We start from the raw sequence: 144,179 nt of genomic DNA on the forward strand, positions 1-144,179 counted from the left end.
ACAAACAGAAACATAAAAAGTAAACTGCAGCCTTTTGAAGAGAGAAAGCAAGACGGAAATCAGAGTCTGACTCTTTCCTGTCTCAAAATAACAGAAGTTGGTTACACATACAAGTGTGGGATCAATCTTCCTAGCAAATTCTCCAACAAAACTCCCTGCATAAAGGTGGAAGCAAGTATTTCTTAAAATATTAAACTATTGCTATATTCCCAGCTGTATTACACTCTTCGTAGCTTTTACTATCCTACAAATTTGCCATTAGAGACACAGTGTTCAGCAATATTACCACTGCATATTTAGCACAACCAGTAGCACATTACACTGGGTTCTCATTTCAGAGACAAAGCCATATCTTACAGCAGAAGCCACAGATATAAATGCTGTGTAGAAACCAGCAGTCGCCAGAAGTTTTGGGTGAGAAAATTGGATGGGCCTGCCTCCAAAACCCTTCAGTGTTTTTGCAAAAACTGGAACTATCACCAGAACAGCTACCGGCACAAAACTCATCATAACACCTGATGGAGGCCCTGGCATTCCTTGATAGCTGTACACAAACATACATATTTGGCTGATATAGCAGCAGAAATCAAACTAAAGCAGATTTACAGGCAACAATAATTCAAAAAATAATAACTAGCCAGCTGGAAAGAACAGACTCTTTTCAACAAACTGATAACTCCAGAAGAAAACATGTTCAGAAGGGCTTGTTTTGTGCATATATTCACAAAAGATGAAGTTAAAAGACATGCGTAGACAACAGCATTCACAAGACTGTAGGCGAGACTGAGCCAAATGGCTTTTTAACCTTTCGCATTGTCGGTAAAAAGACTATGACTGACATGGACAGACAACTCATTTAAATTAGGAATAATCGGCTGTTATCCTGTTAAATTCAGATTTTACACTCACTTTTTACAACACACAAATAGCAGATAAAGAGTTGCAACTACACAAACTATTTGCAAATCCAAGATATAAGGATTTTTTTGTAGTTAGACTTTATACTTTGACTTTTCTATTTCAGTAGACTTGCATGCACTGCAAGGCCCCCTTAGTAATATGGCAGCTGAGTTAAAACATTGCTTTAATGAATAGTAGCAAGTCCTGTGGTATCTCCCAGGGATGCACAGATCTGATATTTGGATCAAATATCATTGAGAGTGAGTTGATCTGTGATTCAGACCATTCAGTTCAGTTTTATACTTTGACAACAGCAGCTAGTGTCAGAATTTACGTAGCATGGAAGAAGCTAATGGCAGAATGTCATTGGTTCAGACTGGGACAGGTATTTCACTGTAGCTAAACTAACAGCATCTGTGCATTTGCAAAAGTGGTTTTACTTAACTGCAAACTGCGGGCAAAGTAAGCTGACGAATGAAAAGATCCAGTGATGATGCTGCTGTCTTTCTCTCACTGCACGCTCATTTACTCTCACTCTCATTAATTTTGCTCAGAGACAATATTAAAGAAGCTATAGCTAGCTCAGCCAAACTATTGTTGGTAAGCTTTTGGTAACCTAACGTGCCAATAAAGGTTTTATCACTTCAGCTGTCTCCTGCCAGCTCTACACTTGTGTGAGAAGATCTGAAATAAGACCAGTGCAAATAAATTAAATAAACGCCACGTGCATTTTTTTCTTCTCTGTATTTATCCTGGGTACTCAGTATCAACAAACACCCATAACTAAGAAACTGGTGCTGGATTACTATCCCTAGTACCTCCATGTATACAGTATATCTACTGGGCTGGATTAGCTTAATTAGCCTACTTAGGGTATGCAGCAAAAATAGTTTAGGTCTCTTACAAATATTCCTGAATATGACCTTTATCTTCCATCACAACATTGCCAGGTGGCAAACGTGAGAAACTGTTTGGTTGTTGCTTAAAGTTGAGAATGACCAAACAGTTACTTTGCTAAGCTACAGTTACCATACATACACTATACCCCACATAGCTTGTATTTGTAAAGAAGAGGGTGCTTAAACTTAATTGCATTGTGTAAGATATAATAAAGTGGAAAATAAACATTAAGTAAGAAAGATACTCTTAATGGGGGTTTTTTTTGTGGTGTGCTGTGTTTCAACTCCCTTTCTATACACATGGTAAAATCTCTTTTTAGCATTTTTTTTCTAGTAACAATGTAATTGCCTCCTGAATTATTTATTTATTTATTTATAAATGTTATGAAGGTCTTTGTGAAATCTGCAATTCTGTAACACCACAGCAATGTTTTTTCAGATACATGGATGTATGCAGATATATGCTGCATGCAAAATGGATTTCAGTTACACACGGCTATCATGAAACTACTGGAAATATCCAGTACAGATATATATGTGTGTGTGTGTGTGTGTGTGTGTGTGTGTGTGTGTGTGTGTGTGTGTGTGTGTGTGTTTTATTCACAGATCTAATGAGTGGTCACATAAATAAGTATGCAAATACACAATTCAATAATGACAGAGAAATATAAACCAGGTGTGTGTATGTGACAAAATGGCCATATTTTGTCCTCCTGTCTTGAGTTTTATGCATTTGGCCCCAGGTGAGGCTAAATCAGAGCCAGCAAATCTCACGAAGACGACAAATGTGACAGCATCAAAGACAGGATGTGCCCATTTTCCCCATACATTTGTCTGTTTTCCATAGCTGTGTAAGACTGAATGCAAAAAACAAGGCTCCACTTCTCCTCAACACAACATTACTTAAGGGCTATTATTAAGTATATTTACACATGCAGACACAGGCATGTCTGTGGGTAATCAAACATAGCTCTTTAAAATGACATTAGTGTCTGCTCTTCTGCTCAGTAAAACTGCGTATGGGATTTTGTTGTGAAACAAACCCCCTACTCTCATTTTTCCTAATTTATTTTGTTTTATTTTCCAATCACATAACTGATTGATATAAGAACAATTACCACTGCCCGCTCTACCTCCCAGGCAGCCGCTGTGCTGCAGGCTTCACTAATGAATGTAATTTAAGTGTTATAGAGGATGCGGTTTCATATTGGTGATGGATGGTGGTGCGTGGGGGCCTATTTTGTGTTGTAGTGGAGGTGTATTAATCATTATTAAAGACGACTTAAATGCTTTCCCCATGCACCAAGGTGATTAGGACTCCTGGGTGGACAGTGTGTGTAGCACTGAGGGGACTGCTGCTGGTAGTTTCCATAATGAAGTACTTACTCAACCTGCTGCCAAGGGACTGCAGGGTCATGATAAGCTGTTGTAGTCAAGGTGAAGCAGTTTATGGGCATGCTCAAGGGCAAACACAAATATACACATGGCTACATGTGCATGCCAAGACATACAGCAATGCACTGTATGCATAATGTGGAATAAAGTGACACAATCACTAGACAAGAACAACAAAACCTCAGCAAAAATAATTAAGTTTGATATGGCTGCAGCCAGGAGAAAATAAATGCAATTTATTTATTAAGTCTGTTTTGAAAACCAAAGTGAAAAAAATGACTATATGCAGAGTGCCAGCAGAGACTTGGGGACGTTAGTGGAAAACACAGTAATTAGAGAGCTTCAGAGATACTGGTAGGTGAATTTTATTAGCATCAGACAAAGCCTGTCTAACTGTTTTTCTTCATTTTCACAGTCTTTATGCCAAACTAATTTCATGTATTTGTTTTTAAGTTTAGCAAAAGAGCATAATACAAGTTATTAGCATACGGTTGGAATAAAGCAACAGAAACACATTCAGTGCTCACCAATCACTGAACCTGTGGTGATGGCTTTGGCATGTGGTGCCAAACCTAGCAATATTGAAATCATTCTGTTCAGCATTCATGGATAAACTAGTTTACAGAAAATAATGACCCAAACACAGTGAAGCAAAAAGATTAAAAAAAATATAAAGGCCAAAGAGGATACCCTGGACAGAGAAAGTTTGGCATCAATGTGTATATACACTAAAAAGCTACTTTCGACTGCTCCCTTATTCACAAAGGTTCGCCACAGTGGGTAGCTCCACGAGTTTGATTCAGCAGATTTTTAACAAGCGAATATGTATATGAACTAAGAGAAGTAATAAGCTCATTGGGACCAGTTGGTGCAGAAAATTAGCAGGAAAAGCACAAAGGGCTGAAACAAATTGAACAAGGATACATGAAATCAAAGGATTACAAAATAGCACAGGAATCAGCTCGGCAGGAATAGTAGCCATAAGCAACCTTACTTTAATTTAGCAATATAACTAAATACATGTGCTTAAACTTTCACCAATCTGTCTGAGAGTGATTACAGTCAGTCCAAGGCTACGTCCACACGTACATGGGTATTTTTGAAAACGGAGATTTTCCGTTTTCGTTTTAAAAAATAATCCCGTCCACACGTAAAGGCAGAAATGAAGGAAAACGCTGCTAGGAACATGCCAAAGCAGCAGGTGGCGCTATATTCCTAACCGTGTAGAAATGTTGGCCAATCAGAAGTCTAGAAGCCTCGGTGGGGAAAAGTAAACAAAGCTGGGGCATAGAAGCAGAACCGAGTCGTATGTTTGGAGGGACAGTAAATGTGTGTGTACATGTAAGCATTCAAACACTGCAGAGAGTACAATTAACAGTAACAGTATTGTAGAAATTCATTTCACCGAAACAATAACGTGGCGCACAGTGTGACGTCAAAAAAGGCGCACATCTTTGACGCTGCGTTTTCTCTGTTTTTCTCGTCCACACGTAAATGCAAAAACGGAGTTTTAGAAAATATCCACCCTGGCCGGAGTTTTTAAAAATCTCCGTTTTCAGTGACCAAAAACGCCGTTTACGTGTGGACGAAAGGTGCAAACGCATAGAAAAATCTGCGTTTTCAAAAATACCCGGGTACGTGTGGACGTAGCCCAAGTCGTATCACAAGTGTTGAAGACAACTTGCTTCCCACCAGGAGACCTGTGCAATCTAAAGATGATTAAGGCAACCACCAATTTTTCCAAGTCATAAGGATGTAAGCCTTACTCCACTGTAAATGAGTCATAAGGTGCTAGCTGCAAAAAATTACAACATGAATGTGATGTAAAAACGTCTGTGGCTGAGGAGACGCAGTTTCCCGGTGTTGCACTGTTTACCTTTGACACAAAGATCACAGAAAAGCATGCACAAAGTCTCCACATTTCTAACATCCTGCAGAGGACATATGCTCTATAGGCAGAATCTTCACATACACAGGCATACCATGATATATATAGAGAGCAGAACAAGTCTCTATAAAAAGATGTAAGCATTCATATAGAATACCACTTTATAAACTTCACTCAATGAGGTACACAATGTTATGCAGAGACACAGCAAACCCAAACACAGCTAGAAGCATCATGAAAGACTGTTTGATTCAAACCCAGTCAACAGACACATCAGTGACTTCCTCCATTGCTTATGCTTACGGAGAGGATGGTGTGTTTGTGGAAAAATGTAATTACCTCGACTTGAAAGCCACCATCAATCTGTCCTCTTTACAAGGATCTGTATGTGTTTGGATGGAAATGCCTAAATCACTGCGGCGGCTCTCCAAGATAACTTTAATTTTTTATTTCACACAAACAGAGCCGAAATAGAAGCGGAAAAAAGGAAAAGGTTACCGTTTAAGTTTTAGTCAATGAAAACAACTTTCACTTTAATAATCAAATTGTGATCAGGTTGACTGGTTAGGATTAAGCAACCAGAAAAAGAAGCTGGACTTTTTGTTTTGGCCAAAATGCTCTTTAGAGGAAGGATGAAATGCAGAAATGTCATATCCTATCATAAGCAACCAAATCTGCTCTGTTTGCTGTTGCCAAACAAGAGTTTGCGGATTGGCTCGCACCAATTCCACCATTACTTTTATTTTTGTGCATTCCAGCAAGAGCATGACAACCGCTGTGCATAATTATTTTGTATGCAAGCTCTTCATACATGAAGACCAAGATAAGTGACAAATGACAGTCAGTTATTCTCTGCTCCTGCTTGAGAGACCTTCGAGCTCAATCAGAAGGTCCACTGGTCTCAAAAAGAAGTGGAGTATACTTCTTTAATGTGGCTTCTTATACTTTGAAGGAAGACAATTTATAAGTAAAGTTGATTTTTGACTAATTAGCATCATTACCACAAACATCCAAGTTGTCCAAATTAATGGACATCAAATGCTGATGTATACATGTACATAGAACATTAGCTTGCCTAATGAGAAGTGAAATGCATTCACTTTGTTCATGCATTTGTTATTAATCAAAGGTTATGAGCAACACTGGAAAATCCCGAGCTACAAAAGCAAATGGCTTAGCATGAGGTAATTCACCGACCAAAATACATCTAATCAAAAAATCCGGTCCTTCCTTTTGTGTTGTTCAAATCCAAATCTTTGTGTCGGTGCCCTGCTACACCTACAAGCTCTGCACTGAGCATTTTTACTGCATACAGTGTGTGAAAATTACAGTGTGTGACCCTGATTGCATGATCACACTAGTGACTGACTCTCCTTTGAGTAACTGTGGATTGCAATCTATGCTCAGCTTCAACAATAATAAATCCATTTTCTCTCCTCTCCTTATATTTTATAAAAACATCAGCGTGTCAAACATTTAGTCTGCAGCTTCTCATTTTTAGCCGCTGCTGAAATTGTCCTTTAATTTAAAGAAAGCAAATAAAAGGGAAAAAGTTATTTTGTGATTATTTCACGGCACTTACCTTCAAAACCGTAAGTAAATACACCCACACCTCCACACAGTCCCATTGAAAAGTGCTGGTTTGAGTGTGTTTAAAAGCAGCCAGGGTGCAAGCTTCTTGCTGACAGCTTTCTGCTCTTTGCCTCAGTCTGTAAACACAGCAATATCCTCGACTACACAGAGACTCAGATCTGCACCTCTCTATACATCAATGAATAACAGCGAGCTAAGAAAAGAGATGAATTTAATGATGTTTTAAGGTTTTTTCTTAAAGACTCCAACCTTCACTCTATGCTTGCTGTAATAGTTTACAAGGCTACACACAAACTGCCCAAAGGATGCAACCCAGAAATGTCCCGCAAAACAAGAAGATATGAGAATACATGGTCAAAGTCCCTACACTCACACTGACTTCTACTGGGTCATAAGTAACATAAGTTACATAAGCGTAAAATTGTCTATGTGTCTATATATTCTATACATTAATCTTCAAGTAAACTTTAGCAAAGGCCAAAACTTGGCTATCTTGTCAATATTTAAGCTGTACAGATATAAGAAGATGTTTCTAGCATCCCAACAGTGTCCACATATTTATATGACTTCTCTGTAGCTTATTGTATCAGGTAACTTTAATCAATACTTTCTGCCTCGGAAATTGAAGGTTGCAGACAATAAAAACGTTTGGAATTTTAATGTATTTTATCTGAAAGCTAAATGTAATAAAGTAACTATATTTATACTATTTCTATAGACAGAAATACTTAAAAAGTACTACTATTTTATGTACTAAGTGACCAATTTTTACATATCATAGAAAGTCATGGTTAATTTAGCAGAAAAGCAAACAATATATTCCATGTTAGATCATAAATGTGGTGTACTTTTCAGGGTGTGGCCATTATATTGAGTACATTAATCTTGCATTTTTACATCATTTTTACATCCTTATTTAATATTCATTATCTTGATGTGCATCGTGGATGTTATGTTATTCAGTAATTGTGATAAGGACTATTCTCCCTGACCAACCGAGAAGAAAGAAAAAAAAAACTCAACCCATCAAAATTTGTATGTTTATGCGGTTTAAACTTATGATTGAGAAATTACACAGTAATTAAAAAATACTTGTGCAGTACTTAAAATACCTGCAGTAATTTGTGTCTCCTATCCTGTAAAATTCCTGTGATATGCAATAGTTAAAATTACTAATACACTACCAAAAACTGTTTATACTTTACTTAAATCACTTACAGACTACTAAACATAATTACATTTTAATTTCTGATAAAATACATTGAAGTTGCATTTAATTAAAGGGGAATTACACCCTTATTCACTGTTGGTGTCAGAGTAGGGAAAATTAGCAGCTAATAGCAATATTGGCCGTGCACACTATTTTTCAAAGTCCACCTTAATCACCTCTGCAGCTATACTTTATTTATTCAGCATTTATAACTAGTAAAATAACTAGAGTCTCCCAACGTAAAGCAGCAGCATGGGAGTGAATACACAAGCGTGATATGATGTTTCAATTAAACTAACAAAGGCCTTGAACAATCATTATGACTCTTGTCTACTGGGAGCAGAGGGTGTAGCGAGGTGTGATTACAGAGGCCACAAGGTGAACAGACGGAGGAAAGCTAGGTGATCGGGTGGTTAACAAAATGTTGTGCTTCTCACCTCCTTTCCTATTATGACAGTCGGAAGTAATAAAGACTATTGTACATAACCTTTAGATGTTATTGCTGTTTACCCCCAAAGCTTATTATTTTTTCATTAGGAAATATACTAAAACAATATAGTAAACATATGGTAAAAAGTAAAAATTCACAACCTTTGGTAAAGCCATTACTTAATTAACACTTATTAAACCTTTAGAAAAAGTGCTTTGAAAACAGGACTTTAAAATAAAACCCACTTTTAATTGCAGTATTGATGGTGCAGTATTGATGGTATTGATGGTATTGATGGAAGTGCACTTCCATCAATGCTGCATCAAACACTTGAAAATGTCCTGATGATTGCAGAAAATGTGTCATGCAGCATTATTGGGGCTGATTCCTGACTATGTGTTTTATCAACAACAATGGACTTGGAGTGGGCAGCAATTAACGAAGCCTTCCCTTCTCTGCTTGGAAAGATTGTGGTATGTGCTCATCTTCACCCAGAAGAGAATTTGTGAGGTTAGCCACTGAAGTTGGACAAAAGTGCCTGGCTAACAATTTTCATTTTAGTTTCTCTAAAACGTGTTTGATGCAGAGCAGTCAAGTTCTTTTACACCAAACCCATCAAGTCTGAGGTGCAGTCACGCTGAAACAGAAAACAATGTGCCCCAAAGTCTTGTATTGTATTGTGGCAAATGTCTTGGTAAGCTGAAGCATTAAGATTTTTCTTCAATAAGACAAACAGATCCAGAACAACCCCGTGTTTCAAAATTACATGGACACAGAATAAAACATTATGCAGCTTTCTATTCATTAAGGCCCCATTATATTTGTAACTTCCCGCACTTGTGATAAAGTCATCACACAGCTACATCCATTTATGCGTGCCATTACAATGCAGGTAGCCACTGCAGTATTCTCCTGAACAACAGGTGTTGCCACTCAAACAATGCATCCAGATACAGGAGAAGAAGTATCAAAATACTATTAAAAGACCAAAATTTATGTCCTCCTTTACATTCTCCAAAAATGTGCAATGGGCCGGATTGGGGTCTCTGTTGGGTTGATTCTGCACCATGGGCCTTATGTTTGACACCCCCGATGTAATCGGTGACTCTGATCTTCCATCATAGAGTCAGAGGTGTGATCCAATACTTTTGTCTCTGTGTCCCTTTAGGCTTGCATCTCTCTGATTTGGAAAGGTTTCTCCACGGCACTCGTTTATTTAATTCACCTGTGAAACAAACAAGGTGATTGGGCCTTCACTTCTGTCTGAACTCACCTGGAAAACCACAGAAACAGAAATAAAGAGAAATGAAATAAAAAATTATGGCTCAGCTCGAAAGTCTTTCAGATTCTCTTTCACTCCTCTCTGGACACTGAGACTGAGAAATTTCACTTTAATCCCTCGACTCCACGTCTGACTGACAATCCAATACCGTCCTTTCTGCAGTCACAGTTCAGCCTCTGACCCTGGATCTCACTGTCCCTGACACAGAAAGCAGTGGCCACTGATGTGAAACATACTGTCACTCATCCATATTTTTTTTCTTTCTGCAATTTCTGAGAGATAAGTGTGAAATAACCTCAGAGAATGATTCATTTACTGATGCAGCTTTTGATTACTGGCAGACTTGAGTGAGTCAGCCCTGTGAGAGCTGACAGCTCTGGTGACATCATGAGCTGACCACTCATTTCTAACCCTACTGTATTTTGCTCTGCCCTCTTGTTTAAGTGCGGCAGCCTCACTAGGGATGGATGACAGTTTGCTGTTAATAATTCAGCAGCAAATAAAAGCCATATTGCAGCAAATTACCTCACTGCAGCTCCCGGCCTTGTTGCTGGGATTGTGATAATGAAGTCATGGGTTAGATCAGCTGGAGAGACTGTAAAGAGAAAAAAAAAACATTACATCATCAATTAGAAGGCTCGCGGTTTATACTTTACACATTTTCCATATAGATTTATTGGACTAGCTTCTAGCTCCTTGCATCTGACTTGTTTTACATTATTTAGAAATTACATTTTGAACTCAAACTGAGAAAACTGGATTTACTGAAATAAATAAATGCTGCAGAGGAGAGAATTGTTTTGCTTTTTTCAAGTAGAGCCTAATTTAAACACTTTCATAGCCCTCATTCTGAGTCCATTCCCTGTGTGAACTACAGAAAGGCTGTTTTATTGCTGAGCCACAGTGGCAACCATGACAAATAAAAGAAACCACTGTAGTCAATTGCCTGTGGAGCAACCACGAGAAGAGAATGAAGGGATCATTTCTTGTGCTGTCTGAGACCTCTGGTCAGATGGCAGAATAGAGTTGTCAGGAGGTAAAACAAAAGCTAAATTAAATAGATGAATCTCTCATCTCTACCCTCACTGATTGTCTGAGAGGCTTCGAGCTGTGCCGGGAGGTCAATGATGGCTCAAACTTCTGCCACGAGACCTCGAGTCCATGACTCTGTTGTCACTAAGAAACTGTAGCCATGCTTGTGAATGCATCGTGTTGTCTAGCTAACCTCTCTCCAGTCAGCCAAACTCCTGTACTGTATGTAGCATAGCCTTCTCTTTAAGAAGCAGTTAAATAACAAGATGATCAAATACCTAAAAGTAACAACATGCGCTACTCTCTCTCCTGCTTCTCTGTCCTTGGAGCTGCAGTGCAGACACGAGTGGGTGGTTATTTCTATTTGACGAAGCCAAATTGAATGAGCGGCTACTGTTTGTGCTTTTGAATTTATGCGGTTTCTGCAAACAATATTGGTTCTGAGCTAGAAGGACTTTGAGCAATTTATACTGAAGATGTATTTTACTGCAGATAATGAACAGGGAGGCTCTGACAGGAACATTACGTGTTTCTGCTGAATATTTACTGATTATCCACTTTTTGTGTGTGTCAGTGTGGAACACACCTGCAGTCATTTTACAGATGTTGTTTTAATACACACTGCACATACACGCAACCACATAAATGGCCACACATGCTGCTTTATCTTATACATCATGCTCTGTTCACCTGTTCATTTTGAATTTGCTGAAGATTCTTTTACTTGAATTTAGAGAACTTTGTCTTCATAATCAACGCTGGCAAATTGCTCTGCAGTCACCTGTGATGTCTTATAAAGGGAGTGCAAACTGTTGCCACATTATGTGGTACCTAACTGAAATCCCTGGTTTTAGATATGTTGTTTAATCACCCTTAGTTATTTGGGATTTTATTCATGTTAAGATAAGTACATGTTGAACTCACTGGTTGGTTTTGTTTGTGTGCAGTTGTTTTATTTGGATTTGTTTACTATGTGTAGGCTGATCTGATGAGCTGGTATTTAATTTCCTCTCTGGGGTTTGTTTGTTAGGCAAAGACACTATAAAACCTGGGTGTAGCTACTGGATAAATGAAGCCTACAAAGAGCTGCCTTAAAGCTGTATTCTCTATCTGAAGGCCACCAGATGGCTACAGCTTTGGCTACAAAAAGACTCCTAGTCCTATTGAAGTCTATGTGAAAAGTGTCTTCCTGTCTCGATCTCTATAAACACTTTCATGCTTAGTCACTCATTTCAGGTTATGTTAATAATAAATTAAGTCTATTTTGTAAATCTTGGTCACGCTATGATTCAAAATGGAGGCAATGAGCAAGCAGTTTCACACTTCACACAATGTCACACAGTTTTTGTGTGTTTTCTTTTTTACACCATCATAGACTGGCACTTATACACCAGTCAGGCATAACATTATGACCACTGACAGGTGAACTGAATAACACTGACTGTCTCTTCATCATGGCACCTGTCCACTGTCGAAGCAGCAACTGTGCACACATGACCATCATAACTGGACCACGGAGCAACGGAAGAAGGCGGCCAGGTCTGATGAATCACATTGTCTTTTACAGCACATGATTGGTGGTTTGTGTGTGTCGTTTACCTGTTTAGGACAATGTTCTGCTGGGAAACCTTGGGTCCTGCCATCTTTGTGGATGTTACTTTGACATGCACCACCTACATAAGCGTTGCTGAAAAACATGTACACAAAGCAAAAATGTTTCATGGATGGTTTAAGGAGCACAACAATGAGTTTGAGGTGTTGACTTGTGTTCCAAATTCCCCAGATGTCAGTCTATTCAAGCATCGGTGGGATGTGCTGGACAAACAAGTCTTACAGGATTTAAAGAATCTGTTGCTAACATCTTTGAACCGGATACCACAGCACAAGTTCAGGGGTCTAGTGGAGTCCATGCCTTGATGGGTCAGGGACTTTTGTTGCAGCAAAAGGAGGACCAACACAATATTGGGCCTGTGGCCATATTGCTATGCCTGTGTATATACTGCATATAGTGCATTTATACTTGAGCAGTAAAAGTAATTTTTTTAGTACAGGTCTTGTTCATTCACTCACACACATGTATACCTAAACATTTCATCAAATATACACACACTCCACGGATACCTCTATCTTAGCCAAGGATACTTTGGCACATGTACAGAAGGAGCCAGGGATTGATTCACTGACTTTCTAATTGATTGACGATCCCACTCTACCACCTGAGCCACAGCCGGCCCTAACATCATAAACGCGTTCACTGTCACATCTCCAAGTTACCATAAAACCATAAATCTTAGAGGCTTCAATACAGGACTTAAGAAACTGTTGGACAATGTCATGGTATCCACGTCCATCTTCTATACCATGATTATGTATATTTTCAGTGTTTTCAAGTGTTTCAAAACTTACCTGTTTGTATTGTGATGCAGAAATTGTATCTTCTAATCATCCTGTATTGATGCTGAATGAAACTATGAATCATCTGAACCAACAGGACCTCAGAAGTAAAACTGCTTATCTGAATGTATCATTCGAGCTGCACTTTCATTCTTCGAGGCAACACTTTTTCATATTGTATACAAACACACAATTTGGTTTATGTGTGAAGTGAGATAAAAAGTCGTACTAAAAATTTGCAACTTGTATGTTCAAGCATGATTGGGAAACCTCGGAGAAACCTGGTTGTGGTGCTTAGTGAGAACTTTAATTCAAAAATGATTCCTTTGAACAATTGTTGGATGAGCCCGAGGAGAAATACGTTCAATATTCACACTTGGAGTACATTTTTGTGACACTTGAGAACAGGCAGGGGTTTGTGAATTAAAAATAATGATATTTATAGATCTAACTTGCAATGTTTCTCATCACGGAGTATTACGGAGCCTCTTTAAACTTCCTTCAGGCGAACATAAATACAGAAGGATAAAAAGTGTTCTCTAATTTGACCAAAGATACTTCTACTTTCACATCTGTTGGATATAGATGGATATCAGCAGTAGGCCATTATATTGCAGCTATTCAGTAGCAGTTCAGGTGAATTCCAGCTTGAGGCAGATAGACATGAGCTGCAGTCACCATCTGTGCGCCGGCCCAAAAGGCATGGTTTTCCTTTCACTCTTTCCAAACATGAGAAAGAGTGCAGGGGGTTGCAGAGAAACCGATCAGACGCAAAGTCCAGTTTCAAATGCAGCTTCTTCTTAGAGCCACCTGCCAGCAAGGTTAATAAGAAAGACCTTTATATTTTATTCAATAGTCAGGTGTGTTGTTACGATCTTTATAAAGGAAGAAAAAGAGCCACTGAGTTGTGCTATTTGATACAGAGTAAAGCCAGAGTGTTACACAGATAAAATCTGGCCTCCAATGTAGTGACTCCCGACCTCAGACGTGTACCGGCATGGATTACAACACGCCCTTGGAGTGTTGTGTTTGCAAAGATCATAGATGGTGATGGTACTGCGGCTGCTGCTCACACGACACATGACGGTGTGTTTCACTTCAAATTTAAAATGAAACTACCATAAAAACTACAGCCTGTTTATTTCTTTGTAAGTGAGCAAACTTCAATTTTCAGCAGGGGATCTGTACCAGCATCTTCGTCTGTTTTAATTGTTAGCATTGTGTGGTGATGTGTGCAGCTGAACACACACGTGCTGGCTCAGAAAAGACTGAGTGCTGCCGCTGAGGATGAGGCAGCGAGCAGTTTTCATTGACCTTTGCGCTGTAGCAATGATTGCTTGTGCTACTTTTAATTAACTTATTATACAGGTACACCACACACCTGGTATGAAGGCTGCGACGATGTGGGGCTGTAATGAGCATGACAGTGAAATTCCTTGAAAACAACAGAGCCTTATAATAACAGCCCTCTGTGTACACTGATGTATACGCGCAGAAGATAAAGATCCGCTCTGCCTATCAAACACACCCAGAAGGAAGGTTAGCCAAGGACTGCAAGCCATCTGATGCTGTGATGTGATTTTTTTTCTAGTCTCCAGCTGAAGCAAAGCATCTCGCTTTCATCCTTAATATATTTACACTTACTCGCCAGAAGGGCAAAGGCTGTATGGCTGTACGAACAAAGACTGTGATTAGAAGAATAAATCTACTTTTGTCTACTATATTAAGCAGGAAATGAGGGGAATATTTACAGAAGATCCTCGCTTGCTGCTGCACATGTTTCTGCTGCACATGTTTCTGCTGTCCAACTTCATATTCTGGATTGGATTCAGGTTTGAACATGCACAGGAGGATTTAAGGAATTGCTATTTCCAATTAGGAACATTTTTTTAAGTGACTTAGCAGATTGTTTTCAAAACTTTATCAGAGTCCAGGAATGGAAATATGGATGTGAGCTGGAAAAGAGCATATGTCCACGTAATAAAAGCAATAAAAGTCCACAATTCAATTACCAAAACATGAAACCAGTCTTTTTTAATCTTCGTATAGTAATACAATTTCAAACATAATACAAAATTGGTGCTGTTCTGATACAGCTTTAGTCAAGGCAGATGGGAACAAATGCATAGGTGCATGCACTTGTGAGGAATTCAATTTGCTTCTAATCAAGCTAGGTGCATAGCAGATGGAAAAGAACGGGTGTCAGGGTTTCAAAAATGAAAACAGAAGAAGAAGAAAGGGGTCTTGTGTATGCGAATGCGTGTATGACAGTTCTAGCCCCCAGCCTGAGGGGACAGGTCTGTTTCTGCAGGCCTAAATTGGCTGTCAAACCTGCCACAGACGACTCTTCGCACAAGCCTCAGTCTCATATTTCTGCTGTAATATGAACTGGAGGCGAGAATGGGGGAGGGAAAAATGCAATTACTGTTCTTTTTTTTTGCGTGTCTGTGTGTGTCATCTCGGTCATGTATGAACGCAAAAACAGAGGAGCTCTTGTTATAATGAATCCCCCAAAACTCATTTCCACTCCCACAACAAGCAACGGGTGTGCGGGATCCCATAACATGAACCCGTAAAAGATTGTCAGAAACACTCCACATTACATGCCATTACTCCGTATTCTTCCTCTGTTTTAATAAAGGCTTCTCGGTACATTGAGTCTCCTAAGAGCTTGAATTACATTACATCCTCTTGTCCATGGGTATGAAGGCTTTGTTTTTTTCCTCTGAGAAGTTACAGTATTAGTCTTTGGTTCATCTTAAAAAAGGAGACTAACAAAGCCAAATGATATTCAGCACCTGACATCCTCATTAAAATGAGTTATGGTAATTGGGAAGAGTGACAGCAACCTATCTTGCTTTATGTGTATATTAGTGCACTATGAGCTAATACAGAATAGTTGTTCTCATTACATCACTAACATTAATATAGAATAAGTCCATGGTATTGCACCAGATTACCATCGGACTGGATGACATGTCCCTTTATTATGGGTACCATGGGCATTGTAGCTCATTTTAAGCTGGCTAACAACCTGCTGCTGTAAGTACTAAAGCTAATATAGTCCCCAGCAAATGTACTGTTTCCATACGCTGAGTACATTCTACGCACTATATCATCAACATCCATCCATCCATTTTCTTCCACATATCCAATTCAAAGGTTAGGGTCAGCCCATACCCAAGACATTAGGTTAATTGGTGATTAATTTGGTATTCTAAATTGACTATAGACATGTGTGTGAGTGTGATTGGTGTACTCTAGCTCTTGCGACAACTGGGATAGTCTCCAGCTCCGCCACGACCTTGAATTGGATAAATGGAAGAAAATGGACGGATGGATAAAAAAAAACAACACAGTTTTGATGACAGCCAGTGCCAGCATAGTTTATTTTATTGTCCTATTCTTTTGTTTTCCCTCTGTGCTAGGAAAACAAACAGATGATAAACTGTTTTTATAAAGTCTTTTGGTTCTTTCTCACCCTCTCTGCAGACATTCAGCCAGTGCCAAGCTGATGTAATATAAAAGATACCTCTCAGCCACTGACCTTGGTAAATATAATCTAATTTACAGATAAGATGATATCAGTCAGCAGGGCCTATACTGCCCTGTATCACTGTTTCTGTATCAAGCTATAACAAAACTATAGAATTTCAACCCAGCTCAGTCATGGAAGGATAGTTTGGTTTTCTTTTAATGTATAATGTATCTTTTATGTGAAAAATGAAATAAAAATCCAAGAAAGCCAACAACTAAATTCTCTGGCATCCCTGCTCAGAAGTCCATCAGCACAATGTTCAATATTCTGTTTAACTTTGCAACAATGCAAAGTTTGAATTCCCTCTGCTTTCTCCTTCTTGTGGTTTAGTGTTTGTTTAATGCTTTGTTTTTATAAGCAGAAGTTATTCTGCAAAACATCTTTCATGCCATGCTACAACTACACTGCAATGGACTGCTTTCCAAAGGCTTGAATTTGAAATGGATTGACAGCCACCCACAGCGACATGCTACTGTCTCCATCTCTCGACCAGACAGATTTCCTCATTAAATGCACTGTTCTGGCACTGTGGAGGTGATCGATGGCGTCGCTTTCTCATCCTTGTGTGCTCCTCACATGATTCATCATTCACTCTGCTCCTAGACCCCACCCTCCACTACCCCAAACCCCATCTCAAAATTCTGCAAGGTGAACCATTTCAATGTGGGGATAACAGACGTACAGTAGGTCAGGTGTGGTAATCAGGTGTGGGGGAGGAAAGCACCAAATGTTTCAAAACACTATGCAGAATAGACCTCTGGAAATGCTACAACTCTGGAAATTTCCAGGCAAGGTCACGTTTCTGTCCCTCCTAAGCTTTGTCTGACATTGTGACTTCATGCTCTGGCAACCAGTTCCACCAACTGATGGATCACAGGCTATGCCCTTCCCTTGCAAGTTTTTTTTTCCTGCTGCTTTTTTCCCTCTTGTAAAATAAAAGGAGGTGATTCACCAACTCCGGGGAGGCAGGGAAGGCCCCTGATATGACTTGTATGAACAAATCACATTCTCATTATCCGCGATCATTATCGTTGACATCCAGCTGACCTGTTTTCCTACAGCTGCGACATAGAGCCTCAACTGACGAGTGACCAACAGATGAATCATAATTAAAAACCAGTTCCTCCCTTCCCTCAATCACCACCGTGGCGGCAATATCACTGAGAGTTATCAGTGTGAGACAAGCTGAAGTATAAATGAAATGCAGAAAGAGACAGAAGCTGTCAGTCACCCTGTTTAGAGTGAGCATATCCATCTGTGTCTCCTACAGGCACCGAGGAGGTGCAGCGGCCCATCAGCCAGTCAGGAACAGTTCCCACCTCCTCCCTTCTACTTTCTGATTACGTTCTTCATGAATAACTTTCAGTATACCACTGTGCTGCACACTCCCGTCCTGGGAAAGGGGGAGATAAAAAAAAAACGGCCATTAATAAGGACAAAGGATTGCAGGGCACACACAGATAACATGTTTCCCTGTGCTGGATAACAGCCGTCTGCTTGCTGTTTTTCTTAACAATCACAATCACAAAAACAGAAACACGTGATGTGTGCTAGGTGTGTTTTTGGAACCCTCAGAGGCACAGAGGCTGGATTGGATTTCCATACCTTGTTTTGGTATAATGCAGATCCTCTTTGTGCTCCAGAAAAGATAGCTTCCCTAGCATTCAGCTGCAGGATTATCACGTACAGCATGATGTTCGTGCATAACTGAGTTGTCTCAGCCGAGACAGCCGAACAACATTTGACACAAATTATAAGTAGCGGGACACAAGTGACATATTTGTGGCTCTGAAGAAAGACATTTTCATGTTATTTTTTTCAGTCTGTCAGCGTAGATCAGGGGTGGGCAATTAAATTTCCCAAGGGGCAACATGAGAAACTGGGACTGTTGTGAAGTGCCAATAACACTATAAAGCATTACAGTTAATACTGAGCTGAATTGAGTTCAGCTCATTGGTGTGGCCCACCACAACAGACCCAGTTTTTCATTAGGGCCCCTTGGAAAAATTAATTGCGCACCCCTGGTCTACCTGGTCACATATGTGAAACATGAAGTACTCTGAGATCACTCTCTGGGCAGTATTTATTTCTAAGGAAATAGTATTTTATTTTATATAGATTCTTTTTTTTTCTTTGCTCTTTTTAAACACCCCTTAAGAAGTCAGATAAGGGTAGCATGAAAGATGTTTACTTTGACTACACTAACATTATGTTATGAAGGTAATTAAAGCTAACTATAATGTGAGATTTAGAATCCCCAATATACCAGCAGCATTTCCTAAATCCTGACAATACAAACAGAGGCAGTAGAATTTGAGCCATGATTTACGGACGATCGTGGCTCAAGAGTTGGGAGTTCGCCTTGTAATTGGAAGGTTGCCGGTTCGAGCCCCGGCTTGGACAGTCTCGGTCGTTGTGTCCTTGGGCAAGACACTTCACCCGTTGCCTACTGGTGGTGGTCAGAGGGCCCGGTGGCGCCAGTGTCTGGCAGCCTCGCCTCTGTCAGTGCGCCCCAGGGTGGCTGTGGCTACAATGTAGCTTGCCATCACCAGTGTCTGAATGGGTGGATGACTGGATATGTAAAGAGCTTTGGGGTCCTTAGGGACTAGTAAAGTGCTATACAAATACAGGCCATTTACCATTTTAAAGATAAGAGACAGTTTATTAAAGTTTGAACTTATTTATCCATGAAGATAAGGTCGGAGGTCAAAGTAACATGATATTTTGAATCCCCATACAACATTCCCTATATGCCCATATGTTGACAATCAAAGGAATGCTTGAAGGAAACTTAGTTTAGCCCTATACATGCATTATTATCACTTTAACATTCAGATCAATCAATTGACCTTCAAGGTGGGGTCAGAGATCATGTGATGTGGTATTTTAAAGCTTATACAGTACTTTCTATATGTTGACAATACACCCCACACTTGTAATGATCATAGTTTCTAAGTTATAAGTTTTGTTTTTCACCAATAAATCATTAAGCTGACCTTTAAGGCCTTGGTGGATGTAAGCCACATTTTAATGGATCGCTAACATGAGCCCATCTAACCCTAACCTGATAAACCTAAAGGTTTAATCAGAATTCATTCAAAGCTTTTTGAGCTATTGGATTTACACACAGAATGACATGCACATAAACACTACCAAAGAACATAAGTTCCTTGGTTATTACATCCAGTACATTAACATACATTTTTCTACTTACTGTAACTGCTCGGGCTAAATAGCCTCACTTTCTTTCTTTCCTGCTTTTATTCTTGGGTGACAAGTAGCTAAATTGCCCTTTTAAAAAGTAGTACAGCCACTAACACCAATTCATCCATGACCAACTGGGTGGCCACTTGTTATTTAATGAGGATTTCCTTATATTAAGGAAACTTTAACAGGCTACAACTTTGCACATCAAAGTTTCCTTCATAGCCATTTAAGAGGATCCAGTAAGTGTAAAATCCTTTTCCCTCATTAAATGTCACTAAGTTAAGAACACACAAGTCATGCTTGGAGGGTTTCCATCACATGTGCGTCAAGTGTGTGTCAGGCCTCCTCGTGGCAAACGTGTATTTATATAAATAGACTCTTAACTCATTGCTTATAAAAATTCATATTAAGTCCTGACTTCACTTTTATGAGACAAATGGAGCAGCAGAGCAAACATTTTTTTCTGTATCACATCATTTTAAAATGTCAGATTAATTATCCAAATAGGGTCTATTGCAAGCTTTCACCTTTGTCACACGCTACTTGTTAGCATAGAGAAAGCCTAAAAGGATATTCTTCTCCTGGTCTTTCCGCTACTAATTGGGCCCCTGAAACTGCTGCTGGTAATTGTGGCATTGTATCTTATTCACTTCACCACTTTAAGCTTTTGGAATGAAAATTCATACAGGGCTCAGGGGTTTGTGGTTGTGCCATGTGTTCATATGAGTGTGGATAAATATGGGAGAGGTGTGGTGAACCAGTGGAGTTGATGAGAAAACCCTCCTTCTTTTTGCTTTTAAAATTTAATTGACAGTTGTTGTCTGGGTTCTGGATTAATGCTTCCATGGGAAGGCTTCCTTTGGGCATTTGAAAGGAGCCATGTGTAAGGCATTTTTTTTAACATTAGGAAAAATTAAAAACAAACTTTTAAGAGAATTTGATGAGTGTTGACATTATGGCTGGCACTTTGATATATTGTGTTGCAGAGATTTTTACTGAAGTATGGGTGCTAACCAGCTTGCCCAAAGGCTCTGCCATCTCCTATTGCCACTTTGTACCCCAAGAGTGAGTCACCATGGTGTCAACTTCAGTTCAACATATGAGGAAAAAGAAATGGAGCTGCCAGAGTGTATTTTTACTCTGTAAAGACTGTCTTGTCAAGCAAACTGTGAGGATAGGTGGATGATAAACGAAACAATATATCCAAAGGAGAAGACAAGGGGAATTAATAATAAATAATAAACTAATAAAATGTATTAGACAGTAGGTGCACTATTTTCAGAATTACAGCCAGATGTGTCAACTAGCAGGCCTGGGGAATAGAACTGGGCAGGCACTGCTCCAAATTGGCTCTCAGGATGACATGAATTTTATGGCCTTCCTTCCTGATGAAGACAACTACATGACAGGAAAGAGGACTGCCTGGGCAATAAGCTATCAATTTTAAACATTTCTTTCCTGCAAGTTAAGGCCATAGAGTAGTGGTGACCAGTGTTGGGCAAGTTACTTTGAAAAATTAATTAATTATAGTTAGTTATAGAACCCCCATGCTAAAAACCAAGCCCTTGAATGGTGCAGCTATTTCTGCCAGCTGTCTGCAGACATGATACAATACAATGTACTGTGTATATGACAAATAAAGCTTGTTTGTTTGAAGGTATCTCAGGGATTAACTGTGTTAAACTTCTTTACAATGACAGAAGGGTAAGTTTCACAAGTATGGCCCACTGGGCTGCATGATGATCCATAATGTAAAATGAGTTTAACATTCCAAAAGCAACCTCTTCTGAATAGCAAACACCAGCTGTAGGCAAAAGTGATATTGCTTACTTTCTGTTAACCAGGTGTTAAGAAAGAGATTGGACACAAAAGTCTCTGTAACAGTAATTTTCGATAATGGTTTTATCTCTTTAACTTTGGATGCTTTGTCTCAGAAGCACAAGGTCCAGATGAACAAAATGCCCATGAAGCCATGCAGAGGTAGCAATGATTCATTCAGCGTATGTTCTGATATATCAGGGTGAAATTTAGCAGGCTTGTTCATAAAAGCCAAGAGAACCCAAGATGTCCAGGGGCTATCTTCACAAAGATCCAACCAAACATCCATGACACTGTGAAAAAGGAACTCTTTACAAACTAGTAAAATGATGAACTTATATGTATGAACTAACTAGCAACTTTGGTGTAGAGATGAATCTTTAAACATGTTCTTAATCTACCTTTTAAAATTTTGCTTTTGCTTTTCAAATTCCATAGTTCGGGGTGCTATTGATCTAATCTCAGTTCATGCTTTCCAACTTTCAGCTTGCTATCTCTGTACTTTTTAGCAACACTACAACAGTATCGGCCACTGAATAAATTCCCTCAGCCACAGTAAACTGAAGGTGAATTCTTACAGTCCTTGGGTCGTTTTAATATCACGCATATCCTGTTTGTTCTTTGCCAATCAAGTTGTTAAGCCAAAGCTCAGGTTGACTGTTTATCTGGCATCCCCACTCGCTGGGAAACAAAGCCAAGCATTGTAAAAAATTCTACTTCCTCTTTTCACCTTCTTTTCTGTTCCAAGGCAGATTTGGGAGAGGCTGATTTACAGGGCTGTAACACAGCATTTAGGAAACATTTTGTTTTGATTAAAGACAAAGTTTTCAGTTAAACTGTTGCAGGCATTTATAGCACTGGTCCTGTGCGTTCACTGGAAAATGCATTTCCATTCCTTGCAAGAGGGAAAACACTGTAATCACTTGGAAAGAAATATTGCTTTTTTCCCCCTAAAACTTCTAAAGTTGATAAACATTATTTATCTTTTTTACTTTTTAAGAAATGAGCTGTGTCATAATGTCTCACATGGATATCGTGTCTTTTTTTCTTAGTTATTACTACCACACACAGTATTTACTGTTATGGAAGTATTAACTTGGCATGATGTATCAGCTAAATGACTTCACACAGCAGACACCAGACATCTGTTGCAATTTTCTTGGCAAAGTTTCTACACCGGGTTACAGGACCATCTTTCACTCTCACCTAAACAACTGTCAGAATAAGATGTTCCATGTGTTTTTTGTACAAATAAAATCCAGCTGAAAATGAACTGCGGTCTGTCCAACAGCCTTGAGACACTCCATTTTTTTCAGTGTAATTTTACCTTAAATGGGCTTGATTTGGGTTTCTGACTGCTATCCACCGATGAAGCTCTAACAGCTGCTTCTCTAAGCACTAACTGCAAACATTTAAAATAGTGCTAAAACTCATTTGTCCTGAATTAATAATCATTAAAAGACTTGTGCCCAGTGTTTCCTGAGTTGCTGTTCATGCCCGTTTATGAGAAATTACCTTTTTACATACCGTCTAATGTATTTAGCCCTGTGAGACCAGAGAGCACAAAATATAAACACAGAGAAATGTCAAACATGATCATCTGACAGCTTCTTCATTAATGGGGCTTTGCTAAGGATTTGAATATTTCAGGGTTGTTGCTATACCAATAGCAGCACCATTTGTCTGGGTGTTCATCAGTAATTTGGTAGTCTGGGACTGGAAGTACAAATACCGTATTAACCACTTGGGCAATGCAGGCAAAAGTCAAAGACAGCCTAAAATCGGACATTGTGTACCCAGAAAGGTGACCCTCACGTCTGTAGGTTCGATGCTATACATTTGATGTGTTAGACACATGATTAAGTGAATTTATAAATATAGCACACATCATCTGCATCACAATGTGAGGTCATTTTTGACCCACTCTTCCAACAACCTGTGTCCCTAAAAATGCAACGAAACAATTAAATATAGTTATTAGATTTATTTCAATCGCCTAGTGCAAATAATCAAAATAATTACAATATCAGTGTGAATCCAAACAACTGCTGCTCTCTGACAGATAAAGAAATGAAACAAAAATTGATTCAGAGCTATAAAGCTTTGAAATGTGCTTTAAATTTCTGTGAAATAACATTTGATTATGGCTTCACAGTGCAACACACCAACATCAATCATAAATAGCAGTGTGAACAACAAACACGCAGAGTGCCTCAGTAATTCAGCCGAGAGCAGAGGGAAACCAAACACAGAAAGAGGCTGTGATTTTAAAGCAATTGTTCTGTGATTGAAGTACTCTGCTCCCCAGCCCCAGGCTCTCAAATAAAGCCTGATCCCTCTTCCCCCATATCCTCCAAAATGTTTTAATGAGACCAAATCCTTTTAACTCATGCCCGAACTGCCAGAGTTATGGATATAACTGTGTTTGGTTGTGTGCGCGTGTGTGTGTGCGTTTGTATATGAGAGTTCTGAACACTTTCTCCTTCTCCTGGAGTGAAAAGGGAAGAGCAGCAGTTTCCTCTGGAGGGGAAATCACATCAAAGACATCAAAAGATCCAAAAAGGTGATCCAAAGATCCAATTTCAGACCAAATGAGCATTATCTCGCACGACCAACCGTCCGTGACCACCGCCTAGCTTAACCCAAATACACCGAAATGTGTCCGAACTCTGAATAAAATGTTACCAAAATATTACACCTGACAGACTTTAAGCTTATCCTGAGCAGCAGTCCTGATCTGAGTGCAAAACTATCACCAAACTGTGGTCGGGATAAAAAAAATCTGAATGACTCTTACATGTCATATAGTCAGTAGGCGTTTATCTTCAACAGGAAATTTAATTTCAGTGTAGCAACTAGGTATTAAAATAATAATAATAATAATTAGCCTCAGCACAAACACACATATACGGGTGGTACTAGTCTGTGCTCGGCTGTATAAGGAGGAAACGTTTTCTTTTTCTACACTTTCAGAGTAATGTGGAATTTTCTGAGGAACTGTTGCTTAGCACTGATGGTTATCATTCACAACAAAGAAACAACACACTGAAAGGGGATGTTCTAGAGGCTAGAAGTGAAGTAATGTTGATAATACATAGCTTAGCTATTTGCAACGATAGCGCCACAAATATATATACCTCCATAGTTACTATTAGCCATACCATTAATATGTGAGTTGGACAGTCCAGTATTTCAGTCTGTATTAAATATTTCAAATAGTATTGAACAGCCTGCCACAAAACTTTCCTCCAGCACCACTTTGAGGTTGACATGTGGTTCAGAGTACAAAATACTTAAAAGTTTGAAATAGTTTAAATCATGAGGTGTATTTAAAACAATTTTTACATAACTAAACCTCTCAACGTCCTTTAGAATACCACAAAGTTGTGTTTAAATACTCATTTATCCAAGAGTTGTGTGACCTCCATAAATTCATCATCTTGTTTTAATGAAATATCTTGCTGAATCGTACAGATAGTGTCAAATCAGACTCCTACATGCAATAACAAGTTCTTATAAGTTATCATTCAGTCTTCAAGCATTCCTTCACAATCATATGATCTGTGAATGAGTATTTCATGGGAGAGTGAGAGAGAGGTGAGATAAAATGCCATTTCCTAAGAGAATAACATAATAACATATTCCAATTGCTCTGTAACACAAACAATATGCAAGCTGTGTACCATTGTAATTAAGAATATAGCTTTTAATTCAACTAGGATTGTTTTGAATACCATTTTTTGGGCTCCAGAGATTCACTGGTAATTAGCAGCGAATGTTCAAATGTTCATCCAGCAGAGCCAATGGGGTTTGTTCATGTTAATGGAGAGTCCTCTTCACGCACTAAGGTTAATTATGGAGTTCCACAGGATTCCCTGCTAGGACCAATTCTGTTTACATTATGGATGCTTTACCTTGGCAGTATAATTAAAAGCATAGCATGCAGTTTCTCTGCTAAGCAGATTATGCCCAACTTTATCTATCCATCAAGATAGATTACACACACCAATTAGTTAAACTGCAGGAATGTCTTAAAGATATAAAAATGTGGATGACCTCTAATGACCTCCTGCTTCTACATATTACAGTGAATATGTAGATCTGCTACCCTCCATTTGCGCAATATCTCTAAAATGAGAAACATCCTGTCTCAGAGTGATGCTGAAAACTAGTTCATTAGTTTACCTTACAATATAAAGCACCTTGAGGCAACTGTTGTATGATTTGGCGCTATATAAATAAAAATCAATTGAAATGAATTAAATTAAAAATTGAAACAATCAGTTTGCAAAATTTGTACCCATGTTAATGACCACAAAATCACTGCAATTTTTAATTTTACAATTAGTTAAAACAACAAAATGGACCTTTCAGCTTTTCATATACTTTGAAAGTGTTTTTTTTGGAGACCCTTTGAATGTGCCTGTCTCTAAATCACTTTGGGTCAACTTTTTTTTTTTTTTTTTCATTTTTAATGTGCTATAGCTATAAAATGAAGACGTTATAGTCAACGCCAGGAGGTTCAGACATTTTTTATAGATTATGTTTGAGCTATATTTTTTTTTATTTCCCAAAAAATAAATTCTTTGTGATGACCGACAGCCACCAGTGATGGATGACCCAAACATTTGACCAACAAATTCAGCCTTCTCTCAGGCAGCTGTGTCTGCAACTAGTGGTAAATGACCCCTCATAGCTATAATTGCCAGTTCCCCATAGTGAACAGGCAGATGGAAGTGACTGACCTTTTTTTCACCTAGTTTAATGACCAAGGAGGGCCAACTCACTATCTGTTACCTGCTGCCTCCGCTAATGCCAAGGAGAATGTTATCAAAGGAATGAGCCTGTCAGACTGTGGCAGGAAGTTCATGGTCCAGTGGAAAAAAGGGATAGATGAAACTGAAAATATGCATGTGAATTCAAATTAACCATGTTAAAGGATAGAAGATGGAGAACCAGCTTCAACAAAACAACGTTGGTGAAGTCTGGAGAGGCCTCAGAACCATCTCGGGCCACAAACAGCAGAACTCTCTGCCTGGGAGGGATGTGAGATGGGCAAATGAACTGAATCATTTCTTCAACAGATTTGACTCAGCCATGAGGCAGTCTGCAACATCGGCTGCAGACTCACCCACCCCCACTGCTGCTGTTCCACCTCTGACACCTCAGACACTTCACACCTCCTCTATTCACCCTGCTCACTCCCCCCCACCCCCAACAACAGCATCCAATACACACTCAACACAAGGCTCCAGCCTGTCTCTCTCAACCACCCAGGTTAGGAGGGAACTGAGGAGGATTAATGGCAAGAAGGCAGCGGGTCCAGATGGCATCAGCTCGAGGGTCGTCAGGTCCTGCGCGGACCAACTGTGTGGGGTGATGGAGCACCTCTTCAACCTGAGCCTGAGGTTGGGAAGAGTCCCACAGCTCTGGAAAACCTCCTGTGTTGTACCAGTGCCAAAGACTTCACGCCCCAAGGACCTCAACAGCTACAGGCCGGTGGCTCTGACATCCCACCTGATGAAGACCCTGGAGCGGTTGGTCCTGGCTCAGCTTCGGCGCCTAATAAGCTCATCACTGGACCCACTTCAGTTTGCCTACCAGCCTGGCATTGGAGCGGATGATGCCGTCATTCACCTCCTACATCGTTCCCTCGCTCACCTGGAGACCGCTGGAAGCACTGTGAGAATCATGTTCTTTGATTTCTCCAGTGCCTTCAACACCATTCTTCCCTCGGTTCTAAAGGACAAGCTGGTGAACTCTGGAGTGGACCATCACCTCACTACCTGGATCCTGGACTACCTCACCGACCGACCACAGTATGTGAGGACTCAGGGCTGTGTGTCGGACAGGGTCGTCTGCAGTACGGGGGCCCCACAGGGAACGGTTCTGGCTCCGTTCCTCTTCACCATCTACACTGCAGACTTCTCCCACAATTCCACCCAGTGCTTCCTGCAGAAGTTCTCTGATGACTCTGCAATAGTCGGCCTCATCACTGATGGGGACGACAAGGAGTACAGAGGTCTGACCCAAGACTTTGTGGACTGGTGCCAGCTGAACTACCTCCAGATCAACGCCAGTAAAACCAAGGAACTGGTGGTAGACTTCCGCAGGCACAAGCATTCTCCACTGCAACCACTGAACATCCAAGGTATGGACATTGAGGCTGTGGACAGCTACAGGTACCTTGGTGTTCATCTGAACAACAGACTGGACTGGACTCATAACTCAGACGCCCTCTACAGGAAAGGGCAGAGCAGGTTGTACCTGCTGCGGAGACTCAGGTCGTTTGGAGTGGAGGGCCCACTCCTGAAGAAATTCTATGACTCTGTTGTGGCTTCTGCTATCTTTTATGGCGTGGTCTGCTGGGGCGGCAGCATCTCTGCTGGGGACAGGAAGAGACTGAACAGGGTGATCCGAAGGGCCAGCTCTGTTCTAGGATGCCCTCTGGACCCAGTGGAGGTGGTGAGTGACAGGAGAACGGCGGCTAAGCTGTCATCCCTGATGGACAACATCTCCCACCCCATGCAGCAGACTGTGACAGCACTGAGCAGCTCCTTCAGTGGGAGACTGCGGCACCCACGGTGTGGGACGGAGAGATTTCGCAGGTCTTTCCTCCCCACTGCTGTCAGACTCCATAATAAAGACTTTAACTGATCAAGCACACACATCCATACATATGCAATAATACTAAGTGCAATAATCCTTTCTGTCATCGTTGTATTTTTACTCAGTTGTATATAGTATTTGTATTTGTATTCTATTTTTATCTTATTGTATATTTATTTTATTTTATTCTACTGTATATAGTATTTTATTTTATTCTATTCTGTACAGTTGTGTACTGTATTTATTCTTATTGTATTCTAATTTTTGCCTCATAACTTTTGCACTGTCCACTTCCTGCTGTGACAAAACAAATTTCCCACGTGTGGGACTAATAAAGGTTATCTTATCTTATCTTATCTTATTTCCAGTTAGTTTTAACTTGGGTCTAATTTTGTCATTTGGCTATCATTCTTCCTACTTATAAAGATGTTGCACCAGTATGGTTGATCGCATTTGCAAATGATTAAAACAAGATTCCCCATTTGGTTTTATAATATTTTTCCTGTAAGACTACAGCAAACCAATAGCACCCGTATGCCATCGTGAAATTGTTATTTAACAGTATACTGATGGTAAATTTCATACTATGAGAACTTTTGCCATAATGTGCTGTACAGAATATAAACATGACACTGTTATAGACTGGTTCTTGTATTTTCTACTGTACTTAAGCACTCAAAGTACTTCATACCACATGTCTCATTCATACAAAAATTCATACAGCTATTTTTTCCTACTAATATTCTAGCTAATATTCACATGATTGACACATTGGGAGCAGCTTTTGCCCTTATCTGATTGCCATTACATCATTATTTTAGTTTTTCTATTGTAATGTCTTTGAAGCATTTATCAGTGTCAAATATATTAAAGTGTTCTAGAGTTATAGCAATAAAATGATTTATACTGCTCAGTTCTCAACTTGCATATCCTCTTTCATATAACTCAAATTGATGTTCTGTTATGTTTTGTTCTTTTCTGGACTATGGAAAGATATCAATCAGTCGCCCCCTACAAAAAAGCACTAGGCATCAGTGGGAAGAAAAAAACTCCCCTTTAACAGGAAGAAACATACTTATTATCTGCTACTACTACTGTAATATGAAAATGTTTGCTTGCTGTTAATATTTGGTCCTTAAGGACATCAGCATATAGTAAGCAATATTCCAGGGGGTCTTATCTTTAGCTGGGATAGGCTCCAACCACTGGATGGATGGATGACAACTTGTTATGTTTTTATGTTTCTGTTAAGTCAACACTTTATAATAACTGCACACTATCAAGCATTAGTTAATCATCTGTTAAGCATTAGTTAATGGTTACTTAATTATCTCTACAGCATCTACAAAGTATTTCACATCATCAATTAATAGTTTACAAGCACTGCTTTAAACTCTTTGTTCATGATGAATAAGCTAATGTATAACACTTTTTATTAATCATGTTGTCATGTTTTAATGTCATGATTAATCATTTATAAACACTACTCTGCATCAGTTACAAACCAGTCATTTCAGGATGTTCAGTGATATACAAAATCATTGGTAAAAGGTAAGTAGATGGTTAACATACCCTATATAATACTATAAACTCTGCATGTACTACACATACTAGTTTCATACGTTTTATAAACACTGAATATCAGGGTTACACGAGCCACTCAATAACTATAAGGTGTTCTGACAGTAGTATATAATTTCTGTTACCCCCGAGTCTCCAGATTTGCTCCTTGTAAGACCTCCAGGCTCTCTCCAGATGTTGGGTATGGGCACCTGTATGAGGGTCAACATACCACCTGGTGTGGTTAACAGTATGGTGTTCATACCCTAAATTTGGGAGTACACGATAGGCCCGCCATTCATCACTTATCACTGAGGAACCAATCCAGACATGAAGGGTAATCACAGGAACAAGATGTCTTCGAGATCTTTTCTCCACAAGTCGCAAGATAGGCCTTGTGTCTGACGGAGGTTTGTTTGACTTGTCCACCATGTGCTGCTCCACTACAGATCCTATTTTCAAAATAGTAACATGAAACATGTATGTTTAAATATATGTAATAAGTATTTGTTTAAACTAAACTTAATGTGCACTTGCATACAAATTTTGTCATTCCTTGTTTTGTTATAAATTTATCCTTCAATTTACCATTGAGTCTTTTTATCAAATAAGAAAATATTTGTTATGTTAGATAATAAGAAAATAAGAAATATAAAAATAATAGGAAAATGTGATAAAAGGGACTCTGTGTAGTTGTAATGTTAATGACAAGTCTTTAAGGTGATAATCTAACTGACTTCACTTACTTTAATTTGCCAGACAATTACATGTTATGTTAATTGACTTTAATATACTTAAAATGGGCTACTGATTTTTCTTTATTTTATGACAGAAGTATGTATGTACAAGTCATTGTAAATGAGACCACACACAGGGGCTTAGTGCCCTGTTACTGCTGCTTTTATCCCCCTTGTCCAAGGTGCTCCATGCACCTCTGCATGGACAGAGGAGCGAAGACACGCACTAACATGACAGGAGGGTAAGGTCAGGTTTAGCAGGGATAGAACATGTTAAAGAGGTTCCCTGTTAGCTCGTTTTAAGGAGAATTTTTGTGTGAAAACAAATAATAATAATAATAATAATAATAATAATAATAATAATAATGAATTTTACACGAAGTGTGTCACTTTGTATGGAGTTGAGTCTAAAAACATAATATGAAAATTAAAATAGATATCTTACCAAGCATATTGGTCTCCGTTGTTCATCCTTTTCTTCAGTTCCATTCCATCCAGTCTGCTAGCAGACTTTGCATTTTATTTTTCTTTTAAGTAGCTTTTTTCTTTGAAGATATTTTATAAGATTCAGTGCGCCTCTTTTCGACATCTCCTCGTTAATTAGATTTTTCAGTTGCGTGAGATTTCGCATTTTTTAGCCAGTTTGTTGTTAAGCCCACAGAGGAAGCCGCGCTTTTGCTACTTCCTGCTTCCTACATGACCAATAGGAGACCGCGACGCTGTGCCCTCTCACCTCTAGGTCATAATCAAGCTGGATTAATGGCTTCTCTATGAATACGAAAGCCCAAACCGATCCGGCATGCAAACCTGGGCAAAAAGGGGGAATAGGGCTTTGGAGCGTGATGTCACGGGAGCTGGGCCACGCCCCCTCCCGCCATGACAGTAGGCCAAGGAAAGTACACGGAAGCGTCAGCTATGGTTCGTACATGCTGTGTTGTCGGTTGCAACGTTAGATCACACGATAGGGAAGGCAAGAAGCTGGAAAATGGGCTCACTTTTAATCGTTTCCCCTCCTGGAGGCAACGGGAGGGATTTCATGTATCCGATATGAGCGGATATCGAGTTCTCTGCCATCCCCAATTTTTTGTTGGTTTGTTCGCAGCATTTTCTTTCCAGTGAGTTCTAAATAAATTCATATCTCTCTTAATAGGCTTTTAGTGTATTTCGAATGCGCTGAGGTCATAGATAATTAGATAAAACATCGTAATGTGTGATGCTATAGAATCACGTCATCTTGACTGAGTAGCTTATTATTTGGCATTATTGCAGGCAAACCAGCATATGAAATATGAAACAGAAAAGAAAAGTATGGGGGTTTTTTTTATTCAAGATCTGTTCACCTGTACTTAGCAAGTACATACACATGAAATGCAAACTATTTACATGGCAACGCACAGCTGGCAACCTGGCTGTATCTTGGTCATATGGTCAACGTACTCAAAACGTGGAGGCTTAAAAACGGCCAAATCTTGTACCCAACCGTTTGTGAACTAGATGTGTGTCTCCAGGAATTTATAATTCCGAAAATGATTCGCCGTGTATGCGCTGACTCCACAGACAGGGTAAGCGAAGATATCGGGATAGGACAACGGCGGTAGGCTGTCTGGGTTTCCACTCCACTGCCTTATTTCATACGGGTCCACATTACCGATGCATGCTATTTTTTCCAAGTACCATCTCTTGGCGTCTGGGTGCAATCGGTCGCGATACAGCCCTTTGTCTTTTGCGTTGATTTTAAGCAAGGTTCTGGCAGTCTCGCTTCCAACACAGTGTGTTTGTTTTGATTTGTGGCCTTCCGACATGGCGCCGCGATCCCACAATGCACTGCGGCGTGACGTCAACTCCAAAGCCCTATAATAACGTGGACAAGATGGATGTTGGTGTTACCAGTGGTGAGTATTTTTTTTTACCTCATTGTATTAGCTTATTTCATTGCTAACACCCACCGCCTATTAGCAGGTAGCTTTTCGCTAGCTGCTATTAGGCAATTAGCTTAGCTTAGAGCTACATTTAAGCTTTAGATATCGGCAAAAACACTGTTCTGTCACGGTTTGCCGGGGCAAGCCGTGTGGAATTATTTAGGACCAGGACGCGGTAGCTCTGGTGCAGGTGAGTATTTATTAACGAAGGAAATACAAACAACAAAGGCACTGGGAACATGAACTGGAACCTAAACTGGGTAAAACTAACAAAACAAACCAGAAACGAAGATGCAGGGAGGTCCGGGGAAATACACATGGAGAGATGCAGGGAGACCGAGGGGAAACAACACAGACGAACCAGCAACTACTAGGACAGAAGACACAACTTAAATACACTCAGAGAACACAGGGAGATTACACACAGGTGGGGAACACAGCTGGGAGTGATTAACGTGACGAGACTAGGGAGGCAAACTGAAAACACATAAGACGCAGACCTTCACAATAAAACAGGAACTCACACATGAAAGGACACAAACTAAGAAACGCGGACTAGATACAGGAACACACGAGCAGAACAGAGTAAACACTAAACAGAAGAACAGAACCAAAATCGCAAGAAGAGAAAACACAAAACACTGGGTCAAAAGGACCCAGGATCATGACACTGTTCAGTTTATTTTATTAGTCGTTTCTTGTGGCTTGGCTCAAGGATTGAATGAGGATTATCGCCTTTGGTGTTACTCTGGGCTGTAACTTATAATTGTGCTTTTTGTAATTTAGTTTGTCAGTCCTTCTCTAGCTATTTTGCTGCATGCAATATGAATTCACAATAAATGCTCTACATTGTACAATTCTAATGCACTATGTTTGAAATACGTTAATATATAATTATAGTCAAATTGGCCAGTTTTTAAATACATAACTAAATATAGTTTGTAATGTTACCATTGTAGGCTATTTATCAATCACTGTAATGCTTTTACTGTTATTTAAAGTCTACAAAGTGTACATTATTATTATTATTATTGTATTTGTTTTATTAATTTTATTTGTAGCCAAGTCTCATTTTGTTTTTAATTTTCTCTAGGTGTGACTGTTGCCCCAACTGCACAGCTAGCAGACAGAAGAAAATCACAAGAGTTGTCTGTGTTGTCTTTTTAACTGTTATACTAGCTCTCTCAAAGGAACCCACAAGTTCTGTCCAGGATTCCAGTAAGGTATTGAGCATATCTTCACTTTCCTCTGATGGGTCTTTTAGTGAGAGTTCTGACTCCTCCATGAGCACAACTTTATCAGATAAAGACAGGAAGAAGAGGAAGAAGGGCAAAGAAACATGACCAAAAACAAAGAACAAGAGGTAAAGTGATTAACTCAACAGTTTGATTTTTCATGCGGTGTGGTACGTTACTACACTATTACATTACATTAATGATTATGTTCTCTCAATTGCAGTCCACAATCCTAAGCAAGTGGTCACCCAGTATAACAAGATTTTGAGGCTGTTCAAACAAGGAGGCACCATGTCTGCTGCCTTTAAACATCCGGGAGTGGACTGGAACACGATTGTGGCAACTGCTCCAATTGCTGAGCTATTCTTTGTTGCACCTGAGAGGTATAAAGAAACAGAAAAAAACAAGCAGGGACAGAAACTTTCATTGTTTGCTACACAGTGTGCTACAGCAGTCAGTGCAGATCCAGAAATAGGGGGAAAATTCAAAGCGTATAAAACATTAAAACAAAGAAGGATTAGATTTTTGGGGGGTTTTTTTACATGGTGAAATGTGGTGAGAGTCCACCATTGTTAACAGCTTAAAAAAACTTTTAAAAAAAAGTTATATATTCCAGTTGATTGGTCAGTTGTTTGTAAAAAAAAAAAAAAAAAATGACACACTTGATTTTTGGTTTGTATGTTTTTTATTATTATTTTACTGTTATAAATTCTGTAGTTTTATTTTGAAGGCTATGGGAGTTTGAATTAGAGGAATCTGAAGAAGAGGAAGCCAAACCTCTTCTAAGGCTGGTAAGACTAGAAAACTCACAAGACTTGTATTCATTTGGAAATTTCTTTTTTTCATTATGTTCACATAACCTTTAAACATAACTGTACTGTAAATGTGTTTTCTGTTTCAGGTATGGGCGGTGAACATCATCAATAAAATGAGGGACGTTGAATTTCAAGCTAGAATGCTTCTTCAGTTCCCAGAGGCCATAAATTTCAGTAATATACAGTTATTAACCCATCAAAAAAAATAACCAGAAAATTCTGATTTTTTGGAACTGAGATGTTTATTAACCCTTTAAACAAAATCCACAAATTTGTTTTTTTGCTATGTCATGTTGTGTATGATATACTTTTATTATGTATTTATTATATTTTTTTATATAGCATTTGATACATTGGGTGTTTTTGGCAACTTCCTGTTAACAACAATGTTAACTTTAGACAAAAAAAAGAGTTTTGTCCCTAACATTTTGAAATTATGGCAAGTATTGATCATGTTGATGAGATTGAGGTCTCAGAAACTCATGTATATATGATACAAAGTATGATACAAGTGATGTAAGTATGATACAAAGGGCATTATAGGGTTAACAGTCCAGCTACAGTGTTTCAATATTTAAGTGATGCTTTGAATATGTTTAAAAGATCATTCTTATAATGTTTTTCTACAGAACACCTAAACTCCTCAGCATGGTGAAGGACTACATTAAAGTCCTGAAAAAGACGCAGCAAGAACAGCGTAACACCAAAATGCTCACCGTGCAGGAGGTAGTGATCGAGGTAGTTCTCCAGGGCTTCTGGGAGCTTCCTCCTCGTCCGCTCCTAAACATGGCCTCCCAGACTCTAAGCATCCTATCCACAAGTGTCATCAAGGCCACTTTGGATCATGTCTCCAAGAGCCTCACGGCGATTGAAACACAGGCCATCTTCACCCGCTCCATCCGAGACAATATGGTCGACAGCATCCTGACGGAGATCAGACACAAATTTCCTCAAGAAATTCTGTCGATCAAAATTGCAAACTTTGCACCAGTGTTGCTTAAGACCATTGCTGATGTAGCAATGATCCGGATATCTGAAATGTTTGAGCCCCCTTCAACTCTTCCTGATGTGAAGAACACAAATGAAGAACGCTCCTCTGACGGTCTTTCAATGGCAGATGTTCCACTAGCCGAAGGATCTTTTTCAGAAAGTGTTCCAGCGCCTGACGTTCTCTGTGAGGAAGTTCTTGCTGAAAGGGCATCCAGTCGGAGTTATCAAGACCTTAAGAGCGAAGGACCTCTTTCAGAAAGTGTGCCAGAGCCTGATGTTCCCGGTAAGGAACTTCTTGCTGAAAGTTTATCTAGTCTGAGGGCTGAAGACCTTACGATCAAAGGGCCTATTTCAGAAAGTGTTGCAGTGGCTGACGTTCCCTGTGAGGAACCCTTTGCAGAGTCCAAATCCAGTCTTAACGGCGAAGATCTTGAGATCAAAGGATCTCTTTCGGAAATTGGGTCAGTTCCTGATGTTCCCTGTGAGGAACCTTTTCCTGAACCCAGTATGAAGTCCAAAGACCTTCAGCTCAATAAGAAGAAGAAAAATGGCTTCTTCAAAAGACTTAAAACTCTGTTCTGCTGTTGTTGCAGACCAAAAGACACTGACTTACACTGAAACTGTCACTGTACTGGGTCTGCGACCCAGTATTGGTGTTCCAGTAACTGTAAATATGTAAATATAAATGGTAAATGGCCTGTATTTGTATAGCGCTTTACTAGTCCCTAAGAACCCCAAAGCGCTTTACACATCCAGTCATCCACCCATTCACACACACATTCACACACTGGTGATGGCAAGCTACATTGTAGCCACAGCCACCCTGGGGCGCACTGACAGAGGCGAGGCTGCCGGACACTGGCACTAGGGCTGGGTATCGTCACTGATTTCTAGAATCGATTCAATTCCGATTCGATTTAATTTGATTCTATTCAATTTGAATCTGGGAAATTTTGACAGAAATATTATAATTCAGATCAGTACATTTACATATTTTTGTATCTATAAAAAGGAAGCTGACACACGCAAGAGTTTATCAAAGGTGTGAGCATCACAGCAGATGCCTTTGTGTCAAAGTAGCTGAAGATAAAACACAGAAAAACATGAAGGTGATTTTCCTGGCCTGGGATTTTATAAAAATATTCTGCAGTACATCAAAAACGAAAGAAAACCATTAATCAACACATGATTGTAATCTGAAGTTACAGCGGTTTTATTAGAGACACAGCTAAGCATTTTGCATAATTTTAAAAAGTTTAAATTTGGTCAGTATTGAACGGCAGAAATTAGGTTTTCTTTTCGGAAGTATATAAAACGAAAAGAAAAAAAAAAAAGTCGGCCGACAGCGCTGTAAACAACGGTAGACTTGTGCATAACAAGTAAGCGAATAATGAAGAAAACAGATTTTTAGACGGGAAACTGTTCTTGAAGTACAGAGAGAGAGAGAGAGAGCTGTGCATCGTGGTCGAAGCAAAACAGTAAAAGTCAGAGTGAATACATGACAATGTTTATGTGAAGCAGTTTGGATCTTCTTTTGCTGCTGGTTCGGTCAATATTGTTTGGAGAGACATCAAACTAACAGCTTTAGAATCAGCGCATAAAGGGCGTAAACACAAAGCGCGGACCCGCCGACAGATCAGAATCAGCAAGCTGTCGGCTTTCAGCCCCGACCGTGAGAAAGCCGACAGCTAACTGATTCTAATCCGCGGGTCGCACTGTGTGTTTAAGTCTTTGTGCAGAATCTGTGTTCCTGCTCTCATTTACTGTCTTAGCTGTTTGGTGGTGGTTGAAATTTTGTGAGATTTCACCTGAGATTCTGGCATTTCAGGCAAAATAAATTTATATTAAAAAATCAATTCAGGATTTTAATGAATCGATTTTACGTTATCCAAGCCAGAATTGATTTTAATCGATAAATCGATTATAAAAACCCACCCCTAACTGGCACCACCGGGCCCTCTGGCCACCACCAGTAGGCAACGGGTGAAGTATCTTGTCCAAGGACACAACAACCGAGACTGTCCAAATATGTTGCTTGATGATTGTTGTTCATGTTTTTAGGGTTTCTTTAGTTTTCAGTGGGCTGGGTGTGTTTTTTTCCCCTTAGTGTTCTTTACTTAATTCTTGTTCATAGTTCCTGATTTGTTTTCCTAGTTCTTGTTTCTTAGTTTTTAGTTTCTTGAGTCTTGAGGTTTTGGTTTGTTTTTTGTGACGTTTATCTCTAATGAAAATGTTTTCCAGCAATAAAAGCTGCCGATTTAAGTTTCATTCCACGTAAGAGTCCTGTGTTTGGGTCCTACAACCTGCCTGTCACAGCACACCATGACAGAAATCAAATTTTATAAACTCATTCATATTTCTACACGAGTCTCCCATCTATATTAAAGAATTTTTTTTCTTTCAAACATTTGTAAGAGTCTTATGGTTCTCAAAATGCTTCCACAAGTCCAGTAAGTGTAGTGCAGTAACATAACATATTGATTGTATTATTTTTTAATACAGTTTGAACTTATTCTGTTAACATATGAACAACAGTAACTGAAACTGGTATATAAAATGCATTTCCTGTAGAAAATGCAGTGTGAAAGCTAATAGCTGAATAGTTTGAGTTGAATTTTTATAATTGCTGAAATCTCTGGTGAAAAACATGTTTAATGGGCTGAAATACAACGAAATATTCACCTGACAGCCAATGCGCAGAACTGAAATTCACACAGAAGAACTTGGAAACTAGCTGAACAGCTTGAAAATGTACATAAGAAAAAGTGTCTAATGGCAAAAGAAAATTTAGAGCTAAAACACATCTGAATGAATATTAGTAGCTCATATTCTTTAAACCACTGGGAGAGAGGAATTATGTATTTTAAATGTCTAAACTCAAGAATCTCAAATGAAAAAAAATGGAACATTTTCTTAATATCTGCTGTTTTTTGCCTTACCCTTGTGCAGTGGTTCCCAAACTTTTTTTGCTAGGCCCCCCTTTGTTTTACAAGAAAAATGTTCGCGCCCCCCCTTCTCGCGCGTGCACGTTCAAAACAACACTAAAAGCCTATTAAGAGAGATATGAATTTATTTAGAACTCACCGGAAAGAAAATGCCGCGAGCAAACCAACAAAAAATTGGGGATGGCAGGGAACTTGATATCCGCTCATCTGACCGCTGCAATCCAAGGTCTTCGTTTAGTAATATCGGATACATGAGATCCCTCCCGTTGCCTCCAGGAGGGGAAACAATGAAAAGAGAGCCCATTTTCCAGCTTCTTGCCTTCTCTATCGTGTGATCTAACGTTGCAACCGACGTACAACCATAGCTGATGCTTCTGCGTGCTTTGTTTGGCCTACTGTCATGGTGGGAGGGGTCGTGCCCCTCCAAAGCCCTATATGTGGAGGGATAGTAATTGTGCGTGTATATGTAAGCATTTAAACACTGCAGAGAGTAGTAACCGTATTTTGTCCCCCATTGCAGAAATCCATTTCACCGAAACAATAATGTGGCGCACAGTGTGACGTCAAAAAAGGCGCACACCTTTCACGCTGCGTTTTCCCCGTTTTCCTCGTCCACACGTAAATGCAAAAACGGAGTTTTTGAAAATATCCACCCTGGCAGGCGTTTTTAAAAATCAATTCAGTGACCGAAAACGTTGTTTATGTGTGGACGAAAGGTGCAAACATATAGAAAAATCTCATTTTTCAAAAATACCCGGGTACGTGTGGATGTAGCCTTTGTCTGTGTGAGTGTAACGGCTGCCGCAGGTGCAGCTGTTTGGGCGGGAAAAAGTACACAGCCTCTCTGATTGGTGGATTCAAATTGAGTTCAGACTCATTGACTGGCATAGATCCACACAGGCCCCTCCGTGCTCCATGTCTGTGTGTTTGTGTGAGTCTCTGTGTGCATGTGTGTGTTCATATGTGTCCATATTTGTAATTTTGTGTATCTGCTGGCTGTTCTTCCTTTTCTAAGGTTTCTGCCAATTTTTCACAGTTGAAAAGCAAGTAGTTTTGAGAAAACTTCAGCTTTTTTCAGATGGCCATTTTGCTTTTCCAATATTCTGCTTAAGTTATTACTTTTCTACTAAATTATACTATTTCTGCTACTATTATACTACTGTATATTAAGTTATACTGTTACACCACTTCTTTCAAACTGTTATGTTTGTGCTAAATATTAACATTTATGCTGAATTACAATACTTATGCTGTGTTTTACCATTTCTGCCAAGTTATTACATTTTTGCCAAGTTGAGCAAAATGATTACAAGTTCAACTACTTTTAAAATACTGACTTCAGCTTCTTCAGCTATTTTCAGCAGACAGCTTCAGCTTTACAGCATTCACACAGACGATACAAAGTTGGGAATGCTTTGTGGTAAATGCTTTAGGATTACACTACATCTGTTAGCATTCCGTGACAGTAACCTATCCTATAGGTTGCACAACACCCTAGTAATACATTATTATCTAGTAATTACGCCACCTCTTGTTAAACGTCATGACACATGGCTACCTGACAGTCCTCTATAATTTAAAAGGACAAAGAAGCAAAATGAGGGTCCCATTGAAAACCTGGTGGGTGGGTTGATCAAATGAGTGAACCTATTGTGAGGGATTACCTCAGTGTCACGGTGCAGGATCACAGTGAACAGCTCATCCACACGGTCTCACGAACAGCATCACATGAGTGTCCGACACTCCTCAAGTGCTGACAGATATGAACCTTTGATGTGTATTAGTATGCCTAAGAGATGATTCACCTCCACCCTGTGCATAAACACCAAGACTGCAATTAAAAGGAGCACTAACAATATGGGCCGTAGATCGCCGACGACCGCAGCGCGTACACATCCAGTTAAAACGATTTTCATCCCTTGCATACAAACACATGCGTGCATGCACACGCCTTACTAATACTGTTGTGCCAACAATATTGCAGGAACGACTGATGACACTGATGACAGAAAGATGAGAGCGCTGACAGGGCGACAGGCGGTGAATACACTTTCATGGAAATAGCTCACGATGAAAAATGATACACTATTCATAGCAGAAAAGTACCCAATTGGTGGCAGATGTTAGATGCAGTATTTTTATGTTATTCCTCTCCTCTCAATTTGAAAAAAGCAATATACAGTATAGCTGGAAACTATTATACAAGTGGACATTTAACCAAATCAATGTAGAAAAAAACTGCCATGAAATGCACATAGACGCACGTAGATCATACTTGTATTGATTTGTGCTCGCCCTCTGGCAGTGTGAGGTATTTGAACACTACTAGAAGGCCATGGTTATCAATTCAGATGCTTTTTTGATACATGATAGCCATTAATAGAAAGTATTTCTTTGCCTTTAGCAAATAAGAAAATCATTTAGTCGTGCCTTTTCTGCTATGAGGACATATGAGTTTCTGTTTTGTCCCTCTCCTCTGTTTTAATTTATTTTAACTTTATCTGTTGTGATGCCTTCAACCATAAGTCTGGGAAACTAGATTCAGATGTACTGTACAGGGATGGGCTTGGATAGACACGAAAAAGAATAGAAACTGATTTAAAAAAATAATAAAAAACAAAAGAGGTTTCAGTTACCCTTATTGAATTCCCTTCCTGTCCTCTCCCAATATTCTGATAAAATATAAATGTCTTTTAAAACAGTTTTTGTCGCCCAGAATGCAGGAATGAGCACAGACTTCTGTCAAATGAGGTAACGCGTGCTCATTTTCTCTACTGTGCACAGCATTTATGTTTCCAGCTGCGCATATTCGACCCCCCCAAAGGCCTTTTCCGAGCCAGGAAAAACTCTGATGTAGGCCCCAAAGCACTTTGCAAAGCAGTCCCGTGATAACAGTCCTGGAGAGCCTGTTAATGCTGCATTTACGTCAAAGGGAAACAACATATTTGTATTTTTTCCAGCTTATAAAACAAACATAGAAGTCCTGGAAGGTAACTCTTACGAGCTGTTTGATGTTTTTTTCCCCCCTAAACCTCTGATTTATCCACCTGTGTTTCACACAAAATTGAAAGGACTGAAAAGCAGCTCAATGCAGTCATGCACATATCCCTACTTAAGTTCAAACTGAGCATCAAAATGGGGAAGAAAGGTGATGTACGTGACTTTGAATATGAAATGGTTGCTCATGCCAGAAGGGTATGGCGTTATTTTTGTGCCACTATTCTGAGCGCACGTTAAAAAAAATTTGCTCTCAAGGTTCTTTCTGTGAAGTTCTAGCTGTTTAGCAGTGAACAGGACTCCTGCATGACTAAGAAGTCCTTCACAAGCTCCAGATGCAGGAAGAGCTGTACTGATTTTGATCGACAGCTTCCTGATGTGAGAAACGCTATGCAATGGTAAGTTTTCTCTAAATCTCTTTTTAGTTGTGATGGGATTTCCGGCTCTTTTTAGAGAACCGGCTCTTTCGGTTCAGCTCACTAAAAAGAGCTGGCTCTTTCGGCTCCGAACTGGCTCTTCAGGTTGTTTTGTTGCTTTAATTAATTTATTATTAACAATAATACAAAATTATGCACAAAAGGAATTACTAATGTAAAAAAAAGTGGTTTTATTTATATATTTATATATGTTTATATATAAATATATGCGGTGGCCCCTAGAGACATGTGTTGCTTGGGATGAATTGGTTTCTTCTAAACCCAATTCATCCCTCCCACCTACTTCCCTCTCAAACTGTCTTATTGAGATTAGATCCTGGTTCTCCTCCAATTTTCTCAAACTTAACAAAGTTTTACTTGTTGGTACACCATCTATCTTAACCAAATCCCACAGTTTTTCCATTAACATTGAAAATTCTCCCACCCTTCCCTCCCCTCAGGTTAAGAGTTTGGGTGTCATGTTGGATAATACTCTTTCATTCCAGTCTCACATTAATTACATAACCCGGTCTGCTTACTTCCACTTACGTAATATTAACCGACTCCGTCCCTTCCTTACCCCCCATGCTGCTGCCATCTTTGTCCATAGTCTTATTACTGCAATTCCCTCCTATTTGGTCTCCCTAAAAGGTCCCTTCATAAACTCCAACTTCTTCAAAATTCTGCAGCTCGGGTCATAACTTGCACTCCGTCAAGAGCTCATATTACCCCAGTTCTTCAGCAGCTTCACTGGTTGCCCGTAGAAGACAGGATAAATTATGGATACAAGTGTATCCATAAATCTGCTCCTTCATATTTGTGTGACCTGCTCCATATCACCACTGTTTCCTGCCTTTTCAGATCATCATCTGCTATTCATCTTACTGTTCCATCCTCACACCTTATCACTATGGGGAACAGAGCTTTCAGTCGCTCTGCTCCTCGGCTCTGGAACTCTCTTCCTCCTGCACTAAGAAATATTGACTCCCTTTCCGTATTTAAGACACAGCTCAAAACACATCTGTTTAAACTGGCTTATTCGCTTTAATGCCGATTTTATCTGTTGTCAAGCTCTGTTTTGTAATTTTAACTTATTTTATGTATTTTATGACTACTGTTTCTTTTATTAATTTAATTTTTTGTAAGGTGACCTTGGGTTTCTGAAAGGCACTCTCAAATAAAATGCATTATTATTATTATTATTATTCATTATTATTATTATTTCCTCAGGCTGAGTTTTTTCACGCTGAAAAGTTGATTTGTTTTGGGTCACACTGAAGACACCGACGCTGAAGACATAGCTGTTCTTTTGTACTGCTTTTAAGCGAAACATTCTTTGTATATGAGGCCAAGGGTGTTCATCCTCTTCAGCTCTAGCGTAGACAATTGGCTCTGCCATGTTTTCATGTGTTTCTTCTTTCCGTGTGTCCGCCACTTTGAAATGCTTGGGCGGCTCTGCCCGCCACAGTTTCAGACTGGTCATGTGACTGCATGGTCACATCTGATTGCTAAAAAGGTTACCGGAAACCCCACTGGCGGCATGTTATCTAATGTGTTAAACTAATTATTTTTTTAAAAAAGTAACGAGTAGAATTTTGCAAATGTAACGGAGTAAAAGTACCGTTTCTTCTTCACAAATGTACTCAAGTAAAAGTAAAAAGTACATTTTTTTCAAAAACGTACTTAAATAAATGTAACGGAGTAAATGTAACTTGTTACTACCCACCTCTGTTATCCACACACACACACAATAGCAGCCCCTCCTGCTCAGTTTTTGCATTTGCGCTCGCTCGCAATGTGTTGCTCGTGCTCTCAACATTTCTGCCCGTGCGTGTTCAACTCTTTCTGTACACCGTTATATTTGTACCTCAAAATCACACATTGCGAGCGAGCACAAATGCAAAAACTGAGCGAGAGGGGCTATTGTGTGTGTGTGTGGATAATAGCAAACACTGAAATACATTTTTTGCACGCAGCAATGAATTTTGTTCACTCAAATTGAGCTTTTCTTCGCTCAAAATAAATTTTTCCTCAAAATGCAACACTTGCACCTGCAAACCTTTTTTACGTGCGCTCAGAATAGTGGCACAAAAATATCGCCATAGAAGGGCTGGTCTGAGTATTTAAGAAACTGTTGATCTGCTAGGATTTTGCCACACAATCATCCCCACAGTTTACAGAACATGTCCAGTGAGCATCAGTTCTCTCTCTCTTTGCTGATGTCAAAGGTCAGATGATAATGGACAGACTAACAACGAAAGATTAACAGGCATTTAAGTAATCACTTGTTATAACTGAGGTATCCTGAAGAGCGCAAATCACTGAACACCGAACCGAGTGCCACTCCTGTCAGCTAAGAACAGAAAACGGTGGTTAAAACTTGCACAGGCTTATCAAAGTTGGTCAACCGAAAACTGGAAAAACATCTGGCCTGATGACTCTCGATCGCTGCTACAGCATTCAAATGGTAGGGTCAGAATTGGTGTAAACATGAAAGCATGGATCCTTCCTGCCTGGTATCAATGGTTCACGCTTGTGTTACCGATGTAATATTGCAGAGAATCATTTCTTAGCATGAAATGAGCATCTTTTAACTGCCGCAGCCTACCTGAATACTGACGCTGACCATGTCTATCTTTTTATGGCCACGGTGTGCCCATCTGCTGATGGCTGCCTCCATGAGGATAGTGCTCTATTTTACAAAGCTTAGATCATCTCACATTGGTTTCTTTAACATTACAATGAGTTCACCTTACTCCATATGATTGTGCAGCTGACAAACCTGCAGCAACTGTGTGATCATGTCTGTATGAACCAAACTCTCTGAGGAATGTTTCTGGCAGGCTTTTGAAAACATATCAAGAAGAATTAAGGTAAAGAGTGGTTCAACCCAGCACTAGAAAGTGTCTGATAATTGTACTGTATGGTATTAACAGTGATAATCTTAGCTAGAAAAGAACATTTTGTAAAAGAGTGCCGTACCTGACCTGCCTTTGCTTTGAAGCTCAGACCCGTGGCAATGACACTGAAGCTGCACAGTGTGTAAGTGTTGTAATTAGCACTTATTTTGGATTAAACAGCATCACACTTGGCTTTGACACAGCTGGAGGAGATGATCATGATTTTAAAGGGACGTGATGAGTGAGACCAATTAAAACGGGGGTCAGACATAAAGATCAGAGGATGTGTCAGTTAAAAATGTCTCTTCAAAAGAAGCAACTTTTTGCAAATGCTGCAAAGGCGTGTCATAAGCAAATCTGAACGGAAATGTTTGCTTGCACCAAATACAGTAAAAAAGAGAGAGCAGAAAACACTGAAAAGTACTGAAAGTCAAACAAACATGAATCACGTTGTTATGGTCATTATAGCTGTAGATTTCCCTCTCTGGGTATGGTTTTGAACAGTCTGTATATATACTGAATCTATCCTGTAACTATAATTCACCCCTAAGAGAAATCTAATAACCTGTATATGTGTTGTATATTGTGCAGGTTTCTCATAAAAGCATCACTCACTGGGATAAGCTTTAATAGCTGTTATTTATATTTGGACTGAGCAGGTTTATTCTGTGTGCCTACAGAAATCATTACACCTCCTCTTGCCTGTAGCAACGTGTGGTTCGACCTGCCAGATGACTCAGCGATAATATGTTTCCCCTTTATCGGTTTTTCCGTCGGTGTTATTGGTCACCTTCCACAGAGGTCATTAAAAAACAACTAGGGAAGAAGGGACAGAAGCCTCGTGCCGTAATAAGGAACAAGCTTTAATTATTGATCCCAGACAAAGAAAAGCTAAACGGATGAAATGCTAAAGAGCTATTACTTTCAGCTCGAGTGTGTTTATGCTTTAAATTATGACACTTTTTGCTCCACTCCTCAGGTAGCCGCAAATGAAAAGTGTTTGTGATGATATCGGGGAACTTTCAGCTGAACTGGAAAAATCTAGATGGTTGATTGACATCCTACTGCTATAGCTCGAGTTAGAGCGTATTTCTCTGTCAAGCGCCTCCCGATTCCGCAGTTCCAAACATGCACCACACCGTAGATCCTCTGCATGGCCACATCACAGCAAGAACATTCCAGTTTTTGACCTCGCTGAGCCGGGAATTTCTGTGGCAAGTTTAAGGGCGAAAACACAACTTTACACTCAGTTACTTTTCTAATAGTTCAGAACCGTTTAACTCTTTGTGATGTACGTTGAACAACGTGCTGGAAACATTCCGAATTCCTGATCCATGTTGAAATCTACAACAGTGCAGATGATTTCAGTGTATTCATAGTTTTCACAGGACTTCAAATCATTATGGAAAGGACCACCTGAAGAGCTTGACAATTATTTATAAGCATGTAAAAAATTGGGCAGTCTGCCTCACACCTTAGTGGAGCTTAGAAGAAGATAAATGATACCACCCTTCACTTGCATCTAGTTTAAAGGAGCCAAAAGTTCAAACGGAACAGGAGAAAAATAAAGCAGAAGAGCAGGAGGAAAATTAACATCAAGAAGAATGAAAGAGAAGAGGTAAAACAATAAAAAGGTGGAGTTCACACAAGGCGTTAACGGGAAGAAATGAAGGAGAATATGAGTTAGCTCCACAAGGCCATCATTTCTCTTAAAACTTACAACGCCACCCCCGAACTTATTCACTGCCTCTTACTTCAAACCTTTACACCAACACACCCCCTAACTCATGCACCTGCCTATTTAACCCTTATAACATACACATTTACCCCAACCCATGTTTCCCAAATGTAGATAGACAGATATAGCCCAATAAAATCAAAGGAAATAGCTCAGAACAACAGCACAAAAATTGCTCAGAATGTGTAACAAAGAACAAAGACGACCAACAAACCAGGTCTGTTGAAGTGAACTGACCCTGTCTGTAAGGTCCTTTTTAACTAAAGCTCTTAAGCACTGTATTCTAGTGCTTGTTTATATAACAGTAAAAACACATGTGGCTGTGCGAACAATGACACCTGTCACATATACACGCACACACACAGGCACCTCTATGACATGCATACAAAAGCTTGCAATATCATAAAAGGCTGTTTCTTTCTCTTCCCACACCTTTGTCCTAGACAAAAACACAAAAGATTCCTTTTCAAACAGCTGTTTGGTTTTCCTTCAAAACTGATGAGGTAAGGTACACCCTATTCCACTGAAAGCTCCAGAAGGCCTGAGGGAAATGGGCGTAATCTCAATTTTAAAGCAAAGGTAATACATACAATGGATCCTTGATAAGGTCTGACTAAAATGAATTCTTTTTAAATGATTTTTAAAAAAATGCTAATAGTGTTTTACCCAAAAGGCACAAAGTTATCGTACAGTCTCAGTGTCAAAGTAGCCCCTAAAGCAGTGGTAAATAGAAAACCATCAATTTTGCAGCAGTTAACATTTGAAAAAGCTCAGATCTCTCAGCAGCTTGTTTCAGATCTGTACCACAGAGAAGCTAAAGGCGTCATCACTATATTTTATTTCAAAAGTTGAAGGAGAAGCAGTTCCCAGATGACCTGAAAGGCCTCGAGGGTTTATAAGAGCGCAGATCAGAGTATTCAGAATGTCAGAACTGTTTTGGTCTTAAAACATTTAGTGTTTTATAGGACTGAAGTATATATATATTCACACACAAAGGAAAAAATAAACAATCAAGCTCTATGATCAATGACATTACTAGCAGAAAAATTACTTTCTGCTAAATATACTTAAATATATATATATATAGACTCTATATATCATTGCCATAATGATTGTGAAGTATGTGCAGTATGCATGTTTGCTCCTTAACTCCTTTCTGTGCATTTACACATAAAAACTGCACGATCGAGGAAAGGGTCATGAATGTACGCCATATTTATGCACATAAATCCAACGTCACATTTGCACATTCATATACACGCATTTATATTTAACACTCACTGCAGGGGTTCAATTTTAAGAATTTTAATAATGGTTCTACACCATTAATAGAGGGTTAAAGATAATCATAGAAGATGGCAGACAGAGGGGAATCTTTGCTAGCTATGTCCAAAACACCATGATCAGCGTACAGGCCACAGGTAATGGCTGTTTATTCCTTTAAGGTCAAGTACTGATTTCCAAATTTCTACATTTCCAATTAAAAGCTCTTATTATTAATATAATGTGACAGCTAAAGTGTCTGTCCTGCAGCAATATGTTGAAAAGGTGACACTTTATAATACTTTTATGCTATTAAGCATTAATAAAGTATTAGTGGGCGCTTAATTCATCATTTGTATATCATTACTCCTCCTTTGTCATTTTTAAATACAGATATTTTTATACAGCTGTTACTTTTTACACCATGTACAGCTACCACTGTGCAGTCACAGCTATCACTGCTAATACAGCACTGCTAGTAATAATCATAATAGTTGTAAAAATCTTAATAATATTAATCATAATATTAATAATTCTTTTACTAAGCCCAGTTTGATCACCTAGGCTACCACATGCAACCCTAACTCTGAGTCCAAAAAGTGATGAATTACACTGCAGGTCTTTAAACAAACAAACAAAAAATCATACTTATTAAATGCAAAATGTACTAAGCCAGAAAAAAGACCGGGGCGTGCAGCTGACATGGAATGAAGTGGGCGTTTACAAAATATGCAATAGTCTGTGAAATAATAAGATGCAAATTGGGGGCAGAGCTGGGACCCTGTTGCTATCACAGACATCTGCTCTTCTTAAACCGCGACAGACGCAGAGACACAGGTGGAGCACATGAAATACATTACTTTTATTGTCAGGAAAAAAACCTGGAAGCTCTGTTTTTGTTTTTGGCCTCTCGTGAAAAGATCAATTTTGGTTCGCAGGAATCCGTATTTGAAAATAGCAAATAATGAAATGCCCAAGAAACATATGGTTTGTTGCAAAACAACATATTGCATTCATCTGATACTGGAGCGGATTTTATGATTGCAATTCAGCAGTGCGCTCACATAGGAAATCATTGACTTTCACGCACCTGGTCTGCCACCTGTCACTGCTGGCAGCTGAACGGGAAGCTCAATCACACATCTGTTTACACTGTTGGAGACACTGCACAAGGAGACCAAGGACATAAAAACTGAAGTGTTATTGTCACCTATGCTGAGCTCTCTGTTTATGATTCAGCTATTTTGCTGTTTCAGTGTAATAAACCCCATCATGTAGCCCCATCAAACAAACCTCAAGAAAAACAAAGCACCGCGGGAAATTCTTTTTAAATGCAATTTTATCAGTAAAGTCAAGAATGTACAACACATGAGCTCAAAACAAGAAAATAGACCTGGTTACACACTTTCACGTCTTTGTGCAATAGAACCCTTCACACCGCACAGTAAAACATGACTTTTTTTTAATAAATAAATAAAAGCACATAAGTTATGTACATGGTATTAAGTCAAAACTTCAAAATACTCCACTGCCTTGTGGTCTGATTACACTACAACAGAAACCAAACAAGATTCATGTTATAGTGCCTGTACAAACACTAGGAGACACCTAAAGCATTGGCACATTTGATACAAAAAAAAATAAAAAATCGTCAGGAGAAGCAATATGTAAATGCTAGCTGCATTGTAATAGTTCAGCACAGAGCACAAGAGCATCAATAAGGCAACTTCTTATTGTTCTGGGCACTTGGGAGGATATTTATATTAGGACATTTTTCACCCTATGAAGCAAGCAAAGAAAGACAGCTAAACTGAGCAAACATATTTATGATGCTGAGCTTTAAGCACTGTAGTTCAATGGTTCCTCAGTCTTAGTTTAGGGTCTTAGCACACTAATATTACTAAATCAGCACTAAGTACAAAGAGAGACCCGTTAGGTCATTTTGTTTACAGGAACTGTTCAAAACTGTAGCATTTGCAAAATTAAAGGGACATTTGGTTTTATGAAAGAAGCACATTGTAATGGCTATGAAATGACAGTGTTTAGGCTTGCTGCCAAAAAATATCACTGTAACTATGCAGTTCTTCCTGCCACTGGTACTAAATCTGGACTAAAAAGCAGTAAGCACTTTCCCCATTACAATGCACTAATCAGGCAAGGAATAACTGTGGTTGGACATAGTTGCGTGACTGAAATTATTCGAATATGTGCAATGAACATTAGCTACTTACATTCAGAGTGCAGCCATAGATTTAAAACAGGAATGTAGTAGTTACTACATGACAGCAATTTCACTGAAAAGGACACAGGCACTTAAAATCAACCTTGCTTTTATGTAGACGAATAACTAGACTACAACCAGTTGGCAACCAGTTCGAGTACATATTGCAAAAGACAAGACGAATTTCACTTATTGGCACAGACTGACTCGGACTGATTCCAATTTGTTGGCAACTTGTCTGTGTTTATAAATTAGGTGCCAGTTATTTGCAACCCTTGACAAATGTGTCTGAGTGATTTCAATCCAAGCTTGTGACTGTTTGGAGACAGGTATGCCTTACCAGGTGACCTGTGCAATCTTCTTGCAATAAAAAGTCGTCACCCAGAGGTTGAAGGTGTTGCACCAGTTGGTCAAGCTAACTACTTCCAATTAGTCGCTGAATGCACACAAAAAAAAGGAAAGAAATCAATCCAATTATCACTTTAGTCACAAGTAGGATGCAATTTTATTTTTACTAGAGCAGTTTCTTTACTCTAGTGTGACTGAGCCATTAGTGAGTGGTTCCTCTCCCCAGTTAGATGATGTGATGGGTGTGACAGCGGGTGCTGAAGTCTGTTGCCACTTTTAAATGTTTGACCTGAACATGACACTAGACGAAATGCTAAAGGCTCAATTACGGTGACATTTTTTCCTGTGGAGATCATTAACGTTTGTACCAAAGGTCATGACAATCCCATCAATATATGTCAAGACGTTCCAGCCAAGTGTCAAGCAGGATCACAAATGTCTTTAGAAAATGTTATGGAAATATATCCAACAGCTTTTAGGACATTTCATTTCATTTCTGATGGACAGTTGGACAATCCAAAGAGCCAGGCTAAATTTTGACTTCAGGACTTAAGGCGGTTTGAGCGAGTGTGCTTTTGTGTATTGCAGGAAATAATACTCAAGTGCTCGAAAGCTTATTTCTCATTTCTACTCCCTGATAAAACTGACAGATTAGCCCAGCTGCAACATCCCCACTAAGACCATAACTGGGCTTATTTTTTAAACAAGAAAAACATGCTTCAGATAAAAGGAAATAAATGAGACGGCAAGACTGCAAAACGTGGGACTGATGTTGTCGGCTCTCATCTCTCATTTCTAATGATCTGTGCTCCCCATTGCTCTTTAGCTGGTAAATAAACAGGACCTGTCTGATGAATGAAACAGGGACTGTTTACTCCAAGGGAAAACAATCGCCCACCTGAGAGATCCAGGCTGATGTTTCACTGATATGGAGTATATGCTTTTCTCTCACCCAGTGGGAACAATAATAAATATAGCGCTGGAGGGGTGAGATATGCAGGACCTGAGAAAAGGGAGAGACGGTAAAAAGCAGAGAAGGGGAAAAAGGCTGCAGGGGATTTGACAGTCAATATATGGCCAGATATATACACAGACACACAGACACAGAAGAAGAAGACAGAAAACAAGGAACACTGAACACTCAGTGGTGTTTTGAGCTAAGGTGCATGACAAGTGAGACAGAGTCTGTTTCTCTCTCAATGTTGCCAGAAACTGTTTACAAAAAAAGACCAAAATAACCTTTCAATGGTAGAAAACAAGCATGCCGAAAAACAAATGTAAAAAAACAGAAATGCTTTCTTAAGGCGGCACAGTCCAGTACTGATACTGATCGTGAATGTCTTTCACCGGGTGTTTTTTTAGAGTTTGAAATGCACCAACGTTCATAGGTACACAATAGTTTCCTCCCTGCCCTCCTCCCCTCCACTGTCGGTCTCCAGGGAAACCAGCTGAGGGTCACCGGGATGCCGGCGCACCGGATACGGGTCAGTTCCACTTGCTGTTAGTGACCAGGTCTCCCCATTGTAGCTGTGATCTGAGTGGGCACAAAAAAACACACCATTTGTAGGAGAAATACAATTACTGAAATTGAACAATGAGACATTATTTATTCACCACTGATCAAGTATCCGACAGTATGGGACACGTAGCCACGTGTTTAATGAGCTCGGTCTAATTGCTTAGCCCCCTTATGTAATCACTAACAGCATACAGACTAGGCGCTGCTGAGCCTGCTGCTCCCTCCTGCACCGTGTCTGAAAATGGGGAAAGAAGAGAATTTCAAGCTATGCATCACACCCCCTCAGCTCAGGCGTGTCACTTTTATCAGCAGCTTTCTCAACACGATCAATTGTCAGGCTTCGATGACATCAGCCTCCTCGCAAGCGATGGCGGACAAAAAGAGAGGAGGAGACAAGGGACTAGAAATGACAAATGAAACTGCTAACACCTACGAGTTGGCAAGCATATGGTTATGCTGAAGTACTCTCACAGCAAAATACTATAACCCTGACCAGCCTGTAGTTGCTGTTCTCATAATCTTTTTCAAGGATTAGTATCATTATTATTCAGATGCAATTAGCTCTTAAAGAGGCTATGCTTTTGTAGGTGGTAACTATCACTTGTCTCTGCTACGCTTGCATTCTTTTTTCCCTCCATGTGCTGTCTAGCATTAGGGCAGGTGTGCTGTCATGGTAACAGATGGCGTGAACTATAAATTGCCTCATTGTGTCCCTGTAGGAAAGTGTCTGTTTGATTAATTATATAAGAGTCTGTCAGAGTAGCTCTGTTAGCCAACACACAGGCCAGGCCTCCACTAGATGAGATGTAAAGATAAAAATACCAAATCTCTTTCTTTGAGTTTCATCCATGAAATATTAAGATTGAGTGATAATGTGACATGCATGCTGTTAAATATTTAAATTGCAATAAACACAAGGCTGTTAAAGCGTGGCACAGGGTTGTTTTATTTTCTGTCTACAGCAGTGAAAGGTAAATACTACACTACTGCTGTGTGTCATACTTAAACTCACTATTTTGAGTGCAGAAGTGTGTTCACATTATCAACTATGGATACATGAAGTACTTTAAGAGTTGGTGTACTCGTAATGGTCAGAAAGCCCAAAATTCCTGATGTTTGACTCGTCAAAAATCAAACACTACAGAAACAAGTGCTCGCTCTGCAGAAAGTAGTGTACAAAAGAGAAGTATCCACTTTAACAACTTAGCATCGCATTTTAGTTCACAGCATGAAATAAAATGCAGCACAAGAGATGAATCTATTTTTGAAGTGTATGTATTTTTTTGATTTGCATACATAAACCAAATGCAAAATTGGTGCTGACAGTTTAACCAGATGATTTACAATCAGGGAAGAGCTCGCACTCTCCCAAGTTCCTGATCAAATTCAAATCAGCAATGATTTTCTAACACCAGCCACCCGGTGATTGTCACCGTTTTATTTTTAATTTAACGATGCTCCCAATGTCTGGCATAATTATTGTTTGGAAGCAGCCACGACCAAGAGAGTATGTGCTGTAATAAATCCTTTATTGACCAATTATGGCTCAGTCACACTAGAGTAAAAACAGCACGCTGACCTCCTTGTGTCTACGAAAAGTCGATGGTTGACTGAGAATTGCAACGAACTTTGTTGCTTTCAGAAACTGATTGCGGGTACTTGCATCCCAAACAATCACCATCCAACTCAGACTGACTGCAGACAGGTTGCTGAAGGTTGCCGTTCAAATCATAAATGCAGGCAGACTGCCAACACAATAGTGGACTTGACTTGATTACTAACAGGTTGTATTCTGGTTACATTCGTATATAAAATCAAGTATGTCTGATTTTACAGTTTAATCAATGTCCTGCAGCAAATACGTCGTTATTGGTGGAGGCAATTCTGAATTCCTGATTGAAATCTACGAGGTTCTGGTTGGACTCTGAATTTTGCTGAATGCTTTTCGGTTGTCTGTTGTATTAAGAGTGTGCATGTGAGGATGGATGACTGACGTCTGCAGATCAAATCTACCTACAAATACAAATAAAGTAACCTCAAAGTGACCAGTTGTTAATATGATTTTTTGTGCAGAAGACAACAGATAAACTGCAGTTTTCAAGAAATTGTTCACACATAATCGACATATTATCACAAAGAGATTTCATTTAATTGCCAACCTGACCCAATTCGGTTGCACACTCATAGCAGACTAACTGCAGACTGACTCCATCAAGCATAGCTTGTTGTTCTATTGCCGTATTGTTGCAGTTGCTTTAAATATATGTCTCCAACTACTGTTTTCCCCGTGTGACTGAAGCATTTACAGATTTCTAGCTTTCTGTAGGGGATATCATGTTCTATGTATAAAAAACGAGCAAAAAAACAAAAACAATAGAATGTTACTTTTTCATTTAAATTCTGACAATAAATAAAAGCAAACTTAAACAGAATTAGGGCTCAGATTAACTTTAGCTGGCTTCAGCACAATGAAATAAAAGGAAGTGAACGGGCTCTCTGTAGATGGGCTCGATGGGTTTGATTGAAGAAGTGGCTGCGTTAAGCTAGTTAAATCTAACCAGCCTGGAGCTGCTGGCCTTAAGCAGAGACAACTCAATTCATTCTTTTTATTTCAGTCTTTTAGTTTTGTGAGCACTTGGACTGACAACAACACGCTGGTGTCAAAAAAACGATACCGTTTATTAGGGAACTAATGATGAATGAATAATGTGCCGTGATCGTTGTGTTATATAGGCTCACAGTGTACAAAGAAGCTTTTTTATTGAATGCCAAGGAATTTTTAATGATACACAACACTTGGACACCTTTCCACAAATAAATTGTACACAACCAGTGTTATAAAGGAAGCAGTAAAATGTCTTGATGAAGGGAGGTTTTATTAAGTTTGCACCTTTGCAAGAAAAAAAAACATTCCTAAGTTATGTGTTGCATTATTATTTGTATTGTGTTATGTCCACTGTTTTCTAAGTGTGTGGCAGATTCACAGAAAAATGATCTATTCAAAAGCTACTGTCCACTGCGATGCTTGAGCACAAAGTCACAAAGCAGGTTTTTTGCCTCCTGCAGCACTTTGCACAGGGTTTGAATTCGTCAGCGTGCCGTAAAGTGAAGCGGCTTCACCTTTCTTTTCTTCCTCAACCTCCTCACAGAGCTCTCGTCTTTTGTGTAAAAAGGTGAACAACAAAAACCTGATACGACTCATCAGATGAAGCGTCAGCGTAAAAAATTCCATCCAACTGGTTCTCCAAGATTACACTGAACCAGAACGAATTATTGAAATCCACTGAATTAAAAAAGGTGTGTGTGTGTGTGTGTGTGTGTGTGTGTGTGTGTGTGTGTGTGTCGTATGCACAAGAAGAAATAGTCACATGCACAGGTGAGGATGAGAAGAGAGATCATATTTTGATCCCTGTGACTGACAGCACAATGGATCATTTGCATCTGAAAGAGATTCCTTTTCTTTTCACACGAAAAAAAGAAGAATGGAGATACCAGGTTCCTCCACATACCAGGCAGCTTGTGACCCAGAATGAGATCGCACGAGAGCTCTTAAAATATAAGACTGCACCTAAGACACAAAAACATGTGTGGCGATTTGGTCTTTTATTAACTGTTGAGAAGACCCTCAAGGGACCCACTGAAGAGCCTTGTGGTTACACATCAGCTGGAGCACACCCTGCACTGTAGACTGCAGGCAGACATCCACCCCGGGCTTGTTAACAAGTGACTCAGGTTTCACTGGGGCATTGCGTGTGCTCAATAATGAGGAAAGGTTAATAAGCTGATCAATGGCAAAGAGATTGTGCTGCCTGCTGTAAGCTGGTAAACAATAGCGGGAACACCACATTAGGCTGCGCTGACCCGGTTTTTACGAGGGCTCAGGGAGACAGGCCGAATGTAAACTGTAATTTTCCCCGCCTGCTGAGAGCATCGGGGCGAGCACGCTGATGAATGGATTAGAAATGGAGACGGGCAAACATGGGATTGTAGCCGACACCTCCAGAGCGCAACCTGATTAATCTGTGACTGCATCTCTCATTCCTCCCCACCCCCCGCACGCTCACGCCGCCCCCTTTTCACCTGATGCGATGACAAGCCATGCTGTAATGAGTTTTGCAAAGATTTCTTTCAGATCGATGCCCCAATCAGTCAGCCATCGCCTGCAGACTGTGATTCACACGCTGCTGTCTCCCCGGCCACTCGATAGATAGAGAAAGCATTGATTTTCTTTTTCCTTTGGCAGGCTCGAGCATTGTGGGGTGGGGTGGAGTTTGGGGGACTCAATACTGCTGCAGGTGGAGGTGGTGGGAGGACAGGCAAGGCCTCACCGTGGATACGGCCTTGAGAGCGCGGCGTGTTTGTGTGTACAGTAGGCTCTCGCATGCATGGGTGAAACCACTGCAAGCAGAAGGTTTGTTGACATTCTCACAGGGCGCAGATTTCTAATTTATGTTGACAGGGTGATAACACAGTACGCTACTGTTCAAATACATGAGGTAAATGCAATGTGTAGCACTGTGCTAAAATGCATGTTCTTATTACATGTAGTAGGAAATGGAAATAAGAAATTGAGCTATTTGGTGCTATAAAAAATACGATCCTCTTTTGAGAGAATTGTCAAAATATATCCCAGCCTCAACTTTGAGAGGTCTGTTTGAGCAAAACAAAAGCTCTGAAACCAGCACTGTTACAAGTGTACCAGAGACTCAGATGGAGGCCAGCTGAGGGCTCAGTATCATTAGGTCTTCCTCAAAGAGGAAGGTCCCATCTTATCTTAAAGGCTTCATAGTACCATATCCCCTTTGCTCTCAGACTAAAGGCTTACTTGTGGTTCCTAGGATATTTAAGAAGTAGAATGGGAGGGAGAGCCTTCAGCTTTCAGGCCCTTTTTCTGTGGAAGCAGCTCCCAGTTTGGATTCAGGTGATAGGCAACCTGTCTAATTTTAAGACAAGCCTTTAAACTTTCCTTTCTAAAAAGCTTATAGCTAAGGTTGGTTGACCCTGCACTTTCCATTTGTTGTGCTGCAATAGGTCTAGGCTGCTGGGGGCTTCCTGTGAGGCACCGAGTGTTTTTCCTTCCCACTGTTGCAAACTATTTGCTCATAGAAGGTTGTCTGAATCGTGTGGTTTTCTCCCCACTATTGTAGTATCTTTAGCTTTGAATATAACAGTGACTGTTGTGATTTTTTTTGCTAAATAAATGAAATTGAATTGAACGGACAGAGGAGAGTAAGTACACCAGTGTACAGAAAAGAGACGCAATCCCATGAAACTAAAACCAAATCGAGACCATCAGTATATCTCAATTAGAACCACTGAAAGCCAAAATGTGAATGCAAATAACATTCAGTGTATCATACAGTCCAATTACTTCATTAGTTTTTGATCTGTTTGGAAATTAATATAGTAGCAAGTAAGTGACTGGAAAAGTTTAAAAAACATATGAGGCCCAAGCTGGATTTGCATTTGTGTCTTCTCTTTCTAACTTTGAAACTGAACTTTGTGGTAATTCCTACCATGCCTTCCTGCAGGGCTGTAGAGGTATCCAGTCCCCATCATCCATCCCTGGGAGTCTGAGTGTTGGCCGTGGGGAGTCTTAGCTCCAGAAGGCTGTCTGCCGTTGGATTGGGCCAGCAGGGAGTTGAGACAATTGTGTGTGCTAGCATCATTTCTTCTGTGGTGCACATGGCGGTTGTTGACGCTGGTACTGGCTAACGCGGCCTCGTTCACAAACACAGAGCCATTACCGGTATGGGCTCTGGACGGACTTGATGCCGAGTCCTGAGGGAGAGGGAGGAAATGTCAGGGCTCGATCCAGACTAGCAAGATCATCTTCGAGAACCGTGAGAACAGAAAGAGGAAACCCATTTTCGTTCCAGGATAAGGTCATTAACAAATCATGAATGCTGACAGCTGGATGGCATTCACACCTGTGAAATCTGTCAACAATCCACCTTTGAAATACACTCACGCATTTACATAAAAAGACCAGGAAACACATTTGACATACCTGCCAACAACTAGAAAAGCCTCCATTTCAAGATCTCTACTTTCCTCAAGCTTTAATTACAAAAAGACAAAAAGTGAGTCACTCGAAATGACATTTTCTCACTTCATGCAATAAACGGATCTCTTTCTCTGTCTCTCTCTCCAATACAAAGAAAGCGAATGAAATTTTATTTTTTGATGCTCGCAGTACTGAAACATTTCTTTCTGTGGATAATATAAAGACTTCACTGTGAAGTTTCTGCAGAGGCAATTTCTTCCAGAGAAAGCCATTTCCAAGAAAAGTGCTCACAGTATGTTCTGTGGATTTATGTGAATAATGGAGAAGCTGTTTCTGGAAAGACACTCTCGCTGACATTTTTTTCTCCCTCACAAATGATTCACTTATTGTTGCAAAGGCAAAAACTCTTAAGAGAAAATGAAAATAAAAGTATATCAACTAAAGGTAAGTGAGGGAACATGTTGTCATTTGGGTGAAGCGACCCTTTAATGTTTGGCTAAGGGCAGATTAGGACTCATCTTCACATAAACATGGCCTTTCCCTCTGCTGAGTGCAGGCAGCACAGCTAATTAGATGCAACCAGAGAGTCAAAGTGTGTGTGTGTCATTTGATCTGTCTCTGACCCTATGAACCATTGCCTCTGGCTGAAGCATTAGTGTGTGTGGGGGGGAAACATTAGGACCTGCACTGTCTCGGCACGCTTTTGTTGGACCGACTAAAATAGATGAATGGAAATAAATAAAGACTGCAAAAAGCCAGGAGAGCCTCATCACGTCTAGCCTGGAAAAGACCAAGGTGGGGGTGGCGGTTGTGTGTAAATTAATGAGGGACAGAGGGAATATCGAAACCTGAGCCTGCTCATTTGTCCGTCCATTCTGTGCTCTCTGTGTGTCTTCTGAACAAGTCACACCTGCTGCCGAACAGAGCGACACAAGCCCCATAAGCCAGCGGAGGTTCAGATAGATGTATGTGCTAAATTAGTTTCACCACTGCTGCAGTTCCACGTGAGGTATATTGGGACTTAAAGGGCAGGGGGAACAGCACACCCTTTATCCTCCATGCCTTCCAGCTGTGTGGGACATTTTGCTGGAGTGCTTTTCAAACAAAGTGTCGATAATCTAAGCCCCTTTGGGTCACAATTGATTGGTTTCTTAGGCCGTGTGCCTTTGGTTTTAATTATTTTTGTCAGAGCTTTTATTTGCAGTGGTTTAATTATCATCAATCATTAAGATGTTTACTGGTGAGCAGAGCTGCCGGAGCACTAAGACAAATGGTGCTGAAATTGCTCTCATTATCGCGGGTCATATGTCAAGAGGGGATTGGACTGCTAGGTGTGAATGTGTGAGCCAGCGTAACCCTGGCTGATGGCTGTATGAGAAAAGCTTCTTATTAATGATTTTAGCACAAGAAATACTCCATAGATGCTGTATATCTGCTCCCACTGAGGTCACGAGCGTCAGTGAGGGGCATTACTGGCTCATAGATTCACTGGTAAAAGAAAGGGCTATCACTTCTGGTTCCCCCAATACCTGCTGTCCATCAAGAGGGATGAACATGTGAGGATTCGCAGTTGGAGGGCTGTCCTGCGGCCCGTGCTTCCAGCACTGCAGCAGCTTTTGCTGCTCATCCAGGCGCTCTCGTTCCCTCTCCACGCTCCTCTGGCCCTCCCTGAGTCTCTCCAGGTTCTGCTGGTACTCCTCGAGCTGCTCGTCCAGCTCTACACGTTCACGTCTCAACCTCTCCGCTGCCACCTGGCACTGCCTCTCCCTCTCTTCCAGCATGCTCTCCTGCGCCCCCTGCTGACTCTTCCTAGCCTGGCACTCTCGCTCCCAGCGTTCCTTCTCCTGGCGCAGGCGGTCATGGAGCCGCTGGGCCACCGCCGCCTCCTCCTTCTGCTTCTCCAGGTTACGTTGCTTCTCCTGATCCTGGAGGGCGCTGCCCCGGACACTTGGGAGATGCAGCCGTTGGGCACGAGGGGAAGGGCGGCCGCTCTCTTGGAGAAGGAGCCTCTGGACCTCATAGCAGCTGTCCTGGATGGTCACCGCAGCCTAGCACAGAGAGGGGAAAGTCAAAAGCGACATGGTTCATCAAAATGCAAATGATCAACTGCCACTTTTACCACCGTGTTGCCTCCTCGCAACGTATTTGAATGGCAAAATGTGACGGAGATCATGATCAAGGCTAAAGTGATGACTTTTGATTTTTATGCATTAAGGTCACAGCAACTAGTGACAGGAAGCCACAGCTGCTCATACCCAAAATGAAACTTTGTATATGGAAATCACATCGTGATCAAATCCTCGAGCCTAAGTAGATAGGCAAACACGTCATTTGCAAATACACCCACATTCTCGTCCTCACACAAATTTTAATTTTACACCAAAGAAGGAGCGTGTGTACAGTGAAACAAAAGATCCTGCTACGTCTCCTGACTGAAAAAACAAAACAAAAAACAGATCAGTGAGATGAGCTCCTGGAGCTCCAGCAGAGTGATGCTTCTGTTTAAAGTGCGCAGGCGAATGAGAGCCTGCTTATGATACAGAACGTATCTGTTCATACTGAGATCACAGGAGGTGTGTTTCTTTTTCTTTTAATTTCTTTGTTGGCCTAATATAGATGAGGGCTGTGAGGAGGGTAAATAAAAATAGCTCACCTGCAGACTGTACAGCAACTGAGTCAGGTTTTGGACACTCTGAGCCACCTGTTAATAGACAGAGTCAGATACAAAATGCAGATTAATGGGTCTTCCGCAGTTTTCATGTGTGAACATCAAGATTTCACTTCCTATTAGTTAGCTACACAAGTAACTACAAGCTGCATTCCTCTTTAAGCTTGAAGTTGCATTGACAGAACACCTGTGCCCCCTGGAGGCCACGCGTGAAATGTCACCACATTGTTTAGGGTTAAATTATCACTCTCTCTTATCAGAGTAATTTACCTCACAGGCCACAGAAAGCTGCAAAGAGCAGCAAGGCTGTTGCATGGTTTTTGGAATAAGTCCCTATATCAATATTTAATGCTGCAATACCTCAGGAAACTAAATGGACTTCCTTTATTATGAACTTATCAATGATTCATTAGATTAAGGCCAAAATGTAATTCTAATAGACTGCACTGAATTATTAAAGCAACAATCTTGAGCCACACATCTGTAAAGACGTCGAAAGAAGCCGTGCTCAGATGCAGGGAACACGTTACCTCTGCAGTACAGCAGCGAGGGAGGCATTGCCTCCTGATATCTGCATCAATATTTAACTCAAAAAGCAATTTAATTTATCTTCTCTGTTTATATGGTGAAGTCACAGCACACATTTTAAACAGCAGGTTGCGTACCTTCAAGTCAACGTCGCCTCGATTGTCTTTTTGAAAGTCAGTTGTGGACTGAAATACAAAGGTCTCAGGCCAGCTCCCCTCGCTGCCCCGAGGGTCTTCAGGCGAGACCTCCAAAGAGTCTGAGGGCTCGACGGGTACGGCAGGGCTGACAGGAAACACGGAGTCTGTGTCAGAGTTCTGGCTGTGACTCGACGGTGAACGAGCCTTGGACGATAACATGGCCTTTAGGTTCTCAGCTGGAAAAAAAACAGACGGGACAAGTGTAAAACTCAAACTAGTAAGATCAGTAACAACATTACTGAATCAACTGAAGCCATCAACAGTTCAATTTTGTTGTAAGAACATAATCCAAGTTTTCTCGCCGGAGCCATTGGCCTTTTAAAAATCATGTAACTCTGTTAAATTAAAGCGCCAGCATCTCATACTTTATGAATTTTCCTAAAATGGGTTTATTCATCATGTAGTGCAGCGGTCCCCAACCTTTTTTGCACCATGGCCCGACAATATTTTCATGGACCGGCCTTTAAGGTGTCGCGGATCAATACAACAAAATAAAACTAGTACCGGTACTGAAAAAAAGAAGATTTATTCATAACACACGTGAAAAGACCCAGGAAAACCGAGTTAACGATAAAAACGATAACAAAATAACGCTGAAAACCGATAAAAACCCTGAAAACCATACATTTCACACCTGAGCCTCAACTCCCGCGGCCTGGTACCAAATGACTCACGGCCCGGTACCGGTCTGAGGCCCGGGGGTTGGGGACCGCTGATGTAGTGGATTACAGGGTGTGTGGAACAAAAAGAAAAAAAATCCCTTTCAACCTAGCACCAAAGACGTTACTTTGATCCCATGGAAATTAAGCTAAAACAACAGATGCTGCCTGCCGTGCTGTTTAGCATCATGCATTTTTTGCACCCCTTTAAATATATATACCAAGAGCTAGAGCTAGCTTGCTAAGATTATTTATATCTCTTACTTATATTTGTGATTTTTTGATTTATTCTTACAGTGTAAATATGTTTCTTCTTTTTGCATGTATTGCTCTTTATGTTTATAAAACACAAAAATAAAGGAATTAGGAACATATGTTTTTGGATATTTTTCCTCTGTACTGTATTGCTACAGTAGATTTTTTAATTAAATGATCAAGATATGATCAAGTGCAAACTCTCAGCTTCAATTTAAGGGGTTTTACAAAAGCTTTTCAATAACTGTTTAGGATTTTTACAAGTATTATAAGGAGTACTGTAAGTTGAGAACACTGTGGATATGAAAATATGTTTGCTGAAGTGTGCAGTGCATGTGAAGGTTTCACCTTCTTGCAGCGCAGCGGTCAGCAGCGCAGCAGCCTGGAGAAGCTCCTCTGAGTGTGGCTGCACCAGCAGTCGCGGTTCAGCTAGCGAAGCCTCCATCCTCCCACTCAGAACAGAGAGCTGTGTGTAGATCTGCAGCTTCTCCGCCAGGCTAGAGCAGATCTGCTGGTCCTGGCTCGTCAGGCTCTCTGGTACAAGAGTTCATGTAGTTCAAAGAGCGGAAAATGTTAACAGCTACTATGTTTACAGTTTTTCTCAGTTGCTTTGGCTCATTTCTTAAATGAAAGCTGAACGTAGCCAAATCATGTGTGAAACTCTTCAGAACAGTCTGTTACTTTAGCACTTCAGAACAAGCTTTAATTGTTATTAGTGTTTGCAAATATTTTAGAACATTTAGGCAAGAGACGACACTCAGTGTGGTGTAATTGAAACCATTCAGAGATGCTTCAGTCTTTAATAATGCTTCTATACGCTCAATATTTTTACTCTTGATAATATGTGAGCATCAGTTCATTTGCAGCTCAATGAACAGTGAATAGTCCATCTAACAGTCACAAATATGCTGAGCCAACATGTGCAAGTCATCAGACTCTAAAGCATCTTTTAGAGCTTCAGTGCAACAAAGTTACAACAATGTAACATTTTTCCATTACAATAGATGCAAAACATCATTTTGACAAATGCATAAAAGCGGGCAAGTTAAGAACCTTTGGCAGTTCATCTGCAGTGTTTTAACATTTTAAGAGAAATGCATCTGCAGAGCCAAAACAACAGCACTGAAAAAAAACCCCAACCCTGTAATAAATCTACATTTAAAATAATTACGGTCAATAGGAAAAACACCCCAAACAAAATGGTTAAAAATACCTTGTAGCTTTTGGATCTTCTGAAAACGAGCCTCGGCAGCTCGCTTCTCCTCGTCTGATTCACTTGTGTATTCCTCTTCGTCCTCCGGACAGCTGAACAGAAGCGACAGTTAAATCAGGTCAGGCAGGCAAATGTGTACACATCATAAAATCTGTGTATTCAGTTCTCAAAATCCTCCTTTTCCCCACAATTTAAACTGTAATTTAATTCAGTTTAGTTTTATTTATATAGCACCAAATTACAACAACAGACACCTCAAGGTGCTTTATATTGTAAGGTAGAGACCCTACAATAATACAGAGAAAACCCCAACAATCAAACAAACCCGAATGAGCAAGAATCTGGTGACGGTGGGAAGGAAAAACTGGCAGAACCAGGTTCAGGCAAGGGCCTCATACACACCTCTCTACGGCCTCTCTAATGAGCCTCATCCATGTGTTTCGCTCCTCTTTGGACGACGTGTGGACCTCATACATTTCTGGTCCAGCCGCTGAGGCGCTGATCAGAAACATCCCTCTCTCTTCGTTCGCTACTTCCCGAACTATTAACTTCTGTAGTGGAATCACTGGAGGCTTCTGGTCCTTTAACACATTTAAAGCATGGAGAAAAAAAAAACAAAACAAAACATCAATCATCCTTACACGGTGCAGTGTTTATTACTGATTTCTTTACTGAATGCGTACCACAGTTGCAAATGTGTACTTCTGGTCTTTTTCTTGGAGGAAGATGAGGGTGTCTGTGAGTAGCAGCGCCAGGACGTCTGGGCAAAATAACGACGGGTGGAAAAACAGTTAGATCAGATAGGATGCAAAAATGACACATGAACTTCTGAGTATCATGTATCACCTTTGAGTCGCCCGGTGGCAGTCTTCCACAGGAGCACCCCCTGGTGTTTGAGCACTTGTCCGGGCCCCATCATATCCTGCTTGCGGAAGGTGTGTCCGCTCTTCAGCTTAGCTGCGCTGCGGTTCTCCATGCGATTAAAGACTTCCTGTAACCTCTGGTGCCGTTCGTATTCGCTGACCCTCATGTCCACGGCTGCTATCGCCTCTCGAATGTGAGCCAGGGCTTTCGAAAGGTCTGCGTGCTCCTCTGTTTCCTCTGATGGTCAGAGCAAAGGAAAAACAAAAAGAAAAAAAGAGGGTTTTCTTGTTTTTTTTAACTAAAGTAAGGTTTTATTTTTTGTCCCCCCAACACGTAGGTTTAGCAATCATAAGAGCCTGTAGCCAGCAGAGGGCAGTAGATGACTGACCTTGAGTATAGCGTAGGATCCTCTCTAGCAGCACTGGGTACTTTGTAATCCTTTGGGTTACCAGCAAGATGCACTCTGGGATTTCCCTCCGTCGCACCAAAGAATTATTCCCTTGTTGCTTTAAAAATGAAGTATAGCAATTATGAAAGATCTAGTGAGGTGAAAGGGAGTGAGTCTATTTTAATTTAATGATTTTTGAAAGCATGACACAAACGTTAAATACCCTGATGAAGGTCTGAAATCTTTTGTTATGTTGTTGGAGCTCTTTGAAAAAGCTGACAGCTTCATTATGGCGGCTGCAGAATTCCCCGTATACCTGCTTCATCTTCTCCCCGTTCTCATCCGTGAACTGCAAAAAGTAGAACCAGGCGACTCAAACATGACCGGTCTAACCACACCTGAGACAAAGGTATACCCATGAACACCAGCTAACCTGCTGGAGCAAGATGTCTCCTATTCTCTGGATGAGGTAGTTCCTGTGGCCCTGAGGCTGGGTCGAGCTGTGTCGCCGTTCCTTCATGGCGGCAAAGAAGGCGTGGTGAAAGAGGAGCAGCTGGTCCAGACAGGGGAAGACTCGCTCCACCGCTTCGGTGTCCAGCTGCACTTCTTGTCTCATGCCTCGCCGGAAAATCTCGGCCATGATGTGCAGAGTTTGCAGGTGATGAAGCTCGGTCTGCATCAACTCTGGATCAGGGTGGGGGAGGTGTTAGATTTGGGACATGTGCTAAATTATGCCAATAAAAAGCTGAATCTCTTACTCAGTCTTAAAACAGTTTTCTGTGGTTTGACACTTTTACATATGAAATCCTGACACATGCAGAAAGTAAAGCATTCCAGGAGACGCCTTTCACAACAGCAACATCTGCTTACCATAGATTACATCCTGCCTCTTGACAGCTCGTTTGTCTTGCTTCTTGCAGAACTTGTGCTCAACCGTCAGGCTCCATGATTCAGCTTCATATTCCACAGAATCAGCTGATATGTCACTGTGGATGTATGAGTCTGTGCAGTCTGCAGATGGAAAGAGGCATACGAATCACTTTAATTTCTTTCAGTCAGTTTTGTTTATTTTCTGTAACATTTTATTTAGTAAAAAGAGACTCCCTAGCTTCTTTCCCCACAAGTTTGACAAAATGACACCTGCAAGCTCTAACAAGGTGTTCAACTTTTTAACTGTTCAGCATTTTAATTGAGTGATAAAAGAAAGTTTGGACGCTTCTTATCTCACATAATGTTTCTGTACGATTTAATAGCGTAACCTTGAACTACAAAATGTTATGAGAATGTCAACAAAGTGCAGGTTATAATGTTCTCACTACAAGATGATAACAGTGAAAAAAAGCTTCACAGTACAGTGTTCTGAAACCACCTGCAGGATATCAGTGAGGCCTGAGATTTAGAGGGAATCACAGAGAAGTTGTTGGAGACAGATTATACAACAATCCACACTTAAAGTCTTCACATGCGAAAGTCTGGGATCACATCTTCAGTTGATCCTAGCAGCACTGGGTACCTCGTGATCCTTTGTGTAAACGATCCTTAGATGCCATCAGACCAAAACAAGTCAAGTTTAGTGACTATATGTTACTTTCGGCTGCTCTGGACACACACACACACACACACACAAATACACTGATACACACTCATCCCCCCTCCCTTTCCAAACGCCTTCGATGCTTGTCCCCTCCCGGGGAAGATGGCGGTCGACTGGACCAGCGCAGACATGCTGCAGGACCAGATGCGCTGTCTACACCGGCTCTCTCTCACCCTTTTACCCGCTCCTGTTGCTTGTCTTGTGTTTCTGTGGTGTATTGATAGTCATGTGCTTTTTGTGCCGGGGTGTTTTTTTCTGTTATCAAACTGTTCTCCCATTAGGAGCTCAGTCTGAGTGGAGGTTTTTTTTCCTCCTCTCACTTCATGTTATGTATTTTTGTTGTCTTTTCCTGTCAGCCTACCTCTCTGACATGTCTTCCCAATGTGTTGTTTGTGTAAAGTTTGGTCAGAAGGTTCCTTTATAAGTGCGCATGCGCCATTAGCGTGCTGCCTGCTGTAACCCATAATTTCCTTCGGGATTAATATTAGTATTAGTATTCTGATTCTGATTCTAACTTGTTACAAAGGATCAGCAGGTACTTAAATGTTTAAGCAAGAAAAATCCTCTAAAGTCAGATGTTGGAACTCTGAGCTTAGTGCATTTCATTAGCAAAGACAGAAAATTAAGGGCTGCTCTAACTTTACAAATCCAAGTTGAGGGGGGCATTACAGATTAAAATCCTCACTTAAATATTAGTTTAACTGGTGTGCATAAATTGGCTAGCTGTCTGTCCCTCTGTGTTAGCCCTTTGATGGACTGGCACACCCTCCAGGGTGTCACTAGTCCCTCTGTGACCCTGCACTAGTTAAGTGGTTAAAAAAAAGGATAGATGCATTTCAAATACTGGACAAATTGCTATGATATTCTGCAAAACAGAAAAAATAGTGCAACCACCATTTCCACTAATGGTTTGGCTGAAAGTTGGAATGCACAAAAGATTTTACAAATGCTTCGATAAACACTGAACGTTAAACATAAATAACACAAAAAAATCTGGCACAAAATCTTGCCCCTATCATATAGTCTCCATGAAATAATAATTCAAAAGATTAAAACTAACACTGAAACTAATAGAAACGAAATTAAAACTCAACATTTTTAAACAATAAAGACTGAAATTTAACAAGAAATTCCATTCTGGACTAAAGTGGATTCAAAACAAAAAGTCAAAATGGAAAAAAAACATCAACTAATACAAAACTATAATACTTCTGGTTAGGCAATAACATTTTAAAATATTATTTGTATTGTTACAAGGTTATAAAAAACTAGGAATAGTTTTGGAGAATGTTTTCCCAAGTTTAAGAAGAAAGTTTTGGGAAAAAATTAAAAGCGCCACTCAAAACTTTACTAGATCTCTTAATCATAATCATTGGGGGTCCTACGCTATAAGTGTGTCTCAGAGTTGGTAAGGATAACTGCCCTGTGAATATAAAAGTCTAAAAACAGTGGAAGACCCCTGATTTATTTACAGACTGTGGAATGCATGTTAATGGTTCACTAAAGCTGTGTAAATCTGAGACTTGTCTGACACACGCTACATTTCAGTACATTTTCTTCCCCAAAGCATCTTCTCTCGGATGGTTTAAAAAAAAAAACCCTTAAAAAACCTTAAAGTTAGTATTTAAATATGCATTTCACTGTTACATACAATTTTTTTGTATTTGGGGATCCTGAACGCGCCTTTATCACACCTTTCCTACAACTATTCTATTTGAATAGAATTTCTATTCATTGTTTCTATTTAAAAGTCAAATATAATGATCAAAAATGGGTGGAAAGCTACTTTTTACAGTAATATTATAATATAATACTTTAGAAAATAGGAATGTTTTGCAATTATTCTTTGAACACCCATCTGCTTCCAAACATTTCCTGTTTTAATCTACAGTAATGGGAGGAACTGTGATGCCTACTTATATGCCTTTGTCCCCCATAAAAAAAATACTTTCAGTTTCTGAAAAATATTCTTACAGTTTGACCTTTTAAACTGCACTGATCAGCTTTTTCTTGCAGCAGCAAACAATGAAACAGAAACTGATCTGTTTCTTTTTGGGTCTTTTAAACAACAAGCCCTATTCATACCTTACCCTCTCCAAAGGACGACTCGGTGGAGGTGGAAGACACTGGAGTTGGCAGGAGCTCTTCGGATTGGCTGCTCAGCTTCAGGGTATCCGACTCTGTCTCTGAACTCTCAATGAGTTGGCTGTACCAAGAGGAAAAACACAAACAATCGCTACTTCTCGCTATTTATTTCTTTTTAACACAACAAATTGTGTAAAAGATAAAGATTAATAACCTTTCCACGTTGGGGAAACTTCGTGAGAGAGACTGCGACACGGCGTCCTTCTTCTCCTTGGGAGTCATGACGGGTAGAGCGGTAGAAGTGGGGATCACTGAGTGAGGAGGGCTGTCTCTCACTGTGAAGTCTGAGGGGGGTGACGGGATAGCAAAGCAAATTAGCCTAGATAACAATAATCATCCCAAGTTTTATAAACAGGAAACTCTTGCATGACATGGTTAAAATCACTGGCGACCAAGTGTTGTAAACTCACTCTGTGGAAGGGATGCTGTCCTGTTCTTCACCATGGACACGGCATATTTTTCCTGATGTTTCTAAGTAATACAAATGAGGGAGTCTGCTTACAGCACATAAACAACCGACAAAGGGACGATCTGCTTTAGGCTAAGACTCACCTTTAAACACGGGGGGACAGATTCCTTACAGCCCTTATGGACAATCGCAGTGCAAGCTGTGATGGAAAAAAACACAATTTTAACGTTTTTATACATGAAGAGAAATTAATATAAATGCTGGTTGGAATTTAAGTTTTACCAACTTGAGCAATGTAGTAGGTCCTTTCCAGAAGCTGGTTTGTCACACACCACACACACCGTGGGGCCTAAACAGGACCCTGTCGCAAAGCGATGTCCATTCAGCTGCCTGTCCTTGCCTTCTCTGTCCTTCCCTTTCCCCTTTGAAAGCCACGCCAGAGACATTGGAGTCAACAAAGAGGCCATACATACGCGAGGCGAAACGTGACTGACTGTTACACCTATAAACTCAAGCCCATGCAGGACTTAATACAAAAGACGATAAACATCTTTGTGAAAGTTTCTATTTGCAGGGTAAACTCTCCAGCATGCGAGCAGATAAACGAGGCCACCAGGAGGACCCGCCTTTTTCCAAACCGTAAGAAAGTCCACTGACACGGAAATGAAGCGTGGTGTAAACAACAGACACAAGCAGGGAGGGCTTCCACTCTCTGTGCTGACTCAACAACAGGGGATTAATCATTAAAAAGGAAAGAAGCTGGACATGTTTGGTCTGTCCCTCTGACCTTGAGTGCTTCCCAGAAACATTTCCTGGTTCGTGTCTCTCAGAAAGCAAAGACTTGAGTCTAGACGTGGGAATCACCCAATGACAGAAATAGGCTCACAAGAACAAAACACGAATGATCCTTTAATCTACGGATTTCATCACACCAAGGTCTACAGAGCAAACACCTGAAAATACTGCATGCCCTTTTAAGGTATTAGACTGAGAGTTTCATGTTGTAGCTAAAGCCAGCTTTAATCTACAACAAGGTGAAGTTATGCGAGTTATTCTTTACATTGTTGTTGTAAGTAAAACGTTTATAGGTGTAACAGCAGGACTCTTTGTGGCTGGGGTTTACCTTGCTTTTGTTACGTGTACTGGACATCCTGCTCTTGAGAAAACTGAATGTGCGGATGACTTTGTACTTCTCCGACTCCGTTTTGGCTGGAATGTTGTATTTATCCAACTCCTCCTCTTCAATTCTGTAGACAGGTTGATGTAAGTAATGCAGTTATTATTATTTTTTTGTGTGTGTTTGTGTGTGTGTTCTGCTTACTAACTGGATTGAAGACATAAATTAGTCACCGTGATCTGATTTCCTTATTCCTGAGTCAACAAAAGTAAACCAAGCATGACAGGTTTGTTGAGGTGCACACACTCTTACATGCAAAAAGTCTGCAAACCTAACGGATACATGACGTGACAAAATAGCGTTTCAGCTGATACTGTGCAGCATGTTGTTTCTGTTAGGGACAGGAACTGAAATAAAAGGCTGTACAAACATTTCTGTTATCTACAGTGGGGGAAATAATTATTTGATCCCTTGTTGAATTTGTCAAATAAACATTCTCTAACTTTTACGGTGGTTTCCTTTTAAAGCAAAGAGACAGAATATTGAACACAAATTTAGGAAATATGTCAAGAGTTATACACTGATCTGGATGTTATTGGGTGAAATAAGTATTTGATCTCCCTATAGCCAGAATTCTCTCTGTGAATTACAATCACTCAGTCAATTACACATTTTTTTTGTTGTCAACCAGTTTTTTCATTCTAACTTCTCCACCACCATGGGCCTGGCCAGTGAGCTGTCAAAGGACGTCATGGAGAAGATTGTAGACCTGCACAAGACTGAAATGGGTCATCAAGAACACCACACACTACAATGCAATGACTGCAACGATCTCCTGCTTAAAAAGTCACATTTAAAACCCTCTCCTAAGTTTGCCAATGACCTTATAAATGAAGGCTTGGTAGAAAGTGCTGTGATCAGATGAAACTAAAATCGAGCTCCTTGGCATCAGCTTGACAGAGAAATGCTGGGTATGATCCAAGTAACACCATCTCCACAGTAAAGCATGGAGGTGGAAACATTATGCTTTGGGGCTATTTTTCTGCTAAGGTTACAGGACACAAGTGCACTAAGAAACCAATGAATGAATCTATATTGTACCAAGCCATGTTTTGCTTGGGGATCAAATACTTATGACAAGCAAATCATTTTTTTGGTTGATATTCAAAAAAATGATTGAGACTGTTGCCAGTTAGAAAACTTCAAATTCAGTAAGAGATTAAATAATTACTTCCCCCACTCTACAAGCACAGACCAAATAACAAGTTCTCCATTTCTGCAACACTTTGCTGTGAAAGCAGGTAAAAAAAAACAACTAAGAACTGTTAGAAGTTAGAGACATGCATGACAAAGAAAGACATTCGGTGCATATTGTTAAAAGATCCTAATTCTGTTCCTGTTCTGCTGTTAGAGGAAATGTGGTTTGTTGACAGGAGGTACACGTGCTGTAGGTTTTGTTACGTTTTTTAACGGTTAGTCTTTTATGTCAGATGGTTAATGACGCGGAACCAGGCAAACAGAGGTGGATCCCCCACATACTCTTTGAGAAACTCAGACAGGGTGAGATGTTGTAGGGACTCTGCCAGCTCCATGCTGCCTTCATCATCAGCAGACTGGGCACGCTTACGAAACTTGATCTCCCTGTAAAGAACAGCGCCATAACACACCATGTTTATAAATTCTCTGCCACTAGAGTAGCTTTGTATGAGTCACAGTTCAAAATAATCCTTATTTATCCAACACCGGGCTTTGGTAAAACAAAAAAACAAAAAAACCCAAGAGTTTTCTTCTGTAAACAGGAGAGCTGAACATCAGATTGGCCCTCTCTGCTCCTGAGATGATCACATTAAGGATATCTACTCTCTTTGACATCATAGAGATCCTAGAGTAAGGAAAGCTGTGCGAGTGAGTGTTTAGGGCAGTCAGAATCCCAGGAATTTGTCTCACAGGGATTACTTTTGCATAGTTTGTCATCATTATACAAAACTATGAGCATCTGCCATTGTTATAAAACATCCACATAACCAGAAAGTTGAAGCGCAAAGTAGGTCCACTTAAAAGTGATTGATAAGTAATATCAATTGGCTTTTCTTCTTTAATGGAAGAACTGGAAACTGTGCTTTCATATTTAAATCATAAACATTTCAACTCAGTGATGAAAAACACAGAGCAGCCTTGTGACACTGACAAAAAAATCAGGTTGGGTGTAGAGCAGGGTCACATTGATATCTCTGCGTCACTACCGCTTTTGTCCCTAGAAAAAAAAATAGATCAAACACCAGTAATGCCAAAGAAAAGGCTCTGAGTCATCAGGACAAAAGAGCTTCACAAAAACCAGCAGCCAAGTTCACAGAGCGCCTGCTGTCACCAAGCAACCTGGTCATGATAGTTACCTACATATGCTGCGCTTGGGATTGCAAATTTATTGACGCATACGGCACTTTCAATTAAGAGCTCCAAAAGGTCACATCAGTTAGTGCTAGGAAACAAAAGGAGACAGAAAAGAGACCCTGGAACACAAAATGATCCTAATAACGTTGAGTAAATTAAATGCAAAGTATAAATACCTTTTCTCATGAGACTGATCTGATATACTGGAGGCTCTTGGCTCTGTGAACACAAAAAAGGGGAAGATGTTGCTAAAGTTGAAAACAATAAAAAATAGATTATTGATAACCCAAAGAAAAACAGCAGGTAAAGTAATATTTAGACTAGGCAACAAGTTTTGTTGTCAGATTTATCAGATTTTATTTCCATTCTAGAGAAGCTGTTCAGTTTCATATGACAACATTTGAATACAGACACAATTGTTATGCAAAGCAACAAAGATGGTCCTCAGGTATCAAATCAGGACAGGATGATAATATGAAAAGCAGTAGCACAGACAGACAATCACAAGTGCTGACCCGCCAGAGACCCACAAGCAGTCATCGCTGCTGCGAAGCGAAGCTGTGTCGTGATTACAAAAGCCATACACAGACACAAAGACAAGCCAAGGTTATTACAGTTTGGTGATTCTAATTGAATTCTCTTTTTTAACTTTCTTTCTAATTTCTTGTTTCATGTGTTTTGATTGAAGAGCATTCGAGTATATTTTTACATTTTGCTGTTTTTTTAGGTTAATATGTGTTTTTTCTAAAGTCCGTATAAAACAAGAATAAATGTTTTCTGAATTTGTCACATCGCATAAAGTTGTGTTATTAAGTGTTTAATGTATATGATTAAAATATGATGAACAAATGAAGAAACTCAAGCATTGAGGGCATTTGCAAAGACGACAAAACTACGCCCATCTGTGGGAAAGGTGCAGCCTCTCAAAAGTTGAAATACCAGTTGTGATTTGGTGAATGCATAACAGAAAATAAATGCATCCTAGCGGCAGTTTTAGAGTTTAAGCCAAAAAAGAAATTCCAGGCAACAATGCCCTACCCAAGAATCAACTTTTCCAGCAGACTGGTGTGTGGCCAAGTAGAGTAAGGCTGTCAGTAACAAAGACCCAAACATTATTTGGTAGTATTTCTTTGTCTCTCTAGAGTTAGATTAAATTGACAGATATGCTCCAAGCCATCTAAGTTGAAGTGGCAGTCATTGTGTAAACTATTCTCAAATTTCAGGTTCATGTTTCTTTTGTAGTAGTTTATATTTGCACACGAATAAAGACTGTACTTTTGTGCTTCGTGGGGGAAAAAAGAATTTAAATATGATACGCATCCAGCAGGCAATGTAATATTACTATAGGTTACTGTTACTAATTGGTTTTCCCTCATTGACAATTTGCATTTTTTGCTCAATATCAGCCCTAATTACCCCATTATATAGATTTTAGGCTAACATTGAACCTTAGTTGATAGTAAATAGCAAGCTATCATAGTACCGTATCATCCCAATGGAGCACTTTGCTCCCAGACTTCTAGTGTACTTGTGGTAGAATGGGAGGCAGAGCCTTCAGCTTTCAGGCCCCTCTTCTGAGCTCCCAGTTGAATTTAAGAGACAGACACCCGCTTTACTTCAAGATTAGGATTAAAAGTTAAGAGCTGGGTCAGGTGTCCCTGAATCCTTGCTTAGTTACGCTGCAATAGGCCAGGCTGCTGGGGGCTTCCAGTGATGTATTGAGTGTTTTTCCTTCACACTTGTTTTTATACACCAATCTGAATTTAATCATTAATTATTATGGACCTCTTTCACAGTGTGTCTTTTGTGCTGTCTCCCTCCACTCACAGGCTCAGAGAGGGGCAGCCGTCTGCTGCCATCTGGTTCCACAGGAAGTTTCTTCCATGCAAATGGGACTATTTCCCTTCCCACTGTCGCAAAGTGCTTACGGATAGTGGGTCAACCGATTGTTGGGGTTGTCTCTGTATTATTGTAGGGTCTTTACCTTACAATATAAAGTGACTTGAAGCAACTATTGTTGTGATTTGGCTCTATATAAATAAAATTGAATTTAAAATTAAATTGAATTATATGACTATTACTGCTTTTTCTCCACATTATTACCAAACTATTACCATGTTGTCACCAAGTTTCAATATAAAATTCTATCAAATTATGACTCAAGCCATTTTTCTTTTTTTTTAAGAGTTGAATCAGTTTACAATAATAACCTTGACTCGCCCCTCCCACACATATGCAAGCATTAACAGTGACAGTGGCATGCAGGCTTTGCTGGGCCTTAGCACAATGTGACGGCTGCAGGTGTCCAGTACTTACTACCAGGGTGGAGCAAAGACAGAGATTTAGACAGAGAGAGGGCCTGAAGAAGAGATCGGCTGTGGCTGACACTGTGGTGCACGGCATCTACAGGGCACAGTGGATAGAGGAGTGCTCATAGATCAACTAAAGACACTTGAGACTATCAGCATGTACAGTCAACTCTAAGCTAAAAGCTGTTAAACAGTACTTAAACTTTAATTTCATTCAGTTTCGTAAACTTGTTTTGAATAAAAACTACTAATAACAACTATGTAAAGAAAAACCTTAAACTTTGATTGACATTTGGGGAAAAAAGTGTTTGCTTGTTTTTGTTTTTTAAATGGTTGCCACTGTTATGTCTACGCATTTCATATGAAGCTGGAGGCAGCAGCCAGTTACCAGCTGGCTCACCATTTTAACAGGAAACAGCTAGCCTGGCTCTGCTGGAAGCTAGCAAAATCCATCTAATTTGTTTAGTCCGCACAAAGAACACTGTTTAAAAATGATAAATTGTGTTTTTCCAGGAGAAGTTTTCTGCCAGACTATTTCTTGTCTAGGTCTGGTACACTCATTGTGATGTCAGGACTCCAGAAATAACTGACTCCAGCCAAGAATTTGTCTGTCACATATAAGCACCCCTTTTATTAAATGCATAACGTACTAATTTGTGAACTATAACTGTTGCAGGTAGATTAGCTTACACCCGCTGTTTCCACCTTTAGATAAAGATAGATATTTTTTCTCTGTACATTTATTTACTATACAGACAAGAGGCTGAATGTTCTCAAATGCAGGAACGTGAACAAGCATATTTCCCATTCAAACCACTAATTTACTTAGAGTTGACTGTACATTATATTAGTTGTAAGGCTATCTAGTTCAGCTGATCTGTCACTTGAAAGCTAATTTAAAATTAGCTAAATAGAATTCTCACCAACCAACGATGTGAGACTACCCCATCAGTGACAGACAAAAAAAGCAAAATAAAAAGGTTAATTGGAAATGTTATTAGTCATGTGTTAAACTTTTATCATGCTCAACGATCTGAGCGTTACTAACCGGGGCTGATATCTGAGGCTTGGTTATCTCGAGTAAAACGAGCCGGACGTAAGCTGATTTTGGAGGAGTAGGAATATGATCGCAATCGAAGGCCCTCGTCAACCAGTTCCTACATGAGAAACAAGTAATGTTTGAAAGCATGAGTATAAAACTTGTAGAGCACTTCATGTACGGATAAGCCGAAGTACTTAATGAGAGGATGGTATATTACTTGTGAAGTGGGTTCATATGCTGATGCAGACTGGCTGCGGGTGCAAGTGAGATCAGGAGAGGGAAGAGGGAAAGTTTCCTCTTTGTCTTCACTTCTCTCCACATCGGATGAGAGTGGGGAAAGTGGAGACTTTGGCCCGACGCTTTCTTCTTCACTGTCCACTTCCAGAGCCACCAGACTGGGACTGGAGTTATAAATGACAAATTAGTTAGACACTATCGGTACACACAACGCACCGGAGAAGACATCTGATTAATACCTGAGGTCACAGGTCTCCATTGGTGGACTGCCTCTCTGATCGGCCTGCTCGGAGGAGGCGGGACGGATCAGCCTTGTGAGGGCCAGATCGACAGGTGAAAGCAGGGGAGAGCCGGATGCAGAGGTTGGGTAGAAGTCTTCTGAAAAGGGCGGAGGGGTATCGGTGGCTAAAAGAATTTCCTCCGAGTTGATGGTATCCCATAAACTGCCATCTGTCCCTGTACTGTACCTCGTCACTCCGCTGACATTGTATTTAATGTCAACATCATTCGCCTGAGGTGAAAACATAAGGCGGGACAGGAAAGAGCAAAAAGAAAGAAATTTATTAAGCAGCAAAGCAAAAACTGAAATTTTATAACTAAAAAGAAAGAGAATGACGTATGACCTGTGCGATGGTGTGGCCGCTGCTGTGGATCGCAGAGAGCAGAGGGTGGGCAGCTTCCTGAGTGAACTGGCTCTGTACTTCACTGGACGGCATGCGATCTCCATTTACTATGACAAGCATAAGAGATTCACTTTGGTTTAGAATAATTCAAACAGACTACTTCTTCTTGTCACACACACACACACCACTTTCTTAGTAAAGATCAACTACTGCACACTCTTGATTACAATAATTCCTCCCAGCATCAGCCCCATCAGCCAGAAACTAGAGAGAGACGGCTCTCAAGGGCAGGATAAAATAATCAGGCGACTTATCCACACAAACAAATCAAGGAAACTTCACCATGACGTGGTCAAAAAAGCATGTCATCAAAATAGACCTTTGAATCATTTTTGCTTCTCTCTCCTGCTTTTTTCTGTTATTTGAAGTCTTTTTTTAACCATAATTCAGTCATCCTATTGCTTAAATGTCATGGCTTAACACGCATAAAGCAAAAACGTGATGACCTTTAAGGGGTTGTTTTTATAGAAACTTCCACATATGATCCTTTCAGGCAGCCTGTTTGTTTTCTGAGGGGGGAAAAAAAGCAGATTACTGATTTGCACTGAGTCATGCTCACTATCACTCTCTCTCTCTTTCCTTCAAGTGCTAGGTCAACACAGTGTTTACGAACACTCATTCTTAGCAATATTCAGAAATACAGGCAGTGACCTTGGTTAGATTTTAGATTTGAGCTCATAAAAATCCAATGATGAAAAATAAAAGAAACAATGTTGCCAAAGTTTTATATCCATGTGCATGGGGGTTTTTTCCCCAAAATTGAAGAGGTCATAATTACTTGAAATCAGAGTTGAAGTTGTTAGACTTGCTTGGCACTGAAGAGAGGCACGCATCTCTGTCTTAATCTCACCTTTCAAATCTGATCTGTTTTCCTTTTGTCGCCATATTAATTTTTTGTGACATTTTCTGGTCACTGAGCCTATTATACATGGTTAGGATCTGTTTGCGTGTGCTGCCTCTGGCATTCGGGAGTTATTTTGCCAATTAATAATCTCTTTTTAGGGCGACATAACATTAATATCTACTTTGTCTTAAAGTTTCTAAACACTACATACTTTGGTATTTAGACAGAAGTGAGGTTTTAGGACTGGTCAGAGTTTGTGTAGAAAGGAACAGTTAGTTCCAGGAGGCTGACGCAGGGAACTGGCAGTTACATCAAGGTTCCGATCTTGGAGTTAATGACCAGCAGGGGACGACACCTTTTCCTGCATACAGACTTTTGCTTGTATAGAAGTCTACGGCAGTGTTTCCCAACTACAGTGCCGCGGCACATAGGTGTGCCATGAGAAATGGTTAGGTGTGTCATGGAAGATTATCTGGTTCCACCTGATTTGTACTCTAAGCGATCGGCGTAACGGGCAGAACAATTACATTCTCTTCCACTAGAGGGCAGTACAACCAGTACTACAACTACAACTGCTCTAATTAAATGGGTTGATAACTGCCAATAAAACAGAAGAAGACAAAGAAGAAATTATATAATAGTCATGCTGTGAGTGAGAAAACACAGCGCGTAATAGCAATAGATAAATATTTGAAAAGAAAAAGTAGTCAATCTGACCTGGGTCCTGGGAAAAATTCCAACCCAGATGAAGTCCCTAGCATGAGTAGTGGCCAGAAGAAAGCAAAAACGGTATAATGGGGACAAACGGAGCCAATTCTGCTTTACCTGGTGCGCAGGGGGAAATGATCAATATGCTTTTTGTGACATTTTTGTTTGGTGGTGTGCCGTGTGATTTTTCTAATGTGAAATATGTGCAGTGGCTCCAAAAGGTTGGGAAACACTGGTCTACGGTCCTGTGCTCCCTCACTACGTGACCTCAATCGACATTTTTGTGATGACTCCCAGAGGACAATCACTAGTTTCAGACTATAGTGACTAAAACATGAATTTTATAATGTGAATCAGTCATTAACCGATGAGCATGCGGTGCTCTTTCACAGTCAGAATCATACCATATTCATCAGCTTGGGTTTCAAAACACTAAAATCACAAAAAAAGCTCAGTTTAAGTCTTCATAACAAGATGAACCAGTGGGTAACATACCATTAGGTACTTTTTTATAGTGTCTATGGTCCCAGCAGCTCCCTTATTTTGCAAGGGGTCGCCTTAGATACATTCAGTGACTCCCTAAAGAGTTTGTGGGTGATAACAAGCTATTATACTGACCAGAGGTCTGAGGTAATGAAGTACAAATACTTGGTTACTGTACTTAAGTAGAACAGCACAATTCACCATTACTCCACACTTCAAAACATTAAACCAATATGAGTCTAGATGGAGGTAACAATAGCTCATGAAAAACTGTCTCATTGGTGTATCCATTACAAGGGCTTTCTGCCTACACAGAGATGAAAAAGGCAAATATATAAAAAATTTATGCATCGTTTATATCACTATGCTCGAGTTAAAATGGGTCGGAATGATCTGGAATGGCGTTTTTAGTCCAGATGTACATAAGTTGCGGTCACTGTACTTCAGCGTCTAGCTAGCACTACAATAGGAGGAGCAAGCATTTTAACCCTCCTCTCGTGTTAGGGTCGGCACCGACCCATTTTAAATTTCAAATGCATAAAAAAATCACATACATTTGTTTATTGTATCAAGGCTTTTTGACTTTGTCAGGAACCTCTATTTCTACAAAATAAAACAAAAAAAAATATTTTCACTAAATTATAAAATGCCCTAGTTGAAATTATGACCTTTGTGTTGTTAGGGTCGGTTTCGACCCAGGTATAATATTATGAGTATAAAGCAATAATTAAAGCCAAAACTGAAATCATAAGTGCACTGTCAGCTAAAACGCTTACAGCAAGCGCCTCTCCTAATCATATGAGCTTTAGGGGATTCTTATTTTGCATGTTTTTTGCAGTATACCCGCACAAAAACAAAACAAAATAAACACGGGCATGTGAGGTGAATTCACTATTTGAGTGGCCATTTGACTTCCAGAGTGCACATTTACAATTTGCAGCATACAAAAAATGAGAAGAAGATTCACAGTGAGCTAAGTTCAGGATCATATTTTTGGTGAAAATGAAGGAGAGGACACAGAGCAGCATAGCGATTCAGATGGGCAGGTTTCTACGGAAGAAGGCAATGTGGACTATCATCCAGAAGACACAGACACATCTGATCAGAGGTGGAGGTCGCTGGTGCTGAAGCTACCCCTGCTGAAAGATTCAAGTCCAAAAATGGTAAGATCTTTTGGAGCTCAGTACCTCATGATGTACATGGCAGGGCAGCTGCTGCAAATGTCATCAAAATGACCCCTGGAATCACAAGGTTTGCTCTGACCAAAGTCAGTGACATCAAGAGATGTTTTGAGATATTTATGCCATTGTCACTAGAAAGAATCATCATTACTATGATAAACCTTGAAGGAAAAAAAAGTCCATGGCGACATGATGAGGAATACCTGGATGCTTTCGTTGGTGTTCTTCTTGCTGGAGTGTACAGATGCTGCAATGAGGCCACTGATTGTCTATGGGATGCATCGACAGGCAGAAACATTTTCTGGGCAACGATGTCACTTCACACATTTGATATCATTTTGATTCAAGAGTCCTCAGATTTGACAACAGAGAGACCAGACCGAGGTCTGACAAGCTTGCTCCCATCAGGGATGTCTGGGAGAGATGGGTGCAGCTTCTACCACTGATGTTCATCCCAGGGCCAGTGACAGTGGATGAACGTCTTGTCCACTTTTTGAGGAAAATGCCCCTTCCGGCAATATATACCCAGTAAGCAAGGGAAAAACGGCAGAAAAATCTGGGAAGCCTGTGATGCAAAAACCAACTATGCCTGGAATGTACAGATTTTCACAGTCAAAGCTGCGAGTGGCACCCCTGAGAAGAAACAATGAAAATGTGTGGTCCTCCATATGACCACTGGACTGCAGGATCACAATATCAGCTGTGATATTTTATTTTATTTTTTACCAGATATGACCTCGGACAAGAACTTCACAAAGGAAACTGAGGTGAAGCTGTATCATTGGGAAGTGATAAAAAGCCCACAATTACCCACGGCTATAACCAAAACAAAGGAGGAGTGGACTTTTTCTTTTTTTCAGTTTATATTAAAGGTCTACTGCTAAAAAAACAAACTTTTTTTGTCTTTTCTTGATGTAAATGTCTATGGGTCGGAATTGACCCGTAACACCATCGATGTCATTTTAGTTATTAATCTTAAAATGAAAAAAATCAATAAAACAGATTTATTTAAGAGATGTGTCCTATACCCCTCAGTAATACTCAGGTAACACAGAAAACTTTTATTTATTAATATGATTCTCTTGAGGTTAATTTTACAGTTTTTTTTAATTGAAATCGAGGGGTATAGTGACAAAAAAAGACCCAGAGGCCCACGCCAAAGGTATTAAAACCAACATTTTCATGGATAAGGAAGCCTAACAAGGTAACCAAGAGATGAGAAACAAATTGGATGATAACTTATTGTTTTTAGTATATTTTATAGCTGATTTAATTCACGGGTCAAAACCGACCCGCTAACATAAGAGATGATAACAGAAAGCTAACACGAGAGGAAGGTTAAGCATTTTAAGTAATTTAAAATGCAGTGTCACTAACAGTTCAACACACATCAGCAAACACACAAACTGTTTGTGTGCAGTTTGTCACACAGTGTGTTGCTAGCTAAAGGTGCAGCTGTTGCATTTCACAGGAAGAAAAGATAACTTCACTCAGACATGGAGAAAGATGTAAGAAAGAAAAAGATGTAGAAAGATGGGCCGGACAAAGGATGTAATGTCCTCATTTTTAAAAATATGACACTGGATCCGTATATGATGTGAATACAGTAAAGCACTGTACTGGGCTGGTGCACAGCCGGTGACGTGTTCCTGGTCAGAGTTGGTTTACATAAAGGGTAGCAGAGATTAAATTGAATTTAAGATGATGATGCTTTGGTTCATTCAACTTTTATAATACTGTCTAGTATAATGATAGTATAAACAGTACACTGCCAGTGTAGGGAACGGAAATCAGAGAAGCTAGCTCATGAAAAATTTGCTTACAGCTTGTTCAATTCAGTTGTGTAAATCCACAAAGACCAGCAGCAACATAGGTCAGCTGATCACAGCATGTACACAAAGAACACAGCTCACAATAATAAACAGGAGTAGAGCTCAGAATAGAAATGACTGAGTTCCCTCCAGTGAAATCCCACTTTAATGTTGGACTGTACTCATTTCCCTGTTCAAAAAAAGTTTGTATTCTCATGTGTTAATATCATTTAATTATTTAATTACTTTATTAATATAGCACAAGGTTCAGTTTACTTTTTTACAACAATAGCTGCCCTCCAAAAAGCTACTTTTAACTTTTTTAATCTGAGCACATCCAGAGCTTGTAATTTTTCACTTTTACTTGGGTAAAGAATTTGAATCAGTGCTTTGACTTTTACCAAAGTAATTTCAACACAAGTATGTGTACTAGTAAAAAATGCTTTTACTTTTGACACCCCTGTCTATGACACTGTCAGATATTTTAATCTATATTTTATTGGTGTTCAGATATTTTTTTTCTCTTGCTTTTTTCTGAATCTTATTTTTTCTTCTTTTCTAATCTGCATTAGTGGTTTCCAGTTAACTTCAGATGAATCTTGTCTTTAGTGCCTATTAGAAAATGTGAGCGTTTGGTTTAGATTAAAGGTAAGGCAGATTAAGCTTCTTTGTATAACTCTGCATGTATTTATACAAAAATACACACTATAATGCCTGCCACATGATCTGTATATTGTGCAGAACAAAAAAAACACAACAGTAATGTGACCGTTGACTATGAAATGTAGTAATTTAAAGTAGCCTGAACAATGTCTCAAAGTAAAGTCCTGTTGAACGTGTACAGTGTACATAATTACTTGGGCAACTGTGAGGGAGTGGTGGTTGGCATTTTTATTTTAAACACGTGGAAAATTGCCTTCCTTGATGAGTGCACTTTCCACCCAGACTTTGATGTCTGGACCTGCCATGGCTGCACTAATGTAAAGGAAATCCTGGGCATCACAGAGGCATTTCCTCTTTGCTGCTCTCACACAGTGAAGACATACAAGTAGCGCACATGGAGCTCAAACATACAAGGCAGACTTCTCATATAGTTCCATGACTTTTATCTTGTTTTTATGTATCTGCTGTGACCTTTAAGTAGAACCTTTCACACAGGCAAAAACAAAGAACCACGATTCCAGTACTGGATCTAATGGTGACAGACACAAGCAGCACAAGTCTCGGCTGGTAGACTAATCGTAACACAAGCTAGCTCCAACAATAACTGCCACCGCTGAGTTATGTCAGTGAAGCATGAGAAACTGTTATGATCATTTCAACAGATCTGGAAAAAACAATAACTCCAAATGACACTTTTTCACCACAGTAGCCCCAAGACACTGTCATCCCATCTAAAGCACTCAGGCCAAAAGAGAGTTTAAGAACTTGAGGAATATAAGGAGAAATCTGCAATCTGTGGAAAACAATGGGATCGATGCCTCGTGTTTTTCACGCGACACTACTTGACGCTGACACTTTATCGTAAACGCACACACATAATTTCATTTATACAGCATTTACAAGCGCCATTGAGTAGCACCAGAGCCTCTCCAAAGTTTACAACAATCTCTTCATTCTTCCACAGCATCACACAGGAAAATTAGCATTCGCAGTAACCGTGGTGACACCCGAAACACTTTAGCATCCTTTTCAACTTTTTTTTACTAGCCAATGAGCTTCAGCTTATATAGTCTTGAGCAGATGTTGGATTTAAAAGGGAATCAGTGTAAATGCATGTGTCCTATCTGAAATGTCAGCTTTTGTAAGCCGAGGACACTTTAGCTTGTTAACATTCCACCTCTTGCTTCGAGTACACAGCTCTACTGTTTGATCCAGGAGAGAATCGGGGGAGGGGATGGCAGGGCGACAAACCAGAGGGGGGGGGGGGCATCTCATAGCTCAGACAAAGTCTGAGTGGGACAAGCCTGACCCCATTCCTGTCTTTGTCCCACTGACAGGGCAGATTCCTGGACCCCTGGATTGAGTCATTATGGAGCCAGTGCGGGTAAAGACACAACCAGCATCATCCAAAGACTCCTGGAGGACAATATGTCCATTTAATAAACGAATACCACCTCTGTGCCTAATACAGAAGCCCATCCCTGTCTGTGCCTGTGAAGCAGCAACCGCATCGATTTCCAATGATGTGATTCAAAACAGAGCTTCGCATATTGTGCTAAGACCACGAGAGAAACAGTTCCTCCCCAGGCTTCTGTACTAGCTTAATATGTTCTGTTCCCACACCCCGCTGTTCAGTGCAGCCACAAATATGTTGTTGTATTTTTTATGGATTACCCATTCATCATTTAATCCAGATGCTGAAGAGTTACTGCCGTAATATTAAAACGGAAAATAAAAAGTTGTGATTGCTGGGCCAAAACGTTGGACCAGTGAATAAATCATCTGAAAATACTTGAAGCAGAGGTCGAAGAGAAGAGAAGAGAAGAGAGTTACCAGATAATGAGGATGAGTACTCTTCTTCATCATCATCGTCATCTAAAGACAGGACGAGCTGCTCTTCAAAAACCTTTAAGCAAACACAAAAAGCATGCACACCATTTCACTAAATTTACATATAGTTTACTTGAAAAAGTCATAAATGCATATGGCTGCATTCAAAAATCTGCAAACATCTACAACGTATGTATGTATACTCACACTGTCCACGAGCACATGCTCTTTCACATGTTGTTCCTTGTTGATGCCTGTGCAAAAGAAAAACACTTAACCAAAAGCTGAAGCCTGACACACAAACACCCTCATCTTCCTCCTCCTCCTCCTCTTGCTGCTGCTGCTGCTGCTACTCTAAAAAAGAGAGTTATGTGGAAGGCACAACATCAGGTTCTCTGGATGTGACTCTGCTATCCAGGAATGGAAAACTAACCAATCAGACTTTGCGCTCGTCCAAACCAGCAGGTCCAGAGAAAGAGCACAAGCTCCCTACTGTGGAGCTGTTATTTCAAGAGGATTAATGGACGGCTGCTAGAGTCGCGACGGGGTTAAGGTCAATACCGTGGTACACTTCCTGCTTCCCTTTATGAGTCGATGCTGCCACCTGCCATCTCTATGGTTACCAAAAAGAGTAGCCACAGGTTGAAGAAACACAAAATGTGTGTGTGTGTGTGTGAGACACAGATATAGAATGATAGAAAATAATTCGCGGCTGGCATCGAAGATTAGCAAAGATTACTCTCTGCATGTCTGCATGCCAGCCTGAACATGTCACCGCAGGGAAAGAGAAACAATGTGCTTCTTCGGTTTTCTCTGAAGGCTCAGATGTGCTGTGGCTGTGCCTTTTATGGTGTCTGTTGAAAGTGTTTTTCTAGTCTCTTTAGGTCCTAAGTGATGGATGTCTGATCATACCACTGTTTGCTCAAGTGAATCTGTGGCTGTTCATTTTTCCACTGCTCCAGAGTAAAGTCTCCAAACTTGCATGCCACCGCAGGCAGACAACACGCATGAGCTGTTTGCGCACGCGCAGATCAGTGTGATGACAATAGCAGGGTTGTAAGTAATTATTATTTTCATTATTGCAAAATCCTTTGATTGTTATTTTTGACAAATCAAACACTTTGTTTCGGCTACAAAGCATCAGAAAGCAGTTTAGAAATGACCGCTACAGGTTCTCAGAGCCTGGGATGAAGTCTTTATACTGCTAGACTGAGGTCCTTCAACATCTGCCAGAAAATGCTGAGGATTTTCTATGAGTCTGTTGTGGCCAGTGCGATCCTCTATGCTGTTGCATGCTGGGGGAGCAGGCTGAGGGTCGCAGATGCCAACAGACTTAATAAACTGATCCGTAAGGCCAGCAATGTTGTGGGGATGGAGCTGGACTCCCTCAAGGTGGTGTCGGAGAGGCGGATGCTGTCCAAGATAAAGACAATGTTGGATAACACCTCCCACCCACTCCATGACATGCTGGTCAGTCACAGGAGCTCGTTCAGTGAGAGACTGAGATTACCGAAAAGCACCACTGAACGACACAGGAAATCATTCCTGCCTGTGGCCATCTCCCTGTACAACGCATCCACTTAACACACTGTTTGCTGCTACAGCTACACATGTTTCTTTTCCAACTATTTATTTATGAGTGACTTATGTATGTATGTATGTATGTATGTATGTATATATATGTATATATTGTACTATTCTTAGTTAGTGTATTGTCTGTCTTGTCTTAATGTTGGTTTAAAATGGAGCACTGTAACAAAAAATAATTTCCCCCAGGGATCAATAAAGTATTCTGATTCTGATTCTGATTTTGTCTGACTAAACAGTCCAAAGTCCAAATATGAGAGTAAGTGATCTGAAATATTGAAAAATGCAATGATCAGTTTATTATCTGATTATTATCTGATTCTGATTCTGATTATCTGTCAATCAAGAATTTGGATCATGACTAAGTTCATGGAAGAAACAGTACTGACATGTGTGTTTATGAACCTTTGTGTGTGTGTGTGTGTGTGTGTGTGTGGGGGGGGGGGGGGGGGGGGGGGTATACAGCCGGAAAGTCCATGTAATATGGGACAAGACACTGCTTTGGTGTGGACTGAGCTCAACCACTGCTTCTGTAGTAATAACATGGGTAAGGACAAACTTGATTAAAGCTATTTCTTATATTTACTGTCAATTAGTACGGTCGAAGACCATTCTTTATTCTAAAATCCATGATTCTAATCCAACATTTTTGGTGAAGACTTCCATTAAAGGTACAATCAGCTGCATTTTGAGGTTATTTAATAGAAGAAGTACTGCTGTGCTCATAAATATAGACTGATTAGTGTGTAATTACATCTTCTAACGTACAAATTTGGAATTAATCCATAAAAATACACAGGAACAGACACCGGTTTGTGGATGCTGCCATGTTATCCCACCATCTTGGATACAGTGATAAATTGGACATGTGGTTAGAGACCGGCCCCATACAAAGTACACGAAAGGCTGGATAAACATTGGCCTAATATTTTTCAGATAAAAGCCTGAAAGTAATCAATTTCTCTGATATTATGAACACAAATTGACCACAATGCTACACATTAGTTTAATTCAGAACTTACCTTTGTTAGTCTGAACACCTTCATCTGTATCCCTCTTGCCCACCACAGTATCAGCTCTGAGCACATTGATCTTGGACAGAAACAGATGTTTGAGTAAATTAAAACTGCCATGAACTGTACAAAGAAACATGACATTATGATAAAGTACAATTATTTAGTCACTACTGCAGTCTTACTATAATATGTGTATATACAAACTATGTATGGATGTATGTCCATATGTACTCACATACAGATGGGCCAATCTGAACCAAACTTTGCATGAACAACATCACACATCCATTATTAACATCACTATGTTTTTTATTTGCGTATTCATCATCCAGGAATGTCAAATGTCTCTGTTTGCGTTTGCTTCAGATGTGAAGTTCAGTGTAGGTCGGCCTTTGCTTTGTTTTTGCTAGTATATCAATATCAATGTCAATTTTGTTTATAGAGCGCATTTCATTGCATTTAAACTCAATGTGCTTAACACTATGGGTGGGTTTTGATTATCGATTTATCAATTAAAATCGATTCTAGCTTAGATAACGTGTTATCGATCCTGAATTGATTTTTTAACATAAATTTATTTTGCCCGAAACGCCAGAATCTCAGGTGAAACCTCACAAAATTTCAACAACCACCAAACAGCTAAAACAGTAAAAGAGAGCAGGAACACGGATTCTGCACAAAGACGTAAACACAACGCGCGGACCTGCCGACGGATCAGAATCAGTGAGATGTGGCTTTCTCACCCGACGGCACGGACTCTAAACAAACCTCTGTAACTTTGCTCTGCTTCACTTCAGCAGCATCAGGTAATGTTCATATGTTGTTTGATGACTTTCTTTCGTTTTTGATCTACTGCAGAATATTTTTAAGGTTATCTGCTATAAAATCCCAGGCAAGGAAAGTCGCCTTCATGTTTTTCTGTGTTTTATCCTCAGCTACTTTGACACAAAGGCATCTGCTTTATTAGCTCACAAAAGGATTTTCAAGTGTGTCCAAACATTAAAGGTGGACTCATTATATTGATTTCTAACTCCATATTTAAACTCGTGGACACTGCTATTGTAGTTTCACATGATCCACAGTTCAAAATAATCCTTACTTGATGCGACCCCTCAGCTTATCCTCTGCCTGAAACAATTTGCTTTGGCTTCTCGCTCTTTAAGGTAATCCCCTTAAGCCTGTTATCATCAGCTAACGTCATCCATTTTCTTCCCTCGTGCCCTTCGTTTTACTGTACTGCAGAGGTAATGTATTTACTGCTTCACTCTTATCAAAACCTATGATTGTTAAAGAGCATGAGTGTTTACACAAGGGTTTACTAAACTTATGATATGGCCTTAACTTAACAACATAACTTTACATCAAGCACAGACAGGCATTGGAACAGTCTTTTGCATTTTCTTCCCTAAATTTTTTAACAGACATCCCCTGTGGTTTATTCTCACCATTTTAGAAACACTGAAGTCTTCTAGTCTTTCTCGCAGGACCATGATGCTATCCTGAGGGGAGCTTCCCGGGGTATGCCTCACAGAGAGGGCTAGAGAGTCGGTCCCAGGACAGAACCTCAGCATGTAAGAACTGTTGGACCACAAGCACCACACACCAGGAAGAGGGCTGACTGCAGGACCTGGAGAGCTGATGAGGAAAAGATTTACTACAATAATCCCCAATATATCAGCTATTGTACATACTTCTCAAGCTCAGTCTTTACAATGTTATTACTGCATGTGGAAATGTTAGAGGTTTATCATATTTAAAATAAATTTTATGCATGTGCATTTTGTGTAATTTCCATCTTAATTTCTTTCATCATTACTCATCATTTACTTCATAAAGCAATTATTTACGATATTACAGTAATACCTTCAAAAGGAAAATACTACTACCTTTCAATAGTCGAAAAGAGACAACAGTAAAATAATAAGAGTCTTACGCTGCTAGCAGCATGAACATGGCATGCTGTCCAGACTTTTGAGCTAATTGGAGGGGTGTGTCTCCATCCTGATTGGGTAAGGTCAATGCCCTTTGACCTCTTGGTTGGTGAATTAAGAATCGGGCAAGGTGAACCAAACCCAAACGCACTGCAACGTGGAGAAGGGTTTCTCTGGGATGATGTTTGACAGCTGGAGAAAAAGAAAAGAAAAGAAAGAATTATCTGGAGGGAGAAAGATGCTGAATAATCTTTCAATCGAGGAGATGTTTAAAAAGCGCTGACACATGTAAAACAGCCTTCTTAGCATGTGTCTTCTGAGTAATCAATGTCAGAATTGTTTGTGTGATTTGTTCATGTAAACAAAAATGACTTTTAGTCAATATGAATGTATTTGGAAATCCCAAATATCAAAAGCGGTATTAGCTTCAAGAATCCAGAACTTTTCCTGCTATTTCAAATAGACTTCCAGTGCATCAACACAGCAGCAGGGCACTGTGCATATAAGGAATGAGTGACTCTGCGTTCTGCCTGTATGCACTATATGAATATTATCATTGCCAACTAAAACCAAATGCTTTCCTAAGCAAACACCTGCTGTGACACAGTTGCTAGATCTAGCCTCCTGCTCACTGGAGTATAAGGGAACATAAACAATGAGTATGAGGACATGTCAGCAGTCGTTATTCCCTATGACTGACTGATCTTTTAACAGTCTGTAGTCTAATGTAGGGCAGCAGGAAAGAGCAAGCGAAAAACCACCAGCAAAATCCTTCTCTCTACATCGTTGTCGTCTTGTAAGCTCAGGAAGAAACTTTAAAAAAGACTTTATCTTCTGGGTCTTCCCCCCGTCTGTGGGTGAGAGTTACCATGGTACCATCTTTCCAGTGCAGAAACAATGTGCAGAACAATTCAACTATTTCTCTTCTCCTTTCCAATTCTTGTTGAAACCCCAAAATGAACTGAAATGTCCTGCCGCCTCAACAATGGTGCCATTAAATTGTGACCCAGTTTGGAGAGGGCTGCGAATGCTGCACATGCTCTTTATGCAAAGTTCAACAAACAAGCACGTCATTGTCAAATTGTTGCCATTGCAAATAGTGCACCGCATGGCTATGGGGGCCAAGAGCTACTTTGAATTTGCACCACACCCAAGCTTTGCATCAGCATTTGCTTTTTTTTTTTAAGCAAACCATGACCATACATGCATTGTCAAATACAAGGACACACACACACACACACAGTCTGAATGCAGCCTTTAGCACTACATGTGAATATGCTGCTTTAGGCTGCCTATAGTCTCATTTGCTTTTTCTTCTTATGATGAATACAAACAGTCTGGAATTGTAAAGGCATAACGAAACAGCTGGACCAGTATATGTAATTCCTAATTTCTTATTTTCATTAAAATTTTGTTATACTGTTGAGCATTTTAATCCTTTTCATTACAAAGGATAGCACAAAACATAATAAATAACTCAATCTAAGGCTAGATGCCAGAAACTCTAGCAATGGGAGTGTAGTGCAAAGGGTTGTGGAAGTTGATTTAGCAGCCACGGAGGTCTGCAGGACAACTCTAATCTGACCAAGAAAGAATAATGGCAATAATTACTTTGTCTTTGGAGCAAACCAGCCTCTGCCCGACTGGCTGCCTGGTCCTCTGAATCATGTGATGACTGAGGTGAGCCGCACAGTCAGATCTCATTGGGTTTGAAACCACTGAACACCAGAGCACCGGAGCAATAATGACCTGAAGGATTAATATGTTCCTTTCCTCAAAACTACAAAAAAAATGTTTTCCAAATGATTCAATAACTTTACTTTTGTGATATCAACGTGTGAAGATAGTAGGCACCTTGTGTGCTCCTTTCTAGCACAATGTTTTATTTATTGTTTTATATTATCTAATACCAGACCTTGCTGCAACCACTCAGTTTCATCTCTGTCTGAAACCAACAGTTTCCCCATATTTCCCTTTAAGGTCAACTTTTCTGATTGGCTGCCCCTTTTTAACAGTGTTGACTGGCAAGTAGGTGGGGTTTCTCTACTCACAGCCAGAGCTGTGTGGCTGAAGTCATGATATTAGGCATATCCACTCTCAGTGGCATCGTTAGACAGCCAAGAGACTGTCCTTATTATATTAAACTTGACCAAGTTTCCATACACTCATCATGCTAATTTGCAGCTTTTAATAATTTTTTTGAAAATTTCTTTTTCCAGGGTGGAATATTTTTACAGCATAGATCTTACTTTTTTTTTTAAAAAATCTATGCACAAGTTTACATTTATTTTGGATTTTCTCTAAAGCACAAAGGCACAACAGTATTTGGTTAAATTTCCCGATAACAATTGCACATTGACCAGACACTTTAACTAGCTTGTAGCATAATTTTGGATGGATATTTGACCACTCTTCTTAGCAGTATTGGTAAAAGCCTTTCTGATGTGTATTTGGGATTGTGTATCACTCTCCTGTTGTAACACTCAGTTGGTATCAGTACCACAGCAGCAAAACAGCCCCAAAGCATGATGCTGCCACCACTGTGCTTAACAGTTAGTGCAGTCTTCTTGGGTTTAAAAACCTTACCTTTACCTTACCTGCCTCCAAACAAACTCTTGTCAATGTGACAAAAGAGCTCAATCTTTCTGTCTTATGCCCATAAAACTTTTCTCCAGAAGCGATTTGACTTGTCCATGTGGGCAGCTGCAAATTTTAGTTGATTTCCTTTATCAGCGCCCTCTCATTTGTTCATCCATCCATCCATTCGCTTCCGCTTATCCTTTTCAGGGTCGCGGGGGGCGCTGGAGCCTATCCCAGCTGTCATAGGGCGAAAGGCGGGGTACACCCTGGACAGGTCGCCAGTCTGTCGCAGGGCTAACACATAGGGACAGACAACCATTCACACTCACATTCACTCGCACATTCACACCTAGTGGCAATTTGGATTAACCAATTAACCTATCCCCACAAGCTGCATGTCTTTGGACGGTGGGAGGAAGCCTCTCATTTGTTGATGACGCAAAACACGTTCCACTGAGAACAGCGACTGGTATTCCTGCAGTTTACAGGTCATGTCAGGCTTGAGTTGGTGGTTCCTGGGTTGTTCTTGAACATTCTAACCAAGTTCCTCTCATCTGAGGCTGGCAGGTTGGGTTTTCTTCCAGACCTTGGCAAGTGCCAACATATCCAAAAAACTTGTGATTGCTTACAGTTGTTTGATCTAATGATCTTGCAATCTCTGATTATTTAGAAATGGCTTCAAGAGACCTCAACTTGTGTAAATCTACCGTTATTACTTGGACATTCCCATTTTTCAGAGTACTGGTCAATCTAATGAGTGCTGTCAAAAAATTTGTTTTATTGCTGGCAAAAAAAACAGTTAATCATGATTGAATCATGATTGAATCATGATTATTAACGAGATGTTAATAGGCCTTCACCTTGTCACATTAAAAGACATAAAAGAATCTTCAGCACCACGTAAAAGTTTAAAGTCAAAGCATGTATATATTTGAGCCTGTGTGGATGAAAGCTTCAAAATAAATTCAAAGTTGTGTACCCACAATTGTACTTTTTAAAGTCATTAAAGATGTGTGGTGTACAATTATTCTACCATGGAAAAAGAACATGAAGCAAAAATAATACGAAAACACATTTGGGCTTTAGAGATAGAAACCTGAGATGCAAGTGGTTACTGAAGTCTCCAGAAACTAACCTCCGACTTAAAGTTGGACGTTTCATTTCATTACCTTCTTTAGGTTGGCCATCTGTTTTCCACTGCTGAGGGTAATCCATGTTAGCCAAAGCATGTGTGATCTTCTCATCCAGCAGCCGAAGATCAGCTGAACTTTTATTGATCTCCACCTCCTGCTCAAGGTGAGCTAACTGTTCAACAAAGAGCTCATCATCCTCTCCCTGTGCGCAACAAGGAAACTTCTTCAGGATCTCTAAGAAGCTCTGGGGGTCAAGCTGGTCTCTGTTTTCACTTAGGTATTCTGCTACTTCCTGGGCATCATCCCTGACGTACTTAAAGGACGCTTCCCCCTCACAAGGTTTGACTTTGTTCTCAATGTGAAAGTAGGATGTGACAAAAACAACTTCCTCAAGGTTGTGGCCTGTGGAATATAGAGAAAATCATTTTAAAAAATCAAAGCAGGAAGTGATGACAACGTGAGAGCCAAAGTGGTTGACTAAAGGACATACCTGGAACTGTGAAGCAGAGACTCAAGCCATCATTGGCTCTTTTTGCTCTAATCACGTGTGCAAGTCTAGAGCCTTGTACAACAATGTAGAAATCTGCATGTTCAGAAACTCTGGTTTGCAGCCTTACATGAGCCTCCACTTGTCCCTGGTTTGAGAAACAGAAAGTCAGGCAATATTATCACCCTTGAGCATGATTTCTAGTAGAACTGAAGAATATTCTATCACTTTGGCTAGAAATCACCAACTTATGCGATTGAGTCCAATGATGATGTTTCAAAGATGTGTACCAAGTTTGCAAGAACTTGCAATCAGTTGCAATTCAGAGCAACTTTTGTGCATCAAGACAGTGATAAAACAGTAATAAGACAGAGCCACTCTGCTGTCAGTGTGCAAGAGAATGTGATAACAAAGCAATTAACTCTGATACATCGATGATAATCATGAACTTATTGCGAATCTATTGCCATCAACATGCACAGAATTTCTCACTAAACATTAATTTGCATTAACTACTTACATTCAGAGTCCAGCCAGAACCTCATGTATTTGAAATATATATTCAGAAATTCCTTCACAAAATTAGAGACAAAATGGCACAGATGCTCAGCAACCTTGATTGTATAGTCAGTTGGCAACCGGTTGAATCAAGCCCACATATGCAAAGAAACTTGTCCCAGGTGACTTGTGCTCATCTTGACAATCCATCTGCGTTTTTAAGTCAGACAGCAATTATCTGTGTAACCCAGTGAGTTTACACGACTCAGTAATGCACTACAACATGTTATTGTTAATTGGGATTTATCATTACTCTGTTAATCACTGAGTTGATCAAAAATAAATCAATAATAAAAGATAAATACTATAAATATAAGAATAAAACCCAAAGAGTATATTTAACACCCCTACTGGTTAGGAAGGAACAAGCCCCGCCTTCCCCTGCTCTGTACCGTCACGTGCTCAGACACAGAGAGAGACGGAGGTGCACGAGACCATCACTGATTTTCACCGCCAAGCTTTTCGCTGGAAAATAACTATTAACTTGATAAATTGAGCAAATATCCATACCGGAGATCTGCATGGACCTTGGAGAAACGGACCTGATTTATTGTGAACATTTCGGACCTTGAAACCATCGCGGTGAGTCAGAAGCTGTTAAGCTAACCTTGAAGCTAAAAAGCTAACAAGAAGTTAACAGGGAATATAATGGCCCGATTTCAATGTTGTAGATCTGCGCGGGAGCGGATGAAGTGGACAAGATCCTCTCTGAGAGTTGAACAAGATCCTCTCTGAGAGTTGAACAAGATCCTCTCTGAGAGTTGAACAAGATCCTCTCTGAGAGTTGAACAAGATCCTCTCTGAGAGTTGAACATTAGAAGTGTGCTGGTGAGTTAAACTGGGACTGGGCGGATCAGGCTAATTGAAAAGCTAACTAGCCTAATGCTCATAGCTGTAGCTGACCACGTTTTCACTGTGGGAGAACACACGGGGTTTCTCACTGAGTTCAGCCATTTTGAGCACTCAGCTTGTGTGCTGATGATGTTCTAGTATTACTTGTTGAATATTAAATGCACTAAAATTAGATGATGGAATAAGTTAATGTTGATCTTAAAGGTCATGAATCTACTTTATTTTGTTACATTTGATGCTCGAGCGGCACTGGATAGATGTCCGTGTGTATTCTTACTGTGCTGATACGTTACCACATACTGTAAAACTACAGCCTGTGGGTTTTTGTATATTCTTTTGGTAATTTTATTCTGTACATTGAGTGTAAATAATATATTGCTTCATTGCTATGCAGTGTAAAGCAATGCTCCTGTAATTCAGTTAAAGGGCAATACTGTAAAAAAAAATAATCTACCATAGTTTATGGTTTATTTCTGATTTCTGATAGAAATGTGCACCTTGACGATAGAATAAGCTGATTGTGATTTAAAGATTGCATTCATGATTAAGATGCACTGTATAGACTATAGTTAGAAATTAGAATTAATGTTTTGTGCTTGTTTTGTTATAGCACTTACATTATTTACATATGGCCATGTATATCATTAGAGTGTGAACTGAATTAGTAATAGTCCTGTTGTTTACAGGCTAGGTTTTTTTATGGGATCGTGAGACCTGGATCTCTTCCTGACGAGGAAGATGGCGAGCCTTTCCCTTTGAACCGAACCGAACCACAGCCATTCTGAGTTGGCCCAGAAGGGCAGGTTGCTCTTCTCTCACAAACAATTGCAACAGTGCGGTAGGACGAAATCGCACCAATCACAAACTTTTGACCTGTTGGACTTGACTTGACTGAACACTGACTATTAAGCCGGCAAGACTGACATATCTGAGCTCAGATAGGATTCTGACTGTTATTATTATTGCTGTCACTGTATTTTATTTTATGTTTTCATTCCTGTTCATAAAATGCTGTTAAATTGTTGCTAAATAGTTTAATACAATTCATAGCAACTTTACCTGTGGCTCCAGTCATTCTTCTCCACGCAACTCCCTTATCCCTCCTGCGAATCTAGCTATTGGCCCATTCTCTCCATCTTACTTTAATTTCCCCTACCCTATCCTGTACTTGGCTACAGAAAGTGGCGAGCCAGCCAGGAGGGTTTGCAGAGTTGTTAGTCCACCCAAAATTTAATAAAACGATTAAGAGTGCCTGGAGCTTCACAGTGACTTGTATTTTTTTATACTGGTACTTTTACGTGTCCTAACCATGGAAGTTGTGAAAACAGAGAATGTTAAAGTTCAAAATGCTGTCTTGGTCAGTGGTTTAACTAACACAGACATTGATAAAGAAATAATTGAGTTCTTAGAAGCTTTCGGTCCTGTCAGTAGGCAGATTAAGCTACCAACTGGTGGTCAGATTATTGTGGAATTTCAACATGAGGCTACTGCTAAAGAACTAGAGAAAAGATATTTGCCTTATGACAGACCTTGCACTGTGAAACCTGAAGTTGTCTATCACGTTCGAGACCTAGCCAGTGCGTATAGCATTGAAACCAGCGCATCAGCTACTGTAACTTACCTGTCACAGCTTAAAGATGTGGCAGCACGAAGCAACCGATCGTTTAAAGACCTTTTGATGGATGAACTAGCTAAAATTGGGGAGTCATTGGGAGGGGATGTCCACACAGTTGAGCCTTCCACTGAACAAGAGCCAGTGCCCCACAGTGATGAGGCCCTACCTTCTTCTCCTTTAACACCCAATAGCAACCATGTAAGTGCCTTGAATACTCACCCACCGGCAGAGGCTGAGAAACAAACCCCTCAGATTCCCACCAACCTTTTAAGCACACCTGAAGTGCAGCGGGTTATTGTAGAGCACATTGTTAAAAGCAGTGAAGTCATTCCCCCACCAAACTCGCAATACAGACTGAAACCTTTTTCAGGGAGAGTTCCACATCCTCCTTTCGAAACTGACTATGACACTTGGCGCAGCAGCGTAGAGTTTTGCTTGACTGATCCCTCGCTCACCGAAACTCAAGTTGTGCGAAAGATTGTTGAAAGTCTTTCACCCCCTGCAGCGGACCTGGTGAAAGCTTTTGGTCCAAAAGCAAACCCCAAAACTTACCTTGAACATCTTGATTCTGCCTATGCAACTGTAGAGGACGGTGACGAACTCTTTGCTCGCTTCTTAAACACCAATCAGAATGGAGGTGAAAAACCCTCACATTACCTGCAAAGATTGCACACAGTGCTAAACCTAGTCATAAAAAGAGACGGAATTGCTTCTAGTGACATCAATAAACAGCTCCTGAGACAGTTTTGTAGAGGGTGTTGGGACAGCTCATTGATTGCAAACCTTCAACTTGAACAAAAGAAAGACGACCCACCTCATTTTGCAGAGCTACTCCTCCACCTACGCACCGAGGAGGACAAACAGGCAAGTAAAGCAACCCGCATGAAACAACATTTGGGGATCCAAAAGACTCGTGTTTATTCTAACGTGCAAACCACACGCTCTCAAGGTAGGAACGATTATGAGCATGAAATGGACAGCAATTCGTCTGACCTCCAGAAGCAAATTGCTGACCTCAGGTCTCAAATCGCACAGCTCAGAGCTGATAAAACAGAGAAAAGATCGCAGAAACTTCAAAAGGAAGCAAAAAGGAACCCAAGTACCAAAACTCAGAACAAGCCGGGACAGATACCACAAATTGCTGCAGTGTCAGCCAAACCCAAACCTGGATACTGTTTCAAGTGTGGAGAAGATGGTCATATCGCTTCCAGCTGTAGTAATGATCCCAACCCAGCATTAGTAGCAGCTAAAAGGAATGCCCTCAGACAGAAGCAGCGAGAATGGGAAATATCCAGACCAGTTGATGAGTCATTTAATTTAAACTAGAAGGAGCCCCTGTCGCGGGACAGATGGGTGCTAAATCTGAACCAAGTCCCACTGAGAAAAAGACAACAAAAGCCCAATGTGAAACAGCTAATGTTCACTCAGTGCCTAAACTTCCCAAAAGACTTGTGGGTAGAAAATGCACAGCCAGAGTTGTTATCAATGGCGTTGAATGTAGTTGCTTGCTCGACTCAGGCTCTCAAGTAACCACTATTGCCAAATCCTTCTATCAAGAACACTTACCTGATCATCCTATAAAACCCATCAGTGATCTCCTAGAGGTCGAAGGTGCGAATGGTCAGACAGTCCCTTACTTGGGATACATTGAGACGAGTATCATGTTCCCCAAAGATCTCGATCAGTCAGAGCTTGAACTATCTACTCTTGCCTTAGTTGTCCCTGACATTCGCTCAAACTCAGACACACCTCTACTAATTGGCACAAATACACTTGACCCCTTATATGAGCATCTTTGTGAGAACACCTTACCTGACTTTAAGGTACTCCCTTATGGATACCAACAAGTGCTAAAGACATTAGCATCCAGAAAAAGACAAAGTGACAGTGGCAAGATCGGCTTGGTAAAACTTCAAAGTAGAACCCAAGAAGTCCTTCCTGCAAATCAAAAGCTACTAGTGGAAGGTTTTATGCATGCTAGCCACGCTAAGCCTGAACAGTGTGCACTTATTGAACAGCCCACTACCGGCTCCCTACCTGGTGGTGTGTTTGTAGATTGTTGCCTTATATCTCTGCCAAAGCACGGACCTTATAAAGTTCCTGTGTTGCTGAGAAACGAGACTAACCATGACATTACATTGCCCACTAACTGTGTAATTGCTGAGCTAGTTGCCCCTGACTGTGTCATGCCATGTCCTGAGCCTGAGAAAGGCGACCAAAAGGTGTCTGCAACGTGTAACTCTCAGCAGCAGACTTCAACCTCAAGACCCCCTCTCAGTTTCGACTTTGGTGAATCACCACTATCTGAAGAGTGGAAAGAGAAGATAGCTGAAAAGCTAAACACCTTCTCTGATGTTTTCTCACACAATGATCTTGATTTTGGGCATGCCACACATGTAAAACATCACATCAACTTAAAAGATGAAACCCCCTTCAAACAGAGATCTCGCCCGATTCATCCCCATGATTACGAGGCAGTTAAAAAGCACTTACAAGCCCTCTTAGATGCAGGCATAATCAGAGAATCTGAATCTCCATTCTCATCACCGATAGTGGTGGTCCGCAAAAAGAATGGTGATGTGCGGTTATGCATTGATTTTAGGAAGCTTAACTTGCAGACCATCCGCGATGCCTATGCCTTGCCAAACTTAGAGGAGTCATTTTCTGCTCTTGCAGGATCTCAGTGGTTCTCTGTGATGGACCTTAAGTCAGGGTACTATCAAATCGAGATGTGTGAAGAAGATAAGCCAAAGACAGCCTTCGTGTGCCCCTTCGGCTTCTACGAATTTAATCGTATGCCCCAGGGAATAACAAATGCCCCAAGCACTTTCCAAAGGCTTATGGAAAAGTGTATGAAAGACATCAATCTGAGAGAAGTGTTAGTCTTTTTGGATGATTTGATAGTCTTTTCCAGTTCCCTTGAAGATCATGAGACCCGACTCATTCATGTTCTTGAGCGACTCAGAGAGTACGGGCTGAAACTCTCGCCCGACAAATGTCGTTTCTTCCAAACATCAGTCCGTTATCTAGGCCACATTGTATCTAGAGACGGCGTAAAGACTGATCCCGAAAAAACTGAAGCACTCAAGACTTGGCCGAGACCCCAAACCTTAAAAGAACTCCAATCGTTTCTTGGTTTTACCGGTTATTACCGGAGATTTGTCAAAGATTACTCAAAAATTGTCAAGCCCCTCACCTCCCTCACAGCTGGCTATCCTCCGAGACGAAAGCATAGTAAAAACCCACCCAGTGATCCAAAGTATCTGAACCCCAAAGAGCCCTTTGGTGATCGTTGGGGACCAGAGTGCCAGAAATCGTTTCAAACTATTATTGAAAAACTCACCACCTCACCAGTCCTTGGGTATGCTGATGCAAAGCTACCTTACCTGGTACACACAGATGCCAGTACAACCGGACTTGGGGCAGCTCTTTATCAAGTGCAGAATGGAACCACACAGGTTATAGCCTATGCAAGTCGTGGTCTATCCCATAGTGAAGCTAGATACCCCGCCCACAAGTTAGAATTTCTAGCTTTAAAGTGGGCCATAACTGACAAGTTTCATGACTATTTATATGGAAACACATTCACAGTCATCACCGACAACAACCCATTGACTTACCTTCTGACCACAGCAAAGCTTGATGCCACGAGTTATCGTTGGTTGGCTGCATTGTCCACCTATAACTTTGACATTAAGTACAGAGCTGGGAGACAAAATCTTGATGCAGATGGACTATCTAGGAAACCACATGACAAACCTGAAGACGATCCAGTTTTTACCCAGGAATGTCAGCGCATTGATAAGTTCAGATCCCATCTCTTGTCCTCAGTCAAAGATGTCGAGCTCCAACTTCAATCCGATACCGTGATGGCAGCCTGTCAAAGATATATGGCTATGGATCAGACTGAACCCTCTTGTGCTCTAGTCCAGTCACTTGCCATGTCTGCGGGTGCCATTCCAGACATGTTTCAAGAAGAAGGCAATGATAACAATCTCCTAGCCTTACCCAGATACACCCATACTGATCTTGTCAACCTGCAGAGAAAAGATCCAGCCATTAGTAAAGTCATCAAGCTGCTGGCAGCTGACTCACGTCCACCAGCCGATACTAAGTCTGAGTCTCACGATGTTCTCTTATTTTTAAGGGAGTGGAAACGTCTTGACCTCCAAAATGACTTACTGTACCGGAAACGCCAGTTGGGGCCAGAGACCTTGTTGCAGTTAGTCCTTCCTGATTCCTTACGCCCTACAGTTATGCTTAATCTTCATGACAACATGGGGCATTTAGGGGTCGAACGCACACTGGAACTCATTCGGTCACGTTTCTACTGGCCAAAAATGGCAGTTGATGTCGAAAAGAAAGTGAAAGCTTGCGAGAGATGTGTCCGTAGAAAAGCCCTGCCAGACAAGGCTGCTCCTCTGGTAAATATTAAAACTTCCAGGCCCATGGAGCTAGTCTGCATGGACTTCCTCTCAATAGAACCAGACAGTAAAAACACTAAAGATGTCCTAGTGATCACGGATCATTTTACAAAGTATGCTGTGTCCATTCCAACCAAAGACCAGAAAGCCACCACCGTTGCAAAGAACTTATGGGAGAACTTCTTAGTTCATTATGGCTTTCCAGAGCGACTTCATAGCGACCAAGGGAGAGACTTTGAATCGCGTACAATCAAAGAACTGTGCTCTCTGCTCGGTATCCGCAAAGTCCGAACAAGTCCTTATCATCCTCGTGGCAACCCTGTTGAGCGATACAATCGCACATTACTCAGTATGCTTGGTACCTTGAAAGACACTGAGAAACATCACTGGCGTGACTTCGTAAAACCACTTACTCACGCTTATAACTGTACAAAAAATGATGTAACAGGCTATTCTCCTTATGAGTTAATGTTTGGTAGACAGCCTCGCTTGCCCATTGATATTGCCTTTGGCCTGCCACAGCCAAACAAGCCACAGTTGACTCACTCTCAATACGTCAAGCAGTTGAAAAGTTACCTCGAACAGAGCTACGAAATAGCCATCAAAAACTCCCAGAAAGTAGCAGACAAAAACAAGAAACGGTTTGACAAAATCATCCGTGAATCCACACTACATGTGGGAGACAGAGTCTTGGTTCGAAATCTCCGCCTGAGAGAGAAGCACAAATTAGCGGACAAATGGGAGCAAACAGTGTATATTGTTACCAAACAAATGGAAAACTTACCAGTATACACTGTAAAACCAGAAAACGGAGATGGACCCAACAGAACGCTCCACAGAGATCTGTTACTTCCCTGTGGATTTCTCTCACCAACAGAGCATGAACCCGAGCGAGTCACAAAAACTAACAGACCACGCACAAGACAAAGTTCAGCTTTGGAAGTTGACTCCGACCAAACACTTGAGGAAGAGGAAGATGAGTTTTCTTACCCTGAACCTCCACAAGTGAAAAACAGACATTTTTACCAAGTATGCGCCATACCGCCAACCCAAGGATTCAAACAAAACAAAGATCCTGTAAATGATAACGAACAACCTAACACATTACCGGACATGACAGACTTACCTGAAAAGGAAACTGAGAACGAAACTGAAACATACTTACCTGAAGGCGAAATTGGAAGTTCAACTGACACCAACTTACCTGAAATGGACCGTGAAACAGACCTACCTCAGACAGAACGTGAAAGTGAAGCAAACGTATCACCAAGTGAAAGTGACACAAGCCTACAAAATAACACACCAAGTGAGTCTGAAACAGACACTCGAAAAGACAAAAATGTTTTGTCGACCAGTTTGTCAGATTCACCGTTGTCAGAGAACTCAACTCATCAACTTTCACCTGAAAGACAAGTTGAAAACGATGATGAACCTGAAACCTTGCAAACAGAAACACAGATCAGAAGATCTGAAAGAATTCGCCAACCATCCCAAAGACTCACTTATCCTCAGCTAGGTAACCCACTAGTAACAGTGGTTAAATCACTCTTTCAAGGATTGAACAAAGCTTTCATCGACTCCCTTGCTCATGATGTTACCTATTCCACCAGAGCCATGCACGGGGACGTGCATGAGATTTAAGAGGGGAGGATGTAACCCAGTGAGTTTACACGACTCAGTAATGCACTACAACATGTTATTGTTAATTGGGATTTATCATTACTCTGTTAATCACTGAGTTGATCAAAAATAAATCAATAATAAAAGATAAATACTATAAATATAAGAATAAAACCCAAAGAGTATATTTAACACCCCTACTGGTTAGGAAGGAACAAGCCCCGCCTTCCCCTGCTCTGTACCGTCACGTGCTCAGACACAGAGAGAGACGGAGGTGCACGAGACCATCACTGATTTTCACCGCCAAGCTTTTCGCTGGAAAATAACTATTAACTTGATAAATTGAGCAAATATCCATACCGGAGATCTGCATGGACCTTGGAGAAACGGACCTGATTTATTGTGAACATTTCGGACCTTGAAACCATCGCGGTGAGTCAGAAGCTGTTAAGCTAACCTTGAAGCTAAAAAGCTAACAAGAAGTTAACAGGGAATATAATGGCCCGATTTCAATGTTGTAGATCTGCGCGGGAGCGGATGAAGTGGACAAGATCCTCTCTGAGAGTTGAACAAGATCCTCTCTGAGAGTTGAACAAGATCCTCTCTGAGAGTTGAACAAGATCCTCTCTGAGAGTTGAACATTAGAAGTGTGCTGGTGAGTTAAACTGGGACTGGGCGGATCAGGCTAATTGAAAAGCTAACTAGCCTAATGCTCATAGCTGTAGCTGACCACGTTTTCACTGTGGGAGAACACACGGGGTTTCTCACTGAGTTCAGCCATTTTGAGCACTCAGCTTGTGTGCTGATGATGTTCTAGTATTACTTGTTGAATATTAAATGCACTAAAATTAGATGATGGAATAAGTTAATGTTGATCTTAAAGGTCATGAATCTACTTTATTTTGTTACATTTGATGCTCGAGCGGCACTGGATAGATGTCCGTGTGTATTCTTACTGTGCTGATACGTTACCACATACTGTAAAACTACAGCCTGTGGGTTTTTGTATATTCTTTTGGTAATTTTATTCTGTACATTGAGTGTAAATAATATATTGCTTCATTGCTATGCAGTGTAAAGCAATGCTCCTGTAATTCAGTTAAAGGGCAATACTGTAAAAAAAAATAATCTACCATAGTTTATGGTTTATTTCTGATTTCTGATAGAAATGTGCACCTTGACGATAGAATAAGCTGATTGTGATTTAAAGATTGCATTCATGATTAAGATGCACTGTATAGACTATAGTTAGAAATTAGAATTAATGTTTTGTGCTTGTTTTGTTATAGCACTTACATTATTTACATATGGCCATGTATATCATTAGAGTGTGAACTGAATTAGTAATAGTCCTGTTGTTTACAGGCTAGGTTTTTTTATGGGATCGTGAGACCTGGATCTCTTCCTGACGAGGAAGATGGCGAGCCTTTCCCTTTGAACCGAACCGAACCACAGCCATTCTGAGTTGGCCCAGAAGGGCAGGTTGCTCTTCTCTCACAAACAATTGCAACAGTGCGGTAGGACGAAATCGCACCAATCACAAACTTTTGACCTGTTGGACTTGACTTGACTGAACACTGACTATTAAGCCGGCAAGACTGACATATCTGAGCTCAGATAGGATTCTGACTGTTATTATTATTGCTGTCACTGTATTTTATTTTATGTTTTCATTCCTGTTCATAAAATGCTGTTAAATTGTTGCTAAATAGTTTAATACAATTCATAGCAACTTTACCTGTGGCTCCAGTCATTCTTCTCCACGCAACTCCCTTATCCCTCCTGCGAATCTAGCTATTGGCCCATTCTCTCCATCTTACTTTAATTTCCCCTACCCTATCCTGTACTTGGCTACATCTGCAAATCTTTACCAATCTGTCACAGTGTGGTTGTAGTCAGTCCAAGTCAGACTGTGACTGTTTGGAGACAAGTTGCCTCCCACCAGGCAACCTGTGGCTTATCATTCAACTTCTTGGTGACCAAATGATCACTGCAACTACTTACAATCTGTCAATTCAATTCAATTTTATTTATATAGCGCCAAATCACAACAACAGTCGCCTCAAGCCGCTTCATATTGTAAGGCAGACCCTACAATAATACCACCAAACATAAAAAAAGTTTATGCAATTACTGGGAAACCACCAGTTGTTCCTAGGATGCAAAATGTAAAAACAGGCCATCCTATTTTAAATCTAGTGTGACCGAGCCACTAAGTGTGACCTATACTGTAAGAAACCCGAACTTAAAAAGGCAAAAAATGGGCGATTTAGTTTCACAACTTTTACTGCACTCCTTGTACTTAACCCTCCTGTTGTGTTTTCCCAGGAAGAAAACAGGGGCTCTTATGTTCTCACAATCTATCCTATGAAGAGATTCTACTTTTTAACCCACTCTAGCCTTTTTTCCTGCATTATCCGACTATACGACTGTCATAACTTTACCATCTTTTATGGATATCAGCAGGAAACATGACGGCACTGACTTATTCTGTTTGTACACAAACACCAGCAAAAACCACCAAGGTTTTCTTGCATTCCAGCTCATACATTGCAAAGAAAACACAATGACATCGAATCAGGAATATGCTGGAAGGACAACTGTCCTCTGTAAACACTGTCCTCGTGCCAGTATAGATAGCTCAACACTGGAATTCATCTACTTGGTATTATGTTCATCCATAAGAGAGTCGGCAAACAGTTTGTCCGGACTCTGACGTTCCAGATACATTGTGTGCAATACTCTTATCTAAAACATGTCACTTTCTAATGGATTGGAAGTGCCTGCAGTGATTTCACTTTCAAGGAATTTTTTTCTCAGGACAACTTATGTCTTCAAACATGTTTTGACCTATATTATACATGCGAGTATAGGTCAATCTTTCCCATGGAAACAAAAACAAAACAAAACAAAAAGTCTATAATCATTTCAACTGCACTTAAAATCTGGTTCCAGTCAAATTTCTAACCTTTACCCCTGTTCTTTGGAAACCCTTGGGGGTTTCAAGAGTTGCTATCTTCCTGTTGTTTGCGAGGCTGCTATTTGAAAGTGATAAACAGGTCTGACTCAAGCTGCAGTTTCTCCGTTTTCAGCGGTTAGCTGCAGTACCACTTAGTGCACACTTATCTCTGATTGTTTTTCCGCATAACAGAAGATAAGATTTCATCCTGCTGCTTGTGTAGCCTTCGTTATTTCCTGTAAGTCTAACTCCACATGAAGAGTCATTCATAAAAGTACATTTACAAAAAAAATGTAATAGAATTTATTTAGATATTAATGCTATGTGCAGTTTTCTGTATTTTTTATACTGTATTCCTTTGTAAATGTCTATAAAAGACACATCACACAATATTGTTTGATTGCATTTTGAATCCTGCACAGAGGATATAGTTTCCACTCAATTGTCTCAACATTGTCCCATAGCCTCAGACAATATTACTTTAAGAGGGGCAAAATTTGATCAGACAAATCTGTACCTCCTGAGTCTTGGAGATTAGAACAGAGGTTGGCTGGGGTTGCGATATGACAACACACCGATGTGATCTATGGCCTTTTTTCCAGGGCACCGTCATGACACAACCTGATCCAGTAACAATGAAATATTCAACACCTTGTGGTTTTTTACTTCATGCCTTCCACGTGGCAAGGTTGAAGGTCGGGGAGTATATTTAGTTATGAATACAAGGTTTTTCATATATGCCTGCTATGAATCCACAAGGTGCTTTTGCTGTTGTGTGACATAACAACTGGGCTGCTTTGTTTTTAATGTTTATTTTTATTAAAACACTAACACTAAACACAAATTAAAACACTAAATGATACACCAGAGAGATGGTCTTCTAACCTCCGCATGTTATTGTCCATTCAGTGTGGGGGGTGGGAGGAAAAACAACATCAAATCTGCTGCCCGGTCTCCAGGAAACCTGTAGTTGTCAGCTCTACAGCTCTTTGCCATGATCTCCTGAGTGTATCACACGGGTGACGTCAGGGGAGTAAGATCAGTGCCACCGCAAAAACAAAAACAGCTCCAATAACAGTTAGCTCCCCTCAGTGCAAAGACCTACTGATGTCAGCTCTCAAGCATAGTTATTTCAGTTTAATAACCAATACAAATAACATTTGGTATCATTAAGAAAAACTGCACTGTGCAATGGAGTCTGCTATAATCATAGAGTCACTATAAACCCTCATAGCCTATTTAATTTGATCAAAGAACAACAGAGGCCACCGTTCCACTTACTTCCACATGCTCTAAGATGATATGCTCATGAACGTTCACACACAAAGGCATTACATTAAGCAAAACAACTGTCCAACCACAAGTATGTGACAGTACGTCACACACTACCATAGCGACACTATGGGCTGTTCACATCTGAACTAACATAAACTCCAGAGTCTTGAGAGTGACAACCAGCTAGTGCTGAAGGCCTTTTCTCATGCTCAGCTGAGACACATACCTCTGATTTAATCTGCTGTGCAAATGGGATACTAATAACTAGTCTACATGTCAAAAGGGGCTGGTGCAGTGCCACAACCATTCATCTCAAAGAAAAGTCCTGTCGGTAGACTAGCTGTTACATAATATTCTCAAGAAGTACTGAAATGAATAATTACGACATCTGAGAAAGCAGCTGTAATAGGAGAGCGTGTCTATTTGGTGAAGTAATGTTGTTTTATCCTTTATGGACAACTTTCTTGTTCCGCATCAATAAATATTTGGAAACGTGAGTCTTTCTGTTGGTTTGACATGTGAAAAGCAAACACAATCATCACAGCACTTAAAGGGGAAAAAACCCCATAAACCATTACACACACACATACCTGCTATAGTTTAAAGGAAACCACCATTACACTACACAAACCACACTCGCAATCTAACAAACATTGTAATAAGGGGACACCCAATCTATCTTCATTTGTCAAAATGTGGCAGTACTGCGCTGAGATAAAAGCTGCTGTTAAGGGGAAAAAAAGAGCCTTGCAAGCAGATGTGTACTGGTTTAAGTGGAGCCCAACAATGCATTCACCAGCCACTTTACTTAGTACACCTTCCTATTAAGTTGGACCCCTTTTGCCTTCAGAAAAGCTTTAATTCTTCATGTTGTAGGTTAAACTAGCGGTCCCCAACCTTTTTTGGGCCACGGACCGTTTTTTTGTCCGACAATATTTTCACAGACCGCCCTTTAAGGTGTCGCGAATAAAAACAACAAAATAAAATCAGTACCCGTACCAAAAAAGGAGGATGTATTCATAACACACGGGGAAAGACCCAGGGAACGATAAAAACGATTAAAAAAAATAACGATAAAAACTGAAAAAAACCCTGAAAACCATAAGTTTAACAACCGAGCCTTAACTCTCGTGGCCCGGGGGTTGGGGGCCGCTGGGTTACAACCAAACAACCAGTCTGATCACCTGCCTCCCCAGTTCTGATGCTCAAACCGAGCAGGTCATCTTAACCATGTTTACATGTCCTGAGTTGCTTTTTGGATTAATGAGCAGTTGACCAAGTGTACCTAGCGTACTGTAGCCCCAGTGACCTAATCCCTAAATTAGGGATTGTGAGTCCCAAGCAGAGTGGCTCAGTAGAAGTGTTCTGGGCCCATAACCCAAAGGTCGATGGCTCAAAACCATCCTCTGCTCGAAAAATATTTAACCACAATTTTGTTGTACAATGACAAAAGGCTATTCTATTCTAATAAAGTGTATGTGCGAGCATATGCTGATATTAACAACTGATACTGGCCTATAACAGATGTATCGTCCTGCCAGGTATGTTGACATGTGCCAATACAAAAGCGTTTTCACAGAAAATAATCCAGATTACAAAAATGGAGCCAATTTTAAAGAATTGTTTTTCAACAAAATGTACCATAATTGTATCAGGATCAACCTGGGTTATTCTTATTATCATCTGTCAATATTAGCTATTTGCCAATCAATTGGTATCTGCATTTATAATAGCCAGTAAATTCAAGTTTAAAATACAAAGGGAACCAGGTGAAAACACCCTTCAGCTATGTTATGAATGTTAACATTGCATAGTTTGTCCAGCAGAGGCACTTTGCAACTTCCTTGTTGGAACCACATATGTTTGGAAGACCACAAACATAACAACCACGTGATCCAAGCAGAGTCAGACACAGCATAAATGTGTAAATAAATAACTTCACATAATAAATGTTAGGGAAATTTATTTATGTTTCATTTCTGAAAGCCAAAAACTATTGGCCGGCATATTGAATTGGCCGGAATATTGAATATTTATGCTGACTTGCTCACAACAGCACTGCTAACATCCTGATGTTAAGCAGTTGTTATGGTTACCCTATTTACCACCTTATTTGGCAATCCACAGATTTAGATCAACTAAAATGACCTGAAAAATATAAAATAATGTACAAAAAATGTTAAAATTACTATTTACCCCTCCAGAACACAAATATGTCAGGCAGATTTCTATATAATAGCAGTAACAGCAGAATTTTGGTTTTTTTTTTTTAAATCTGCTGTCTAGTTTATCACATTTAAGCCTCATTAATAGTTTCAGATCCTTAAGCATGAACGAATGTGGTGGCAAACCAAGAAAGAAGCAAGCTGCTGGTGTTGCTACAACTGGAAATGCAGTTAGTTCAGCCTCTGTTGTGGTAAAATTGCACTTTCCATTTCACCAACATGGCCACACATTCTTCTTTCAGGGGCATAAGTTTGATTCAATCATGCACCTGGACAAACAAAATGACTTTCGCATGAACCTGAAGCTAAACTACAGCTCAATAAAATCTCCTTCCACACAGGAACTCCCAACGCTTTTTCCATCCAACTCATGGCAGCCACTTCTCCATTGATCTCGTTCATCAGTATTTGCTATGGGCATGACACTGTGTTGCGTGCGTGGAGGTGCGCCATAAAACTTTACTAGGCATGCTACAATAGTAGTCTTTATATCACAGCAGTGTGCCACAGCTTGTCTACACAAAGCCCAGCATTGAAATCTGGATCTCATTCAGTCCTGAGAGTTGCTCCTGTTCAGCTGTGTCCTCTGAGGGTGGAGACACCACTTCCTCTTAGTATGTGTAAGTTCTAGCGCCCATAATGATTCACATGTCTGGGCCTCGAGACCGGCCCTCCATCAGATTCTGTGAGCGAATGGAGGCAACGATTTCGAAGCGACCCCCACCCCCATCACCATCCCTCTCTCAAACTGGTGACACAGCAAAACAAGCAGACACTCCGCTTACCAGAAATCTGGCAACGCTTCAGTGACTGGCCCACCCAGGCTTCCACATTTACAGGAGAATAGGCAGAGAGAGAGTGAAAGAGGAAAAGAGAGAAAGAGATGGCGAAACAAAACTAAAACGTCCAAAAGTTAAAACAAAAAAAGTTGAAAAGACAACAACTTGACAATTTTAGAAAAGAAAATCCACTTTTCTTTTTTTTTTAAACTTGTGTAACCAGTAGTTTTTAAAGAGCCAAGAATACTCTATTATTCTTAGTCCCATGTTCACTATGGGAGCCATGCTTTCAGAAGCCCTTGTCATGTGGTGGGCGGCATAGAGCCTGGCTTCCCCAGGGACTGAAACCCTGCTGGGTTGGGTTTCACCTGCGACACAAGGCTCACTAGTCAACCAGTGCACACAGAGAGAGTCAGGACTGAGAGAGGAGGAGGATAGCTGGAGGGAAACACTTCTGCTGAGGTAAAAAAAAAATCATGCCTGAAACATAAGGCTTTGGGGTCAGTATCAGCCTGGCAAAGACCTCAATCTGGGCCACTTGATGGCTTTGGAGTATATGAAAGAGGGCATAGATTTTGCACTTTCAACTGTGTTTTCTTAAGGTTCACAGCTTTTCTTACTGATAAAGATACCCCCCCCCCCCCCCCACACCCACCCACCCACACACACCCCACCCCACATTGCCATTGTTGTTCATATTACACCAGAGTAATTAATAGATAAACTTGAACAGAAAATCTTCTGTTTTTAATTTTTACTATCGCCTGTAGAAATTTCTGTTTTTACAATGGGTCCACAGAAAAATAAATAAAACCTTTTCTGTATATTAATGAAGACTTTCAGTTTTGCAGTTGCAAGAGAGTCTGGGCAATGACCAATGACAATTTCTTTGATTTACTACAGCATGTCTGTGAAGGTTCTCAGTCATCCAGGTCATCGTAGTCAAAGGAGCTTGCAAAGAAAAGCATCTGGACTTCTTTAAGTTACTTGAAGACGTTTCACCTCTCATCCGAGAAGCTTCTTCAGTTCTAAGGTCAAATGGTGGAGAGTCCCAGATATAAACCTAGTGGGAGTGACCCCCCACAGAGGGACAAAAGGACCCCCTGATGATCCTCTAATCGCCTGAGCCAAGGTGTGAAACTGGGTGTGGGTCCCAATCAGCCAGAGTTTCTACAGCAACTTTTCCATATAGAATAGAATTCAGAATAAGCATGTAAAAAATAAACACCTGCTGTTCAAATTGCACTTCTTGTTCTTCTTCTATGAATTGGAATTAAATGTGTCTTTGACAGTAATGGAAACTGTGGACCATCATGCAGAATAAGTTTGACAACCCTGCATTATGCAAACACCTCAGACACACACAAGCTAAGGAGGTAGTCACTTACAAATAAAGGCAGCTCCCTCTGGTTCACGTCCATTTTCTCTCCATCCACCAAAGACCTGGAGACAAAACAGAGGTGTTACTATGACATCGGGTTAATAACAGCACCGCCTAATGTAACCTATAGCCATGCTACAACTGAAGCATTGAATGTTGCACCAAATTTATTGCACTTATGTTATTGTTTGGCGTGAAACTTTAACCTCCAAGATCTGACCCTCCTCTTAGCCCCACTGTCTCCCAAAGTCAGGACCAAGAGATCGCTTGCTATTTTTGTGTGCCACGTTTCAAAACATTTCCTGAGGTGAGTAAGATGAAGACTCTTATAGGGCTTAGTTCGCTGCCTGCATGAATGGAAAAACAATAGCCTTCAGACAGGATACAGCAGTGGTAGAAAGGGTAACTGTATCATCAGCACACACCTGATCCACTGTGACTTCAGTCTCAGCTGTGAATAGTGCATGACTTCAAAGCTGCACAGCAGGTCTGCAGGCTGCTCTTTGTCTAGACACTCATCTGCATCAGCTGGGGCACATCCAGCAGGCCTTGTGGCTCTGCAGACTTTTTGCATGTCCCAAACAGGCAAAAGTTCCATTAAATGAGCCGAATGTTAATGTAATCCTAACCCATAAATGGCTCCCTTGCATGAATAAACTGTAGCCATGATTTTATTTTAGGAAAATTTTCATTTAATTGTAGAAAGTAAGCCACGTGAATGTCCTGGCTAAAATATCGAGGATTTTTTTTTATGGTAACCATAATGAAAAAACAGCTATAGTTTTGGGTAGATTAAGTACTTCCTGCTTTTAAAAGATGAACCTTTAAAAAAAAATCTACCAGTATGCAAGTTTTCACACTTTTGAAGAAATTATGGTTAAAATTGTGTTGTTGGTTTTTTTTAACCAACCAAAATCAGGAATCATGCTTTCATGTTTATTAATTTATTAACTGAATACTCTTCTCGGCTTTGATTTCAATACACATATTTTAATGATTGTTGAATATTTTTTGATTATGCCACTTCTTCCATATAAAAGTACGTAAAGGAAAGGTGGGCAGGTCAATTCATTTACAGTGGTGGAAATGATTATTTTAATTTCTAGCTAAATTTTTAAGAATAGAGCAGGATCTAATTCTGATGGTAGTTTAAATTTAATGGAGAAAGACAGGATATCAAAAAGAAAAAAAGACTACATAGAAATTATAAATCGATTTGCACATCAATGGGTGAAATAAGTTTTTTTACTTATATCTATAGGATTACACTACTGTGATGTACAACTAATGATGGTTAATCTAGCCTATTACAGATTTTTTTTTAAATGCCCACAAATGCGATTGTTCTGCTCATCTTCCCTTTATAGAAAGTTCAAAACAAGATTCACGTCCAAACACAGAAGGAAGACCTCACCTGAGCTTCACGAGCTCAAAAACAACTTTTGAATAGACTGCAGGTGAAAACAAAGATTGGATGACCAGGAAACCAAAGTAAGGCACACCACCATCTACGGATTAACTTTAAACCCAACGTTTATTGTCTATTTTTTTCTAATACTATGCAAAGCATTAGTGTCATTCATTGTCCTCAGTCTGACTATTCAGTATGAAGGAGAAACCTGATATGAGTCGTGGCCAGGCACGCCAGAACAGAGCGTGAGAAAACAGAAAAAAGATTACACATAACCGCACGCTGTCAAAAAGCATTTGGAAAGCATTTTGACATACATAGATGGGAGTATGTAAACCCTGTCTTCATCAGCCCTTTTTCAGATGACGCACGGTTAAACTATTTAATTTCCGTTCACATGGCAAGCTGCAAAAACAGGCTGTCGAAAGCATTTTTATGCACACAGTGAATGACAACTGCATAACTCCACAATTTTCAACATGACGTATTTAAACTTAATAAAAGAGCTCACAAATTCATGAATGATGTATGGCGACTTATGAGCGTCTCCGTAAATTAGAGTTATCGGACTCAGAATGTAAGGTATTACTTAGAGGAAAACCACCTCGCTTTCACACTAATGCATGGAGCAGCCACACAAAGAAGTGAAAACGGGGGACCGCACACATTGTGAGCACTCCTATGAACAATAAATGATCTCCACTGCTACTGTCAGTAGGAAGCGAAACCCCTGCACTTAACAGTCAAATACAGTCAGTAAACGAATCATTTATCTCTCTCCGGGATCACAACAGCGGGTTTGAATAGACGACATAGACAGGGGAAAACGCGCGTTTTGCCTTTTACCTGTGAACGCACCAGCATTTCACTCCATCCACGCCTCACGTGAACAATTAACAAGTAAAAAATATATATATACAAAAATTAAAAAGTACATAAAAACAGTTTCGCTGTCTGCACACTGCTCCTTCCTTTAAGTTTTAATGAAAATCTGCGTGAAACGGAACTTTTCCGAGTGAGGATGAATCAGCTTCCCATTACCTGCTGCGCTTTCCTCCCTCCCTCCGCTTTCTCGCTCCGGGAGTCTATTTGGAAAGTGTTTGAGCCGCTCGCTTCTGCTCCGCGTAGTAGTTGTGACGAATAAATATACTTTATTAATGCACCTTTTATTCCGAATGAGTTGTTTCTTTCCGCTTCTTTCAGGTTTCCATGTTTTTGCTCCGAGAGAGAGCAGGTTAGGAGTCTGCAGGTGTCGCCAATGTTTTTCCTTTTCCTTTGCTGCCTGTCCTTTTTTTTTTTTTTTTGGGTCCACCCCTTCAAGGACCGGGCAGCATGAGTGAAACCTCTCCGGGAGGCAGGGCCAAACGTGGCGACATGTGCTTAATTCCGTCTCTATAAATGTAACGTCCCCAGCATAGGGAACTCATAATGACATTTAATGCTTCATTTGACATTTCCTTTAACTGAGCTCCTGTGTTTAGTGTTCATCATTTTAATTTTCTCCAATCAGAGATCAGCCTGAGTGATGTCACTGTGATCGAGTACAAAGAAACCACAGCAGCAGCGGTGAAAAGACTATAAGTACAAAGTCAGTTCAATTCACTTCAGTTCAGTTACATTTTCTCACACAATAGTCGCCTCAAGGGACTTTATATTGTAAGGTAAAGACCCTACAGTAATACAAAGCCCCAACCATCAGATGACCTTGTTCAAGCAAGCACTTGGCAACAGTGAGAAGGAAAAACTCCCTTTTAATTGGAAGAAACCTCATCCAGAATTAGGCTCAGGGAAGGACAGCCATCTGCTGCTACCTGCTGGGGGTAAGGGGAGGGAGACAGATGGAAGAGAGCTAGAGATTAATAATAACTGGAAAGAATGCAAAGTGATTAAAGCACATTTTTATTCTACTACACTTCTTCCACACTTTAATTATTATTAACCTTGGAAAAAAATTGCTCCACTTTATCAGCCCCAATGTTAAAATGCACCTTACACATTAATACAACATCAACATGCCACATCACTATTCTTTGAACTTCTTCTTGAGTTGGATAGTTGTAGAGTGTACGTCCTTGGTAGGGATAATGGATCTTTTAAATACCAGGCAGGCTGTTACAGTAAAGTCCAGAAATTTACTGACAACTGTTTTGGATACATTAACTACATTTTTTTGTTGTACTTTTACTTTGTATTTGTAATACAGTCTCTCACTGAGTATTTTAGCACTTTGGTGTGTGGCTACTTTTGGCATTAGCTAACATGGTAATAAATATAGTATAAATACACACACGATAAGTGTGTTTCACAGAATTCTAATGTATTATTAATATTATAAGCTAGACTGGATGTATGAATGGTCATGACCTTACACTGATAAATTCCATGTTGTTGCCAATAGCCAACTTCAGACAACATGGCCAATATCAGCTGAAACAAATCTTATATACTGATGTATCCTCATCAATCAAGGCTAGCTTTCAGTTCAGTTCAGTTTAATTTCATTTATGTAGTGCCAAATCACAACCACAAACCCCATTTATATTGTAAGGTAAAGATCCTACAATAATAGAGAGGAAACTTCAGCAATCAGATGACCTCCTATAAGTAAGCACTTGGCAACAATGGGAAGGAAAACCTCCTTTCCACTGTTGCCAAGGAAGAAACCAGGAAGAAAACTCGAGCAAAACTAGGCTCAATGCAAAGTCATGTATAAACATACTGACAGTGAAAAAAGGTGAATAAAGAAGAAATACTCAGTGCATTGTGGGAAACCCAAGTAAGCTAGATCTATTGCAGCATTACTAAGGGAGGGTTTAGGGTCACCTGATCCGGCCCTAACTATATGCTTTATCAAAAAGGAAAGTTTTATGCCAAATCTTAAAAGTAGAGATGTGCCTGTCTCCCAAATCCAAACTGGGAGCTGGTTCCACAGAAGAGGGGCCTGAAAGCTGAAGGCTCTGCCTCCCATTCTTCTTTTAAATACTCTAAAACCACAAGTAAGCTCACAGGCTGAGTGCTCTACAGAGGTGATGTGCTACTTTGAGGTCTTTACGATAACATGAGGCCTGATTATTCAAGACTTTTTACATCGGCAGGTGCATGAGGGAAAAGTACAAATGAAAGGGCCTTTCTGGACTTTGAGATGATTCTTCTTCTTTTTAGTATTTTAGCATGAACTATTGACTCAATAAACGTGGCTGTACAGCTGTTTTATGTAGTGACATCAGGTGTATCAAGCATAACTCACATTTAATATGTAAGCTGATTGGTGATTTTTGCACAATCTACTTTAGGAGTTATTTTTTCTTTTTTATGAAAATGAACTCAAGTGGAGTTAATTGCACACTGATAGCAGAAGGACAGAGCTGTCTCAAAATAGTGCTTAATTTGTGTGGGACTCTATACTTACTTTTTAACTGGCTCGGGGGGAAAAAAGACCTCTTTCATTTTCAGCTGGATTCTCATCTTAGTTGCACACAGAGGAGGGCAATTTATCCTGACATTTTACATTAATAAGAAACACAAAAAGAAGACAACTTTCCCACAATTCCTGCTCCCTGGTCACTCATAAACCCTGTTCCCCCACTAACTAATAATGAGCAGCAGATGAACTAAAACGATGGTCCAGCTTTCACACAGTTGGCAATATCAGTTAATTTCACCCTGTCCACCAAAAAGTGCTGTCTTGCTTAACTGGGTGATCAAAGGATTATAGAAAGTTTGAAAGAAGAACAAAGCCTCCCTCAAGTTCAAGCTCCGATTTCAGAATTCATAAGACTATGGTGCCATCTGCTGGTGTAACCAAGAAGTGACTAAAATAAACAACACTTGTGCAGGAGGCTTTTCCATACCACATTCCACTTGCATCCTCGGTAATGTCATACACTAAATTCCAAAGTAGTTAAGGTGCAGTAATCTGCTGTATTTTCTGCATGCAATTCCTGTTTCCTGTAGAGCGGTACACAAAAAGACACACTGAGGTTCACTGAGTCACATTTAACAAGGCACAGCTTCCTCAGTGCAACTGACCTGGAAGGGGTTTTTTTTCCATCAAGACCCCCTGGTGTTGTTGGAGCAGCTTCATGGACATCCCAGGACCCTTGACCTCCTCATTAGAAGCTTGAAAAAACAAAAACAACAGAACAAAAAGGCCTCGGGAGAAGCATCGCCATCACTTTTTTACTTCAAAACAACAGGAAACAAAGGCGCTAATATTTGAGATACAAAAGCACTTTCCTAAAACAATTAAAACAACAAAACAAGAAGAGTTTCTGTCCCAGCGCAGCTGCCATCGCACTGTTTCAATGAAGCCTTTTTTTCCCCAGCTGAAAAGACATTTCAGTTACAGTCCAATAAAAACAGATTTTGAATCATAACTTCAATCTCCAAATCCTCCTCTGATTTCTTAAATATGTAAAGCATTTCAAAAAATCATCCGGGGGTTTCAAAGGCAATAATTCAAATAACTGTATTTGTTTTCTCTCACAGAATTTGTAACGTCTGTGTCTTTGCAGTTTAACACGGTGATAGATTACCAAGTTTAACTCAAACACTGCATAATCATGAGTGAGGAATTAGCCATCAACCAGCAGTAAACATTGCTCACAGAAGCATTAGAGGAAGGCTGCTGGCATGGATACCAGGCAGTTAGTCTGATTTTTTTTAAAGAAATTATACAGTAAAAACACTATTAAACCTTCTATTTAGGACTGCAGGGATAAATACTGCAGGGACTTAAATACTGTTTATCCTCCAAAGCCTAATCACACCATTAAGAAATCTCTACTTTGCAAAACAAACAGAGAAAGTCAAAGAACACAAACGCTTTCAGAACATCGACAGCAAGCAGGGAAGCGAGATATGGAAATACACAGATTGTGAAACAAACAACATAACACGAGAAAGGGGGGACGGGGGGGAAGGATCATTCCACATTTATTTCTGAATAAAAGGATTTCACTGAGGAAATAGTTGTCACGGCCTTTAAATCTGATTATTGTGTTGTAAGGTTGACCTTGCCATGAAAATAACCACGATTGGCAGGACGTTTGAATTCCCTGTCATTAGTGTGGCAAACTGTTTAAAAGGAATAAGTAAACAAGCTCAAATTCTTCAGCTTTTGTAGCTTTTCTCACATAAGCCCCTACTTAATTATATAATTTGAATATTATTTAGAACACGCGTCCACACAAGGTGGGATTCATTTCTCTCAGACTTTAGCTTGAACCAAAGACATATGCAAACTAAGCATTTTATTAGGTGCACCTTGCTAGTACTGGGTTGGATCCCCTTCTGCCTTTAGAACTGATTTAATTTTCATGGCATAGAGTCAAAAAAGTGCTGGAACCATTCCTCAGAGAATTTGGTCCATATTAACATGACATCAGCACACATGTTGCTGCAGATTTGTGGGCTGCACATCCACGACACCAATCTTCCATTTCAACACATCCCAAAGGTGCTGTACTGTGTGCTAAGAGGTGCTGACTGTGGAAGCCGTCTGAGTACAGTGAACTCAGTGGTGTATTTAAAGACCAAATTTGAGATGATCTGAGTTTTGGGATTTTGCGTGTTATTCTGATGGCAGCAGGCATCAGCAGATGGGTTACACTGTCTTTATAAATGGGCTGAGATGTTCAGCAACAATACTCAGGTAGGCTGTGGTGTTTAAATGATGCTCAAGTGTGCCAAGAAAATATCCCCCGACACCATTACTCCATCACCATCAGCAGCCTGAACCGTTGCGATCGCATACTCTTTTATGCCAAATTCTGACCCTACCCTCCAAAATTCACAGATGACATCGAGACTCATCAGATGAGGCAGCACCTTTTCAATTTTCTGTTGTTCAATTTTGATGAGCCTGTGCAAATTGTTGTCATGGTATTGGGGGATTTGACCCAGTGGTTCAGAGTTTTTGGACTTTCTAGTGTTTATTTGAATATTCTGTTCTGATTCCTGGTTTGTTTAATGTTTATATTTCAGGTATTCATGTATGTTTCATGTATTCTTGGTGTACTTGCTCTAGCTTGCACCTCCTAGTGACTTTAAAGTGTAAAGTAGCTGTCTCCGCTTCCCTTAACTGCCCTTCTGCACATATACAGTGAGTGCCCCCCATTGTCCTGTGTCAGACCATGTGTTTCTGTTCCTGTCTCTCTTGCCCCTAGTGGTTTTCAGCATGAGTGTGTTTCCTAGTGGTTATACTGTAGTTTTCAGTTTCCCCTTTTTGGATTTATGTTTCACTTTTTGGATTATGGCCACTTTGCTCTTTTGTGAACAGAAAAGGGGCTCACTTTTTGTTTTATTCTGGCTACCTCCACACGAGTGCATGTGGGTCCTTTTCTCTACGTCCAGTCTCTATAATCCACAGGCTGTGACAACTGCAGCCTTTGATTCCTGGTCTTAGCTGATAGGAGCAGTGCCAATTGTGGTCTTGTGACCATCTGCTTCAGTGTTTGTGTTCAATGTATGTTTTTCTGCATACATTTGTTCTAACAAGTGGTTGTTTGAGTGGCTGTTGTCTACAGCTCAAAGCAATCTGGCCATTCTCCTCTGACCTCTAGGATCAAGATGGCATTTCTGCCCAGAAACCTGCTGCACACTGGATATTTTGTTTGAGTGAACAGGATAGACGGTGAATATATTTGAAGCATTAGATAAATAACCTTTTTTTTTTTCAGACTTCACTAAATGATTTTGTGAACTTGGAAAACCAAATAAAACCAAATAAAACAAAAATATAGAGGAAATATCCTCACTTTTAATATATGATAGTTTGTTAAATAAACTCAAACATTCAACATAAATTCAAACATTAAAAAGGAAAATAAGAAAATTCACTCTGTAAACTAACTAAAACTAAACTGAGTTAAAAAAAATTTTTTTAAATGAAATAAAAAGAAAAAATAAATAGAAGATACAAAACTATGGTAACTTTGCTTCAAACTGTAACAGACCGTCGATTAAATGGCCTACCATTAAATAACAGCTTTGGTATTTTGTTTGTGTGATGTAGTTTCCGGTCGGAACTTACTAGGGGGAGTTTAAAAGATGATGCACCGACGTTTAAAAGACGTCCAATTGCGCATGTGCAAATCTATCAAAACACCGACAAAAGAGCGACGCTTGCATGGAATTTATCTAGAAAAAATGTCTAAAAATGCTTATGGACTTAGATTAATTGATTTTATAAAATAAATATTTCTTTCTTGATAGTTACGGTTAATTTGTATGAAGGTTAGCAATCCGTTCTCCATACACAGCGTACCGGGCCGAAGGTTACATTAACAGTAGCTAGCATGCTAAGTACTGGTTAACCACCATCTGTTGTTTGCTAGTTAATATGTTTCACACGCTGTTGTTTGCAAGGCTTTTCTGTGTCCCTTTAGTACGCAGGCGAGGATAAATGAAAATGACTCTGACGCAGAGTGCTGATTTCCATCGATTTTTAGCATAAATTTCCTCCGTGTTTCAAGCGTGCATAGTACACCGTTTAACCTCAGTGTGAAAGCTCAGTGAGTGATCCGGGGATGGACAACGTTATGGTGTCAGCGTCAGATGGGACCGCAGAGTGCCCTCTGGTCTCCGAGGACATGGAGGGGATCTGTGTAATGCCTGACTTGAGTGCCATAAAGACTGAGCAGTCGGTGGGTGCAAGCCCAGACGACACAAACACCCAAAATGTCGCTATGGGCATCAAATTCATCTTACCCAACCGCTTCGACATGAATGTTTGCTCAAGATTTGTAAAGTCGCTCAATGAGGAGGACAGTAAGAACATCCAGGATCAGGTGAACTCTGATCTGGAGGTGGCTTCCGTTTTGTTTAAAGGTAAGAAAAAAGCAAAACCCTGTTTCTTCGTCTTAGATTAACTTGTGATTGTGTCGAATACACGATACTAATAAACGTGTTTTACTTCTGTCAGCCGAGTGCAACATCCAAACCTCACCTTCCCCGGGTATACAAGTGCGTCATGTTTACACACCATCCACCACCAAACATTTCTCGCCGATCAAACAGTCCACCACTCTCACCAATAAACATCGAGGCAATGAGGTGTCTTCCACACCTCTTTTGGTGCACTGTAAGTACCATCATTTCTTTCAACTTCAGTTTCTTTCGTTGTTTTTATGTGAGCGGAATTGTTAAAATGTAATTGTTACACATGCATTTGTTTCCTTTCAGCTTTATCTATTCATCAGCTGGCAGCCCAAGGGGAGATGGTGTTTTTGGCCAGCAGGATTGAACAAGGTAGGCTGTCAAAGGATTACAGTTTTTGTTGTCATGGAGTGCAAGCCATCCAAAATTAGTTAAATGAAAAATTGCACCACGGTAACAACCAAAAACATCACTGTCATACATGCACCGTTAAGCATGCATAAATTATATACCAATGAAGTTCAACACTTTAAAATAGAAACATAAATTAATATAAATGATTCCACATTTTTACAGACTAGGTCTACTTTCAATCTTCTATAATGTTTAGTTCGCAGAGATGTGAACTGTATATGAACCAACCATATGAACAAACTTCTTCCATTTTCCTTTAACAATGTTATTCTTTCCAGACTGATACATTCTGAAAGTTCCTTTATCCCATGTTTCATAGAAGGAGCATCCATACTCTTCCAGCATAGTGCTTTTGTGTTTGTCAGAAGCCCACTGGGTAAATTCCCAGCAGGCACAGTTTAACATTTAGAGGGATGTAGAAGTTGAACACCTCTGACAGACAGTTGATGACATCTTTCCAGATTTTATGAATGTTTGGGTATTCCCATGAAAAGTGAAGAATGATTCCTTTTTCATTTAAACATGTTTAGGTTTAACAGAAGTTATAAGTCCACATCAGCTACTTGTATTGAAGATGCTTTATTTATATTTATGCCTTTAGACAAGCCTCATTCCAGTTTGTTTCATATATGTCCTGTTATCTGCTGCTTCTCGGGGCATTTAACTTGTTCGCTGCTGAGACTTTAAAAGTAGATATTAGTAGGTTATAGCAAATAGAAACTCGACCTTTTTCTTCCAAATCTCCAAAAGAGACTAATTCTATTTTTCATTGCTGTTGGATAAGCGTGTATTTTTTTTTTTTAACTGTAAATGTTTAAAGATTCTGCTTTTTTAGAATTTTTAAATCCTTCTTTCTCAGACATTGAATTCACCTTCACATAAAAGAGAAAAACAACAGTTCTTCATCAGTTTACCAGCAGATATTGAATCTTAATAATTACTTGTGTATGCAAAATATAAAGTTTAAAAATGTAATTAGACCAGTAGATGGAGATTAAATACAGTGTTATGTTTTATTTTCCATATTTATTTTAACAGAGACTGTAATCAATCTCCAAGATGAGGAGGGCTTCACCCCGCTGATGTGGGCAGCTGCACACGGACAAATCGCTGTGGTGGAGTTTCTGCTCCAAAATGTACGGAATATTCATTGAAAACTTTTTATTCTGTTTATATGTTTATTATATCTGAGCAAGACTTCTTCACTTACTGTCTGTTTGTCATCCTGTGACACTTTTCGCTGTAGGGTGCTGACCCTAACCTCCTAGCCAAAGGGAGAGAGAGTGCATTGTCCTTGGCTTGCAGTAAGGGATACACAGATATTGTGAAGATGCTCATTGACTGTGGCGTCGATGTCAATGAATATGACTGGGTATGTTATTATAAAAAAGTTAGTTTAAAGTAGCGCCTCCGCTCAGTTTGTGATCTTGGTATTAAATGTTATTATCTCTGTGGGTTTTTAGAATGGAGGAGCCCCTCTGCTGTACGCTGTCCATGGCAACCATGTGCGCTGTGTTGAAATCTTGTTAGGTGAGCAGAAATCTTTGACTTGCAGGAACATCTGTGTTCATATTTGTTAAAGGGTAAGCAAAGCAGTTGTGTTGAGTTCTAACAGAAAATGATGTACAGTGATTGAAATTTTGTATGTTTGCATGTCTTTCAGAGAGCGGTGCTGATCCTACCATAGAGTCAGATTCGGGTTTCAATGCAATGGACATGGCTGTAGCCATGGGCCACCGAAATGGTATGTGAGAAAAAGAGCAAAACACAGCTGAGAAACATGCTGGAACAGTCTCAGTAATCAAGTTGTCTCTGGAGTAACCCTGACTGTATTCTAATATGTATTAACTTTAGAGTTTGCTGCACAAACCCCAGAACTATACTTTTATTTATAAAAAATGAGAGAGAGAGTGTGTGTTTCTTTAAAGGAATAAACAACCAGGCACTGTTATGACTTCATTTCATTTTACCTGTTCAGCTAATATCTTTAGAGAGAGTAGGGTTTGGACATGCAGAGGGGAGGTAGTGGATCAATTGAACAAAGGATGTTTAATATAGAGCAGCCAGGCAGGAGGAAAAGAGGAAGACCACAGAGAAGATTCATGGATGTAGTGGAGGAGGCCATCTTCCATTCACCGCATGTGCTGGAACTGGTCAGCACAGCGCTGTTGTTCCATATCTGCCACATAGTTTGTGGTGGATTTTTTCTGAGGGGGATGCTTGAAATATATACAGGCATATTCCCTCTGTAAAAATCTGACACCTTATGGGTTGAGGACAGCGAAATTAGATTTGAGATTTCTTTTTTTTCCTATAATGAATCATTCGGTCATGGCATGAACTTACCAAAAAAAAAATTAGATTTTGTCCTGCTGCCAAAGCCTAAAATTAGTAATTGTCCTGGCGTTTGTCCTGTAAAACTTGATTTGAGTCGATAAGAATTTGTTGACAGTGCTGCTGTTTCCAAAAAAGTAAAAGTCTGCTAAGATAAACACAAAGTCGCCTTTTCCTGCCAGATCCACACTTTCTCCTTTCTCAGAGTGAAGAATGGTCACATGGAAATGTGAATATTGTTCTTAATTTTCACTTTTAATGCTTATAAACTATCGCAGTAATCAGGATTTGTTTCCACAAAGCCCACAGTTCAGTTAAATGACCTCAGTGTATGTTTCTCTGTTTAGTTCAACAGGTGATGGAGGCACACTTGCTAAAGTTATTGATGGGGATCAGAGAGTGAACTGCTGCACTTGAGGGAGAACAAATACTGAAGAGATGCTGCTGTGCGCTGGATAATCATGTAGCATGGCCAGTCTGTCAGCCTGCAGGAGTATTTTGTTCCCTTAAGAGATATTTCATAAGCTTCATATTATTCATGATGCAGGTGAAGGTTTGTGGTGTGTGAAACATCAGTTTTAACCCTCTTAAAAGCTGTTAAGCTCTGCACTTTTTTCCTTTTTTCAACATTGACTGTGGAGTTGCATATCCAATCACTATACACTGACTGGTTGTCAAAGAGCATGCTGAGTTCTTCAGTACAGCCCACCACGCACTCCCCTCCACCTGTAGTATGTTGCCAAATGAGCAGTGCAGACTGGAATTGACTTTGCTCTAAAGTTGCAAAGAGCTTACTTTTTACGTTGTTGTAATTTAATACCTTTTGCCCATCTTTGTGTTCTAAGACTAACCTATTATCTTCTATTACATTATTTTATTGTAATATTTTCACGTTCGCACTCTCTGAACTCGGGATATTTCTGAGGCACGAGATTTTATGACTCTGTCAAGCTGTTTGTGGTCCGTTTACTGAAGATCTTTGTGTTTCATGTATTGAATTTATTTATTTTAATAATTTAAACTGTTATGTCAGTTTGTTTCTTTGTGTAGTGATACGAAATGTTCAGATGTGTTGTGAATTTTAAAAGACCTCACACAAAAATGCTGTGGTGCTGTTTGTATGAAAATAGTAATACTGTTTATTATAGATATTTATCTGATGTGCAAGAGTCAATGAAGTTAAGCAGTTTAACTTAAATGTCAAACTTTTGAAAGTACAACCAACAGCATCACATTCTGTGATTCTGTGAAGCTTTTCTTTTTATATTGTTCATAAGATGGGAAGAAAAGCCTGTGTTGAACAATTTTACCCTGAAAAGCACTAGAAAATTTGAGTTTCATGCTTCAGTGGCCATAATGCTCTGAAAAAAAACAAGCAAATAAAATGTAATGGGGGAAAAATAAAAACATACTCATTACAAATGAAAGGTACAGTCGTGAAAATAGGTTTTAACAGGACTTTGTGGAGTCTTGTGAAAAACAGAACACCCCATGTTCAGAAGCTTGTAGATCCACTGTTTGCAACAATAACTTGAGGTGCTTGTTTTCTGTATCACTGTATTCTTACATCACTGTGGAGGAATTTTGGCCCACTCTTCTTTTAGTAGTTCTCTTTTACTTCAGTTATTGGGATTTGCAGGCATTCGTTTATGAATGGTTCTTTTAAGCTCCTGCCACAGCGTTTCAGTCAGATTGAGGTCTGGATGTGACTGAGCTATTGTAACCGGAGGGGGGGGGGATTTGCTGGGATGCCCCCTCCCTGGATCATTTTAACGCACACCTTAATGGCTGGTAAAATTGTTATTTTGCCAAGTTTAATTAATTTGACACATTGTTTCATTTAGCTGCTGTTTCTTTGTATCCAAAATGCTGTATTTCCAAAATTGCTCATGCAGATTGCAGCATCAGCTACTCACAAAACTGGAAAATGGCTTTTTAAAAATAAAATTGTGAAATCAGCATTGCCTCTCTGACCTAAGTTTTAGCTAAAAGAGTCCTTGAAGCAAATCTTGACTCTTCAGCAGCCATCTTCAAAGGCCGTCGGTCTTTTATTTAAAGCATTGTCTAAATTATCTTTAACCATCTTTGTTGTTGTGGCATTTCAAAACAGTTTTCTATTCAACATGCTTTGTGCTTAGCCTGAACTCTCTTAGGGGAGCTTCTGTTTTTTTAAGTAATCTTCAGAAATAGTTCTCCAGCTTCTTGAAAGACACCCAAAGCTCTTTGGATGTTTTGCTGATGATCCCAGACCGCTGACCCCTGTTGCGGTCTGGACTTTGGGGAGGCCTATCCATGATTGTGACCGTGTTTCCAGATGTGTTCTTTATGGTGAAATCAAAATCCCGATCTCCTCCGTATATAGTGATCATGTTTAAGTATGGCTTGTCAAGTCAACCTTCCATACTGACCATGTCTGATGAGGCATCAGTGAAAAGTAGATGGATGACACAAAGGACCAGATGCATATCTTTGATCTTGTATTGGGACTGGATACTGCTCATGTGTTAAGCATGCCATTTCTTTTGTCCTCCACTTGTCCAGATTCCCTGATTCCTTTAGGGGCACACTACACTTCATCCAAGGTCTCTGGGAATCATAGTGATGCTGGAAAAATACAATTTTCTGTCTGTTAAATTGTTATTTTTGGCATTTTCCATAGAGACAACTAAACAAATGGAGGGGGAAAAGTGTTTGCAACAGGCTGCTAGTAAAGTACTTAAAAACAGTGCGCTACACTGTTTTGTCACTCAACCAAAATTAAAGTATGGTTCCTTAGAAGCAAAATATAATGATTCAAGACTTTTTCATATTTTTGTCATCATAGATAATTCTGTAGTTGTTATAACTGTATTCTAATATACACTTACGGTCACACTCACCCTCTCCATTTTCTTGACCATAAAGTAAAACTGAGGGATTGACAGCCATGGTTACTCGCCCAGCAAAAACACGCCTCTTACCCTCATTTTCATAAGTGTAAATTGTGGAACATACTAAAGTTTACTGAATACTTTACCTCCCTGTTACTATCTGCAGACAAAGAATGTCTGCAACTGCCCTGACCTTACAGGAACTAAACGATGTTACAAGTTCAACCTGCAGTTCATGGTTTCTCACCAAATCTACAGAAGAGCATCTTCTTGATGCATTCTCAATCATCCAGGTAAGTAAATCTCCAAAAGTTGAATCTGTTCATCTGGACGTAGCGTTTTGTGGGAGAAATGTTTCGTCACTCATCCAAGTGACTTCTTCAGTCTCAGCTGACTGCAGGTTTCCCCAATCTTATAAACAGTACATTTGCATAATGACTGAAACCAGCCCAGTGAAGGAACAATGGGCTGGGAGGTCAGTTCCTTAATCATAATTATGCAAATTCTCATGACCACTGATCAACAACCACTGATCAAAGACCACGAGTACCATTCACAGAGAGTTTGGGAATGGCTACAGAAGAGCAGTTGCAGTGTTTCAATTGTAGAACTGTACTTGACCAAGAACACAAAAAACAAAAACTGAATTTTTAGCTATTTATTGACAGTAGCAAAGGTTTATTCCAGATATGGTGTTTTTAGGGAGGCCACAGATTCAGGGGGTCAGTAACATGGAGGAAACAGAAGGACAACGTGAGCCTTTAACGCCACATTTTTACAAACACTCTCTCACTCTGACCACACAGCACAAGCATTAAGGAAGTCTGGTGGCAAAGAGGAGGTGGAATGAGTACTAAAATACCTTTCACGGAAATACTGCTACTCGAGATTTAATACAGAGTACTATTCTAAAAAAAAGTTACTCAAAAATAATTCACTTAAGAGTATGCAAGTACTTTCAGGTGTTGCACATGTTACAGAATGCTCACAAGCCAAAAAGAATTTGACGTGTTTTTCCATCTTGTCAGGTACTTTAACTGTTACATTTTCCACCCCTTGAAAAAGGACATTACAACATCTTGTGCCCCACATGGTCCTGTCAAGTTTCAACACTCTGGAGTCCCAGCCCCTCTAGTTGGCCTCATCTTTGGATGCTTCATCGAAATTCTCCACCAGATCTGAAACAAAAGATTAGACATTAAATTGATTGATTGGGGAAGAAAGTAAATGCGTATCCCATCTGCACAAGTGACTCAAAGGTGCTGGAGAACAATTCAGGAAGTGTGTGTTTATGTGAAACAGGATACTTGGTGTAATGCAATTCTTTGCTCATCTCTCCCACTCCTACACACAGACGGCAATGTGCTCGACATATGAGGCCCTTATAACTACTGAAAGCAGCTGTAAAAATGACAGCAAAGGGCATCAAAAAGTTGGCTCCAATTACCCCGTGAAATGTGAGAAACCCACCTATCCAACTCAAAGCTCAGAGGGTCGGGGGTTCAAATGGAAACAATTCAAAAGGTCTGAGCAAACATGTTCCTTCAGTGAGAGAACAAAAAGAAATCCTTAACTCCAAAAACAATGTGATGGCAATGGATGTTAACCCCTGAGCCATCGGGCTTCAACTGCTGAGTACATATGTAATCGTTTGTTACGCTAGTGAGAGCTCGAGCTGGAGGGAGAGAAGCCCTGGGAAAAAAAAAAAAAAAAGAGCTGAGATTATTGTAATGGCAACCTCATGTGCTCGGTCCATTTTCTTCACAAAGAAAAGCAAACTGAATCTTACAATCCTATAAACAAAGAACATGAGATTCAAACAAAACCCAGCACTGCACCATTGTCAAAAGTAACTGATGAGTCCCCTTCACATGACCCCTTTTTATGAGCCAGAAAGAAAAGCAAACCCACCATGATTTTTTTCTTTTTTTAGCTAACAGAAAAAAGAAGAAAAATCCCGCAGCAATAAATGACAAGTGTAAAGCAGGATTTCCAAACAGAACCGCAAAAAAATCTGTAATGTGAGGCAAACAGATTTTTCTCGAGAAATGTCGGGCTGGTCTTTGATTCTGAGTGGTGGAGCAAACTGCTAAGACACTTTGATTCAACATATGAAAATTGCTCACCTGGAACATCATCTTCTTCTTCTACTGCAGCAATTGGCGCTTTTCCATCTGCAGCTGTAAGAAGAGAACAGATCTGTGAGAAGCCTTAGAGTAGCCACAAACTAAACCAAAGCCTTTTTCAGACACAGCTGGCTTCATCACTCCATCACACTGATGGCATTCTTCATGGCTTCACTGAGACTTTACCAGGACACGGACCAAACTATCCACCGTGCTAGTTCAATATGGTACAAGCAAAATATAACGCATGAGGCCGTGGGTTTTCTCTCTTGCAGATTACATTTTAAAAGTTACTTAAACAGAGCACTGCTGCTTCACAGCAAGAAGGTTCTAAATTTGAATCCACCATCTGGCCGGGGTTGTTCTATGTGGAGCTCTGTGTGTTCTCTCCAGGTACTCCGGCTTCCTCCCACAGTCCAAAGACATGAAATTATTTGGGTTAGATTATTGGATGAGTTTAATTTGCCCATAGGTGTGAATTTGAATGAGAACAGTTGTCTGTCTCTCCGTTAGCCCTGTGATAAGAGTATCAACCCGCCTAGGGTCTTCCCTTCCTCTCGCCCTATAACAGCTGGGATGGCCTCCAGCCCCCCGCGTAACCCTGATAAGGATAAGCGGAAGAGAATGGATGGATGAATTTAATTAGATGCAGTGAATCAATCCCACAGCTGTAACAGCTCATCAGTCTGAAGTACACAATGTTGCATGTAGTTACCCTGATCTATCCTGTCTTCATGTTCTATGATATTACAAATAAATTAAATTACTGTTGTTGTGCAATATGTAAATATAAGGAAATCTCAATTGACTAATGGATGGATTGTGTTGCCGTCTGCTGCAGCAGGTTTTAAAAAAAAAAAAAAAAAAAAAAAATATCATACAGGACTTCTAGGAGCAGCTAGCAGCAACAAAAAAAGCTTCGCCTGCTGTGGAAACTCTGTCAAAACACAGATTAAAAACATTCACAGCTAGTCTTCTTATTCTGTTGTCACTGATGTGGTCTTCACTGCAGTCAGATTTTAGAACTATTGCATTTTCACTCTGCAACAGACCTGAAACTGCAGTACAAGCTGCAGGAGAGACGTGAACCTGTAATCTCAGATATGCATTCAGACTTTAGTTTGCTAAGTATTGTTGTATTTAATTTGATGGGAGGTATGTTTTATTTGGTATACTGGTGTCACCAGATGTAAGTGGTGGTGTTAAAAACTGTAAATTATTGTTCTGGGGTTAAAGTACAGTACCATCAGATCTAACCACACTGTATGATTGACAGCTTACAAGCAGTCAGACGTTGACGACTGACTCAGCGTCTGACTGCTAGTAAGGATTCTTCCTCTATTTCTTTGATTTACTGTAGGTTGGCTGACAGTTTCTATGCATTAGAAACGTTGACTCTTACAAAAAAAATAGCTGTGCAAGCAGACATGAAGCTGATACCATAAAATGTGTCAGATTAACAGAAACAAGTGGATATCTGAAAACCGCTAAAAGTCTGACTAAACATGCTCAGAGTATAAAGTGTGGTCAACCACACGCTACATTATAACTTGAGGCTACCGACCTTGCTTGGGCAGAGCCTCGGCGAGTCTCCTGAGGCTCGTCAAGCTGTCTGCTCCCAGCTGGTTCAAGATGCCTGGCAGCATCTCAGTCAGCTGTTTGGTCTCAGCGTGGCCGGTGATGGTGAAGGTGTTGGCTGCGAGGGAGGCCTGCACTTTGGGATTGTTGAAATGGATGACTGTTCCTTGATTTGTAAACATGTTGACCTGGAACCGATCAAAACAGATTTCCCATTCTTAGTGATAAAAATGACAATCTGTACTGGTGCATGTAAGAAAAATCACAAGCAAAGGAATAACTCAAGAGTGATTTATGCCCCACCTCCTCAATGCCGGAGATGTTGTTCACACCGAGTTTCTTTAAGGAGAACTGTAGCTTCTTGTCATCTGCGGTTGCTGTTCTGTGGACCACCTTCTTCTTTCTGCGAGCTGTTCCCTGAATGTGGGCATTCGCACAAACATGTTTCTTAGTCAACATAACCTGAGTGATGTTTTATGCTCAAATGAGGGAGGATGTTTTTATTCTATTTATATACTGTACGCAACGCTGCCTAAAATTACTGCTGCCATGCAACAAAACTATAGATCAAACTGTTGGTTGTCATAGAAACTAACTATAGAAAATTCAGCTGCTTGAGCTCAGGTTTCATGTCCCTAGATTCACATTTAAAGGGAAAAAAAGACAGCAGCAGATTTACACTCAGAAAATGCTTTGCAATAAAAAATCTACCCATTTTCATGTAATGCCAGATTCACTTTGCGTGCATTACCTTTCCACCGATGCGGACTTGTGCTTGTAACTTTGCAAGTTTTTCTTGATTCATTATTGCTTCTTTCATCTGAAAGGCAGGAAAGTTGCATATTATTATGTCAGTATGTAAATGTAATTATCTGAAAACTAAGTAAGCAAAACAAGTTAATCCACCCCAAAGGAGGCACCAAAATAAAGTGCAACATGCAGATAAGAAAGCAGCACCCTGAGTCAGCAGTGCAGTTAAAATGACACCTTTATACTCATCTACACCAGTAAAAAGATTAATAATGGTTTGCCCCATTATTAAGGCAGAGCGTTATCTGGCTGGACACCGACTTGAAACATTTTTGTCTTAACATTTGACCAGATTTAATAAAAGCCAGCTGGCAAAATACAGTCACTTCCCAGTCTGCTGTTTAGAAATTAACTCTAGCTAGTGCAGTCACTGACTGGCTCACACAGACTGTATTTTTGGTCCTTCCATGTGTTGATCAGAGGCCGTCTTACCTACATGACAAAAGCTAACCAAGCACTTACAACAGGGGTGTGGAACTCCAGGCCTTGAGGGCCGGTGTCCTGGAGGTTTTAGATGCGTCCATGATCCAAAACAGCTGATCTAAACGGCCAAATTACCTCCTCAACATGTCTTAAGGTTCTACACAGGCCTGGTAATGAACTAATTCAGGTGTGTTGACCCAGAGTGATATATAAAACCTCCAGGACAGCGAGGCCTGGAGTTTGACAACCCTGACTTACAAACTCCTGTGTATGTGACCACGTGAATTACAGGAGGTCAAACACACACACAGTGGTGTTATTCTAAATAATCTACAAAACAAAATATTTGGTTTGTATTTGTTCTTATTTTTCATTTAATAAGGCCACTCTGGCATTTCCAGCTATTTTCTCTGTTTTGTTTGTTTTTTGTATGCCTTTGTAAACTTAAATGTTTAATAAACCGAGCTGCGTACACGCATCCATTTGTGTTTAAAAAGCACAAATTTGCGTATTAAGAAACTGTCATATTAAATACGGGTTCTGTTGATTACGTTCACACCTGCTGATGGCCTCTAATTAACCACGTGACCATAACTTCGTTTCCCCCCCCCACTATACAATTTGGCTAATGACTCACAAAAAAAAAAAAAAAAAAAAAAAAAAAAACATACTGTGCCGCGAAAATTCACAACAACAATGCTGGGCAAGATATCCCTGTGAGGAAATTAGATGAAAACAAACAAACAAAAGTAAGGCGGGTGTGGCTGTGGTAATGGGCGGTAAAATAAGATATTAAAAACAGCAAGCAGACATTTTAAAAAGCCAGAAAGGAGCCGTGAGCGTCACAGCAAGCGCTGCTCGCTTCACAGGTTAATTAGCAAACGCCTTTTCCCTGTAGTGTGAACTACCGAAGGTAGACCAATATTAAGTTATTGTTGCTCAAATAAATTGAGGCGAAAGCACCACCGCTAACAGCAGGTCTGGTTTAGCTGATGAACACTGAACCGAAATGAGGTGTGGTTTAGCTTTTGTGCCAGAACTTGCAGGCTAACTTCTGCTAGCTTCTAAGCTAACTGGGGAAATTATCGGCCTGTCAGTCACAGCCTCTCACAACCCCCTCAGTACGGTTAGCTTCACACCGCGGCAGATTTCAGCCATCTAGTCAGAAAAGGCTTTCGTTTACCTCTTGCCGTCAGATCAGTGGAAAAAAGAGGAGAGAAGAAGGTATTTAAAGCTCCTGACTGACCTGTAAACTAACAGCAAACACATGCGGGGAGCAAGATGGAAGCGAGAGAGGAGGGAGGAAGTGACGTAGTAGAAGAAGAGCGAACTAGCTCGAGTTGGGTTTCCTGCCCTGAGGTTTGCTTTCCAGGCAACACTTTCGAGATTCTTGCAGATTGCCAACCATGCCTGAAAGTTCTTTATTAGGGTAAATTTAGGGATTTGTTATTTATGAGAGTTTAAGGCCTAAAGCCTCTTAGACAATACAGAATCATTTTGTAACTACACAGGCTATTTTATGCCATAGAAAAGTGGGATAATTTTGATATAATTCCAGGTTTGCAACAAACAAGTCTTCTGGAATAAGGTCCTTTAAAGAGATGCAGCCACACAACACAACATATCAGCACAAACACATTATACAAACTGTCGAGCATGATGGTGGAGGGGTGACTATTTGTTTTTGGGTTTTTTTCCAACTACAGGGCTTGGGCACCTTGCAGCAAAGCACACCAGCAAATCTACAGCAGAATGGCTGAGAAAGAAAAGAATTAAGGTGTTGCTATGCTTGAGCCGAAGTCCAAACCCTAACCCAATTAAAATGCTTGTAGGAGGAACCTTAAGAGAGCTGTGCATAAATGAATGCCTGCAAACTTCAATGAACTGAAGCAACGCTGTAATGGAGAGGGGGGCAAAATTCCTTCACAATGATTTGAAAGACTGAGAGTCATTCAGAAAGCAATTACTTCACGTTATTGCTGCTAAAGGTGGTTCTACAAGCTACTGAATAATAGGGTGTGCTTTTATGGGACTCTTTTTCACAGAGTCCCATGAAAACTTTGTTTCATTATCTGCATGTTTAAGAATGACTCTAATTTGAGAAAGATTGAGAGCTCCTTCTATCAACACACATGTCAGTTTTGCTTGCTCTTTCTGCTTATATCTTATTTTTATACCTGCGGATTATATGCAATTATATTTGGTGATCATCACACCATACTGTTTATTTATTGTTGGAAACTTTGGCTAGCTTTTGTTATGGATTTCCTGATGTCTGTCTCTATGCTAGATTACTAATGAATGAAAGTTTATTATTTATTCTGTCATCTCTTAAGTAGTTGCTATGGTAGTTGAACAACTGTATGCACTTGGATTGCAATGAAAATGAGATATCTCAAAGGGGTTTGTACTAATAGATACATTTTTAAACATGACCACAATGTGGCAATGCTTAAAACAAATGAATAGTCCGATTAGACTAACACTATCAGGTAACAAGCATGCCATCCCAACTCAGCTAACTGTGTGAAAGTAATCGGGACTGATTGCTGATTTATAGAGATAGACAGATTATTACACTCTTAAATCTAAACCGACAGTCAGCTTAAATCACCAATTTATTTACCAAGCACTCCAAGGATGTCTTTTAATTGTGCGATGATACACAAAGGCAGAAGCAGAATATGCAAACAGCACAAGGAAAGTCCCCAGCTAACCAGGCAGTTCAAACCCAGCACCTTCTTGCTTTGAGGTGACAGTGCTAACCACTGCACCCCAACCCTGAACAATGTGAAATGGGATAGCCTGTAAAGTGAGCTGATTGCTTGCTGAAGTATGTCTTATAATTAGGTTATTTTCTGTTTTCAGGTCTTTGTAATGAACCGAAAAAGATGAGGGATTATATCCAAATCCTACTTAGAGCCACAAGATTATAATTGGTTTGGGATTAGCTACAACCTCGAAGGTGAAATTCCTCAAAGTGGCTGATGTTTATAAAAGTAACCAAGCCTCAATAGATCTATTCTTAATTATTTAAGTTTAGTTTTTTAATGTTGCAAAAATTTTGGAAAAGTGGTGTATCCTATCCAGCTCATATTCACTTTAATGTATTATAATAGAATATGTGATATATCAGTCAGGCTTTAGAACACAGAAACTATTCAAACTATTTAGTCCTCAGGTTAACCACCAGAGGTGGGACCAAGTCATTGTTTTGCAAGTCTCAAGTAAGTCTCAAGTCTTTATCCTCAAGTCTCAAGTCAAGTCTCAAGTAATGTCAGGCAAGTCAGAGTCGAGTCTCAAGTCACTGGTGTAAAAGTCCGAGTCAAGTCACAAGTCTGAAACTTTGAATTTCAAGTCCTTTCGAGTCTTTAAAAAAAACAAACGAAAAAATAATGTTGCAGTTATGCTAAATGTAAATATTAGACCATGTAATTTTAAAATCTGTGTTTTTCTCAACACATACAAAATAGTGAACTTAGAAAATATACACAAATTGTGAAATTGCACCTCTTTAAAATGCAGCTCAATTAAACTTAGCTCCAAGAATAATTTTCACCGACAGTTCTGAGATACGCTGCATGTTATTCTTGGATGCGGTTGTAGGACCGGCTTTAAAATCGCATGACAAAAATATCATACACATTAAAAAAAACTGTATCACCAACGTAGCCTGGACAACATTTGCTAGTTAGATGAAGTCAGCTATCTCATTGTAGCATATTTATATGCATATTTATAATTATACGCTTCTTGGAGTGAGTGCATACACTCATGAAGTTTAGTAACTTCCGGTCACTGCAACAAGCCCAGGTACAGTTTACCGACGGATGGGTGCAGGACCTTGAAATGCACCGTGTAGAACGAAAGACCATCGTACGTATCATAAGTTTACCAGTCTCACAAATCGTCTTCATAAATACACATTCGTTAACCGTTTATTAATAGGACCTTTGAGCTCAACGGTAATTAATTAGTAGTGGAAATAATTTCTGGTAGCATCACAGAAATGTAGCAGTGACAATAATACTGTATGCTGTAATCGTACTGGGCAATTAGTGATACAAAAAACCTGTTTTATCCTGTGAATAAAAGTATGTGTTTTTGTCAGTGTACCATAATAACAGAAGCGAAACGCAATATTGTGTCAGGATAATTTACTATTTATGCACAATAAATAAAGGAGCATAGCGCGACAATTTCTGTTCAGCGCCAGACTTGCTTGTAACCTATATCACCAATTATGTTAAGAAAAATGACGCATTAACTACAACAGCAGACTGACCTTTGTGGAAATGCTTGGAGCAGACTAACCTGTGAGCTGGAGGGTTCTGGGACGTTATATTTGATCTTTGAATGGCTGCAATCCAGTCGCCTCTTTGTTACTTCGGAAACATGGCTCGAACAATTTCTCTTCAACGACGTAATCCGATAACAACCGATCTCTTTACCCGTCGGCTTCCCGTGGCTGTCATGCGACCGGCTATTGCAGTTAATAATACAACAGCTTCTTGACATTTTTGTGTTTCTTTTTATCGCTGTGTGACTGATTTTAATTGAAAGCCTGCGTGCGCTAGTACCGCTTGCCACGAGTTCCCAGAATCCTTTGCGGTTCTACCCGTGAATGACGTCACATTTTCAATCTCTATATAATATGCATGTTAAATTTTATATTTGGGGTGAAATATCAAGTCTTTTAAAGTAAACCGGTTCAAGTCCAATTCAAGTCCCAAGTCATTGGTGTAAAAGTCCAAGTCAAGTCACAAGTCTTAGAACATTTTTTCAAGTCAAGTCTAAAGTCATAAAATTAATGACTCGAGTCTGACTCGAGTCCAAGTCATGTGACTCGAGTCCACACCTCTGTTAACCACTGATGTCCTTTTAGCAGATGATAGGGAAAAGGGTGTAATTTTGATTCTTTAAGGCATAAATGCAGCCTTTGACATGGTAGATAAGTCATTCTGAATACCAGGTTGGCATTGAGGATACTGGAGTTAGTTGGTTTATAGAAACAAACTGCTGGCTCACCTTAGGACAACTATTCACCAGCAGCAGCTTACCTGTGGTGTCCCACAAAGTTAATTTCTAGGTCCCCCTCTACAGTGGGGCAAAAAAGTATTTAGTCAGCCACCGATTGTGCAAGTTCCCCCACTTAAAATGATGACAGACGTCAGTAATTTGCACCAGAGGTACACTTCGACTGTGAGAGACAGAATGTGAAAAAAAAATCCATGAATTCACATGGTAGGATTTGTAAAGAATTTATTCGTAAATTAGGGTGGAAAATAAGTATTTGGTCACCTCAAACATGGAAAATCTCTGGCTCTCACAGACCTGTAACGTCTTCTGTAAGAAGCTTTTCTGTCCCCCACTCGTTACCTGTATGAATGGCACCTGTTTGAACTCATCATCTGTATAAAAGACACCTGTCCACAGCCTCAAATAGTCAGACGCCAAACGCCGCCATGGCCAAGACCAAAGAGCTTTCGAAGGACACCAGGAAAAGTATTGTAGACCTGCACCAGACTGGGAAGAGTGAATCTACAAGAGGCAAGCAGCTTGGTGTGAAAAAATCAACTGTGGGAGCAATCATCAGAAAATGGAAGACATACAAGACCACTGATAATCTCCCTCGATCTGGGGCTCCACGCAAGATCTCATCCCGTGGGGTCAAAATGATCATGAGAACGGTGAGCAAAGATCCCAGAACCACACGGGGGGACCTGGTGAATGACCTGCAGAGAGCTGGGACCAAAGTAACAAAGGTCACCATCAGTAACACACTACAACGGCAGGGAATCAAATCCCGCAGTGCCAGACGTGTTCCGCTGCTGAAGCCAGTGCATGTCCAGGCCCGTCTGAAGTTTGCCAGAGAGCACATGGATGATACAGCAGAGGATTGGGAGAATGTCATGTGGTCAGATGAAACCAAAGTAGAACTTTTTGGTATAAACTCAACTCGTCGTGTTTGGAGGAAGAAGAATACTGAGTTGCATCCCAAGAACACCATACCTACTGTGAAGCATGGGGGTGGAAACATCATGCTATGGGGCTGTTTTTCTGCCAAGGGGACAGGACGACTGATCCGTGTTAAGGACAGAATGAATGGGGCCATGTATGGTGAGATTTTGAGCCAAAACCTCCTTCCATCAGTGAGAACTTTGAAGATGAAACGAGGCTGGGTCTTCCAACATGACAATGATCCAAAACACACCGCCCGGGCAACAAAGGAGTGGCTCCGTAAGAAGCATTTGAAAGTCCTGGAGTGGCCTAGCCAGTCTCCAGACCTCAACCCCATAGAAAATCTGTGGCGGGAGTTGAAAGTCCGTGTTGCTCGGCGACAGCCCCAAAACATCACTGCTCTCGAGAAGATCTGCATGGAGGAATGGGCCAAAATACCAGCTACTGTGTGTGCAAACCTGGTAAAGACCTATAGTAAACGTTTGACCTCTGTTATTGCCAACAAAGGTTATGTTACAAAGTATTGAGTTGTATTTTTGTTATTGACCAAATACTTATTTTCCACCCTGATTTACGAATAAATTCTTTACAAATCCTACCATGTGGATTCATGGATTTTTTTTTCACATTCTGTCTCTCACAGTTGAAGTGTACCTCTGGTGCAAATTACTGACCTCTGTCATCATTTTAGGTGGGGGAACTTGCACAATCGGTGGCTGACTAAATACTTTTTTGCCCCACTGTATGTATATGTTTCCACTGGGCAAATTAGACAAAGTCACAACATCTCTTTTCATTGCTGTACAGATGACAGCAGGTGAGTGAAAAGGGCTCGCTGATGTAAGCTGTTGGATGGCACAAATGTTTCTTAACTCAATTTATTTTAACAAAAACACTTAAAGCACATTTGAATGAGTCTCCAAGCTTCATAGCCAAAATGTTGACCCCCCATATGAACCCTTTCACAGTCCAACTGTGAAGCGTAAATCTAAGTCCTGTTTTTGCCAACATGAAGCCTTAGCTCTGCCCAATAAGACAAGGCTCACAGAATCGGTGACTTTATTAAAATCCCTTCCAAAAACACATTCCTAACGACTTTCTTATATGTTTTTCATGTGATGTTGTCTCTTTCAGTCTTCTCGATGTCTGTCATCCTTTACTTGTCTTGCTTGTCATTTCTGTTATTGCTTCATATGCATGGTATTCATTCATATTCACAAATGTCTGCTTCGCATTCTATTAATGGTGCTTAGATTGTGTGCCAAAGCTAGTTACTCTTGCTTTCAAAAGAGAACAGTAAGTCAAAGCAAGTCAAGTCAATTGCAAGGAAATATTTATTTGTTTCTGTTATTGTTTCATGCTTATGGTATTCATTAATATTTGTTATTGTTCTTTGTATTTTGTTCTAGTTTCAGCTCAGTTTTATGTCTTTTTTGTTTGGTCTTAATTTGGGGGTTTCTCTTTGAATATATTTATGCTTTCTGTTATTACAAATAGCAAACACTCAAACCAATCAGTTAAAGTTACATATAGTGTGCCACTGGGGAATGTGTCCATATTCATCTAAACATATTCTGCGAAAACAAAGAATGAACAAATTACATTATACACCTGTTTTAAGCCAATTATCGTTATTATTATTATAATACTTCGCACCTTGTTTTGTTTTGTATATTTGTATATCTACTACACCGATCACTGTGTAGTGATCATATACCACTGACGTTTATCATGTATTCTTCAGATGAGTCTACATCTGGTCATTTGTCCTCGTGTAACCATATAAAGTAAAAAGCGTGATTTTGTAACAAGAGTCGCGCTGAAGTGGTCCCAGGACCCGAGAGGGACAGAAAGAGCGAGAGAAAAACCCCACAAACTTGGGAAATTATGCGAACTTCCCGAGACTGAAGAAATCACTTGGATGAGTGATTGAAGGTTTCTCCCACTGAGAACTACGTCCAGATGAACAGAATCAACTTTTTGAGATTTCCTTACCCGGATGATTGGGCATGCATCAAGACATACGCACTGTAACGCTTCCAAAGCCTCAGACGTTGAGATCGATATTTTCCCACTAAGTCTTACAAATGAAGGCACTTAGTCGACTAATTTTCACTAAGTCGACACATTTGGTTTGATGACTGATCAGGAGGGAAAGTCGAACGATTTTGTGTCAGGACTGCACGGAAAGTGTGCGCAAAACCAAAAACATCAGCATAAAATGTCCGCAGTTAATCTTAAAATATGGCAAATGGACTCGACTAAGTATTCTATCAGGTGTCCTCTCAGGGCAAAAACTCTCTCTTGAATTCAATTTATTGAGTGTTTTTATTTTTATTTTTTTAGCTTATTAATTATTTGTCTATGACGGCTCTTAGACATACATTCCGGGCAACACATCATTGCCCTTTTCTGCATGTGATACACATTAATCACATGCTCCACTCAGACGGAGCGTTTTGGTGACATTAGGAGTTTTAATCAGAGCAAGATCGAGGCAGGCAGGGTTGCCTTGAAACAGCTACTGAAAGTGCTTTCTTGGTTGAACTTAAAGACACTTTAGAGGTGCTTTACCACCCATGCATTTTATAATACTACTACTACTACTACTACTACTACTACTACTACTAATAATAATAATAATAATAAATTATTTATTTATTATTATTATTATTATTATTATTATTTTTTAATGATAGTGGATGGTTGGATACGACCATTAATGAATCCACTCTTCCGTCTTGACTCTGTTGGGTCACTTACATTCCGAGTACATTACAGAAAAGAGAGGACTCATAAACTCATCACACAAATTAACAACTCGTAGCGTCAAAGGAGTCCAGGAACTTTGCTAATAAAACGTCACATCTGATGTCAAGTTTCAGGATTTCCAAATGTCGGTGACTCGTGAGTCATCATCTTCTGCGCATATGGTTTCAAAACTGGGGGATAAGCTATGAAAGACTAAAATGCAAAGAGTAAAATGTAATTATTTAATGAACACAAATTCCTCTTCAGTTCATTGAAACTGATTGTGTTTGCTTGTTTGTTTTGAATTCTCTTATACGAAAGATTGGATGTTTCGAGTGTTACCTTATCATTCTTGATGAGAACAGAAATATGATCGTTACAGACCGATAATTGGTTATTAATGTAGGTAAACTGGGCATACATTTAAAACCTATAATCGTTTTAGAAGCATCAGTCTTAGCTGTTGCAGTAATTCCTCTCATAGGCCTATTTTGCACCGATAAATAGCACAGATGAATTTATTTGAAATCTCTAATTTTAAAAAGTTCATTTAATCATAGCGAACTTTATCTGTTGGTACAATAACAGTACACATCATTTCAAAGAGGAAAGTGGCAAAAGTGGTAAGCAGGACCACGATCACTGGCGTAAGCAGAGATATCAGAAATACAGTTTGATCCATCCATGACAGTAAATCATTATAAATAATGAATAATCTAAACGGGCTGGTTGGAACCTAAAGCTTTATGCGAGGATGCTAAACTGTTCAAAAATGTTGTTTCCCATATTTAAAAAATGCCACACGCCATATTTCTGTCTGTCTGCACAGTTAAAGGAGCTTGAATCCTTGGAGGAGGTAGACGGGTAGTGTTTTGTTAATTGTGAAACAAGTTCACCACTAGATGGCGTTAGACAAATGGGAACGTCTAAAAGGTTCGAGAGGTCCTACACAGGACCTAAGCATCTGTCAGACTTAATGAAGCACACGTTTATACCCCAAGTGGAAATTGCATTTAAAAGTCAGCTGCCTTTATTAAAACCTGAGTGATGACTTCCTTTTTTTAATTTAGAAAAATATTTAAAAATCAAATTAAATTAACTAAATAATTTAAAAGGCTGTTTTGTTAAATGTGCGTGCTTTGTTTTTAGTTATTTGTCACGTCTGCTGTTGTTTCCTATAAAAATGGGTAAGTGTGGCAGGGTGACAACTTGTAAACTGTCACATATGGCGGTAAAGTCGGGTAAAACACAGTCCTTCGATATTCATATTTTAATAAGCCAGACATATTCATCTTGACTTGGTTTACTGCAGCTCCCCCGAAGTAAGAAACAAATAATATAAACTAAACTATATGCTGGTAGAGTCAAACTGTATCTGCAAGGAGAACAATTAGGTTGGAAGTATAATATATATTACTGTGGGTTTTAATTGGCTTACACAAATTCTGCAGCTTCTGAAAATTTTAACTTTATTGACACCATTTTTATCACGTGTTTATACTGCTTCCTAAAACGCAGGCCGATTGATAATTTTGATCTAATAAAGAGTATAAAAAATAAATACATTAAAATAAATTTTGATTAAAAAAAACACCTAATTGCCGCAATTCAGTGAAAATGTTGAAAATTCCAAATAATGTCCAAACACAGGCACAGATACACGTACACACACAGTGCAACGTGCTCCAGACGCACGGCACGGCCTTCTTTCTGTGCCTTGCATGCGTGACCCGTGACTGATTCGAGTTAACAGCTGACTCTTTTCCATTGCAAATGGCTCGCGGATAATCTAGATAACTACCGGATCACGCAAACCGAGCTGCCTGAGTATGGTGCAGCAGACTCTGACAAAGGCTGTCTGATAAGAAATGTAAATATCGTGGGTGGGGGGCGTGTATTTCACGCCTTTATGATTTTATATATACATCGCTGCGTAGTTTGTTTGGAAATTAAAAATCCAGATGTTGCCTCCAATAATTTATGTCATTCGGTAACTTAACAAAGTTCAACAAAGAAAAAAAAATGCTTGTCAAAATATCCTCTCGGATCCTTCAACGACCACACCACCGATTAGACTTTTCTAAAGATTTTTTAAAAAAATGTTGAAAACATTGCGTGGAATAAAAGCTTTAGATTAGTTATGTGTGGAGTGTAGGCCACCGTGAATGGCCACTAAAAAGGATGCAGGCCACACCAAACTTTTTTTTTCCATAAAAACACTCATAGCTCATTTTCAGTCCCTTTTTTGTGATTGAATTTGTTCCTCTCTTTTCATTCGCCGTGCTGACGTTTCCTCGCCATGTGATCAGAGCAGTAGTATAAATACCGCGAGAAGGTCCGCCCCTTGTTTGATTCAGGTTTGGCCCTTTTGCAGGTTTCACAGCACAGTTTCTCAGCCTGCCATCGACGGGGGTCGCTCCTCATAGTTGTTGATTTTTTTTTTTGGAAAAAGGAAACAGCCTGTAAACATATGGAAATAGCGACAAAACGGAGGGACAATTCTCACCGGTGGCGAAGCGTGCTCCTCTCATCTCCCCCTCCTCATACGAGTTGCTGAAGAGGGAGGAAAGGGACAGCTTGTGCATCTCACGGTCTTCCTCATCTGGCGTCGGAGGGGCACGGCCGTGCGTGAGCCATGACTCTGAGCTCAGAGATGTCGGATGCCTCCATCCTTTCGGAAGAGACCGACATAGACGTGGTCGGAGAAGGCGAGGATGGAGACAGCCAGACGCGCTCCTACGTGGATGAAGTAGCGCAGATGCACGACGGTATCCTCCTGGCCGGCTCTCCACCTCCGTGCCTGGACAGCTCCACCTCTTCAAGGGATACCTACAAGCCGGCGGGCAAGAACACCCTGGTGAAGCCACCTTACTCCTACATCGCCTTAATCACCATGGCCATTCTTCAGAGTCCCAAAAAGAGGCTCACTCTCAGCGAGATCTGCGACTTCATCAGCAACCGCTTCCCGTACTACAGGGAGAAGTTCCCGGCCTGGCAGAACTCCATCAGGCACAACCTATCCCTCAATGACTGCTTCGTTAAGATACCGAGGGAGCCCGGGAACCCAGGGAAAGGCAACTACTGGACTTTGGACCCGGAGTCGGCTGATATGTTTGACAACGGAAGCTTTCTGAGGCGGAGGAAACGCTTCAAGCGGCAGCAGACTCAAGACCTGCTGCGCGAGCACACTTTTCTGCCCGCGGCCGCTGCCTATGGCTACGGACCGTACGGCTGCGGGGGATACGGCATCCAGCTCCAGTCCTACCACGCACACTCTGCGCTTTTTGCTTTCCAGCAGCAGCAGCAGCAGCAGCAGCACCCGAGGCATTCACACTCACACTCGGGGACCATTATCCCTGCACCGTCCCTGATGCCCACCAGCACTACCACGGACTTAACCAGAAGTAGATTTTATCCCCAGCTCAGCTCCAGTCTGGGCTCAGCCGGCGTGCAGGCAACATCACCGGTCCAGAAATCGAGCTCCCCGGTGCAGCGGTCCCCCTTCTCCATAGAGAGCATCATCGGAGGGTCTCTTAGCCCCTCCAGGACTTCTCCTGTCGTTGTCCCAGTCTTACCGTCCTCTCTGGGGCCTGCAGTGACCAGCCAGTCGCAGACCATACATCCTGGAGCTGTTTTACATCCGGTTGAAAACTTTCCGAGCAGAGTTGTCAGCGGCACTAGCGCCTGTTAAATGTCTTAACTCCAAACTTTTCAAGACACTTAAAAAAAGAGACAGCAACCTAAACAAAAACGCCCCTCTTTGAAGGTAGGATTATTTTTGTATGTTTGTTTTGCTAGCACGCAGCTGAATGATGGACATGCAGAACACTATTTGTGCCTATATATTCATGCTGTTCATGAAGATATATTTATGTTCATTATTTTTGTTTGTTTATTTCGGTGTGAATCAGACTTTCGACCACGAATTTAACTTTCCAGCCTTTTTTTTTTCCCCTACCATGAAGTGATTCGTTTTCAGTCACTGTATAAAGGCGTCTCAGGATAACGGACAGGTTACAAACGATCACGTGTCTGAAACAGGCTTATAATGTATTTGTGTCAAACACATCAATGTTTTCTATCAGCCAATCAAAGCGACCTTTTTTGAAGGTTTTGATTTGATGTTTGTATTAAAGAGAAACGCAGAGCAAAGTCATACATTTATAATAACATGCAGTGTTTATTTCAGTAATTAAACCTTGTACATTTTTGGCAAGTATTGTGTAATTCAAGTGTGATATTTTTACACAGTTTATTGTTTTGTTTTTTTCCAACACGAATAAATTTCGTTTTGCAAAAAAAGAAGAAAAAAAGCAATTTGTTTGGAAATAAATTTATGAATTGATGTTGAGCTTTCTTGGCGGTTACTGTTGAAACAGACGTGTTGCTGATGTTGTTGTGTCTTTACACTGCGGATGTGTTAACTATAACTGTATGATCCAAATATAGTAACCACTGAATGGCTTTAAGAAACACACACAACTCTTTATAACACACACACACACATGTGCGTGCCAGTCAGATAATATTTACAAATGCATTAAATCTGACTGCACTCTAAAGTCATTGCTGTGCCCTTTGGAACATGCGCACACAGGGCCTGCGTGTCCATCTGACCTCTTTCACACTCATCCTCGTAATTACAGTGAGCGGACAGGAGTGTGTCGTAGGGGTGAGACAGGGGCTGTATTTCTGCCTGCTTCAGCTCAGCGATTATCCCGGTGCTGGTGTCGACAGGCGGCCTGGGCTCTTGAGCAAACACTACTCATCCAGAATTTCATTATCTGCTCGTATTAGACCCGAGAGAAAAATGAAATGTTGCTCCTGAAGTCAACAGCGCTCACGATGTTTCGGAGGTTAGAATCACCTTTAATCCACTCACCGTTTTCAGTGTTTGACAGTCTTAATGCAACTTTATTTGCCCCACACGCAAGAACCCACTAACACATGGATCCAAGCAGACTGTGTTGTTTTTAAATACACAGGTAATTTAATTTGACACTTGAAAGAAAAGAAGAAAAAGCCTTCCCAAGCACCTGCGCTGTCGTGATGCTGTGTCTGTCGGAGCTGTGCTTTTTAAAATTTTTATAAGCTTTCATAATGTTGCCTGTACTGTACAGCCCTGCTGCTTCCGTGACTGTAAGTGCGTTTGCCTCCCTTTATTCAAAGCAACGTGT

At 40.2% G+C, this 144,179-nt stretch overlaps 6 protein-coding genes and 1 pseudogene across 8 annotated transcripts; 5 read left to right on the forward strand and 2 right to left on the reverse strand.

Moving 5' to 3' along the window:
* The first annotated feature begins 32,311 nt into the window (after positions 1-32,311).
* LOC146629251 (uncharacterized) lies at positions 32,312-34,195 on the forward strand (annotated as a pseudogene).
* Position 34,196: 1 nt separating this feature from the next.
* On the forward strand, positions 34,197-36,069 carry LOC146629252 (uncharacterized). The gene is made up of 4 exons (XM_085357123.1): positions 34,197-34,201; positions 34,377-34,437; positions 34,548-34,645; positions 35,091-36,069. The coding sequence occupies exons 1-4, from the start codon at positions 34,197-34,199 to the stop codon at positions 36,067-36,069; spliced, it is 1,143 nt and encodes a 380-aa protein (XP_085213249.1).
* A 14,302-nt stretch (positions 36,070-50,371) lies between these two features.
* arhgef28a (Rho guanine nucleotide exchange factor (GEF) 28a) lies at positions 50,372-112,955 on the reverse strand. The gene is made up of 36 exons (XM_085359949.1): positions 112,899-112,955; positions 110,454-110,508; positions 92,762-92,906; positions 92,308-92,673; positions 88,561-88,750; positions 88,073-88,262; positions 86,634-86,703; positions 84,232-84,278; positions 84,028-84,100; positions 76,445-76,551; positions 76,061-76,332; positions 75,802-75,985; positions 75,591-75,699; positions 74,550-74,636; positions 72,410-72,452; positions 71,382-71,483; positions 69,849-69,972; positions 69,012-69,147; positions 68,869-68,924; positions 68,727-68,787; positions 68,471-68,600; positions 68,262-68,377; positions 65,448-65,588; positions 65,011-65,261; positions 64,801-64,926; positions 64,578-64,695; positions 64,172-64,426; positions 64,009-64,085; positions 63,728-63,906; positions 63,326-63,417; positions 62,461-62,646; positions 61,139-61,374; positions 60,459-60,506; positions 59,335-59,853; positions 57,315-57,579; positions 50,372-51,813 (listed from the first exon to the last, which is right to left on the reverse strand). The coding sequence occupies exons 2-36, from the start codon at positions 110,484-110,486 to the stop codon at positions 51,662-51,664; spliced, it is 5,286 nt and encodes a 1,761-aa protein (XP_085216075.1). The 5' UTR covers positions 110,487-110,508; positions 112,899-112,955; the 3' UTR covers positions 50,372-51,661.
* LOC146629254 (uncharacterized) lies at positions 100,620-103,315 on the forward strand. Of its 2 annotated transcripts, none has more exons than XM_085358458.1 (2): positions 100,620-102,259; positions 103,193-103,315. In XM_085358458.1, exon 1 carries the CDS (start codon positions 100,676-100,678, stop codon positions 101,846-101,848), a length of 1,173 nt encoding a protein of 390 aa, XP_085214584.1. In that variant the 5' UTR covers positions 100,620-100,675; the 3' UTR covers positions 101,849-102,259; positions 103,193-103,315. The 2 variants fall into 2 exon arrangements, with proteins under 2 accessions (XP_085214584.1, XP_085214583.1); XM_085358457.1 differs by lacking the exon at positions 103,193-103,315 and adding an exon at positions 102,349-102,683.
* Positions 112,956-118,936: 5,981 nt separating the features above from the next.
* Positions 118,937-123,580, forward strand: ankra2 (ankyrin repeat, family A (RFXANK-like), 2). Its single transcript, XM_085358459.1, has 8 exons — positions 118,937-119,687; positions 119,782-119,940; positions 120,042-120,107; positions 121,188-121,285; positions 121,396-121,521; positions 121,613-121,679; positions 121,813-121,893; positions 122,831-123,580. Exons 1-8 carry the CDS (start codon positions 119,387-119,389, stop codon positions 122,884-122,886), a joined length of 954 nt encoding a protein of 317 aa, XP_085214585.1. The 5' UTR covers positions 118,937-119,386; the 3' UTR covers positions 122,887-123,580.
* Positions 123,581-126,004: 2,424 nt separating this feature from the next.
* On the reverse strand, positions 126,005-131,595 carry btf3 (basic transcription factor 3). Of its 2 annotated transcripts, none has more exons than XM_085358460.1 (6): positions 131,537-131,595; positions 129,809-129,877; positions 129,361-129,474; positions 129,044-129,245; positions 127,480-127,533; positions 126,005-126,531 (listed from the first exon to the last, which is right to left on the reverse strand). In XM_085358460.1, exons 2-6 carry the CDS (start codon positions 129,875-129,877, stop codon positions 126,485-126,487), a joined length of 486 nt encoding a protein of 161 aa, XP_085214586.1. In that variant the 5' UTR covers positions 131,537-131,595; the 3' UTR covers positions 126,005-126,484. The 2 variants fall into 2 exon arrangements, with proteins under 2 accessions (XP_085214586.1, XP_085214587.1); XM_085358461.1 differs by having other exon boundaries at positions 131,474-131,538.
* Positions 131,596-141,637: 10,042 nt separating this feature from the next.
* On the forward strand, positions 141,638-142,693 carry foxd1 (forkhead box D1). Its single transcript, XM_085358462.1, has one exon. The coding sequence runs from the start codon at positions 141,638-141,640 to the stop codon at positions 142,691-142,693; it is 1,056 nt and encodes a 351-aa protein (XP_085214588.1).
* Positions 142,694-144,179: the final 1,486 nt, after the last annotated feature.

Source organism: Diplotaxodon limnothrissa, linkage group LG7 (genome assembly GCF_057381915.1).
Source record: "Diplotaxodon limnothrissa isolate DT_005_m linkage group LG7, D_limnothrissa_male_GT1.1, whole genome shotgun sequence".
NCBI lineage: Eukaryota > Metazoa > Chordata > Actinopteri > Cichliformes > Cichlidae > Diplotaxodon > Diplotaxodon limnothrissa.

Excerpts from the sequence above, each read along its gene's own strand:
- LOC146629252 (XM_085357123.1), top strand. Across the intron at positions 34,438-34,547 it reads CCAAACCTCTTCTAAGGCTG|GTATGGGCGGTGAACATCAT; the intron begins GTAAGACTAGAA and ends TTTCTGTTTCAG. Across the intron at positions 34,646-35,090 it reads ATAAATTTCAGTAATATACA|AACACCTAAACTCCTCAGCA; the intron begins GTTATTAACCCA and ends GTTTTTCTACAG.
- LOC146629254 (XM_085358458.1), top strand. The coding sequence starts at position 100,676 with ATGTTTGGTAGACAGCCTCGCTTGCCCATTGATATTGCCTTTGGCCTG.
- arhgef28a (XM_085359949.1), bottom strand. The coding sequence starts at position 110,486 with ATGGACGTGAACCAGAGGGAGCTGCCTTTATTT. Across the intron at positions 75,700-75,801 it reads CATATGAACCCACTTCACAA|GAACTGGTTGACGAGGGCCT; the intron begins GTAATATACCAT and ends TTTCTCATGTAG. Across the intron at positions 68,601-68,726 it reads GACAGCATCCCTTCCACAGA|ACTTCACAGTGAGAGACAGC; the intron begins GTGAGTTTACAA and ends CACCCCCCTCAG.
- ankra2 (XM_085358459.1), top strand. The coding sequence starts at position 119,387 with ATGGACAACGTTATGGTGTCAGCGTCAGATGGGACCGCAGAGTGCCCT. Across the intron at positions 121,680-121,812 it reads CTGTGTTGAAATCTTGTTAG|AGAGCGGTGCTGATCCTACC; the intron begins GTGAGCAGAAAT and ends CATGTCTTTCAG. Across the intron at positions 121,894-122,830 it reads AGCCATGGGCCACCGAAATG|TTCAACAGGTGATGGAGGCA; the intron begins GTATGTGAGAAA and ends TTCTCTGTTTAG.
- btf3 (XM_085358460.1), bottom strand. The coding sequence starts at position 129,877 with ATGAAAGAAGCAATAATGAATCAAGAAAAACTTGCAAAGTTACAAGCA. Across the intron at positions 129,246-129,360 it reads ACATCTCCGGCATTGAGGAG|GTCAACATGTTTACAAATCA; the intron begins GTGGGGCATAAA and ends GATCGGTTCCAG. Across the intron at positions 127,534-129,043 it reads CGAGGCTCTGCCCAAGCAAG|CTGCAGATGGAAAAGCGCCA; the intron begins GTCGGTAGCCTC and ends CTCTTCTTACAG.
- foxd1 (XM_085358462.1), top strand. The coding sequence starts at position 141,638 with ATGACTCTGAGCTCAGAGATGTCGGATGCCTCCATCCTTTCGGAAGAG.